Genomic DNA, 129,537 nt, shown 5'->3' with positions numbered 1-129,537 from the left:
GTAGAGGAACATGGATATTTGTGTTGAGCAAATGAATTAATATTTTATGGAGTTTCTAGATTATATAGATTGTGATATTGGAATTGATATTCAGTAAAAAGAGCCAACTCTCCGGATCTCCGGGACCAAGGCGTTACAATAAGTATTAGAGCCACGTTTGAGATTCTGTATACTTTATGAATTGAGGTTTTGGGACTTTAAGGTTGTAGATTCGATTGGCTTTTTCTGTAGGCTGTTGAACATGAATTGGAGGTGTAGACTTTGGAAGTGAACATAAGTATGATTGAAAGCTAGATTTGAGGTTCAACGGACTATAACATATGAGGTGTTGGATATCAGGAGGTTGAGGAGGTGACTTTTGATTTGAGGTTTAGAAATTTGAGGACTAAGAAATGATTATGTGAAAATTTAAGGTTTAGATTTCATGTTGACTTTGTGGAACGAGTTTTGGTTAGGAACTGTTGGTTTAGACTTGTGACATTAATGTTTTAGAGGAATTATTAGGCTTGTAAAATCCAATATGGTGATTAATTCCTTTTCAAATGTACTTGATTAAGATACAATGCATTTGGGACTACAAGTTGTTTGAGTGTGCAGTGGAAGCATGGTTTTGGTGATATGGTTGTTTGAGATTTTATTTCGCTATTTGTATTAGGTTCATGGATTATGTGGAGAGTTCAGAATTGTTATTAGGTTTTTAATTGTATTGTCGAGGTTTATACTTTAGACGTGATTTGGATTTTTTCGAAGGGTGATGAATATGTGCAAATATGTATGAAGGTTTAAGTATTCGAGTCTTGATTTTTCGTGCAACAAATTTCGAGGACGAATTCTTTTTAAGGGGGAGAGAATGTAACACGTGGGTCTAGGACCAAGCTGTTTTCAAAATTTAATTTCAATTGTAACACGCAAGTCCCGAATGTCCGGAGAGTTAACTCTTATTACTAAATATCAACTCCAATATCACAAATTATATAATCCAGAAAACTCCATAGATATTAATTCATTTGCTTAAGTCAAATATCTATGTTCCTCCATAGAAATATTAACCAAAATCCTCAATAAAATAGAATGACAACCCCACAAAGACTCGAATTTCTCATAACTCGACGTACCAAAATAACCTTCAAAGGTAAACAAACTTACAAAATATGATCCTCTAAAAATACTTGTACCCTTAGCCTTATTCATATATGATCATCGAACTTTTTCAAATAGTGTGCAAATATGAGCATTTACAAAGTACAATATGTAGAACAAAATATTTTTCCATGTTATCATGCAGAACAAAACATATTTTCAAACGTAATAGAGCGATGGTTTTAAGACTCATAAAAACCAGAGTAGTTTGGCATAACATAACCTAAGCACCATCATCATATCAAAACAGAGCATCTCACAAAACAGAGACCATATTTAATCCCTGTGGTAGGGTTATGCTATTATCGGTGATCAAACCGGGTAAAGATAGAGATGAATCTTTCCCTTATTATTCTAGGAGCCCCAAGTGTGTACATAGAAAAGACAACAAATAAACCACCTTGCTTCCAAAGTGAGTGCACTCAGAGATAGATAAGTTGGTAACAACCCAAACAGAGCAGAGCAAAACAGAGCCAAATAAAAAATCAGTATACCATGCCAAAGGTTTTTCAAATGCCATATAAAAATAAAACAGAGTACCAAAACATATTTAGATCATTCTCACATTCTGAAAACAAAATTTGAAGCATCTTTCTAAATAAATTCACAAATTTTTAGATTTTTTATATCGCTCTTTTTCACATTTCAGATTTAGCATGACAAAAATATAGCTCATGTTTACATAATGCATGTCAGAAAATATTTTCTCTTTTTTTATACCGATTTCATGAGTAATGCAAAAAAAAGACTGAGGTTATTTTTTCCAAGTTCTAATTTCACAACAAAATATGCAAAATTTTTAGAAAGTCAACCTTAATCTCAATAATTTCGTGTAAAACCTAACATAGGAACCCTGCTTACCTGAATTTCTTGACTTTTTCATAAAATTTCTTCAATATGCCGAATGAAAGCTATTTGCCACCTATAAAAATAATCACGTAATTCTTGTAAATTTCTAGTCCAATATATATTTCGATATTTAAATCCAAAATACCAAATTAACTTGTTCTAAATCCTCAAAACCCAAAATTCTCATAATGCCTAAAATACCATCCTTTCCCGAAACTATCAATTATCCACTTAATTTTCACCTAACCTAATTCCTACTTATTTCACAAGTCTATTTAAAAGACAACAAAACCAACCCATTTAAAAAAAATAAAAAGTCACTGAAATAAAAATATTATCCGATCGAAAATAATTTAGAACTTGAACTCAACTTAAAAACATTTTACTTTGAATTAACTTAACACAACACACTACTGAAAAAATATATAAAAAGAAACCAAATAGAAACCAGTCCACTGAAATATATTCAATAATTTACTACAAAAGACTTAAAGGCTAGACATAAAAACTAATCCAATGAGTGACTGAAAAATAACCTTAAAAATCCTCATGCTTTGGTTTAAAAAAAAAAAAATCAAAGGCTATAAACGTAAAATCATTCCTCCTTAACCAGCTTTATGAGGGGCGTGATCACTTTCTAATTTCTTCAAAACTGAAAGAAGGCTTCTTGCTTGAAAAAGGGCTACACGTCAAAAACTTACAGAGAGAGAGGAAGACGAGGTGGATCAAGGTGGTGCGGCTGAGATGCCATCGAGCTGAGGGTTGAGCACAGAGAGAGAGAAAAAGCGAGTGATGAAAGAGAGGGAGACAGAGAGTGAGAAAGTGGGAGGAACTCGATGTGGGTTTACTGAATCAGCATGGGGTGACTAGAGGAGGCACAGACGACAATTGTTTAGGCTTTTTCTTTGTGTTTCATGTCTGTTCCGTCGTGGTTTTGGGGTTGAGCAACTGGGCAGCACCGAGCAGGTTGGTGAGGCTGAGATAGAGTGCAGCTAAGAAATTGGTAAATGGAGGTTGCTCTGTTTTGGTTTCCAAAAAAAAAAAAAACAGGGGCTAATTGGCAGTGAAGAGAGATCTGAGATGGTTGGGTGTAAACGGAGAGTGACAGAGTGAGAGGAACCAAGAGGAATTTATGGCATTGACGGGCAGAGATGCGATGGAATTGTTTGGCGTCTTTGGGTTTCACTAAGCCGAGACTGGAGGCAGCCATGAGGGTGGAAGCTAGGAGGAACTATGCTCTGTTGCGCCTCCAGCCTGTCCAAAAATCACACAAGATGATATTTAAGTGGTTCAGCAAATTGCCTACATCCACTGGAGCCTCTTTTACTGAATTTGTACGAGATTTACAAAAAATTTTACAAATTCTCTTTTTCTCTCTCACGTACCCTCTTTCTCTCTTCTTTTCTTCTCCCCCCACCGTACTTCTACACAGTTAAGCTCTCCTATTTATAGGAGAATAGAGCTCTACGGTGCAGCAATCTGCTGCATGATGTTTGGGGAGGTGCCTAATAAAACAAAAGCACCAAACAGTGCCTAATAAACCAAAGCACCAAATGGTGCATGTGCAGCAGGCCACTTGGGTGGCTTTCAACAATCACCCCCTCCACCCAAGTGTGTCATACCATGCTGCTTGTAAACTGATTTATTCTTCAAATGAATGCACCTCTTTCTTTGACATGAGAGACTTCTGCTATCAAATGCATCTACAGGTACGTCTTCAAATGGATGTCCAAATGCCTCTCCAAATGCATCTTCAAATGCATTAGTATCGTATACATCCACGAAGCTTGCAAGGAATTTTCTTCAGAGGAGATTTACAAGTGCTTTACTGCACAATCTCAACTCTCTAGGATTCTTCTTTCGCTCGAGTCCATGAGTCCGCACTCGTGTGCATCTTAAGCAAACTAAGCTTCGCTTGAGCCACAACCAAGCGAACAACCCCCTGGTGCCTTTACAGCTTTCAAACCAGGCTCCATAATCCTACAATCACACCAATCTCCAACTTGGAGACTGGTTCTCAACATGCTAGCCTCTATCTCCAGCATGATCCCTTATACAATTTCACAGCTCATGTCTTCAAGTTAGAAGACTAACTAAAGTGATGTATAACTTTAGTTCATCACGTATGGTATGAAGAAAAATCTTGCAAGAATGGATATTATGCAAGTCAAAGTTAGCAGAGACTACACACAAGATGGGCACATCGGCTGAAGACAGGATATAGTTTAAGGTAGTAACCACCATGGAGGTCTGATCGTCTTGATAGTTATGTGATCATCAACTTTAGGTGTAGATATCCCTGGAACATCTAACATTTTGTTCCCATCTCTCACACCTTTACTTCATGTCATGGTCTAGGGAGATTTCTTCAAGCTTAGATGAGCAAAAGTAAAACTGAATTCCTTTAACTTCCACATCTAATTCACACGACCATTACCATGAGCCAAGACCAATGAATCATTCGTGACCTTCCATGTCTTTCTGAGAAAAACACTACTGAATGGCTGCTGTCTTTAAGCTGTCTTTAACAACATTGTGCACTATAAGAAATGCAAAGCTATGTATTTCTTCAGTCACTATATTCACAGCATCATTCTCAATTTTCTCCTGATTTTAGCAGTTTCTTGTGGCCTGTCTTGCCATAATTTTTAGCGAATCATCTGTTGTCCAGATCTTGACTTGCCTCTGCCCTTACTATCAACATTCAGGACCAACAACTCTAGATCTTGCCAGAATCTCTTCTGCGCACCTCTTCATCTAGGATAAGATCTCTTATATTAAGAAACTTCAACTTCGTCTTTTTTACAGAATTACTCATAGCCATTCTCATGACTTCCTAACTTTTTTTTACCACAACGCCAAATACTATTGGGCAACAATAGTACCTTCTGCCTTTTCTGAAATTGAGCTGTTTCTTCATCTGCACTTTGTTATTTGCAACTGGCTTTTCAAAGAAAGCCACAATGAGATCCGTTGCGATTCTCCTCTCAATAACATTATGTTCCATGAGTTGTATGACTGCCAAAACCTGCTGATATAATAAGTTAATCAGAATCATCTAATGATCTGAAGTTTGCTCCTCAAACCTCACGATTCCAATTGGCTTAAATCAAGCCCAAACGAACTGAGTCCAACAACATTGAACTCCAACTGGCTGACATCAAGCCCCAAAACCAATGGGTCTGGCATGACTCCAACTGGTTGAGATCAAGCCCAAAGTAAATGAGTCTGGCACAACTCCAACTGGCTGCGATCAAGCCCAAAACAAATGAGTCTGTCATGACTCCGACTAGCTACGATCAAGCCCACACTGATATGCAACTATGGACGGTTCAGATCGAATGTACCGATGGCGAACCTCAACATTCCCACCATACAGATGAGTCAGGAATGATCCAAATAATTTGTCAACACTATTTGATCATCGCAATTGAACTCCAATTGGTGTAGATCTAGCTCAAAATGATCTGCAATAAGTGGACGGTTCAAATCGAATGTACCGATGGTGAATATCAACATTCCCACCTTACGGATGAGTCCTGAATGATCCAAATAATTTGTCAACACTATTTGATCATCGTAATTGAACTCCAACTAGCGTAGATCTATCCCAAAATGATCTGTAACACGTGGACGGTTCAGATTATCTGGCGCGTGAGACGCACGCACGGCACAGTGCGAGTGGGCGCATGTGGTACACGTGCCGATTTCTCCTGGCGCGCGTGAAGGCGCGTGGGCTCGTGTCTGCCAAGTGTCTTCCTCCTCTGGCATGCATGGGGGGTGTGGGCACATGTGGCTCAGTCATCTTCAACCTCCGATGCACGTGGGGGCGCGTGAGTTGCAGCAGATGCACGCGCCAATCTTCTCAGGGCGCGTGTGGGCTCTTCCGACCTCTGTTTTCGATTCTGTTTGCAGCAACGGATTTGTCTCGACGCGAGGAACACCCTAGAGTTGTCAAAAATGGATTTTAACCAACTTGAATTTTTGGACAGCTCGAACCAGAGCTCTAATACTAATTGTTGCGCCTCCGGCCTGTCCAAAAATCACACAAGACGATATTTAAGTCGTTCAGCAAATTGCCTACATCCACTAGAGCCTCTTTTACTAAATTTGTATAAGATTTACAAAAAAATTTACAAATTCTCTTTTTCTCTCTCACGTACCCTCTTTCTCTCTTCTTTTCTTCTCCCCTCACCGCACTTCTGCACAGTTAAGCTCTCCTATTTATAGGAGAGTAGATCTCTACGGTGCAGCAATCTGCTGCATGATGTTTGGGGAGGTGCCTAATAAAACAAAAGCACCAAACGGTGCCTAATAAACCAAAGCACCAAACGGTGCATGTGCAGCAGGCCACTTGGGTGGCTTTCAATAATCACCCCCTCCACCCAAGTGTGCCATGCCAGGTTGCTTATAAACTGATTTATTCTTCACATGAATGCACCTCTTTCTTTGACATGAGAGACTTCTGCTATCAAATGCATCTGCAGGTTCGTCTTCAAATGGATGTCCAAATGCCTCTTCAAATGCATCTTCAAATGCATTAGCATCGTATACATCCACGAAACTTGCAAGAGATTTTCTTCAGAGGAGATTTATAAGTGTTTTACTGCACAATCTCAACTCTCTAGGATTCTTCTTTCGCTCGAGTCCATGAGTCTGCACTCGTGTGCATCTTAAGCAAACTGAGCTTCGCTCGAGCCACAACCAAGCGAACAACCCCCTGGTGCCTTTATAGCTTTCAAACCAGGCTCCATAATCCTACAATCACACCGTGCTCTATTTTGGTGAGAGGAAACAGGGGCCAGTTTTAGGTTGTTCACGCTGGAAAATAATGGCTCGGGTTGGACAAAGGATGGCTAAAACAGAGGCTCAGGGTGGTTGGCTTTTATGAAGGAGCAAAGTAGCTCACGTCGAGATAGTGGTGGTTAAGCCTGGGCAGTTGCTATCACACGATAGTGATTCGAGGGAGGAGCCACAACATAGATGACCTGACTTCGGTTTCGCATGGCTGGTCAAAGGCTGCCTCAAGGTGGTGGGTTTGCAGTGCTTACGTAGGGGAGAATGAGGGGGTGGGTGTTCTCTAAGTGGAGGGAGGTTGTGGCTTGATGTTTCTTCATGCAGTAAACACTACCCGTTGTATAAATAGGAAACCAAAAAATAAATAAATAAATAAACCCTAAGGAAAGAGACATGTATGAAGAGAAAAATGGACGTGATCGAAGCGTGCATGAAGTGGAGTCTAAGGGCTGTGCGTGATCCTGAACAATACAAGAAAATAAAGTCATAAAAATAAATAAATAAACAAATAAATAAATCGGCTCTTTCTTGAATTTTAGACCTTGACTCAAACTTAAAAAGAAAATTTAACTGGTTCAAAAAAAATATCTCGATCCATAAAAATATTTTTAACCTAAATATCAAATTCAAAGAAAATCCTAATTCATCAAAAGAGATGTTTTAGGCCCGTAGTCTACTAAAAAACTAAATAAACTTGAAAACTCAAATAAACTTTTCGTACATATAAAAAAAAGTATATACATTGAAAACAGATTGACTTGGACCCGGGTGTTACAATTATGGTATTTTGCCCTTATAGGAGGTAAACAAAAGCTGGGGTGTTTCATGAGTTATTGGGGTTGCTATAAGAAAAGTTGTTTTATCTTCTATATATAAAAAGTGGCTATGTAACAGATTTTTATTGTTTTAACAGAAATTTATTGTTTTACTGTTAATTTGACTGCTTCCGTTAAAAGTTAACTCCGTTTATTGAATTCATTTATTATGTTATTATTAGCAACATGTCCATCGGTTGGTCGAAGAGCGAAAAAGGAGGATGTGTTTATAAGCTTTTCAACGGTTTCGTCTCTCGCACTGCCTGTAAGACACTCTTCAATACCTGTGTGGATGGATGGCTTGGATGCAATATTTCAATACTTTTTCAGCAGAGTAATGATGCACGTGTATATTTTTAAGCAATATTTTTATATTGAAGATATTTTTGTAAAATGATATTAATTTTATAAATTATTTTATAAAAATAATATTTAAAGCAAGTTAAATTGTATACTATTATCCCATTTAGCTGGTATAAGTTGATCAAATGTTTTTCATTAATTATCAGATTATTTTTTCTTGTTTAAAACAATAAATTTATGAATAAAAAGTAGAATATAAAGAAACAAGTACCTTATGTTTCTTTATATTAAATGAATACTTGTTTAAAAAAATAAAAATAAAAAGAATACAAAGTGAGCCATGTGGGCTAACGTCGTTGTACAAGAAAAAGAACCTATAAATATCCTTAAGCATCTTTAGGTTATAGTAAAAATATTTTATCTCATAATTACAACTTTATCAAATTTTTACATAAAATATAATAAATAATTTAATTTTTTCAAATTCTAAAATAATAATAATATTAAAAAAATAATATTTTAACAATATTTTATTTAACTTTCAATTTTTATTTCAACTCATTTAATCTTAACTCACTATTCAAATAGCACCTAAAGGATGTTTGGAAACATATCTTATCTAATCTCATCTCATCTCATTTTCTTTCCAGACATCATTCAAACACATATGTTTTCAAACAAATCATTAAAAATTTGGAAATGAATTTAGACAGATTTAGTAAACGGAGTTAACTTTAACGGGAATACTGAAACTAACGGTAAAACAACAAACTTCTGTTAAAACAACAAAAATATGTTTCATAGCCACTTTTTATATATAAACATTAGGGAAACAATTTGTTCTCATATGAGATAGATTCATTCTGTTTACAAATTACTTAGTTTATCTTGGATTACTATTTCAGAGGAAAATGTTTTCATTCAACGAAGAGTTTAGAATTGATTTCATAAACATTGGTTGGTTTCGTTGATGTATTATTATAGCTATGACAGAAAGAAAATCATAATGTTGCGTTTGGTTCTCTAGAAGCTAAACTTAAAAAATTTGAAATTCTCAGGTTTATGATTTGTTGGATTTTTCTTTTAATCAATAGTTATATTATAGTTTATTCATATTTTGTTATCTTCTTACTTTATACGTTGAATATATGAAATATTAATCTGCTATTCAATATTTATTTGTAGGAATATTGACTATATGTTAAAAGCGTTGCGGTAAAATTATAAAAAAAAAAAATTGGAAGATTCAAGTTTATGTAGATCTAGAGAAACTGAAAGAGAAAAAATATAGGCATTTTAATGTCCTCTCTATTGAAGCAGTGCAAGATGAGAAAAATGTTGGATTGTCATCATAGAATTAAAATTATCTCAAACAACTTTCATAAAACTATGGGCAATGTTTATTTATAGGACCATACTATAGATTCTATTAATGTTTTTCTTTTATAATATATCACAACGTGTAATTATTTATTAATTATATAAACATTATATCGTTAGTTATTTAATTAACTAAAAATATTACATTTTTATTAATAAAAAATTAATTTTTAACAAAAAAAATTAAATATAAATTAAGCAAACGTGCATTGTACGTTACTTTTACCTAGTATTGTTAAAAAGAGCTAACCATTCACCCAAAACATTTTAAAATTATTGGATATTAATTTAGTTAGTTCAACCCTTGATCTTTAAGATTATAATATTCTACCACACTTATATAAATCCGACATCCACAATGGTCACTCTATCGACACTAACCCGATGGATACTAAGAGTATCTCAGCTCTCTTCAACACTTCTCACTACTATTTATTATTCTATTATTACTTTTATCTATTTTTATTACTATTTATTACTTTTTACCTACTTTTTATTACTATTTATTACTTTATTATTACTTTTCACCTACTTTTTATTACTATTCATAAATTTCCTCAACACTTCTCAACACCCAAATCTAATCAATTTGTTGTATTTAATGACTTAACATCAAGACTAACAATAACCTCCATTTAGAGGCCACAAGCATTTTAATCGACTGTAACTTGTCCCCTCCATGACTCATACTCGTGAGATGATCTCTACCATGATACTTATTATTAAAAACTCAAACATTGATCTAATTACAACCTTGGCACTATTGGACATTAATTTTATTTGTTAAGATTTTAACCCTTAGGCTCTCACAAGATGGAAAATGGATTTTTTTTTGTTGAAAAAACTGAAAATTTCTCTTCAGTAGTCTCTTTATTGTCGGACTCATTTTCTGAGTTGTGGCAAAGGAGGACCTCACAGCACTTTGTTGCCAAAACTTTACTACAAATAAAATATAAAATTATTAATTTTTTTTTTTAAACACAACAGAAAATTAAACAAAAACACAAAAAATGCAAAGATGGTAATGACATAATCGATGACGTAAAGAGAGGCTGAAAAGTGCTAAAGCCGTTCTCGCTGGCCTGAAATCAGCCACAATTTCAAAGTTATAGCCACTTATGTGATCACAAGGGATCGGGTTCCCCTCTACTAATCACCTGCTAGCATAAGCAATGATCTCAGAGAAAAAGAAGAAAGAAACAAAGACACATAAGCAATGACGAAAGGGAATCTGGATAACAGGATAAGAAAAAATAATTGATTCGTTCATATATAGAAATATTAGCTTTTTTATATTATTTTTATAATTGAAGTGATTTCACAATAAATTATATATTTTATGCACTCATCTTATAGTTAAATTTTTAAATTTACGTATTCCTTTAAAAAATAATGAAATTTATTATTAAAAATCAGTTTTTTATATAGATCTACATTTTTTTAATTAAAAAATATGTAAAATCTTCAAAATTTAAATATTATTTCTCTCTTAAAAAAGGGTACGAGGAGAAGGAATCGAGTTTCAGATATGAATACTCCTACAGTCACAAATGGTAGTTAATAAGCTATTTTTATTTTTTTCTTTTTTTTTTATACCTTTTTTTATATTTTTTAATATATTTTTTTAAATTTATAATATTATTTAAAAACATTTTCTTAAGCAATATCCTTCTGATATATACTGACAGTCAAACACTTCATGACCTAAGCAATGACGAAAAGCAGGTTGGATAAGGATATTTCGAGTAGCCATTATAATGTTATAAATTTATAACCAAAACAGCAAAAACATCCGAGCTCCTACTGTTAGTAAGAAAGGACAGTAGTGGCTTCTCTCTCACTGTTGTTGCATCTCCTGCCCTCTATATATATACACGCGTCTGAGACGCATTGAAACATCGAATCTTGAGGACAGAAACACTAGTGTTAAAAAGATGGCACAAGGAAATGAAGTCCAAATTCCAAGGGTTAAACTGGGCAATCTAGGCCTTGAGGTAACTCCCCACTTTCATTCCTTGCATACCCGTTTCAATTTTATTTTTCAAGAATGTTCCACTTGCATCTGCTCAAGTCGCATTTCTTTGAATACCAATCTGCATAGTTTGAGATTCTAAAGTCCCAAGAATTTTTTAGAACTTTGTAGACTAATGATGACAGTTTTGCTATCAGATTGTGATTAGATTGTTGGAATTCCTGATTTGTTGGAACTGGCAGTATTGAATAGTTTTTAGACGATTTTTATTTGGTTGAGATGATCTTTGATGGACAAACTTCTCGAGTTTTTATTTGGTTGAGGGGGTCTGTGATTGTGAAAATGCTAATGCATGCTTGTAGACACAGACCTATGAATGGTTTCAAATGAAAAACTATGTGAATCCTTCTTTTGCATTTTATGTATTGTTTCGTTTCATTTTGTTTTTCTATTGCAAATTGATCGATTGTAATGGTGGCATATTATCCCATACGGTGAGATAATGACATTATGACACAAGAAATGATGAGACTGGTCGGGAAACATGTATTTCTTTCTGGTCCCAAAATCAAACGTGTGCTGCAAAATTTACTTTTCCAAATATTAAAGAAAAAAAGAAAAAAAGAGAAAAAAAAAGGTAGCCGAAGAAGTGAATTCGAGACCAAGCCATCATGTATTTGACATAAAAAATGTCAAATGGATGCCATTCACTGATTTCTGAAAGCTGACATTGTACCATCAGCACTAAAATTCATTTTCTTAACAGATTAGTCTGAATGATGAAACAAATATGGAATGTATAATACATTGACTTTAAATTTCCATGGGATTTACAAATGTGTATGTCCATTGAATGGCTTAGTTCTGATGATAGTTTTATGTTTTATATCCCTAGCCATTATATTTTGGAAGACATGAATTTACTCATTAACCATGAGTTTGTGAAATCTCTTATCTTTGAATAAAGGAAAGGATAAAAGAAAATTAAAACTGATTTTGGGAGTTTCCAAGTTACTTTTCAGTGATCAGGATTTTCATTTGTTATTTTTATGAAATTAAAGCTCTTGTAGATGGTGTAGAGTGTGTACAAGTTAACTATTATGAGAATATCTATTTGGAGACAGGAGAGTGCACCATAAATTAGGAGCAATTTTCATCCGAAGCTATTTAGTTACAGGGAGATTGAGATTAAGTTTGTAGAGAAGTTTTAAAATAAACCGGTCTTGGGCTGTTGCTGCAATAATGATGTCTTCTAAACTTTTGTAAACAGCTCAAGAAGAACTTCCTACTGCTTGCTGCAGCAAGAGTTGCATCATCTCTAAGAATGTTTCCTATGGTCAAATCATGAGCCTGCAATGGCCGAGCTTCTATAGGTGTTTTTAATTGTATCAACCTCAGGGAAGATATATGATTTAGTAGGAGGTAATCTATATAAGCTTTGGCATTGTGACAAACCACCATGACGTTTTAGTGGAATTAAAAAGCAGTAGTGTTGATGGAGTTTGTATAGATATAAATTTTGCTAAACGGATTGAGGTTGTCAAACTATTGAGGTAAAGTTTTGAGTCCTAATAGTCTCATTCTGCATTCTTGTGATCAAAGGAGATCATGTGGAGTTGCAGTCTTTAAAAGAGTACTTATTATTCTGTAATCAACGAACACCTCTTCCTTGACCAAGCCTCAATATAAGTTTGGAACTGCAGAAATAACTTCTAATCATGGAAGACTTTTAGTCGATTTAAGTGAAAATATATATCCTTGTGTCACTAACAAGTTCTGGAAATCATGATATTAGTCTTTCATAATGTTCAAGATGCAGAATAGGTTCTAAGTAATAGTTTTCTTTATTGGAATAATTTTTTGGTGCTGTTTATCACTCCAATTCATTAATTTTGACTAAATATTGTTCATTTCTTTGTAATTCTTATTTCTTTTGTTCTTTTATTCCCAGGTCTCAAAGTTGGGGTTTGGATGTATGGGCCTGACTGGAGCCTATAATTCTCCTCTCTCTGATGAGGATGGAATCTCAGTAATAAAGCATGCTTTCAGTAAGGGGATCACTTTCTTTGATACAGCCGACGTTTATGGGCCTCATACTAATGAAATTCTTCTTGGGAAGGTGTTTATTACCAAGTTCTACTTTTGCTTTCTCAAGAAGTTGGATTTTTTTAGTAGTAAATGGAGAATAAATTTGTGGTTTTTTATGTTGTTCTGTTGTCAGCAAATTGTTAACATTTGAGGAACGCAATACAACTTTGTGACATTAACTGAAAAACATTATATATCCTCCAGGCCTTGAAGCAATTGCCAAGAGAGAAAATTCAAATAGCCACCAAATTTGGCATCCAAAGACCGTCCTTTTCTGGTATAGTTGTGAATGGTAGTCCAGAATATGTTCGCTCATGCTGTGAGGCGAGCTTGAAGCGCCTTGATGTGGAATATATTGATCTGTATTATCAGCACCGCATAGACACAAAAGTACCTATAGAAGAAACCGTAAGTGAATTTTTCTCTGTTTCAGCTAGATGTCTGTAATGGGTGGTTTTGCTTCTTAGTTTTGGTATTTGCGGTTTGAAACCGTCAAGTATATTGGTCTATCTGAAGCCATTAGGCGGCAAAACTCATTAGGTGCGTCTTATTGGTTTGTAGGTTGGTGAACTTAAGAAACTGGTAGAAGAGGGAAAAGTCAAGTATATTGGTCTATCTGAAGCCAGCCCAGACACAATAAGGAGGGCACATGCCATCCATCCAATCACAGCTGTACAAATGGAGTGGTCTCTCTGGACTCGTGATCTCGAGGAAGAGATAATTCCACTTTGCAGGTTTGATCAATTTATAGCCCACGTATTTACAAAAGTTTGTCTTATGTGTGCTTTCACTTGAAAGAAACCTTCGAGGAATTCCTTACTGACATGTTTCTCCATGCTTGATATCAGAAATCCCATCTAGCTCTGCTTACTTGTTCAGTAGCTATTGTCTGTTAAAGTTCTGATTTGGACATTAGATTGTTTGTATTTCAAATGTGTTCTGTATGCTTTGGTTTCTGTTGGGGTGTGTGTGTGTGTGTGTAGATAAGATTATTGCTTGTATTGAAGGTGTGTTTGTGTAGATTTTGCATTTCAATATATTATAATCATCTTATCCAGAATTATGACAATAATCCCTAAATGCTTTTGTGCATGCAGGGAACTTGGAATTGGAATAGTTCCATACAGTCCTCTTGGTCGCGGTTTTTTTGCTGGCAAGGGAGTTGTTGAAACTGTGGCCACAAATAGCAACTTGGTATCGATTTCCCCTCCATTTTTTAATTTTCAATGTATAATAATTGCCAGCATAATTCTTCTCGCAAGTATGATGTTCTTCTTTCAGCAGTGCTGTACTCTTAAAAGTTGATTTGAATACACAATTTATGCATATAAAAATGTCCATTCAGTTGCCTTTAGAAGCACATCATTCTATCTGGTATTATGTATTTTTCTTAAGTTACATTTCTTTCTTAAGAGAATTTTTTCCTCAAACTACTTTTCATGTAAATGCATTGTTTTTTTCTTTTCTTATCTTCAAGTTGTCATGATTCATTTAGCAATATTCTGTACTTTATTTGAAGCACCCTCTTACTTGAGGATTTCAGGACTTTTGCCTTTGGGCAAAAATATTACCATCAGTAATAAAAATTCTTAACTAAATCTAGTTCTTTTTGCTTTAAGGCCAATCATCCTCGGTTCCAAGGTGAGAATTTGGATAAGAACAAGACCATTTATACTCGAATAGAAAGCCTGGCTAGAAAGCATGAATGCACTCCTGCCCAGCTAGCACTAGCATGGGTTCTTGAACAAGGGGATGATGTTGTACCCATACCTGGTAAGTGACTTTCACCTTTTAGCCCTAATTAGTTAAAGTGATCTAAAATTCGCTTGGTTTGATGTTTTGCTTAGAAACTTGGTGGGAGAAAGAGACACAGAAAAACAAATGCCTGAATTTCTGTCCAATGCTATTAATACTGTTTCCTTTCCTATTTATCAAAATACTGTTTCCTTTCCTAGTGTATTTTTCCTTTTCCTTTCTCAGCCGCTCAAATCCAAGTAGAGGAATACCCCTCATAGTTCCTCTCCTCTCTACCTGTTATATGTTCAAATGATATTAGATTTCGTTTTCGTCGAGTGTATTGGAAAATGTTACAAGAATGAATAGCATGAAAGAGAGTAAAAGTTTATGACAAAGCCATGCATTGATGAATTCCATAGTTAGGATGAAGAATTCCTTTATCTCGCAGGTGAAATTAAATTTGCTTTTGACAACTTCTGCTTTTATGCAGTATCTTCTTCTCTTTCCTCAAATAGATTACAATACTAATCTATAAGTTTCCAATCATATTCAGTTAGTACACACACACAGTAGCTTCAGATTCCAGAACCCTGTTAATCCGTTTTGCTGGATGAATTATCCAACGTGCCAAATCTCCTCATGGTCCAAGGAGTTTTGATGCAATTTCTGCAGGAATTGTAATTATAATGCATATGTCACCTTTTAAAAGATCAAAGCAAGTTGAGACAATATTACCTGCATTTTTCTCACTATTCATTGGCCTTGAACTTTTATAGGGACAACCAAGATCAAGAACCTGGATGACAATATTGGCTCTTTGAAGGTGAAACTTACAGGAGAAACTCTAAAAGAGATATCTAATGCTGTGCCTATCGAAGAGGTAGCTGGTAGTAGAAGCTTTATAAACACGGATCATTTACAATGGAAGTTTGCCAACACTCCACCAAAGAGTTAATACTCTTCTACTCTCTAATCTCTACTTACACTTCAATGTATCATCACTTGGATAATGTCTTGTATGTTAATAACTAATTGTGCCCTTCAGGATGCACAATTATCAACATGATTATGTGAACTGTTTGAGAGTGATATTATTTATGCTTGCTTTATATCACACGTTATTAGATGTTTCAAAAGTTTGTTAGGCCTTATTTGTTTTCGCAAATGAGATGAGTTGAGATAAAAGTTGGAAGTTGAATAAAATATTATTAGAATATATTTTTTAATATTATTTTTGTTTTGGGATTTGAAAAAGTTGAATTGTTTATTTTATTTTGTGTGAAAATTTAAGAAAGTTGTAATGATTGGATGAGATTAGATGAGAATAGTTGTGAAAACAAACGAGACCTTAATAATCTTCACTATGTTTTTTTAACTTTTAGTTTAGGCCAAATAAAAACTGCCAAAACTAAAACTCACTTTCTTTTCCCACATGGTAGCATTATTGGTTCCAGAATCCAGACACAGGATAGGTCGGTACTCACATAGCTCAGCCAATTCCTTCTCAGCAAAGTCACCACAATCAACCCTTCTTCAGTTGAAGGCATTACTACAATCAACCCTTCTTCCTCCACATTTTCCACATGATATGAGACATGAACCGGCTTTTCCTCCTTGTCAAACATTGCTTATATCGTCGATGACCGAGTAGGGCTTCTGGCCACCGTGCTATGGTGCTAGGGACCATCATGTTTTCCAAGTTAATACAGATCAATTCATGGGCAAACATCCTAAAGGATAGTGCTAACTTTCTTTTCTCTATCTTTCAGACCATTAAGCTGTCAATCTACCTAAAATCAATTGGTATTGAGAAAGAAACACTCAACATTTTTATGACATTCAACATCCAATAATGCTATTTTAAGAGCAGTCGTAAGGAGTTTAGCTTGCAATATATTTACATACACATTAAATAACATAACTCTTAAAAGATAAAAGAACGCTTGAGAAGAAGGGGTAATTTGAATTTGGAATGCGCTGCCTTGTCGTACTTGGACCTCTGTAGAAAGATCCACCAAGAACCAAGTGTAACAAATAATAACCTAAGCAATGACGAAGAGGAGATTGGATAAGTATATTTTGGGCGTGGCGAGCTCTCATTCTTTGACTGTTACCCAACAAAAAAATTTTGAAAAGGTAATTTTTAGATGTATAAAGAGATTATATAAAAAAAATTTATAAATTAATATGATTCAATGTCGAATGTCAGATTTAGTTTAAAATAAAAAAATTAACGTATCATATCAGTTTCTATAGTTATTCTTGTCTTATATTTTATAATCCCAACATTTTTATTTTTGAAATTTTTTTTTACAAAAAATAGAAAGTCCCCTCTTTAATCAAGCATAAGCTGTTATACCTATGCAATATATAAGGAGATTTCCAGTCATGAGTAGTTCAAAAAATCTCCACTATGTCAATGAGTACTTCAACCTCTATTTTAATTTTCTATCCTTATAAAAACACAATCTTTTAATTTTTATTTTTAAAAAAAATTATCTTTATTGCAACTTAAAGACTTACATCATCTCACTGATTACATTGGACTGAATACAACATCTCACAATCTTGTATTAAGATAGAAAATGAGCAAAATTATTATTCATTTTAAATTTTATCATAATCAATTACAAAAGTGTTCGTCTTGAATTTCACTGTCTTAATCATATAAGTTAACAAGGTACCATTAATGTGGCCTCATTAATTAATAATATAAATAAAAGACAGTTAAAAAGTGTACTATACATAAGCCATTATTAACACTTTCTGAAAAAAGAAAATATATTTGTAATTATAAATTGTGCAACCGCCTCATAATCGTTTTAGAAAAAGTGAATAAAACATAAGATCCACATGAAAAAAATTAATTTTTTAATAATAGACTCTACTTTTTTTTAAATTACGTGACGTTTACGCACTTTACAATTATATGTAGAGTTCCTCCATTGCATGCTTTCTCAAGACCTATATTAAAATAAATAAATAAATATAGTTCCGTTTGGATATATAGTAAAAATGTTTTTTCTTATCATTATAATTTTTTTAAATTTTCACACAAAATATAACAAGCAATTCAACTTTTTCACATTTCAAAATAATAATAATATTAAAAAATAATATTCTAACAATATTTATTTAACTTTTAATTTTAATCTCAACTCATCTTATCATAACTCACTATCTAAATGAACTCATAATTTAATACTCATTAACTTGACAAGACTCAACACGACGCCGAAACAGAAATTCATGTGAAATTGATGGTTTGTTTAATATATCTCAATAATCAAACATGTAAATAAACTTATTTCTTGAACTACTGTAAAGATTAGCCAAATAAATGTTTCAATATTTTGGCAGGCTAATGACATGCGCAATGATGTAACACTTGGAAAAAATTGTCACCTCCTCAATGGTCAAAAGTCTTATTTGGAACAGGTATACAACTGTTTTTGAAATGGACCATACAACCAACATGGTCTGTCTTTGGGTGAGGTCATTTTAGAACAGTTGAATACTGCTATTTAGTTGTGAAAAGGACCAATTAATATAATAAATACGGGTCATAAATGGACTGCGTGATCAATGGAGACAATGTTGATGAGCACTTGGGAGTTGGAGTAAGATGGTTCCCAACGCATCTCTCACCATCCTCTTTAAAATTTTCAATGTATTCCTGATTATGCACGCTAATTCTTGAACAAAAACTATTAGCTCGGGATTATAAATAATAAAAGCATTAACACAATAATTTGTTTACGAAGGAAACTCTTTGAAAAACTCTTCAAAGGTAAAATTCTACTGGACAACCAAACTCGGGAAATCCAATATTATTAATTGAGAGGATTACAAGTAAAACGTTTACAAAACCTTTGTAACTAAACATGTTTACCCAAGACATGCGACCCACTTGTCTTCTACTGTAGTAGGTAATCAGAACCTCTAATACTCTCCAATCTTTGTCTTTCCAACTAGAACCTCTAGTGGTTAAACTCGAATGCTGCAACTCCCCCTCGGAGTATGCTTTCACTCAATCTCACAGATTGAGCTTTTTGAAAAATCCTTCTATCAAGAATTTTCTCTTACACGATCTTTTGAAGTTCTACCAAGATCCTCAAGATCTCAATGCTTGTGAATATGTGCTCTTCAAGTGTTCAACTCAAACCCTCAATTGACTCCTCTACAAATAGACAATGTTGTGATTAATTTGGAAAAGGACTCTGCTGACATGTTTATATAGAATCTTAGTCAGATACGTTGCTAATGATTTGCGAACATCTCGGACTGGATCACTTCTTCTGGATTGCATCGAATTCAAATCAGCTTCAGTTTTTTCAATTAAGCTTGCGTTTTTATCTCTTCAACTGACTCTTAGACTCGAACCAACATATGACTCTTGTAAACTCTTATCTTATAATTTAAACAAGATTTGACAAGAGTTACACACCGAACACTTATCCTTATTGAATTATAACTTCTTATTTAAAACTCATCCTTATCAGATGCAATCCTGAAGTCCTATTAAAATTACACTTATCCATAATTCAAATTTAAATACCGACTAATCTAATTTTGGTCAAACATAAATAACATTTACACTCTTCATTGTGCTCTTAATTTCGGCCAAATTAATGGGTCAATCGGAAACAATATATTAGGGGTGTCAAATCGTGTTAACGGGTCGTGTTCGTGTCGTGTCAAATCGTGTTAACGGGTCATATAGGTCAACCCTAACCCGACCCGTTACGCTTATCGTGTCAAAATCTCAAACTCTAACACGACCCATTAACATAACAGGTCGTGTCGTGTCAACCCGTTTTGACTCATTAATAAATATTACGAAATATGTTTTTTTTTATAAGTAAACAAATAAATTAAGAAAATATTACGAAATAGGTTAATACGACACAATACAACTCATTTTAAACTATTTATGTAAATGAGTTGAATAGGCCCGAAATTAACTTTTTTAACCTGATTAAATTTAGCATAATTTTATATAAATGTTAAAATTACAATATCTATAAAAATTATAAAACTAATTATAAGTCCAAAACTACAATCCAAATAATAAAAATATCGAAATTGAAATTCTAACAATTTTATTTTTAGATATAAGGGTATAATTGTAATTTTAACTTTCTTAACGTGTCATAACGGGTCAAAATGGGTTAACCCGTTATCAACCCGTTAAGCAATCGTGTCTTAATGGGTCAACCCGTTTTGACCCGAACCCATTAAGGCTAAACCCTAACCCACTATTATCGTGTCGTGTTCGTGTTGGGTTAACGGGTCGTGTGACATATTGCCACCCCTACAATATATATAAATAAACATGCTAACCAGTTAGTGTCGTTATTTTGTAGTTACCATTTAAGTTTTATGAGTTGTTATTAATTAATTAGGGGAGGACGCTCATGTCACAACTCGTGTCATGGGCACCGTGGGCTATGCGCGCAGCTCCTGAATACATTATGAGGTAATACAGTTGTTTATGGAAGCTCATATTATAGTTATTACGTCAACTAATGCGTCAGTTTTTTTTTTTTTTTTTCTCAGAACTAATGCGTTAGTTAATAACTAATTAACCATGAATATGGTTATTCTCAGGTCATTCGACGAGTCGTTGACTATGAGCTATGAAGTGGTTCTTTTAGAGCTACTAATAGGTAGACGATTTGTGGACAAAAATCGACCGATTAGAGAGTAGAATTTGGTAGAATGGGAAGGCCTGTTTTGAAGGACCCCCATAAACTAGAAAGATTAATGGATCCCAAGCTTGAAGGGCAGTACTCGACAAAAGGGGCTAGGAAGTTAGTGTTATTGGCTTACCAATGCCTGAGCCTGGCTTACCAATAGCGGAGCCTGCACCCCAAATCAAGACCCACAATGACCAATGTGGTCAAGACATTAGAGCCTCTCTTGGACTTGAATGGTAACCCGTAACCCGATTGCACCCTTTGTGTACATTGTGCCAAGTGCAAAAGAAAAAGAAAGTGGTGCACTGAAAAATGGACGAGAAGGTGAAACTGAATGTGAGATGACAAAAGAGAAGCACCATCAGCAGTGCCGAAAAGGTCATAGGCATAGACATCGGATCAACAATTGCTTACCATAGACCACATAATATATAAGCTCAGGCACGAGAAGTTAAGGGCCATTTACATAACAAATTTGTGGATGGGAGGGCAATCACAAAACAGTCACCCAACCAACCTCCCTTGTGTCACCCTTTTTTTCTTTTTTTTTCTTTTTCTTTTTTTTTTTTTCTCCAGAGTTAAACGTCCACTCACCTCTATGGACAGGGAATAGATTGGTGACCCACGCACAATGTGATAGGGTGATGGCTGAGAAGACAAGAGAGGAAACCTGCCACTCAATGTTCCATACACCTATCCACAATCTACCAGCAGTGGGTAGGGACCACCACTACCGTGTATATAAACACTTCTTGGGCTCAAGTAGAGCTCTTTGAACATTTTCTTCTTACATTTCCATACAAACAGATAATTTTGACTTAGGCATCGGAGGTGTCCCTCACACCTTGAGCCCTCATCTCATTGGGTCTTGCAGGTACTACAGAGGAATCGTTGAGTTGCTCAGGCTACGAAGTACAACATCAATAGATGCAATGCTAGATGAGTTAAAAGTCTATGAAAAACAATGATGGTTGAGACCTTGTCGAATCGTCTAATGGTATTAAACCAATTGGTTGTAAATAGGTCTTCAAAACCCAGCAAAACTCTAAAGGCAATGTCGAGATGTATAAAGCACGCTTGGTTGCAAAAGGCTTTACTCAAAAGGAAAACATTAACTATGAAGAAACTTTCTCTCCAGTTTTACCGAAAGACTCTTTTAGGATCATTATGGCACTTGTAACTCATTATGATTTAGAGTTTCATCAGATGGATGTAAAGACTACTTTTCTTAATGATGACATTGAGGAAACAATATATATGATGCAACCAGAGGGCTTCGATTAATTTGGTTTGAAAATTAAAGAAATCCATCTATGGTTTAAAGCAGGCATCTTGCCAATGTTATAAGTTTGATCAAGTAGTTTCCTCTTTTGGTTTTAATAAAAAATGTTGTGGATCAATGTATTTATTATAAAATCAATGAGAGCAAATTTATAATTTCGGTGCTATATGTCGATGACATTCTAATGGCAAGTAGTGACATAGGCATGTTACATGAAACCAATAAATTTCTTTTGAAACACCTTGAAATGAAAGATCTTGGTAAGGCATCTTTTATGATAGGTGTGCAAATTCATCATGATAGATCACGTGGTATAGTTGTCTTATCATAAAGGGCATGAGAAAATACTCAATAGGTTTGGCATACAAAATTGGGCCTTTTGGGATGCGCCCTTTGCAAAAGGTGATAGATTAAGTTTGCTCCATTGCCAAAAGAATAATATTGAGAATGAACAAATGGAGGACATTCGTTATGCATTGGTTGTAGGGAGTCTCATGTATGCTTAGATTTGCACAAGCCCAAATATTGCATATTCAGTTGGAATGCTTGGCAGATATTTGAATAATCCATGCATGGATCATTGGAAGGCTACTAAAAGGGTAATGTGGTACTTGCAAAGAACAAAAAAGTATATGCTCACATATTGGAGGTCAAAACATTTGGAGATCATTGGGTTCCCAGACTCTGATTTATTTGGTTGCCTCTATTGTAGGAGATCCACTTCAAGTTATGTTTTTATGTTGGCTGGTGAAGCTATATCGTGGAAAAGTGTCAAACAGACGCTTACAATTTCATCTAACACAGAAGCAAAGTTTATTGCTTACTATAAGGCAACCAATCAAGGAATATCGTTGCAGAATTTTATCATCGGTCTTTAAGTCGTGGATAGTATTGAGAATCCACTAAAAGTTTATTGTGATAATAAGGCCGCTAAGTTATATTCTAAGAACGACAGGAGTTCGCCAAAGTCTAAACATATTGACATAAAGTTTCTTGTTGTTAAATAAAAAGTTCAAAATCAACATGTGTCAATTGAGTACATTTGTACAAATCTCATGGTTGTGGATCCACGCACTCGGGCTTATCACCTAAAGTGTTTAAGGAGCATGTTGTATGTGAGTTATAACGTCTCGGTCCCAGAGGTCCGGAGAGTTAACTCCTATCACTTAATATCATCTCCAATAACACACAATAATAAAATCCAGAAACTCCATAAAACATCAAACTTATTTGGTCAACACAAATATCCATGTTCCCCCACAAGAAATACTAAACAAAAACCTCAATAAAATAACATCTCCACAAAGACTCGAATTATCCATAACTATACATAGCAAAACAACCGAAATTAATAAATTTACTAAGACACCCAGATAAAAACTTGTACCCTTGGGCACTTATTCCTCTACGATCATCAAACCTCACTAACATTACCTACTCTTGCTCGCCAGCTGAACCATCATAATTATTTGAAAAATGTTATGAGATAAGGGGTGAGTTATCAATAACTCAGTAAGCAGAAAACATATACTAGTATGCAAGCATGAGCATTTATAGAGTTTAGAATGCAGAGTCAGAACGTGTTATCAAAAATATCATAGCGAAAGTTCAAAAATATTCTTATTCAAAATTCCTTTGGCATAGCATGACTACAAATCCTCATCTTATTGTATCATATCATAATAGAGACCATATTTAACCATCGTGGTAGGGTTGTAGAAACCCTGGTGGCCAACCAAGTAGAAATAGAATGTGAATCTTCCTCTTATTATTCTCAGATCCCCAAGTGTACACACAGGAAAGACCACGTAAAAAACAACTTTACTTCCAAAGTGGGTGCATTGGAAATAGAAAAGTTAGTACCAATCCAAATAGAGCCCACATTTTTACACCCATGGTAAGATTAGCAAAGAACAAAAACAGCAACAGAATGTCATGCCAGAGGTTTTCAGAAATCACATCATATCATATCAGAATACAGAATATCTTCAGAACATAACAAAAACAGATCACAAAAATATAATTTATGCACAACATTTCATATTCGCTCTCTTTTGCACAGTTAAGAAAAAATGCCAAAATAGCTCATGTCTGCACCAGTCATGCTAGAAAATACTTTATTCTTATACAAAGTTTCATGAGTGATGCAGAACAAATAAATGAGGTTGTTTCAATTTTCTTTTCATAACAAAACATGCATATTTTTCAAAATTGACTCCAGTCCATTTTATTTTTATGCAAAGTTTAGTATAGGAACCCCACTTACCTGGACTTCTTAACTTTTTTGAGTTTCTCCACAATAGTGCCGAATGAAGTTCAATCATCACCTATAAGATTGTCACGTAATTTCTATAAATTTTCAATCAAACACATATTTCAATACTTAAACTTGAAGTACTAAGATAACCTATTTTCTTAAAATTCTAAAATTCTCATAACACTAAAATATTGTCACTTTCCAAATTCATTGGTATCCACTTAATATTCACTTAACCTAATTCCAAAAACAACAAGCCCAATATGTAAACAAAGCCCATGTGGTCCAAAGTAAGCCCAACAAAGATGAACAAGGCCCAACTTAAAATTACCAAGAACCGGAAAGCCCACTAATACTAGAAACTTAAACCAACTAAACATTAATGGCATTATTGGGACGTACTAAAACTGAAACTTGTTTTTAAGCTTGAAAAATGAGGTAGAAACAAGGCTCATCGAGGAAGAAGGCTGCAACAGAGACTCGGCTGGAGCTAGGGGGCTGCAGTGGATGCCTCGGTGAGCCAGGCATGGTGAGAGAGAGAGAGAGAAAGAGAGAGAGAGAGAGAGAGCGAAGTGATGAGAGAGAGTGAGATGAGAGAGGCAAAGAAGCCGTGTGAGATACTCACTAAGAGGCTGCAAGAGGCGATGTCAAGGTGGTTGGTGCAATGGAAGGCCACAGAGTGGCACGTGGGTGAAGGAAAGGTGGCTAGTCACAGCACTGGGCTCATTGTGCCCTAGCTGGTGGCACCTAACATAATAGGCTTGCTCTGTTTCAAGCTGCAAGAAAAACAAGGGTGCATCAGTGATGTCAAGGGGGGTGTTTTCTGACGTGGTTAGTTCACGGCTGGCTATGTTGGTGAGGTCTGGGTAGGCCTTCCTATGGGGATGATGGCCGTGAGAGGAGGGACAATGGTGCAGCACTATGACTATCATGGCTTTGTGCAAATCACTGGTTGGTTACTAGGTGTTTTTTTGAATTTCTTGGTTAAAGGTGGGATGAAACTAGTAGGGTGTTGTGTATATGTGGATGAAGGGGGTTGAAAGACTCTCATGCTACTCCACATCCACTGGAATAGAAGATGAGTCACCACCAATCCCTTGGGTTGTATCGATATTACAACTCACAGAATTTTCTTCCATCTGTTAAATTTACAACAAAATCAAAGAAAAGCATAAAACAAAAATTCAAGCATGACAAATTGACCACCATCATATATTATGGCAAATAATAATTACAAAAAAAAAATAATAATAAGAAACTCATTTCTCTTTGCTAACAAACATCATCAATTCAAGCGCGCAAGGTCATCATGTCTAGTCGTGCAATCTGAATATATAATAAGCATACTTCAACATTGTAATGATCAATACTTGGAGAGAATAGAATGTAGTTTATGGTCTCAAAAGTGGCCTCACACACACACACACGCATGCAACGTTATTCACTCCAATTTATATTTGGCTAAATTATTACTAAAAAAGATCAATATAATGGCGAATATGGGATAATATTAAACGCTATAAGTCTAACATAATACAGAAACTCTTTTCTTAATTTTTTCTTAAAAATGATGTTAAATTTTTCCTTAAAGTTGCTAGGACTAAAGATCTCTATTTGTTTTGTTATCATCTGATTTGTATTTTAACATGTCTTGCTTTGCCTTTCAGGTCTAATTTTTTACCATTCATTTGATAACCAAAAGAATGTTTAAATTTCTCTGCAATTACATAAAGTAGTAGTTATAATGTTTAAATTGCTTGGTTATTTGGAAGAAATATATATATATATATATATATATATATATGTATGTATGTATGTATATAAGCACTGTGAGGCGAACCAGATTGCTTTTTTTTTTTTTTTCTTTTTTTTTAAATCGAGGCAAACTAGATTGTTGATTCTCTTGCTAATTATTTTTTTTTATATAAGTATTCTCTTACTAATTATTGGAATGTTTGAAATTATTGCATATAATATACCCAAAAACATAAGTCAATGAACCAAAATGCCATGGGCCTTGACTATGTGATCTTTAATGTAATTACATTGTTTGTCTTCTTTGTTTGCCATATTTAGTGGATCAAATTGTAATTTCCTTGTTTGCCTTAGGTCAACTCATAGCCAGTTACAACTACTCACTCTGCACAGCACACTGTTTTGAATTCAAGTTCCCATAAAATATTGATCACATTTGTACATATCCAAATACCATTTTAAACCCAATAGAACCAACATCTTCAAATCAGTTATTCCTATGTTGATTTCATCTAAGGCTTCGTCTTATATTATGCATATTTTGAGAAAACATAGCAGCAAGAATAGGGGAGTGAAAGCTCAAAACCCAATTTATAACATTGAAATTTTTTTCCTCTCTATTACAAGGTCCTTATGCTTGTGCTTTGTAATACAAAAACTTATCAAATTTTTTTTTTAAATGAAAAAAATTAAAGGTATTATGCCCCCAAAATAAAATATAAAAAATTTTCAAATTTTAATGGCCCTAAAATATAAGTGTCATGTGCAACATGTCATTCTCAACATGCTATATCATGGGCAATTTCAGTGCATGTGTGATTTTATCTGGGTAGTTGAGAATTTGATCTAAGATCAAGAGGAGGTGATTTTTGTAGGAGGTGAAGTTGGCATAACATAAATCCAAAATATATGTAGTTACTATTTATGTAAGGAGGAATTTAATGATAATATTTCATCTACTAGCAGGTACAAAAGAATTGTAACGCCTCTTTGCATTGATGCAAAAGAGAGACATAATTTTGGAACCTGAAGTTTGGACTAGAGTCATGTACGTTGGGATGGGCATGCTTGTGTGCAGAGACACTTCTATGACTCTCTTTGCAGCTGTAGTACCAAAAGATTTTGGTCTATAGTTTTGTTTTATTTTTTTAGCATAAGGTTGGTGTTGTCATTGTAAGGACAAACTTTTTTACAAATTCTTTAGCATCTCTGAGTGTATTGGACCAGTGGTATCATGCCCTTACCACTTTTTTGGCCAATATCTTTCCCCCGGAGTGGTTTCTGTGTATCCCTTCATGTACTTCATCTAAAACATACTGTGCTTCTTGCGGTGAGATGCATCGTAGTAGAGGGCGGTGAAACCCCTCTTATAGAGGATCCCATCAACCCTTATGAATCTCGCTGCCCTTCTTCTTATCTTTATTGCCTCCAGGTACTTGATAATCTCACCAGCCTACTAGGGTTTGTTGCCGCCTACCACTTAGACTTCTGGTCCTATCGCTGGGACTTCTATTACTCTCCTCTCAACTTCCCAGGGGAGGGGGGAGTCCTCCATCCCCGAGGCTGTTTACTCTAGCTTGTCCACCACTGCATTATTTTCTCTAGGCACTTATGCTATGCTAAAATAGGAAAATCGGTCGCACGCCTCCAAGACTCGAGTTAGGTATTTCTTCAATTTTTCTCTCTTGGTGGCGTATGTTCCCAACACTTGGTTGACTATTACCTGTGAGTCTGACTTCACCTCTACCTTGGTCGCCCCCAATGATTCGGCCACTAAGAGCCCTACTACAAGTGCCTCGTCTTCTGCTTCATTGTTGGTGGTTTTGAACATGAGCCTCGCCATGTAGCAATGCCCATGCCCTTTTTCGCTAATTATGTGGATTCCTACCCCTCCGCTAGCATCAGAAGAGGAGCCATCTACAAAAGGGATCCACAGTTTTCTCGCGGGGCAACAACTACTTCTGGTGGGAAACCTAAAAACTCGGCAACAAAATCCACCAACGCTTGCCCTTTCATGGCCTTTCTTGGCAAGTACTCAATGTTGAGCTCGTTGAGCTCAATTGACCACCCAACTAATTGAGTGGGCCTGGAAGTATGGGCGCAACCTCCTGGATGCTATCACCAAGGCAAACACCAACATCTCTACTCATGGATATCTGATTTTTGGTCCCCTTAAGGCACATTATGTAATATACAAGCAATTGTGCCACCCTTTCTTCCTTGAAAAGGATGGCTGAAATGTTGTGGTGGATATTGGTAGATACATATAGAGTACGTCTACTTCTATAGGTTGCCTCAAAGTGGCGGATTGGTCAAATGCTACTTCAGCTTTTGGAAAGCTTCATCACACTCCTCATTCTAGGGGTGTCCTTCTGTAACACCCTAAAGAATGGGAGACATTTGTTTGTGGATCTAGATATGAATCTATTCAAGTCTGCTACTCTTCTAGCCAGCCATTGCGTGTCGTGTAGGTTCTTTGGCAGCTTCATGTTCAAGATTGCTTTAGTTTTTTCTGGGGAGGCTTCAATTCCTCTTTTTGAGATGATGAACCCTAGGAATTTACTTGACATTTCGATAGGTTCAGCTTCATCTTGTACTGCCATAATACTATGAACACTTCTCTTAGGTCGGCCAGATGTTGGACAAGCTCTTTGCTTTTAACCAATAGGTCATCCACATAAACTTCCATAGTCCGTCTACATTGGGTGATTACATTTTTGTAACTCAGCATCATGCAAACAATGTGTCAAGTGAGGTCATGTCGTGTCACCCTCGTTAGAACTTTAAATTCTAACCTGTTTAATTAAATGGGCCATGTTTGGATTGACCCATATATAGCTCCATTTGGATAATGAAAGTGTTTTATTTTATCATTACAACTTTTTTAAATTTTCACAAAAAATGTAATAAACAATTCAAATTTTAACTTTAATCTCAACTCACTATCCAAACGGAACCTAATCTAATACTCATGATTTGACACAACCTAGAAACATAAATTCACGTGAAATTGGTGGTTTGTTTACTATATCTCAAGAATCAAACATGTAAATAAATTACTTGGACTACTCTAATAATTAGCCAAATAAACGTTTCAATATTTTGGTAGGTTAATGTCATGCACAGTGATGTAACACATGAAAAAAATCTCCTCAATCTTGACCTAAAAGTCTTATCCAGAAAAGTGGTATACATCTATTTCCGAAATGGACCATACAACAAACATGGTCTGTCTTTGGGTGAAGGTCATTTCAGAACAGTTGAATCGCGAAAAGGACCAATTCATATGACAAATACGGATCTTAAATGGACTACATGATCAATGGAGACAATATTGATAAGGACTTGGGAGTTGGAGCAAGATGGTTCCCAAGGCATCTCTCACCATTCTCTTCATTGTGTTCTTAATTGGACTATGTAATACTGTGAATGCTTCTCTTAGGTCAGCCATGTTTTGGGTGGGCTCTTTGCTTTTGATCAGTAGGTCATCCATGTAAACTTCCATAGTCCGTCCTATTTGGTTTTTAAACATCCAGTTGACCAGCCTCTGGTAGGTTGCCCCTGCGTTCTTCCAGCCAAATGGCATGACTTGGTAGCAATACAATCCATGGTTTGTGACAAATGAGGGTTTCTCTTCATATGCTGGGTGCATTCAGATTTGGTTAGAGCCTGAATAGGTATCTATAAAGCTCAACATCTTGTGCCCCGCAATGGCATCTACAATGACATCGATTCATGGTAGGGGAAGCTATCTTTTTGATAGACTTTGTTTAGTTTAGTGAAGTCCGGCCACATACATTTATCACTTTCCATTTGCTTTTTTGACCAGGACCACGTTGGATAGCCATCCAGGTTAATGGACTTCCCTAATGAACCCTATTGCAAGCAGGTGTTCTACTTCCTCGATGATGGCTATATATTTCTCCATGATGAGCAATCTTCTCTTTCAACAAACCTTCTTGTGCATGGGATCCACGCCTAGTTGGTGTTCGATAATTTTGTATTCAATCCCGACATATCTTCGTGACTCCAGGCGAATACATCCCAGTGCTCTACTAATAGTTGCTTTAGGGTCTCTCGATCTATTGGGGGAATTTGAGTCCCAATCCACATTGTTGCATTGGGGCGATATGGTATAATGTTACGATCTCCAAGGGCTTATTTGCCTCTGCTTGCTGTAAGTTTTGCTCATCCTTCACCTCCACGCCCCTGTCCAAAAGGACTGTGGGGATAAGGGAAATGTACCCTGGTTGATAGTCGTCGCATGTGATAGTGCATACTTCAGTTCCAGCACATAACATTCTTGTGCTAGGGCTTGTTCACCTCTTGCTTCTCCCACTCCACCTTCAGTTGGGAACTTCATCTTGAGGTGGTATGTGGAAGTAATTGCCCTCAGATTGTTCAGTGTTGGTCGCCCTAGTATAGCATTATACGAGTTAGGCACCTTCAATACCAAAAAATTGGTCATGGTGGTCACAGTATGCATCCCTCTTCCCATTTTGACTGGGAGGGTAATGGCGCCCACAGGTTAGATCAAATCTTTGGAGAAGCCCTTCAGTGGTGTCGGAGAGGGTCTCAGCTTAGTGGCTTCTATGCCCATCTTTATGGAAGCCTCCCAAAATAATATGTCTACCAAGCTCCCATTTTCAATAAGGATGCACCTGGTAGTGTAATTGGCGACCAAGAGGGTTACTATTAACGCTTTATCATGAGGTTACAATGCTCATTCAAAATCTTCTTCCCCGAAAGAGATAGCTACTAAGGCCTCAAGTTTTTGGTACTTGGGTGACCTATCTACTACATAAATCTCTTCCTATCTCACCCTTCGGGTGTGCACCCTCTTGCTAGACGAGGATGTGCCGCCCTCGGTGAATCTACCTCTTTTGTCCTGATTTTGACAAGGGGTGCCCTGTTCCTATCGTTATTATGAGGTGCTCTATCCTTATCATTATTACAGGCATCTTCCCTAAATGGGCGCCACTTATTCGAGCTACTACTTCTACATGGGTTGTGTCCTCTCTCAAATCGTTGTTTGGGCTTTGCTTGCTCCGTGACAATTCACTTAAGCTCTTTAGTGCCCGCCAGTTTGGTTACCCTTTTCTTCATGGTCGTGCAATCCTTTGTCCAGTGTGAGTCGTTTAATGATATTTGTTGTAGCGCCGATCGATTCTGGGCTGGTGGTATTCTCTTTCTAATTCTTCCTTTTTTGGCACATTCAAATTATTGTGGATGAGTTGGCTGTTATGTTCTTGTCGCCTTTCATGCCTCTTATCTTGCTGGTGGTTCGATGTAGCTTTCTTGTCCTTCGAACTATTTTTGCATTCCACGTTCAAGTCCCCTTTTCTTGGTTCTACAAGAGCTTGTAATGTTGACAAAGTTATCCACCCTATCCTTAAACTCTCTCAGGGTAGAGGGGATCTTTCTGGCCAACCTAGGCATGAACTCTCTCTGGGTTGGCAGTATTCTCTTTCTATTCTTCCTTGTTTTTCACATTCAAATTATTATGGATGTGTCGGGTGTTATGCTCTTATCACCTTTCGCGCCTCTTATCTTGGTTGTTTGGTGCAGCTTTCTTGTCCCCTAAACTGTTTTTGTGTTCCACCTTCAACTTCTCTTTCCTTGGTTCTACAAGAGCCTATAATGATGATGAAGTTATACGCCCTATCCCTAAACTCTCTTAGGGTAGAGGGGGTCTTTCTAGCCAACTCAACCATGAAAGGGCCGCATGGCTAGATCCTGCCTAACAGGGCAGCTAGAGTAATCTTCTCATCTTGGTCATCTATTGTCAACCTTTCTTCATTAAAGCAGGTGAGGTATGTCTTTAAGCTCTCCTCTTCCCTTTGTTTAACAGTCAGGCTACGCCTACGCCTCTTGCTGAGCCTAAATTGTGTTAAGAATTGTCTGACTAACTCTTCAAAGCTATTGATCGATCCTAGTCGGAGCATTCCAAACTATCCTCTCGCCACTCCCCTCAGAGTTAGGGGAAAAGATCAATAGGCGATTTCTCCTGGGAAACTGTGGAGTGTGATATGCTCATTGGAGTTCTCCAAGTGATCTACTAGGACCCATCATACATCTCTATCTATGGCACTTTAAACTTTGGTGGGAGCAGCATGACCATTACTTTTGTGCTATAAGGAAAAACCGTGCGGCTCAACAGTTGTTCCACCGAGGAAGATCCTCCCATCTTCTTCTTCATCTCCTCATACTTGCTAGCGAGAATACGTAGCTCATCATGCAGCTTTTTCTTTTCCACATCCTCCGCATTCACTCCCGCATTGTTATGTGCTTCTCCTTCTCCCTGTTCGCTATGGTTGGGCATCGTAGCATCATTGAGCTTGATGTTTAAGTGCTTTAATTCCTCATTCTCTTTCTTTAGGTTTTCCATGGCTTCTAACACCATCTTCAGCTTTTCTTTCATCATTGCTAATCGTGTTTCCATGTCTGCAGGCATTGCTTTCAGTTCATGAGTTGCTTGAGAACGTGTAGTGGTCGTCATAAGGGAACCACGTTGAAGTCCAATAAAAATTTGAAATCAAATATTACAAAATCCTACTGACGACACCACTGTAAAGGACGTGTCCTACCACCAGTCGTGATCATTAACCTACAAATTGTTACATAGGCGGCACATTGTGCCTATGACACCTCTAATGCTTAAGTATGCAAAAAGTGAGGGATAATAATTCAAGAATGCTTAATCAGATAATTCGAGAGTTACCTGTTGCCCTTATGTATAGGTGTGGAGAACATTGGATGAGTACCATAAACTAATTAACTTTGCACAATGCTTAGCCATTTGAAGGCTTATCCTTGATGTATCAGAATTATCTAATCACCACGTTATCCATATTCATAATGTGAGGGTTTATCCACCTAATAATCAGGGCAGTTGGGGCCTACGTTTGACCACACAACTCCTTTGAATAATTATCCTTTATGGATGATGGGCCTTGGGCTCCTAGTTTAGGCCAGACCAATATTAACTCCTCCAGGTTCAATGAGTTAAATGAAAAGATTGATAGCCAAACATGTCATATGGACATCCAATTCCGGTTACGGGTTCCGGCCTAGATCAAGGCCGATACCTGTATCTTTAAATCTAGGCCCATTCAGACCGGATGCGATTTTATAACATTCGGGTACTGGTTGGGTTTAATAAAAACCTTCCTAAACACACTGTTGCCCTAGCCGCCTCACCCCCCCCCCCCCCCGAATTCAGTCTCATCTTCTTCTCTCTTTGCTCTGCAGTCCCATTTTCTTATCTGCTCTCTCTCTTTACTCTGCGATGCCCTACCTGCTCCTCCCCTCGATTCACTTTTCTGATATGCTCTCTCTCACTGCTATCTGCTCTTTCTTTGTCTCTCATATGCTCTATCTGCTCTATCTCTTTCTATCCCCTCGATGCCCTAGTCCCCCACCCCAAAAATCACTTTCTCTTATCTGCTCTATCTCTCTCTCTCTGCTATCTGCTCTTTCTTTGTCTCTCTGGAGTGCGCGCGCTAACGGTGAAGCCCTAAGTTTTTGCGGCCATCTCTCTCAATGCTCTCACCATTGGCATTTTGTTAAGCCTCTCTCTCTCTCTCTCTCTCTCTCTCTCTCTCTCTCTCTCTCTCTCTCTCTCTCTCTCTCTCTCTCTCTCTCTCTCTCTCTCAATGTCGATTTGGGTATTAGAATATATCTTATATTGAGTTTGAGTATATCTTATATTCGTGTATACTTTTTTTTGTTTCTAGATCTGTAAGAGGGTCTCAAAAAAGTTCCTGTATATTTTTTCCTAGTTCTAGATTTGGGTAAAAGTTCATGTTAATTTGTTGTTCTTCTCTCTGTTTGTTTTGTTCTCTCTTTGTTGATTTTGAGTTTGTTTTGATGAGAATGTTTGAATGTTTGAGGAGTATTTTTATGGGTTAGATCCTCGTGCCGTTGTCTTCATCCGTGGTTATGTTTTATTCTCTCTTTTTTTTGTTCTCTCTTTGGTGATTTTGAGTTTGTTTTGAAGAGAATATTTGAATGTTTGAGGAGTATTTGGTTGTGATGGGTTTTAGAGTTTGGGTGGAAGTTGAATCTTCAAATTAATTTTGGATTCGGTGGGTTAGGTTTGAAGAGGGAGTGAAACTGTGAAAGTGATGGGTTTTGGTGGGAGAGGTTTGAATGACCAAATACTTACTCCTCTTTTCTTCAAATAGTCCTGTTTTCTTCAAACAGATAATTGTTGTATTCTGGTTGTTAAATAAAGGTCTAATATTAGGACACTGAGTTGGAGATTTTTTACAATCAACAACTATAATGTGGACAAGAAGGCCACACTACATATTAATATTACTGTAATGTGAAGATTATTTGAAAAACCCTTGTAATGTCTTTTTCATATTAATATTAATGAATAATTTAGTTCTTATAGACAAGAGCAGTAGCATCAGTATTTTGTAGGACTTGGATGACATGAACAATGAAAAAATGAGGAACACTCTTTACAAGGCATACCTAGAGGATTTTTACAGGTTTTGTCGGGTGAGTGTTGATTCCTAACTAAGATGTCCCTTCTCTTTATTGTTGAAGAACTTGTTTAAACTTCTTTTGGGTTTTTATGGTTTCTTATGGTTGATCATTCCAATCTTAAAATTACGTGTTATTCTTTTTTCCTTGACCTCATTATCTTTTTGAAACATTGGAATTGAGCTCACCCGAGATGATTGCAAAACATTTTACTCTAACTTTGGTTTACTGTAAGTTTTTTGCTCGAACTTGATAGGAATTTAACGTTGAATACGTTGTGTATATTAAAGATCAGTTAGTGTGATGTTTATTTCCTAGGAACTTTTCATGTTCCTATTTATGTTTTACTATATTAAGCTTTCCTATTATTAGTTTGAGTTGGAAGTTGTATTTCTGTTTTAAATGAATTTTGTGAGTCTCTATGTAAGCTTATAAAAGCATGATCAATGGAAGATGAATAGCAGAACAATAGAATCAATCCGTGATTAAGGGATTGAGGTTTCTCAACATTTCCTCTGTTTTTCCTCTACTTGCTTATTTGTTTAAAACTAACGATTGGCATCAGGGCTAACCAGGTTCATCTGGGGGTCGAATATGGCTACCTTTTGGAGCAACAACTTCAGTTCCTATCTTTAATGGCGAAAGCTATGATTATTGGAGCATCAAAATGAAGATTTTTTTCCTATCTCATGATCTATGGGATGTAGTGGAAAAGGGGTGACAATACCAGTACAAGGAGTCTCAGACTCAACTCAAAGAAGCAAGAAAGCACCAAGGATGCAAAAGCTTTGTTCATCCTACAACAGGTTGTGTCTGAATCAATCTTTCCAAGATTGATGAGGGCTGAAACTTCAAAGGCAGCATGGGAGATTCTGCAGACAGAGTTTCAAGGAAATACTAAGGTAAAACTTATCAAACTTCAAGACTTTAGAAGGGAGTTTGAAAACTTAAAAATGAAGGAATCTGAAGCAATAAAAGAATATGGTTCCAGATTAATTGAATTAATTAATCAGATGCATGCCCATGGTGAAGAGGTGACTGATCAAAGGATTCTTCAAAAGATTTTGATTAGTTTACCCGAAAAGTATGATCATGTAGTAGCAGCTATTGAAGAATCTAAAGACTTATAGACCCTATCAGTTACTAAGTTAATGGGTTCTCTTCAAGCCCATGGACAAATATTAAATAATGTGTTTTCTTGATATTAATAATTATTTCGTATTTAAATTACTCTCTAGCATGAATTGTTTTATTGTTGAGCTTTAACTATTTTATTTTATTAATATTGAGTTGTAGTGTTTTTATTTGGCTTTTATTTATTTTATTGTGTTCTTTATTTTAAATTAGTTTATTGTTGAATTTTATTATTTTATTTTACTAAGTCATTGCATTTAAATTATTTTATTTAAGTTTGTCGTTTTAAAATCTTTTTTTGGTGGATCGAGACCCGAATTGAAAAAAAGACTGGATCTCATTTTCTTTCCCTTCATTTTTCTTTTCCTCTTTTTCCTTTTTCTTTTTTTCTTTCTTTTTTTTTTTCTTTTTCTTCTTTTCTTTCCTCTTCTTCCTCCCTTGCCTTCCAGCCGCACGACCCCTCCCCTATTTTCTCTTCATGCGTCTCTCCTCCCAACCTGCCGTCATCCGCCGCAGTCTGGCTTCACCACCCACCTTGCCAGCTTCCCCTCACGCCGGCGACTACTTCCCTATAATCCTAACTCCTGCCTCGCCGCCACCTACCCCCACAGTGGCGGCCTCCTATTACTCCAACGCCACTGTCTGCAGTTTTCAAGCCACCGCACCACTGCCAATCACCTCCCCCCTCACCGGCAACCTCCCCATGCCACCCCAAAGCCCTTACCCACCATACCTCCTTCCTCTCTCTCTCTCTCTCAGTTTTCCTTTCTCTCGCGTGGCTAAGATCCATTGGTAGGCCACCGTGGGCTGTCGTCTCAAGCCGCCACTGAGCTCCACCAACCCCCAACCACGGAACCAACCCTTCATGGTAGCCCCTATTCCCCCGCGCGAGCCCAATCCAAAATGGGTTTCCCTTTCTCTCACGGCCAGATCCACCATTGCGCTGCCACCCACGGCTCCAAACCACCACCACCTGCCTCCCAGCACCTCCTTTAGCTCCTCTATGACCCTCCATAGCCAACCAAGCTTCCCCTTCGAAATTTCCTATTTTGGACCCACGACCATTGCTTGGAAAAGAACTGTCCGTCACTGCTCCGCCTCTTTCGGCACCTTGTGCGCCTTTGATCTTTTAGATTTATTGCCTCTAAAGTGATGTAAGTATTTTCCGAGCAACTCTTGTGATTTAAATATATTTATGCTTTAACAAATAATCTGTGATTGGTTTGTTGTGCCGGACTGAGTCTGAGGAGTTTGAGGGTCAGTTGGAATGGAGGACAAAATTGTTTGTTTGTTTGGTTGATGGGGTTTTGCTGGATATTTTTGTGATTTGTCGCATGCATTGCATGGTGCATGCATGATCATATTTGTAAAATGAAAATTTGATTTTTCGCATAGCGCATGCATATTCATGGAAATGGTTGAAAAAACTGGGTTTTCGTGTAAGAGTGGATTTTTGGATGCGTGTGTATCACGATCCCCAGCTGAGATGGGGAATTATCTCGGTAGAGCTCATCTGGTCACTCAAGAGCGAAAAATACTGAGTGACATCCCCTCAATCAAGCTAGGACGATACGGTAACGCTATCGTACCGACTCTGTAGCCCCTCGGCTAGCAAGGGCTAGAGGATGCCTGGTTATGGTACGCGCTGGGCACGGAGCTGGGTATTGCTCGTTATGAAGTCACATTCATGGCTGTTACCTGCAGTGTGGCTTTGAGAACCAAGGTGTGCGGATGATCCCTAGGGGAGATCATGGTGCATATAGATAAAATTGGATTTTGGTCTTGCTAAATTGGATGATAGGTCATTTTCTGGAAAAATGATAGGTTTTGATAGGTTGGATTTACGTGGACCATTTTCTGAGAAAATGGTGGATTTTGTGTTGGGTCATTTTCCCAGGAAAATTACGATTGTTTTAATGGACTGGATTTTTGGCGTGCGTTGGAAAAATACATATTTTTGGGAAAGATGTGGATTTTCGGATCTCATGCACATGACATCATATTCATGCATTTTGTTTGGCATAAATATATTTTTATCTCATGGTTTTGTTTGGATTATTACTTACCTGCAGTACTGTTTTTTGGTATCGTAGATTTTGATACAGATGATAAGGAGGTTGAGCCTGAGAAGGCGACTCCGCTAGAGGATTGATTTGGTGCTCTTGCTTATTTATTGGAAATTATTTCCTTGTCTTTAAATTATGTATTTTGGTTTTATGGTGTTACTGGAAACTTGTAAAATTTTGATACGCTTGTGTTTAAGCGAAATTGTATTTAAACAAATTCTAGTACTTGGTTGACTGACTTTATTTATCCGTTGCGTCGTTTTTGTTATACATTTATTGCATGTACACACACTTGGCACTTAGCAATGGGATGTATGACCCGTTTTGTCATCATCTTGACGTCTCGACTTCCACGTGTCCGTATGTGGAAGTTGGGGACGTCACACTCATGTATCAGTCATTGTTATGGCTAGTCTTAATATTTCCAAATTGAAGTCTTTATTGTAATATCTTGGTCATATGATCTATAGTTATAGAAAATGTATTTGGAAGTACAATGACACTACAAAAAAAGGCTAAATTGGCGGTGTTTATAAGCACGGCGTTTGTTTATGCGCCAGTAGATATATAAATTTTCCGGCGAATAATTTTTCCGCCAGTAAATTATTGAACTTCCTGGCGTTTAAATTTTTACGTCGGTAATAATTTATGGCGTTGGCGGCGTATATAACAACGCCGCCAATATAGTAATGATGCGCCGGGACATTAATGGCGTTGGCGGCGTTTATATTGTTACGCTGGAAATAATATTTTTTTTTGTTGGCGTTTAAACAAATGCCAATAATTTATTAATTATACGCCGTTATATTAACCGTGTTTGTCGGCGTTTCTAATATACCGGCGGTAATAACATATAACATCAGCGGCGTTTCACAAAATGCCGACAATTGATAGAGTTTACGCCGACAAAGTATTGAGTTTTTCAACGTTTATATCGTTTAAATAAATGCTGGCCATTGGTTAATTTTACGCCGGCGTTTATATTGTTACGCCGGAAATAATTATATACATTGGCGGCGCTTATAAAATGTCAAAATTTGATCAATGAAACGCCGGTAAAACTATTATAGATTTATTGGTAATAAAATAAATAAAATAAAATAAAATAACTTATTTAAATGATACGAAAATACACCCAAAAATTGTGCAAGTCTCGTACAATATTTCTTTTGAAAACAATAGAGTCTATTATTTAAAATTTAATCTTTTAATATGGATCTTATATTTATTCTTTTTTTAAAAAAACTGTGTGTTGCTTGCAAACTTTATGACAAGATATGTTAAACATCATACTAAGATTCACAACTTCCAACAAGAGTAGTAAAAATAATGCATAATCCAACACTTCTCCTTTAATTTCATAATTCATCCTAATTCCAACTTAACAAAACATAGCAAACGTCGATATATGGCATAACCATAAATATAGTCTCAATTAAGGAAAGTTGTGAATACCACCAAAACAAAGCAAATGTCGATATATTGCAAATACCATAAATATAGTCTCAATTATAGTCTCACTTATAATCCCGACCCTCAATCATCGTCCTCTTCATTCTCTTCCTCTTCTTCATCTTCCTCTTGATCTTCTTCCTCTTCAGAATTTTCCTCTTCTTCATCTTTCTCTTCCTCTTCATTCTCTTTTCGATTTTGTCCTGAAGCCTGAATATAAATTCAAATGAGGGTCCAAAAATTTCAATAGAAGGTTGATTTATATCGACTAAACATATGTGGGGTGCTCACCTGTGCATGCACGAATGTGTTTACTAAGTTCCGTAATTCAGCTAATTCGTTACGCATTTTCTCAAACTCTTCCTTTGATACACCATCTTCTTGATTTGAAGTCGGTAGTGAATGTTGACAAGTTTGCTTTGTAGGGGTTGGCCCAAAACCCAAACCACGCACACATCCAGGCCGTTCTGGTCCCATGACTTTTGAATAAACATCATCTGATGCCCAAGTCATGGTTCCTCCAGACCCCATGTCTATAGAATTCGTGTCCTGTGTTAAAAGTTCCTCCATCTCAACCTGTAATAGATAATAAAAAATACACATTATTCTTCATTTATAAATCCTTTAAAATTAAAAAAGTTATAAATTTGAAAATAAACATACCACTTTCTTCCTCGTGTCATCATTGTAGTGTGTGCCATCCTTTTTCTTATGGGTCTTGACAAACAACTGGGCTCGACTTGGCATTGCCCCAGTTGATTTTTTCTACGTCCAATATTTTAGATTAAACACATATATCGAAAACAAAGAACTAACAAATATTCAACAATAAATAAATATTAAATAAATAAATACCATATCATGGGCATATCTTGCTAAACTTTTTGATCCTCCACTATGAACAACCACCTGCTTCTTACGACACTCCTTGTTTTTATTACATTTGGACTGCAACATGTAAAATATTATGAGAATTATAATTAAAATAACTAGTTGGTTGACTTTATAAATCTATAATAGAAATACACGCATTGTTACCATATATTCTGGATCAAACCAGAGATTGGCCAACTCTACTAGTTGCTCTAAGTCCACCATATCGGGACTTGCCCTTGCCACAACTTGTGCTGCAGAGGTGTCTTTTTCATTAAGTAGCTTTTTCTTCAATTCATGCTTATAGTCTTTCCATTTCTTTCCCAAGTCCTTTAGTATCCATTTTTTGAATACATCCAATTTGTCATCAGGAACTTTAAACTTGCCCTACAGTCAAAATAAATTTACACGAGTAACTAGCTTTCTAACAAAATTTTCAAAATATACCTATTTAAATAATAATAATATTTAAATATGAAAAATCATATATACCTTTATAAGACCCCACGCTTCCTCCTTTATGGTTTTAGGTACTGACCTCCAATCTTTGTAAATTATCGGAACCAACTTATTACTTCTCGCTATCAGACCACCAAACCTTACCACCTTTGAGTCTTGCTTTTTGATGGGCTGACCAAGATTGTTGAGCTCCATTTCAATTCTCTCCCCTTCTGGAAGATGCCAAATGTCATGAATAGAGTGCAATAATCTCTTTACTCGATCCCCATTACTATCTGCAAAAATAGATTTAGTTACAGTGTTAGTATTTCGTAAATCTGCAGTCATTGTGAAATAAATAATAAGTAAGAAAAACAAAAACATACCGACGATGATGAGAAAGCGATCTCCATTGTCAGAACACATATCGACATTTTCTGCTTCCGAACTAGGTGCTATTGGTACAGATGTGCATGGCTCAGTCTCTCTGCTCATCTCCATGTGTGTGGATAGTTGGCCTCCCATTTGGCTCGATGTGGAAGGTTGGGTCCCTTGCTGGTAAGATGGTAATGGTTGGGAAGGACAATCTATAGAAGGTTGGGTCCCTTGCTGTGAAGATAATGATGGTTCTATAGGAGATTGGGTCCCTTGCTGTGAAGATAATGATGGTTGGGAAGGACAATCTATAGAAGGTGGTGACTCCACCATCCTATCAACGGAAAGGGGTGGCCCATCGACAGAGGGTAATGAATGGGCTGCCCTATCAGATTGTGGCTCACTATGGACAGCTTGTAGTCTTGTAGATTGTCTTCGTAACTGTGGTATGGACATCTTTGCCTTCTTTTTTGGACCCATTGTACCTATACAAAAACAAATTTACATATATGCAAATCAAACGAAATAATAATATTTAGAGCATGATAATAACATAATAATATATTTCTTACTCAACACTATTGGGGAGTTTCGATCGTCATTCCATCTATATCATTTCGTGTCCACACAACATCGTCAATACCGGGTTCAATAGCTTCATGGTTGGAAGTGTTAATACAATATTCGTTGACTAAATATTCATCCTCATCATCGTCAGTCACTTCCTCTTCACCAGTGTCATACACGTCTCTTGGTTTTGTCTTAACAACCACAACCCAATTTGGGCATCTTTCATCTGCCACATAAAATACTTGAGATACTTGGGAAGATAAAACAAACGGATCATCAGTTATCCGACTACCAGTGTGTACTAAATGAGAAAAATTTACAAGAGTAAAGCCAAACTCGTCCACCTTCAAACCTCTACCCCGAGCAACGTCTGCCCAATCACATTTGAATAACACATATCGGGACCCATCATAATACATAACCTCAATTATGCGTGTTAATTGGCCATACCAAGCAGGGCCATCTTGATCAGTACATACACTAACACCACAATTCTGAGTTTTCTTCCCATTTTCATAATTCCTAGTGCGAAATTTTGTGCCATTAATGACAAATCGCTTAAATTCTTTGGCAACTTGCATGGGACCTTTAGAATGCATTACGACTTTATGGCCCAATTCACTTCTTCCATTGTCATCCATTTTCATTACCTGAAAGGTTGGATTATTAGCATTGATTAAAATGACGAAAAAAAGCTACAAAGGCATAATAAAATTGGTCTTAGGTGTAATCCTTACATAGTCTTGGAACCAATTACAAAATTGGTCTTCGTGCCTCTTCTGTAATTCATCATTCGATAAATGATTCCCATCAACTGTATTCCGTATTATTTCCAAGTGCATCCTATATATGTTCACGACATCACAAATGTATGTTATAATTACACAATATGAATGAAACATAATTTGATTCGTACGTATTAAGCATTGCAACTCACATGCGGAATGGAGTGAAATCGTCAGAGTTGAAGAGAATATAGCGATGTGCTTGGGTCCACGATGTAAAATCGAGTCGGACGTCAATTACTTTCCCTTTAGAATCATCCAAGTTTCTAGACGGTCTATTGAAAACCGTTTGAGCGGATTCTAAATAACGAGAACAAAACGTCAATAATTCCTCCAACAAATACCCTTCAGCAATGGAACCTTCTGGTGCAGCTTTGTTACGCACATGAAACTTAAGTCGGTGTAGGTACCTACCACATAAATCATTAGATGACTTTTACTATTTTTTTTTAAAAAAACAAATCTCATTCAACTGATATTTATGTGTTTTTAATTCAATAACTATAGCATACCTTTCAACGGGATACATCCATCGATAATGAACAGGTCCTCCAAGCTTACATTCTGCAACTAAATGTATAGTTAAGTGCACCATAACCGTGAAAAATGATGGCGGAAATATCATTTCTAATTGGCACAATATGTAAGGTATTCTAGATTCCAATCGGTCCAAATCTTCAAGCCGCAATGTTTTGGAACAAATTCCCCTGAAGAATCCAGATAGCTCGATTAATGGTTCTATTACCTTCTTAGATAATGACCCACGTAATGCAATTGGCAGGAGTTGTTGCATCAGTATGTGGCAATCATGACTCTTCATGCCCACTATAGTACGGTGTTGAAGCTTGACACAACGTGAAACATTTGAAGAATAACCGTCTGGTACTTTTACATTTTGTATAACCTTCAACAAGTCTTCTTTCTCTTTGTTACTCATTGTGAAAATAGCTGGAGGCAAATATGTCTTCTCTGCAGCTGTTATAACCGGATGAAGTTGTGGTCTCAAACCCATCTCTTGTAAGTCAAGGCGTGCCTTTATGCCATCCTTTGATTTTGTATCAATATTCAACAGTGTGCCGACAATGTTATCCACCACATTTTTTTCTATGTGCATCACATCAAGATTATGACGCAATAAATTATCTTTCCAGTAAGGCAAACTAAAGAAAATACTACGTTTCTTCCATGAGTGTTCCTTAACATTAGTCGACCCCACAACTCTTTTTCTTTTACGATCTGTTCTATCATTGCAATTTAAATCATCTAACTGTTCCAAAATTTCATCAGGTGTTAGCATAGTAGGTGAAGGATCAATTTCTCGTGTCCCATCAAATGTTTTTGCCATCATTCTCCACCTATGATCACTTGGCAAGAATCGTCTATGCCCCATATAGGAAAACTTTTTTCCATGTTTCAGCCATCTAGATCGTGTGTTACCCATACAACAAGGACATGCTAAACGACCTTTCGTACTCCACCCAGACAAATCACCATACGCAGGGAAATCATTTATCGTCCACATTAAAACTGCCCGCATTGTGAAGATCTCTTTGGAGCAAACATCATAGGTTGGTGCTCCAACCTCCCATAATTCCTTTAATTCTGATATTAGAGGCTCTAAGTATACATCTATATTCATTGAAGGTGATGATGGTCCCGGTATAATCAACGATAGCATGAAACTTGATCGTTTCATGCACATCCAAGGAGGTAAATTGTAAGGTACCAACATAACCGGCCAAGTACTATAGGAAATGCTCATGTTTCCAAAAGGATTAAAGCCATCTGCAGATAAACCAAGCCTAACATTGCGGGGGTCAGACGCAAAATCATCATGTTGTGAATCAAACGTCTTCCAAGCCATGCCATCTGCTGGATGCCTTAGTACCCCATCATTACTGCGGCCTATAGCATGCCATTTCATTTGTGAAGAAGTCTTCGATGACATAAAAAGCCTTTGCAACCTTGTCTTTAACGGAAACCACCGTAATATTTTAGCTGGACTTCTTTTACCTTTTCTAGACCTATCATCCATAGACTCTTTTTGCTTCCATTTTGACGCTCCGCATACCACGCATGTTTCCAGATTCTCATTGTCCTTCCAAAATAACATACAACCATTGGGACATACTAAGATCTTCTCGTATCCAAGACCTAACTCATTCATGTACTTCTTCGCCTCGTACGTATTTTTAGGAAATGATGCTCCTGGTGGGAGCAACTCATTCACAAATTCAAGTAGTTCTGTGAATATGCTATTACTCAATCCACCCAAACACTTCATATTCCAGAGACGTACAATAGCACTAAACTTAGTATGTTTTGTGCACCCTTCATATAATGGTTCATCAGCATCTTTCAACATATTGTAAAATTTATTAACTCTTTCGCTAGAACCTTGTCGATTTTCATTTTGCACTCCAGCCTCTCCAGCATCCACACCTATTTCAGGCCCACCCTCCACTATTTCAGGATCAAACATGGGGAAAACATCATGTAACATGGTTGTCATCCCACCAGAGCCTTCATTTATTTGCTCATTATTATTTTGGGCATCAGTAGCATGGTAAGATGCCTCCCCTATTCTCACCCCTTGAGCATGCCAAATGGTGTAACCTTGAGAAATTCCATAGCTAATCAAATGATCATATACCATGTGGGGCATGAACATCTTACGTAATCCACATTTTCTACATGGGCAACAAATCGGCGAATCTGTATCACAATGCTCGCATGCAAACTTCAAAAAGTCATTGACACCATCGACATACTCTTGTGTATGTCGAGGTTTTTTCATCCAACTTCTATCCATAGCTTAACTATATAATAAATATGAAAACAAAATAGAATCAAAATGCAAGATCATCAATAATTTTAAACTTCTATTATAAATAGAATAAATTATAATACATGTTGAGATACGGATTGGGAGATGGTTTAATTAAACGATGGTGATGGTTTAAAGGCCTATAATAATTTCCTTCTAGAAGTAAGGTGTACTACATGGAGCCGACAACAAACAAATTAACAAGCACCAAAAGTTAACAATTTGAGAGACAAAGATTTCTCCCTCAACATGTATTAATGTTCTACTGTATTAAGACAAGAATATTATAAACATAATTTCTTTGGATTTTTCAATTGCTTTCTTTGGATTTGGAGTCTCTAATTAATCAAGGCATGGTGGGCTTATCACATAAGCAGAAATTAGTAGAGGAAGCTCTTATTCACTCATATGAAATTGCACTTGGTGGTGGGCGTTTTATATCTATGGTATTGCAAATGATGTTAAATCTATAAATCTCATTAAAGTGACAAACTTTCATCTTTACAATTCCAACATGAGCAAATGTTATTCATGTTGAAATTCGAAGTAAGATGCTTTCTCTCCTCTGCTCCCCAAACCCTCACATAAATAACCTTATAAGATGGTTAATCTTATGGTTGGCACTGGAGCAGTGTCTGTATACCAAACTCTGTTATTACCATTAGCAATGAAATAAGTCCCATTTTAAAAAGTGCCTTGTGGAACCCCCCATCTCCATAAATCAGACATTTTTTACAACTACACAACAAAGACAACAACTCATGTCCGAAAGAAAGCAGATTCATGAAACAAATACAAAAATCTAAAACTTAGAATATAGACATTATTGCTTTGTGCCCAATTGTGCTACGTCCTTGATCTAATCGCTAAAGCTAAAAAAAAGCCATTAAAGATTAAACCATTAGAATTAACACAAGAAGACAGGCCGCCCCGACAACCATTTGCTCTTACTCGTTCTATTCCTCTGTTTTCATGGAAACCAAACAAAAGAAAATCTACCAATCATACTTAAATAACTATATCAGTGATAATAGTTTGTAGCTAGGGAACTTGTAAATAAAATGGGAAACCATCAACTGTGTCGAGAAACCATCAACTTCTAAATAAAAACGCAATAAATTTGGTACTGACCTGTACGTATATGGCGCCCTCTACTACAGCCTCTGTATTACCGTGTACCGTGGCTTTCGATATGCACAATATGGAGTGCTCTGTTTTGAACCTACAAAACAGAGCCGGTCTTCTATCAATCGATGGACACTGTGACAGAGAAATTGCACTTGGTTTGAGCGGGTTTCCGTGTGGGGACGTTGTTCTGTGGAGGATAAGATGTGATCAGGCCGGGCGATGTGAAGGGACGCTCTGTTGAGCCGTTGCTCTGTCGGAACGTAATGCACAAGAGAAGTGTACGTGTGGCGGCAACCCTAGCCATGTTAATTATGGGGAAGATCAAACGGCAAGATATTCCAGCGCTGGTGGTGGAAAAAAATAATAATCAACATGCAATAAATTAAATACCCGACATGGCTATAAATAATTATTGAGAAAATACTTTGATCATTGGAATGTGACGTTTATGGGTGCAGATCCTTGAAGATTTAAGTATGCGTGAGATAATTAACTATGGAATGTTAAATCTATTTAAGAATCTCTTTATTTTCTATAAGTAGAGCTTAGTTGACTTTATTATAAGGATTTATTTCCTGTCATTAGTTATTGGCTTAATTTAGTTTTAGACAAATAAATGGTTCTAGTAAATTTGAGTGAATTATATTTCATATATTAAGGTTTAGTGGTCAAGTTGTTTCAAGAAAGATTTCAATCGAACTACATTTTATTATTTAAAACTAGGAGTTAAGAGTTTCTTTAAGGTCTAGTGATCAAGTTCTATATATTTGTTGTCGAAGATCTTAAGCAATTTCTTAATCATTTGATTTTCAAGCATTAGCCTTGTACAAGCATTTTCATAAGTGATATAGTATTAGTATAGTGATTTATATAATAATTTATATATAGACTTAAATTATATTACTAATAGAATTAGAGTACATATTAGTATAAGACCATAAAGTATAAATTGTAATTAATATACATTATATACTAATGTATATTAGTATTACTAATGTACTAATATAGTCATTAAAATGAATATATTGAGAATTTATTAATTAAGCGATAAAATGTTATTAATATATATATTATATTTGCTGTCGAAGATCTTAAGAAATTTCTTGATCATTCGATCTACAAGCGTTAGCCTTGTACTCTGGCTAGGCTGCCACAATTTGATTGGCATTATAGTATCGTGTTGAAAAGTTTGTGTTGGTAGTATGTTTATATCATTAATAGTTTAGTATTACTATATCACTATAATTAATAGTATCATAGTGATATAGTATTAGCACTACAAAGAATATGGCTTTTTGCATCAATTTTTTATATGTGGCAAAGAATTGGATGCAAATGTGTAGTAATTGCTTCGAGTTCCGGATGGATGCACATTAACAGCATGAGTTTTATAAAACCATGTGAGATGTTTTCGCTCGACCCTCGCTCAATAGGGCGCTCGAGCGAACTCAGACAGAGTTGAACGCTCGACCCTCGCTCGACATGGCGCTCGAGCGAACTCAGACAGAGTTGAACGCTCGACACTCGCTCGACACTGCGCTCGAGCGAAATCAGACAGAGTTGAACGCTCGACACTCGCTCGACACTGCGCTCGAGCTAACTTAGGCAAATTGGAATGCTCGACTTTCGCTCGACACTGAGCTCGAGCGAACTCAAGCAGAATGTCTAATATAAGCATAAAGTATATTACTTATAATGGTATTAGATTGTTAGTATAAGGCCATAAAGTATAAATTGTAATTAATATACATTATATACTAATTAATATACATTAGTAACTAATATAATTATCAAGAAGAATATATTGAAAATTTATTAAACGATAAAATGTTATTAATATATATGTTATATTTAAAGCATATGATTAAATAAATATTCATGTTTAAGATTATAATAAATTAATAATTGTCTTATATATATTTTTTATATTAACATAAAATTATAATAACATTATCTTTTATATAACATAATTATATATATTATATAATATAATTTATAAAAAATATTATATTAACATCTCAATTATACATAAGATTGGAATATTTAGATCAAAGAGTAATAAGCAAGCATAATATTATAAGTTGGCGCCTTCAGCCCACCTCAAATATTCGTACATACCCACACATATAATTTCCCTCAAAATATGGTCAAAACAAAAACTAAGTTGGCGCCCTAAACGTTCCTCAAATTTTCATAAAATTTAAATTTCCCTCCCACGGCTTACACACTGCAGACGTTCCGCTTTCCAGCTTATAAGTACATCTTATTCCTTCTTTTTGCTTCTAGGGCTTCAGAGTATCAACCAACAATTTTACCATCACCACACACACGCCGTCAACCAAGGAGATGCAGCCCAATGTAGCCGAGTCCTCTCCTGCACAACGGAAGTCCCTCCAACCAACGCCACCACCTTCCGCACTTGGAAATATGCATCGGAAGCCACAGAGATGCCAATTCAAGAACCAGCAACCACCTGCATATAAGTACCGAACCAGCCTCTGTTTTAAGCAAGAAGAACAGAGCATTATTCTCCAAACCGAGGGCCATGTCTTGCTGTAGTTGGGCCATGTGTTTCTGCATATAAGCATAAAAAATCTTCTTTGTTATTCTCATGGCATTGCTTCTGTGTATGCATTCTCTATTTCAAAAGCTATGGAACATTTTAAAAAATTTAACCGTTTTAACTTACAGAGAGCAATGAGTATTACTCCATCCATGGCACATCAAGTGATACAGGTACCAGGTTGCCATATTTCTATTAGTCTATGCATCTTGATCTAGTTCTAGATAGCGAGTTCATTTCCATCAACACTTTTTTTTTTTTTAAAGATTTTTTTTTTTTTTTTTTTCCGTTTGGACCTAGATTCACTGCTAACAAATGTCTCCGTAGTGACTTTTCAGGTTCTTAGATCTGGGATATATTACGAATATGTGGTGGCTCCATATAAGGCTGGTGCACGGTTGGCATATCTGTGCAGACTTGAAGCTGAAAAGGGTGGTATCATTTCTGTGATTACCAAATATAGTGATCTAATAGCATATGGTTTCCAAGCTGTAAGAACTACCCATAAATTTTTTGACATTATGCAGATGGAGGTCTACTGCGCGCTTCCTGAAAACATTAGTGAATATGGTGTTTTAAGCAATGTGCACAGATTGGTAAGGGTTTGAAGAAGTAGTTTACACAGAAGCCAAGATGTAGAACGAAGAGGGGCTTATTACCGAGCTTTACATTCCTAGGAAATGCATATTTACAAACAGGTTGATTACTTCAAAGGACCATGCTTCCGTTCAGATCAACGTCGGGCATTTGGATGAGAATGGCGTGTACAACGGCCATTTCTCCACCTTTGTTCTCTGTGGATTTGTTCGAGCTCAGGGAGATGTTGACAGTGGGCTTGATCGCCTTTGGCAGAAAAAGAAAGTTGAAGTTCGTCAACAGTAGAGTAATGGAGAGAGAATCTAGTTCATTATCGTGTTTGAAATACTGTTCTTAGGTCGATGCAATGTGGTCTAAGGATTTTGACTCCTTTCATTAGTTTTATGAATATTGAAATTACTTTATGATCTTTCACGTGTGGCTGTTTGAATTGTGGATATGGCATAAAATCTAATATACCTTTTACAAAAAAAAAAAAAAGCAATGTGCACATTGTACTAATTTTTAAATACTGTTAATTAATGCAATGCGGCTGTAACGTATTCGTAATGGCGTTTATATTGATGTCGTTAATTTAAAAAATATGTCGGCAATGAATTAGTGGCAGCGTTTAAAAACTTCATGGTGGCGTTTAGATAAACGCCGTTAATAAATTCAATATGCTGTCAATGTACTATTAGTAACATTTAAATAAATGTCACTAATTTATATGATGCGTTGGCAACGTAATGGGGCGGCGTTTAAATAAATGCCATTAATAAATTCGCCAAATTACTAGTAGCGGCATTTATCGTAACGCTGCTATTTTAAAAAAGTGGTGGCGATCATATAAACGCCGTTAACAAATTTAATGTGCCACTGCCAATGTACTATTAGTGGCATTTAAATAAATGCCAATAATTTATATGACGCATTGGCAACGTAATGGGGCGGCGTTTAAATAAATGCCGTTAATAAATTCGCCAAATTACTAGTAGCGGCATTTATCGTAACGCTACTATTTTAAAAAGTGGTGGCGGTCATATAAACGCCGTTAACAAATTCAATGTGCCGCCGCTAATGTACTATTAGTGGCATTTAAATAAATGCCGCCAAAGTTGCATGCTGCGTCGGTAATGTAGTAGCAGCAGCGTTTAAGGTAACGCCGCTAGTATATGCTAGGGATGGCAACGATAAATTGGCAGCGTTTCCAGAAACGCTGTTAATGTGGGTATTGTGGTGGCGTTTCAAAAAATGACGCTAAATTGATACAAACGCCACTAATGGGATTTACAAATACTGGCGTTTGCGCAAACGCCGGAACAATGAAAATAGCGACCCTCCAGTACCGGCGGACGGTTATGCCGTTAGAAAAACGCCGCGAATTAAGTAGCGGCGTTTTTTGGGATAGTTGCCGGCGTATAACCAACGCCGCCAATTTAGCCTTTTTTTGTAGTGTGAATTAATGGTTTATATAAACTCTCTGGATTCTTTTATTCTTTGGAAATCCCTTATTTGGAATGTATGCATGGAGAATTTGGTGTTCTTCCTGGGGTTTGTGTTTTTATCTGTTGAAATATATTCTTACTCTTCAGTTTGGGTGGCTGCAAAGAATATACTAGAAATTCAATGTGACGATTGTCTTCTGTTTGGGTGGCTACAACGAATAGACTTGAAATTTTATTTGGTGTAATTAAATGGCATGGAAGACTATGTTATTGATATGTAACTCGTATCTTGTAATTTTATATTTTTTAATGTAATGTAATATGTAGTAGAATGCATGCATTTTAGTTTTTGCATTTTAGTGATATGTTTTTTGCATTACTTTTGCCAAAATGCCGGTTGGGGTTGTGATAATTGTCTAAAATCTCATTTATATCATTTCATATTGGGCATTATTGCATCACTTTTAAATGTAAATTCACTTATATGCAGAATTGTATATCACTCTCTTCACCGCTGCATAGTATACAAGTTTTAGTAATAAAGTAATGCAAAATATTTTCAGAGACATTGACGCAGTCATTTTCTTTTGCAGAAATTCAATGAAAAATACAATTAATAAATCCCAATCAATTAAAGATATTCAAAGGCCAAGATGAAAGGAAAAAGCTGACCTGGAGGTCCAAATTTCGGGTGAATAGGCTAGACTAAATCTTCAATTGAAACAGATTTTGGAAATACCGTTAGTCCTAAGGAAATTGATAGCAGATCGGTATTTCGGTCATAACTTTCACATATGATCTCTGATTGATACGATTTTTGGTGCGTTAGCAACCTCACGTCAAGATTGACAAATGCACGTCTAAGGGAACTTTCCAAATTGGGAATTTTAGGGGGTCAAACGGAGGCTTGAAGTTAGGGCAACAAAGAGGACCTAGGAGGCTACACGACCCAGTTCGGCTGTGTCTTCTCTCCACCTTTGCTCTCTTGTGAATGCTGTTTTCTAGTGTTGGGTTTTGTGCTTTATTTTAGTTTTCTTATGAAGAATGTTTTTTTGAATCCCATGGCTCTTGGGATAAACTTGGTTGCCTAAATTTTTGTACTAAAGTTAGAGGTAAAGTCTAATGATTAATTTAGATATTGTTTCGGATCAACAACAAAATTTATATTGTGAGTTTGATCAATTGAATAATTTTATTATTGGATACTTTGGTTATCTATATATTTATCTAAATTCATTATGATTTTCGAATACATTGGATGCTTGAAAAATTCCTATGATCAATATTCAATTGGGTTTGTGAATGTTTTAACTATCAATTGTTCATGCTTAATCTTTAGTGACTAGTTTTCTTGGCATTAACTGCTAAATCTTCCAATTAGACAGAATCATTGTTCCAGTTTAATTTAATTAAATTGATCGGAGACAATACTCTAAATTATCAGATGGATCCTTGAAATCTTAATCGTTCTCTATATTGATTTATTTTATTATTTTAGTTGTATTCTTTTACTTTAAAAATATTCATCTTAGTAATTTTCTCCTTTATTTGATTGCATTTAATTAATAATTTGTTTTCACTGTTTAAGTTTATTTTTTTTATCATATAAATCAATCTCTGTGGATTCGACCATGTTAGCTAGGTACAAAAACACTTATACTTGCATGTAAAATTGTTCTAAATTTTTGGTTCACTACTATATTATTGGTCCTCGGATTAATCTGAGTCTTGATTATGGCTACTCATCAATATTCCATACATCAACTAGTATTCCAAATAGAAAATCTGGATTCAAAACACCCCACCCCCTTGTATAAAAAAAGAAACGAAACACATTATTTGTTTTTGAAAAATAACACTCAATAGGGACAAAAACAACTTCGAATAAAAATTAAGGGTTGTGGGAAAACATGATCAATTAAAACAATTGAGAGTTACAGAGTTTCACTGGAATAATAGAGTACCATAAACAACACCAACATATAGGACAATCAAAACTAGGGTAATGACAGCGAACACTAGCGAGGATATACCTCAGTAATTGAAGCATCATTTACTAAGGCTTGGACATTGTTGTTTCTAGATTGATATGACCCTCGGGACAACATGTCTGGTCCAGTGCTACTCATGTACATAAGAAATGGAGGTCTCTTGGGTACTGCTAGAGTAATGGATTCGCTACCAAGCATGAGAACGACTGAAGCAGTTGTCGGTCTATCATTTACGTTTTCTTGAACACATAATAGTCCAATGTGGATGCATCTCAGTATTTGAATTGTTGAATTTACCATCAATGTGGGATCTACAATATTTAAAGGTGTTCCCTGCCTCCAGTTTTCCCAAGCCTACAAATTGAAATAATTTGAGGTTTCGTTTGAATATTAGTGAGATGAGATGAGATAATTTTAAATGAAATTTGAAAATTGAATAAAATATTATTATAATATTATATATGCATGGATAATTAATACTTACATAGCTTAGAAGGCCTTCAGGAAAAGAATTGTTTTTACGCCCACTCGCTATCTCCAAAATTAGCACGCCAAAACTGAAGACATCTGACTTCATTGAAAAGGCTCCACATTGAGCATACTCTGGAGGCATATATCCACTGCAAGTCATGGACATCAATATATAGTATTAGTTTCATTAGAAAAATAACAGTTGAGCTCATACTTTTATGGTAGATTTCATTGGATTTCATCATATGAATTTATTAGAGGTCATGTTTAAAAATGATTTCGAGTACTACTTCCATTTTGTTTCTAAGAGATAAAAGTAGTAACTATTTGTTTACTTGTTTCTAAGAGGTTATGGTTATTATTTCTAGCTTACATCTATATATATACTTACTAAGTCCCAATAATTCTGACTGTATTGCCTTCAGTTCGATCTAACAACCTTGCAGTGCCAAAATCTGAAATTTTAGGATTCATATATGCATCTAACAAGATGTTGCTAGCTTTGAGATCGCGATGAATAATACGGAGTCGGGAATCTTCATGAAGATAAAGAAGCCCTCGAGCAATACCCTCTATAACCTGGTGCCGTTTTTCCCAATTCAGTTGTACTTGTCTGATTGGGTCTTCATGTTCATGCAACCATAAAATAGAGTCCTCATTTGAAATCAAACTATCATGAATAGAATCTAAAATTTAAGCAAAAGTGTACGTAACCATACCGAATAAGAAGTGATCGAGGCTTGCATTAGGCACAAACTCATAGATAAGAAGCCTTTCATTTCCTTCCAAACAAAATCCTTTGATTCTCACCAGATTTCGATGTTGAAGCCTTGCTAGCAATAGAACCTCATTCTCAAACTCTATATTTCCTTGTCTAGAACCCATAGATAGCCTTTTCACAGCTATTTCTAGTCCATTTTGAAGCTTACCCTGACATGGAAATACGTCATAACATGATCATGAAATATTACAAAATCCTCAAGGATTCATAACGTACTTTGGAATCTTGGATTTAACCAGCTTTAATGACAAACATGATATGCTTAATTTTCAACTAATTGATGATCATATCACTCACCTTGTAAACAGCACCGAATCCACCTTCTCCAAGCTTATTTACCTCGGAAAAGTTCTCTGTAGCAACTCTGATTGTGCCAAAGTCATATCTAATAAATGATTCAACACTACTAATTTCATGCTTGGCTTCAGTACCTAATAATTAGCGACACGTCAGTAACTTCAAATCTTATATATGTTCAATGCCCAAAACAGACTAGCTATTGCAATTGTTATCATATATGTGTGTGTGTGTGTGTGTATTGCATTAATTAAGGCATACCATTGTATAAAATTTTTTATATAATATTTGTGTATAGATCTAACACTTCTCAGAACAAAAATTCAAAACGTACTTTTCACTTTCTGCCCTGACTTCCTTGGTCGAAAATAGAAAACGAAGATGCAAACGATTTGCAAAGCAAAACCAATAGTCGATACAACTATGATTATCGTAGTTCGAGATGGTTTACTTTCCTTTCCTGCAAACACCAAAACATGAGTTGGATATTGAAATCTATTAAGATAATCCAAAATCATGATGCGGTGCATGTAAAAGAGAATTTAATTACATCGTCCAACTACAAGCTGCTGATACTTCTACTTTTCATTGTAATTAAAATACCCACCTCGTTGTGGTTTAATTAACACCACATCTTGATCAAAGATGCACCAATTTATAATTTTAACAATGATAATATTGAGAAGTTGTCATAATGAAAACTTTTGGAATCTTACGTTTGTGCACATAAAATAAAAGGAAAAAGAAGAAGAAGAAGAAGATGCCGTACGTATCTGTCAGGCATGCACGTAGTATTAGTACCATACCTTCCGTTGGAGGGGATGACGGCGGCAGTAGCGACGGCGGCGGTGCCTCAGCTTTTGGGTCATAGAAAGTGTAAGACTCATACCTTAACTCACAGCTGGGTGACATATATCTCCCTCCCTGCTTTTCATAACAGCATGGTTCAAATACCTTTGACTTAGTCTGCTCCAGGCAGCTCTTGCACTGGACTTCATCCAAATCAGGGGTGCACATAAGAAGTGCATATATTCTTTGGAAATCTTGGGCAGCCTCGCTTCCCACAGCAAATTTTCGAGTAGAATTTCCTGCTGCGGCGAGGTTTGTTAGCCTCTGTAACAAAGGCCCTAGAACCCGTTTGTAAGCATCTACATCTGAGGCGTTTCGGTAGTTCTCGAAGGTATATAGAGCGCGGACTTTCAAAACACCAAATATAGAATTGTTTGAGTATCGCACCATACATTTCGGGTCCCATATGATCGCCTCCTTCTGGTTGGGACAATACTGCAACAAATCCTGACTCGACGCATTTACACAACTACGGCATTCGTCTGTCCCAATGTCTCCTCTACAAAGTGCAATCGCGTTTACTTTGTCGGAACTTTCTCCGACGGAAAAATTATAAAACCCGTAGCTGATTTTGGTATCGGATGACATAGACGCCAGGATGGTGTGGAGATTTGCTCTGTATGTACTGTTACTGGTGTAGTTACCCTCATCGGAGCACTCGTGGATATCTTGCGCTAACGTTTGCGCTAACGTGGGAGCAAACAGATGCAAGATCAGAATTAGGCAGGTGAAGAAAAGTGGTCTTGAACAGCACATCTTCGTCGTTTCTCTCTGTAGTCTTTTAAGTTGAAATATATGCGCAATCGTGGTTAAAGTTCCCGAACCAGAAACTTGGGCTGCTTCTGCGTTCGTTCAATATTCATATATATATAGCGCCCAAAACTCACGTTGTTGAATATGAAGTGAAGACTTTTGAATATGAAGTGAAGACTGAAGATTGGAAACATCATCTAAGTTAGTCTTGAAGATTGGAAATATTCATCGGAGCACTCGTAGATATCTTGCGCTAGCCGGGGGTCTTGAACAGCACATATTCGTCGTTTCTCTCTTTAGTCTTTTAAGTTGAAATATATGCGCAATCGTGGTTAAAGTTCCCGAACCAGAAACTTGGGCTGCTTCTGCGTTCGTTCAATATTCATATATATATAGCGCCCAAAACTCACGTTGTTGAATATGAAGTGAAGACTGAAGATTGGAAACATCATCTAACTAATTCAAGGCAAAGAGAAGTAGAGGTTTCTTTATATTCATTGTGTTCTTAAGAATATGATTATTAGTATTGAGTTCATTCAACATTCCAAGTGCCCAAAACTCACGTTGTTGAATGTTGAATGTTGAATGTTAAAAACAAGAACCGAAGACTGAAGATTGAAAAGATCATCTAACTAATTCAAGACAAGGAAAAGAACATGTTTCTTTATATTCATCGTGTTCTTAGGATTATGATTATTAATATTCATTGTGTTTTGATGACTTGACCTGTAACGCCCCGTACACGAGAGGGTAGGAGAATTACTACCTGCCACTTATAATTGGATCTTCGAATACAATTAAAATCTTCAAAGTTTTCAAAACAATTATACATTCATCTTTATCAACTTCATATCAAAAAGACATCAAAGCATAAGAAACAATTAACATAAATCCTTGTCTCCACAATCTTCCAATAACCTTAACATAATAAACTAATAATTTAATAAGTCTCAAATATCCAAATAACAATAAAGACTCCAAATACTCATTTCAAACCCTTCTAATGACATTGGTAATCAAAAGTACTTGACCACCTATTCCATAACTAGCAAAGCTCTAAATTCTATTCCTGACCCCCAACTTAGTCATCAATATTATCTGAAATTTTTTTTTGATAAGTAAACGATAGTATTAAAAATCAATATCATCTGAAATTAGGAGATAAGGGATGAGTTATCAACAATTCAGTAAGCAGGAAATATATACTAGCGTGCAAAACATGTGCATTTACAGAGTACCACATGCAGTGATAAATATTTTTCAGAGTTATTAATCAAAATAAAAGATGTTTTCAAACGTAACAGAGCGATAGTTTTAAGACATAAAACTTGATGTACTTTGGCATAACATAATATGAGCATCATCATCACATCAAAATAGAGCATCTCACAAAGAAGAGACCATGTTTAACCCCCATGGTAGAGTTATACTAAACCCCAGCAGCCAAACCGGGCAAAGACAGAGGTGAAATGTTTCCCTTATTATTCTGGGAGCCCCGAGTGTGCACACAGGAAAGACCACATAAAACCACTTTGTTTCCAAAATGGGTGCACTCCAGAGACAAAGAAGTTGGTACTAACCCAAACAGAGCAGAGCAGAGCAGAGACAGATCCAGATACAAAATCAGTACACCATGCCAAAGGTTTTTTTTTTTTTTTTTTTTTTTCATATGCCATATCAAAAGAAAACAAAGTACCAAAGCATATTCAGATCATTCTCACATTCTGAAAACAAAAGTCGAAGCATCTTTCTAAATCAATGCACAGTTTTCCAGATTTCCAATATCGCTCTTTTTCACATTTTAGAGACAGCATGACAAAATATAGCTCATGTCCACACAATGCATGTCATAAAAACATTTTTCCTTTTTCATACAAATTTCATGAGTAATGCAAATAAACGACCAATGTTGTTTTTTCCAAGTTTTCAATTTATAACAAAGCATGCAAAATTTTTAGAAAAGTCAACCTCAGTCTCAATAATTTGTGTAAAACCTAGTATAGGAACCCTGCTTACATGACTTTTGCAGCGTATTATCTATGCCTTGAATTCGACGACTTATAGACTCGTCACCTATTCATAATTAAATAAAAGAAAATACACTAAGTGTTAATGACCAGCAACACAACTTCGATCTAAATAACTAAAACCCATAATTCCAAACCAAATTTCATCACATTAACGCAACTCAAGCAACCATATACAAAACCTGGACAGCCCACACTTCACATATTCCAATTTCAATACTGACCTATACACTCACCAACCAACGTCAAACTCAATTAATCTAAATATCAACACCAACACAGCAGCCCGCGACTCATAACAACCACCAGCTCAACCAAATAAGCAATACATATCATACTTTCCTCTATTCCTAACTCCACAAAGTCCAGGTTCCTGATATATGAAACCAACACCCAACCTGATACGATACTAATTATTTCCCAAACAAAAATCCAGCAAATACAACGAACACAAGAAACTAAGTGACTAGGCAAACTATCAAGAAAATTTATACCAAGTGACGCTAGGAAATGCGAAGGGAAAGTAGGCAAGGCATTGCAAGAGAAATAGACCGACCCACAAGGCTCTGAGAATGGAAAACGCACTGCTCAAATCACATTAACGGTGGAACCTAGAGTAGTTTCAAACCAAGCCAAACAAGAACACAAATGTAAGATTAACACTTAAAGAATAAAAGAGAGTGCGAGAGAGAGAAGAGATCTAGAGGGGTTACCGGCTTGTGGAGAGGGAGACAAAACCCAACCTGAAAACTTCAAAAAAAATTTGTAGCAAAACACAAAGGGCACAACGAAATGCGCAAGAGAGGAAGAGAGTCTGAAAAGAGTGGAAAATATTCTGAGATCGAAAGAAAAAGCAGTTGAGAAGAATGAGGAGAAAAGAGAGTGAAGTGCGGAAACCAAAAGCTGAAAAGCAGAGAGGAAAATGAAAATGGAAGAAATAAATGATGCTTACGTTGTATGAATCAACAACTCGCACCAGAAATCTACAAGAATTTCCGCATCAATTCCACTAGAAAAATCAGAGAGCCCGAGAGAGGAAGCGAGAGAGTAGATGAGAGGGAAAGTCTTCCGAGAGAAACTGAAATCCAGATGTGAGATAAGGGGTAATGGGTTTCCGGAGAAAGTTTACGGAAAGAAAGGGAAAAAAAAAATCCTGAATGGAGAGAGAGGGCTTAATCGTCGCGTGGAGAAAAAAAAATGAAGAGAAAATAAGCTTACCCACAAACAACACCGTGTGATGGGCTTGAGCCCAAATGCTACATGACCAGATCGATCGAGCATCTTAGTATGAAATACTACTATACATGTGGACATGCTAAACAGGAAATCAAATTGAGAAAAGATATTTAAAATCGTAAATTGTGTGAAAAAAATAAATAAAATATAAAATTCATGTACGTGAAAAAAATTAATTTTTTAATAATAAATCTCATTTTTTTTTAAAGTGATTCTTTTCTTAATGTCAAATCCAAGCATTTTCATATTTATATTATTCCCAATTATGTGCATGGTTCTAAGTTCTTTGTAGATTGTGTGTATAATTTCTTCCAAAACAATGATACCTACACAACACATTTTATAATATATTTTATAATACATGTAAAATAAAAATATTTTTATAAAATAATGTTAGTTTTATAAGATATTTTATAAAAATACTCTTTACTTTTAAAATATTATTATGTAAAATATTTTAAAAAGTAACGTATGTTTGTCATTTTTCTTGGGGAATAACGGTATTTAGATGGTTCGGTCAACGTCTAACCAGTTGACTTGACTTGAGCCACGTGAGTTTGAGCTCCCAACTTGGCTTCGGTTAATTTTATTGGCATGGGGTAATTGGTTTCGGCCCAACGCCAATCTACATAGTTTGAGATTCTAAGATCCCAATAATCGAGAAATTTGTAGACTGAGGACAATTCTGCTTTCAGATTGTAATTAGCTTCTTCGAATTCTAATTTTTTATTTTTTATTTTATATATTTCTAGGTCTCAAAGTTGGGATATGGACGTATGGGCCTGACTGGAGCCTACAATTCTCCTCTCTCTGATGAGAATGGAATCTCAATAATAAAGTAAGCTTTCAGTAAGGAAATCACTTTCTTTGATACAGATAACGCTTATGGGCCTCTTACTAATGAGATTCTGCTTAGGAAGGTGTGATTGTTACTATTGTTAGCAAACTGATTAACATTTGAGGAACACATTAAACTTCATGACATTAACTGATCAAAGAACTTTATATCCTTTGGGCCTTGAAACAACTTCCAAGAGAATCCAAATAGCCACCAAATTTGGCATCGAAAAAGCAGTCATTTCTGATATGATTGTGAATGGAAGTCCAGAATATGTTCGCTCATGCTGTGAAGCGAGCTTGAATTGAAGCGCCTTGTGTTAAGAGTTTCATAAACTAGAAATGAAAATATTAAAAACAGAGAAGATGATGAATGTAAACTGTCTGAAAGGAATTGTATTGCATGAATTAAGTAATCTGATCATTGTATTGACATTTATTTATACTGAAAATCAAGATAACAAAAAATAACTAACTAATGTATATTGTCTAATTTAGCCTTGGCCTTTTCTTCTTTAGACTTTAACTCCATGTTTTCTATATGCGATGCTATACTCCCACACCCTCCCGCCTTCAAGATGAACATGAATATTGAGAATATTCATCTTACGGAGAGTGTGATGAAAAGGCAATGAATTACCCAGTGGCTTGGTGAGTATATCTGCCAACTGTAGCCGAGAGGGAATGTAAAACAGTTTGATAAGCTTCTCTTGCAATTTCTCTCGAACCAAGTGACAGTCAATTTATATATGCTTAGTTCTTTCATGCTGAACCAGGTTGGTGGCAATAGACATTGCTGATTTGCTATCTGTGTATAGAGATGTGAGCTGTTTATGATCAATCTATAGGTCCTGCAATGCATAGACTAGGCATTGCACCTCACATGTCGTAGCTGCAAGAGCTCGATACTCTGCTTTAGTAGAGGATCGACTAATTGTGGCTTGCTTTTTGTACTTCCACGAAATTAGAGAATTGCCCAAAAATATTGCAAATACTGTTATGCTTCTCCTGGTGTCGATGCAGTCTACCCAGTCACTTTCTGAGAATGCTTTGAGTTGAAGTTCTGATGATGATGATAAAAACAAACCCTGCCCTAGTGTAGCTTTATTGACTTAACACTTGGACAGAATAAGTAAGATCTAGTCTGGTAATTGTCAAGTATAACAATCTACCAACCAGTCTCCTATACTCTAATAGATCTTCATAAAGCTCTAGATCATCAGCAGTTAGTTTGAGATTTGATTCCATTGGGAATGCAGCAGGTTTTGAGCCAAGGTTACCAGTGTCTTATAATATATCCAAGGCATATTTTCGTTGACGAAGTGAAATGCTAGTTTTAGATCTTGATATTTCTAGACCAAGAAAATATTTCAATGGTCTCAAGTCTTTAATTGTGAACAGATCATGTAAGAACTTCTTCAAGAACTGAATTTGTTCCAAATCATCACTTGCTAGCAACACATCATCAACATAAACAAGCCGTACCATAAAAGAGGTTGTTGACCTTTTGATAAACAATGAGCAATCAAATTTCCCTTGAGTGAAACCATAGGTGATGAGAGAGTTAGACAATTTTTCAAACCACTGTCTAGATGCCTTTTTAAGGCCATAGAGACTTTTTAAAAGTCTACAAACTTGGTTGTTCTGATTAGGCAGTCCAGGAGGCAAGTCCATGTATACCTAAAAAAATATTATTTACATCTAGTTGGTAAATGTGCCAATTTTTAATTGCAACAATAGCAAGTAAAAGCTGAATAGAAGTAATCTTGGCAATTGGTGAGAAGGTATCAAAAAATTCTAACCCTTCTTGTTGAGTGTAACATTTTGCCACTAGTCTTGCTTTATGTCTTTCTATGGTTCCATCAGATTTATATTTGATTCTGAATAACCATTTACAACCAATTGTCTATTTATTTTTAGGTAAAGTGACAAGCTCCCATGTTTGATTTAACTCTAAAGCATGTAATTCATTTTTCATAGCTTGTTGCCATCTTGGAAATTGTACAGCTTGTCAATATGTTTTGGGTTCAGATGAAGTTGTTATTGAGGCAAGAAAAGCTTTATGAGAAGATGATAATCTGTTGGTAGAAAGAAAAGGAGAAATGGGATTGATAATACCTTTAGTAGAACCATCATTAGAAGAAGTTGAATGGGTTGCATTTGAGGTAACTTGACTGGAACAGTAATCCTACAGAAGAATAGGTGGTTTTCTAATTCTAGTTGATTTTTTGAGTTGTAGTAGATCATTAGAAATACTATTATTTTGAGATATAGACACATCTTGGTTAGTGTTTGAAGGAAGGTTATCATCATGAGAAGTTGATGATATAGATTGATTAGGAAGAACACTAGAATTGGTGGGAAAATAATAGTTATTTTCTGATGGTGGGAATAGAAATGTATAACTTTTTGGATTAGGAGGTGTATTTGTAAAAGGAAGAATATTTTCATGGAATGTGACATTTCTAGAAATGAACACTTTATTAGTGTTGAGATCCATGACTTTGTAACCCTTTACATTAGAGGGGTACCTGAGGAATATACATTTGACAACTCTAGGATTAAATTTATGTTTGTGATTTTGAAGTGTAGAAGCAAAGCAAAGACAACCAAATACCTTAAATGAGATGGTTTTGGTATTTTATTGAAAAGCATTTCATAAGGGGTTTTATTATTAAGAAGAGGGTTAGGTATTCTGTTGATGATATGTGCTGCTATGAGAACACAATCAATCTAAAAAGATAATAGAATATTTGATTGAAACATTAGTGCTCTAGCTATACTAAGTAAATGTTGATGCTTTCTTTCAATTGTTCCATTTTGTTATGGGGTTTCTACGCAGCTTTTTTGATGTAAGATTCCATTTTCACTATAAAAATCTGTGAGAAAAAATTCAAGTCCATTATCTAACCATATTGTTTTGACAACAACATTAAATTGAGTTTTTATCATTATACAAAAATGTTTTGAGCAGAAACGGAACTTCAGATTTAGCTTTAAGCATGTAAACCCAAGTACAACGTGTGAAATCATCAATAATTGTCAAGAAATATCTATAACCTCAATAAGAAATAGTAGCAAATAAACCCCATATGTCACAATGAATCAAATCAAAATATTTATTAGATTTTGTATGTGATAGAGGGAAAGGTAATCTTCTTTGCTTTGCCAAAGGACATATATCACATATATTTTGACAATCCATAGAGATAGAAGAATCTAATTATTTGAAATAAGAAAGTCTAGAGAAAGATACATGGCCTAATCTGTAATGTCATAGATCTAAGGATTTTTTAGAAGCAGTATAAAAATGAACTGAATTAGATTTAGAGGTTGTACAGGAAGGTACAAAATGATATAGCCCTTGTTTGTCAAATGCAATCCCAATCATCCTCCTCTTTGATTGATACTACAAAAGACAATGAGTTCCAAAGAAAGACAAAGAAAGATTAGATTGTTGGGTTAGCTTAGAGACAGATAAAAGATTAAAGGAAAATGAGGGTATACACAAGACATTTTGCAAGAAAAGATTATTGGAAATGCAAATTGTACCAACATGTGTGGCTGGTATAATCTGTCCATTGGGTAGATTTATAAATGTGTTTATTGGTTTAGGAGGAAAACAATAGAAATGTGGTGAACAAATCATGTGATCTGTTGCACTAGTGTCTAATATCTAAGAATGATTTGGTATTAGAAACAAAATTGCAAAAGAAATTACCAAAGAACTGGGCAGAAGTAACAAGGTTACAAGCACAGGTATTCTGGATATTTGAAGAAGGCTGAGAAGATTGTGAGAAATTAGCAAGAGCTAAAAGTTTATTAAATTCTTCAAAGGTTAAAGAAACCATGTGAGACTCGTCCTTACTTTGATCACAGACTTCATTGGTTGAAATGGCAGCATGAGCAGCAGAACAGTTTCTCTTTCCTTTTGGTCCAGTCCAGTCCAGCCAGGAGGATACCCATGAAGTTGGAAGCACTTATCAATAGTGTGTCCATTATACCCACAATATGTACAATGGAGTGAAGACTTCTAGGCCAATTCTTTTGAGAACTTGTATTGGTTTGCTGCTGGAGTAGTGAACTATTTTACCATCAATGCATGAGTTTCATTTGAAATTGAGTTGGTCAGTTGCCTTTGGCTCTCTTCTTGAAGTAGTAAAGAAAAAACCTTTGCCATGGAAAGAAGTAATTAACTTCTGATGGATGCATATAACTCGTTTAAACCAACAAGAAATTTTAGAACATAATCTGATTGCTGCCTATGTAACAAAAAAGTGAAGAGATCACATGTGCAACTTGACATTTTTCCACAAGTGCAAGTTGGGAAAGGACGAAAACTAACATATTCATCCCATAATGTTTTGAAGGCATTGAAATACTCAGTAATAGATAAAAAGCTCTAGTTTATACAACTCAAAGATTTCTCAAGATGGAAAACTCTTGGTCCATCACTTCTTGAGTATCGTATTTTCAATTCATTCCAAAGATCAAGAGCTGAATTAACATACAACAAGCTATTTCAAATATCTTTGGAAATTGAATTTATCAACCAAGAAAGTACCAAATTATTAGCCCTCATCCATGTTGTGTGAAGAACTAACTCAGAAAGGTTTGGAGGTCGAATTGAGCCATCAATGAATGTCACTTTATTCTTGACAGATAAAGCAATGATGATCGAGCGGCTCCAAGCAATATAGTTATCACCACTGAAAATCTCTGAGACAAGAAGAGCACCAGGGTTATCACTTGAATGCAGATAATATGGCCTTAATGAATTATCTAATGGATTTGCATTGATAAAGTCGGTAGAGCTGATAGAAGCCATTTCAAGAAAATAAAGAATGACAGAGAGTCGAAAGAACTTGATAAACTAGGCATAAAAATCACTACAAAATCAATATAGTGCAAAGAAACTTGAAGAAAGAACAAGAAAGAATCAATTTCCAGAAGGGAAAATTAGTTTGCAGAATTTACTAATTTGATACCATGTCAAGAGTTTCATAAACTGGAAATGAAAATATGAAAAATAGAGAAGATGATGAACATAAACTATCTAAAAGGAATTGAATTGCATGAATCAAGTAATCTGATCATTGTATTTACATCTATTTATACTGAAAATCAAGATAACAGAAAATAACTAACTAATGTATATTGTCTACTTTAGCCTTGGCCTTTTCCTCTTTGGATTTTAACTCCATGTTTTCTATATGCAATGCTATACACCAACACTTTGATGTGGACTATATTGATCTGTATTATCAGCATCGAGTAGACATAAATGTACCTATTGAAGAAACTGTAAGTGATTCACTTTTCTATTTCAGCTGGATGCAAGCTTGCCAATAATGGGTGGCTTTGCAAATTATTTTTTGTTTTGCAATCTAAAATGGTTGATTAGATGGCTTGTAGGTTGGTGAACTTAAGAAACTAGTAGAAGAGGGAAAAGTCAAGTATATTGGTCTATTTGAAGCTAGCCCTGACACAATAAGGAGGGCACATGCTATACATCCAATCACAACTCTACAAATGGAGTGGTCTCTTTGGACACGTGATATTGAGGAAGAGATCATTCCACTTTGCAGGTTTGTTCAATTTATAGCTCAAGTATTTACTAATTATGTTATCTAGAATTATGACTTGATGGTTTTGTGCATGTAGGGAGCTTGGAATTGGAATAGTTCCATACAGTCCCCTCGGCCGTGACTTTTTTGCTGGCTTGAGTTGTGGAAAGTTTGGCCACAGATAGCATCTTGGTATAAATTTCACCACATCCATTTATTAGTTTTTAACAATGTCTATTCAGTTGCCTTTAGAAGGACTTTATTCCACTTGGTATTCATTCTATTTTCCTAAAGAATCTCTTCCTTATAGAACTTTTCATGTAAATGCATCAGTAGCTCTTTTTCCTTGAAGGCCTATCATCCTTGGTTCCAATGAGAGAATTTGCACAAGTTTTAATAATTATATGAGATGAGATTAGATCAAATAATTTGGTTTTGTGTAAACCAAATTATTTTCCCACATGGTAGCATTGTTGGTTCCAGATCCAGGATAGGTTGGTCCTCACATAGCTCAGCCAATTCCTTTTCAAGCAAAGTCATTGTTAAGAAATAAATCTTACATTGCCTGTGGACAAGGTCTTAGGTATGTTTATAAATAATAAGCAATTCTTTTTTGTTAAATTGATTTTATAAGAGTTAGGCCCATAAATTTTTTCATGGTATCATAGCCTACCACAAGACCGAATGGGGGCTCACACTACTTATCCAGTAACAAAAACCAACAAAAATACTAAACTGCACGTGAAGAGGGGTGTTAAGGAATAAATCTCATATTACCTGTGGACAAAGTCTTTGGCATATTTATAAGCAATGAGCAACCCTCTCTTGTTGAACTGGTTTTATGATAATAGCTAGGCTCATGAATTTCTTCAGTCATCACAATCAACCCCTTCTTCCTCCACGTTTCCTATAATCAACCCTTCTTCCTCCACATTTCCCACATGATATGAGATATGAACTGGCTTTTCATTGTTGTCAAACATTTCTTAGATTGATGATGACCTAGTAGGGCTTCCGGCCACTGTGCTAAGGACAATCTTGTTTTCCAAGTTAATATAGATCAATTCAAGGCCAAAAATCCTAAAGAGTTGTGCTAACTTTACTTTCTCTATTTGTTAGACCATTAAGCTGTCAATCTACCTAAAATCAATTGGTATTAAGAAAGAAACACTCAAGTTTTTTATATCAATTCGAGGCCAAACATCCTAAAGGGTAGTGCTAACTTTCTTTTCTCTATCTATCAGATCATTAAGCTATCAATCTACCTAAAATCAATTGGTATTAAGAAAGAAACACTCAAGCTTTTTATGACATTCAACATCCAATGCTATTTTAAGAGCAGTCGTAAGGAGTTTAGCTTGCAATATATTTACATACACATTCAATAACATGACTCTTAAAAGATAAAAGAACGCTTGAGAAGAAGGGGTTTGAACTTGGAATGCGCTGCCTAGTCATTCTTGGGCCTCTGTAGAAAGAATCCACCAAGAACCAAAAGTAACAAATAATAACCTAAGCATTGAAGAAGAGGAGGTTGGATAAGTATATTTTAGGCGTGGCGAGCTTGAGTTCTTTGACTGTTACCCAAAAAAAAAAAAAAAAATAGAAAATGTAATTTTTAGACGTATAAAGAGATTATATATAAATATATATATATAGATATAAATTAATATGATTCATTTTTAAATATCAGATCTAATTTAAAATAAAAAATTAACATATCATATCAAATTATATCAGTTTTTTAACTTATTTTTGTCCTATATTTTATAACCCTAACATTTTTATTTTTGGAAAGTTTTACCAAGGAAAAAAAAAGGTCCACTCTTTAATCAAGTATAAGGTATTATACCTATGCAATATACAAGGAGATTTCCCGTCATGAATAGTTCAAAAAATCTCCATTATGAGTACTTCAACCTCTATTTAATTTTCTATCCTTAAAAAAGCACAATCTTATATTAAGATAAAAAAAAAATGAGCAAAGTTATTATTCATCTTAAATTTTATCCATATTGAGACAAAGACCAAATCATCCTCATATGTAACAAGCTCAAATTCAAAACCAAATAAAGATTCCAAAAATAACTCCAACAACACAAGTTTATCTCTTTCATCTTCTTTATAAATAGATAATGATATATATATTTATTTTTTTAATTTGATTATTATAACAAATCACATGTATATTCATCTATAAATAATACACCACCGCTCCCAAAATAATTATGGAAAGCACACTCCAAAATCTTTTCAAAATCAATTACAAAAGGGTACCTCTCGCGACTTTAAACATCTTAATCATATAAGTGTTAGCATGGTACTATTAAATTGGCCTCATTAGTTAATAATATAAATAAAATACAGTTAAAAAGTGATACATAAGTCATTGTAACACGTTATAAAAATATCTTTTTAAAATACTAGAAAGTGTATGTACACACTTGCTAATGGTGAGAGATGGTGGGAAAATTAATATTGTTTTATATTTGGGTTTAAAATATTCATAACTAACACGTTCTATTTGTTTATTATAATTACTCATCAATAAGGTCCATTTAATATATATTATGAAGCTGAAAGCTAAGAATTAAAGGCTATAAATCGATTGGTCAATGAGAGTCATTGGCGGCTTTTCTCTGTTTGTGTCTTGTCGTTACTTCCCACCCTCTCTCTATATAAGTACAAGACACCTTGAGACATCGAAAATCTTGAGGAGAGAAACACGAGTACTACAAAGATGGCAGAAGAAAACGTGATCCAAATTCCAAGCGTGTAACTCTCTATTTATAAGCAGATTTTTTCTTTTCTTTTTTTTAATAATGCTATATACAATAATAAATATATAAATATTATATAGTCATTTTAAAAAAAAGTAAAATTTATTATTAAAAATTTATTTTTTTATATGAATTTTATATTTATTCATTATGATTATACGGCACTTGTACACACACGACTATAAATATTATTATTCTATTTTTTTTAAAGCCAAATCTGAGCATTTATTTTAATCAAGTAAGTTTGCCCGGCCTCGAAGATGAGCACTTTGATAATTAAATTAGTTATTAAAATGTTTCAAAGAGTTATGATATTGCTTATCTTAAGCTTTAATACTCTAAGACACGCACAATTATGTCTTATGTTTCAAGTGATTTTTTCTATCAAATATTTAAATGATAATCATTTAAAACATGTCATATCTAGTGATATATGACTTATAATGAAAAGAATTAATTAGCTTGAAAAATATATTTACTCATTTTAGAAAAGGGTCGCCCTTTTTTAATTTCAGTTTGAGTAAAAAAAAAAAAAAAATCATATTTTGAATAGCATTTTCATATTTATACTGTCCGCCAATCATGTGTATGGTTCTCAGTTCTTTGTAGATGGTGTGTATCATTTTTTCTAGAGTAATGATATTCACACAACACATTTTATAATATATTTTATAATACATGTTGTAAAATAAGGGTATTTTTATAAAATAATGTTAGTTTTTTAAGATATTTTACAAAAATATCCCTACTTTTAAAATATTATTTTATAAAATATTATAAGAAATAACGTGTTTTTATCATTTTTCTTTGAGAGTAACGATATTTAGATGGTTCGGTCCATGTCGAACCAATTAACTAGACTTGAGCCACGTTGTGAGTTTGAGCTTCCCGTTGAGTGACTTTGAACTGGGCTTTAGTTAATTTTATTGGACGGGGTAATTGGTTTCGGCCCAACGCCAATCTACATAGCTTGAGATTCTAAGATCCCAATAATCGAGAAATTTGTAGATTGAGGACAATTCTGCTTTCAGATTGTAATTAGTTTCTTCAAATTCTAATTTTTTATATTTTATTTTTTATATTCCCAGGTCTCAAAGTTGGGATTTGGATGTATGGGCCTGATTGGAGCCTACAATTCTCTCTCTCTCTGATGAGGATGGAATCTCAATAATAAAGTATGCTAGTAAGGGAATCACTTTCTTTGATACAGCTGATGCTTATGGGCCCCATACTAATGAAATTCTGCTTGGGAAGGTGTGATTGTTACTGTTGTTAGCAAACTAATTAACATTTGAGCAACACATTAAAACTTAGTGACATCAACTTATCAAAGAATTTTATATCCATCCTTCAGGCCTTGAAAACTGCCAAGAGAGAAAATCCAAATAGCCAACAAATTTGGCATTGAAAAAGCAGTCATTTCTGATATGATTGTGAATGGAAGTCCAGAATATGTTCGCTCATGTTGTGAGGCGAGCTTGAAGCACCTTGATGTGGACTGTATTGATCTGTATTATCAGCATCGAGTAGACATAAATGTACCTATTGAAGAAACTGTATGTGATTCACCTTTCTGTTTCAATTGGATGCAGGCCTGCCTGTAATGGGTGGCTTTGTAAATTATTTTTTGTTTTGCAATCTGAAACGGTTGATTAGATGGTTTGTAGGTTGGTGAACTTAAGAAACTGGTAGAAGAGGGAAAAGTCAAGTATATTGATCTATCTGAAGCCAGCCCTGACACAATAAGGAGGACACATGCTATACAACCAATCACAGCTCTACAAATGGAGTGGTCTCTAATTTGGACACGTGATATTGAGGAAGAGCTGAATTAGCCTCCCTACGCACATGATGAATAGACCAAGATGAGAAGTTCAATAGTTTAGACTTGACATCACCAATCACCATCCCATAGCTAGACTAGTTACCCTTCTCCTTTGATATGTCATTGATCACCTGTAGAGAATCACCTTCCAGAATAATAGTCTACAGACCTACCTCCAAGCTGAACAGAGTTGCATGTAAGGCCCCAGTAGCTTCTGCTAATAGAGGATCAAACACTGATAGTCGATTAAATCTCAAACAACTTAAAACTAAACCTTCACAGTCTTTAATTACTGCTCCAATCCTAATGATGACTTTAAGCTTGTTTGTAGCAATATCCCAATTGAATTTGTTACAACTCAAAGGGAGAGGTTGCCACACTGGATCCAGAGTGGTAGGCACTCCAGAAATGATAACCATCTTTGAGAGATCAACCTGCAATTCCTTTAAAAGCTCTTTAGATTGTTGTACTACCACATTTGGATGCTTAACCTCACTTTGAAAAATAAAATGGTTCCTTCTTTGCCATACTCTCCTTGATACCACATCAACCTGTTCCACCACCACTAACTCAAAGTTTAAACAAAAGTCCTCAACCAATTCAAAAAATGTTCTTCTTCTTGCAAACCTTCTTTTGAATCTGTTCGGAGCATTGGCTCCATACATCCAGTGCTGCTGGACAAGACCATAGAGCATGAAAAACATATTCTTCTTCAAAACAAATAGGGCATTTTGGACTGTCTACCACCTTTTTTTTTTTTGGTAAAAATTCAAATTAGTAGGAAGACCATCTAAGCAAGCTCTCCATAGAAAGATCTTATCAACTGGAGGGATATTCAGCTTCCATAAAACTAACCACACTCCACTTCCATTATTAGAGCAAAAATGTTGACCTTTTTTTTATTTTTTATGTTAGATGTATGAGGCAACAAGCAAGAATGATGATTTGATTGACTTGAATTTGTTGGAAGATGTCTCAATAAATGTTCAAAATGAGGAAGGGAAAGTGAAACGAAGGAAACAATCAAATGTGAGGAGGCTTTTTTTTTTTTTTTTTTTTTTTTCTTTCTTTCTTTTTAAAGATGGTTCCTGATTCTAACAAAGGTGATGGTAACATCGTTAAGCCACATGCCAAGTTCAAGATGTGTGGAGCTACATATTTGGCAATGAGCAGATATGGAACTGAAAAATTTGAAGCATCACATGGACTCATGCACTAGAAGAAGTTCACGAAATATTGGTCAGTTGATGATAGAACAAAATAGTGGATTCGTGTTGTGAAGCATGAATTGCCATTTCGATGTTTTGAATATTCTGGCATAAGATTTTTATTAAAATCTTTGAGTCCAAATGTTCCATTCATATCTAGAAATTTCGCCAATGTTGATTTGGTTAAAATGTATAATCGGGAAAAAAAAAGTTTAAATCTTCATTGCTTGATGCTCTTGGTAGAATTAGTTTGACCTTTGACTTGTGGACTTCTATAACTACTGATGGTTATATGTGCATTACGACACATTTTCTTGATAAGATTTGGGTTTTGCAAAAAAATGTGTTGAACTTTTCTTTTATGACACCGCTACATAATTGCATATTGTTGTCTGAAAAAATTTATAATTTTCTATGTGACTGAGGAATTGAAAACAAGGTTTTTACTTAATTTTAGACAATGCTTCTTCAAATAATGTTTCAATGGAGATGTTAAGAACTCTATTGAACATTAAGAAAAACTTTCTTCGTGATTGTGAGTTCTGCCATCTTTGTTGTTGTGTTCACATCCTCAATTTGGTAATACAAGATGGGTTAAAAGAGATTGATTGTGTTATCTAAAAGGTTCATGAAAGTATCAAATATGTCAAAGGATCACAAATAAGAAACTAGAAATTTTTAGAATCAACCAATCAACTGTTTTTCAATAGTAAGAGAGGGATGAGACACGATGCCCCTACTAAATGTAATTCTACTTTTCTTATACTTGATAGTGCTCTTTTCTATCGTTGTGTTTTTGGTCATTTGGAGTTGATTGATTCTAATTTTAAGCATTGTCTATCCAAGATTGAGTGGGATAAAGTGGAGAAAATAAACACTTTCTTGATTGTCTTTTATAATGTCACTTGTGAATTTTCTGGAACCAAATACCCTTAAGCCAATTTTTACTTTCTAATGTCATTTGTGTTTTATAATGTCACTTGTGTTGTTGTGGGAGAGCCCCCTTGGCCAATAAATAGGCCAAACCTCCACACCTCAAAACCCATCCCAAGCCATCCCCTTCTTCTTAACCTCGGCCTTTTGCCTCTCTAGATCTCATTCTCTCCCTCAAACTCCCCCCCCCCCCCCCCCCCCCCCGTTCACGCATCTTAGAAAATTCTCACCCAGGGTTCTGTCACCACCGTCATGGTCAGCCATCCTCGAGTGCTCACTGAAGGTCATCCGACCAACCTCCCACCCCCTCCATTTCCACTTGGCCTCTCGCCTCTCAAATCTCCCCCATTACCGAAATTGGATCTCCCACTCTCTCTATTAGGGTTCTACACCGCCGCCAACCACTACCAGCCACTATAAGTCCCTCTTTCCCAATCCCATGTGTTTGTCAGATCCTGCCTCCTTCTAGCTTCCCCATCTTAGTGTCACTCAATTTCTACCTAGATTCACCACTATCAACAATGCTTGCCCCTGCCTCCGTAGTGCTCCTCTCCTCCAGACACCAACACAGTAAGCTCCTCTGCCTCTCAGGTTACTTTTTGTATTTTGTACCTCTGTTCATGCTATATTTCTCTAACCATGTCCCTTTGGGTAGCAACACAAACACTGTTTTCCTCTCAATCTAAGAGGAACATCCGCTATCGATGCAATTTGATCATCCATAATTTCCCTTCCCTCATTGTGAGTAATCATTGGACTAACCTTTAAAATATTGTCTTCGGAGATTTGTGAAATTATGATGTGCAATCTAGTTGTGAATTTGTAAGTGGTCAAGGCCATTCTGCAATCTCTTTAGCATCAGGCTCATTACTCCCAGCCACATGTTGGCTCTTACCACACTCAGATGGCTTGGGATTATGAATCTAATCCGAGGGGGGTAAATCACTAGGAACATAGACCACCCCCTCACTAGCCATAAACACTGAATCAATTCTCTGGCCCATAGAACTGAGATGCTTTGCACCAGCCTTAGACATTTCACCAACCACAAATTCTATAGCAGGTAATTCCATAGCAGGTACAGGATTGCTTGGTTTCGTAGTAGGTTCCGTAGCAGCTCCTTTCTTTGAAATTAACTGAGTATTACCAGCAGTATTGGGTTGCACCACGTCCACAGCCTCTTCGACATTTAGGTTCTACCCTTTCTTCCACACCCATGATTTACCAACCTTACCAGTTTTGCCAGCTTTACATGTCTGAGAGTTATGTCCTTGCATCATACACATGCAACAATAGGCAGGGAGAGTTTCGTATACAACCTCTTGCTTCCTACTAGTAGTAATCTCGGTGCCCCAATCCAGAAGTGAGTCAACGGTTCCTTGGCAGCATCGACTTCCTCACACAGTCTTACACCATCTGTTCTTGTTTGCATACAAGTCAGATTGTCTTGATGGATGAACGTACCAATAAGAGCCATAAGAATATTAAAAAAAGCTTCATGATAATAATTGGAAGGAAGACCCGGGAGAGAAATCCAAACCGGTACCCAAAAAGGGTTCTTCATCATCAATGAATTCTGGTGTCCAGTGAAAAGCACGATAAAAAATCCCATTAATCTTACAAAAATCCCTCGACAATGCTTTTGTGAAAATTGCTTCATTAGCCATACGTACAAAGATGTTATGAGGCCGCCGCATTGAAGAAACAACTGGTGTGGTTGAGAAACCCTAGCGGCTATAGATGAAGGCTCGAACAACATCCAGTGAAGGGTGCTGCTTCAAGAACTTGAGGACAACTGAATACCAAAATGGTTTTGCAGACCTAGCAATTTCTTCCTTGGAAAACTGAAAACAAACTTTTCCCTCAACAACTTTTGGAGCACGAGACGCTAGCACCATCTCGGGGATGGGCTACGGGACAGCAGCGACAAGGTCGGCAAAGGACTGCAGACTTGTGCTACCATCAACTGCTGCCATGTAGCCTAACGTGAAAACCCTAATGCAAATGGCAAGGAGAAACCCTAGCAGAGCAAACCCTATAAGCGTAGTTCCAATTCTCAACCTCTTAAATTACTTAAAGTTCATCGATTATTCTTCTGGCTGTTGACTATGTGTCTAAGTGGATTGAAGTTGTATCATGCAGGAGCAATGATCATGCTACTATAGTGAAATTTTTGAAAGAAAATATTTTATCTCGGTTTGGTACAGCATGGGTGATCATTAGTGATCAAGGCACCCACTTTTGAGGCTTTGATGCATAGGTACAATGTGGTACACAAGGTTTCTACAGCATACCACCCGTAGACCAATGGACAAGCAGAGCTTGAAAACAGGGAAATCAAGTAGATTTTGGAGAAAACAGTTAATCCAAATTGCAAGGATTGGTCCTACGTCTACCCAAAACCCTACAGCTTTTAAATCTCCCATTAGAATGTTCCCTTATCGACTTTTTTTTCAAAACCCTTGTCATTTACCTTTAGAAATAGAACAAAAAGCTTACTGGGCTATCAAGGCCCTTAACTTTGATTTAAATGCTATAGGTAAGGAAAGAAAACTTCAATTGATAGAGTTGAAGGAGTTAAGGAATGATGCCTATGACAACTCTAGAATCTATAAGGAGAAGATGAAATCTTTTCATCATAGAAGTATTGTGAGAAAATAGTTTTAGCCTCACCAATAGGTCAACTTATATGATTCTAGGCTACATCTCCATCAGGTAAGCTACGGTCTAGGTGGACTGGTCACTTTATCATGAAGCATGTTTTTGAGAATGAAATTCTAAAGGTTGAAGATCCAAAAGATGGACATGTATTTAAGGGCAATGGATAGCATTTGAAGCCACTTGTAGATCGTTCGAATCCTGCAGAGGAGAACAATCTTCTTGTAGACCCAATTTATGAGAGTTAGTACCATTGCATGCACCTTTGTAATTAGTTAGCTTCTCTATTTGTCTTTATTTTTATTTTTGTTATATTTTTTTCTTTCTTTCTTTGTTCTAGTTTTGCTTTTGTTTTCGTAGCAATGAACTCCTTCAGTTGTTTCAAAACTGCCCTTCACTTCCCATGTGATACCTTTCTTACTTCATCTCTATGCCCTTGTGTTTCTTGTTTTTGCCATTGAGGACAATGTCAGCTTTTGGTTGGGGGGTGGAACATACCCAAGTGCATAATTTTTGCATGACTAAAGATTTGACATTTGGACTAGATTTCAATGTATGTCATTTGAGTCTATTCTTCTACCTTAGTTCTCTATTGAGATACTCTCATAATTCTCTTTGAGCACAAACTAAGCCTTTGTGGTAAGATGGATGTTAAACACGTACAATTAGCGAACACCCTTGAACATTAGTTGCAACTTCCATATGAGTGACTATGAGGGATATTCCTTGAGTTAAGTTCATTGAGTTATAGCATGTTCTCCCTTTTGACTTGTTTAATTATTGAGAATGTCATTACATGGTTTGTAGCATGTTGATTGATTATACTTAGGAGAGGATGAAGGTCAATTTAGGATGAACGTTTGAGCCTTTCAAGCTATCCGATGTTTTATCCATTAGAAACCATTTTGAGCCCAAGTAAATAGGAAAAATTAGCCTTTCTTTTGTAAACTCATGTTTCTCTCATCCACTCCACATTGGAGTTGAGCCTAAATTATTATCTCTTTCATACCTTTCACCTTTAAAGTATGTGCCAGGGATGTTAAATGTTGATCTAAAAAACAAAAGGAAGCCAAGGAAAGGGATGTATTGTGGTGGTTTCTTATTGGTACTAGCAAGTTCGTTAAAATGGATTCCATGATTGAAAAAAAAAAAAAAAAAGAGAGAGAGATTCTCTAGAGAGAGAGAGAGATTCTTAAAAAAAGAAAAAAAAAAGAGAGTGATTCTCTAAAAAAAATACAATAGGTTGATGGAGTTGTGCTCTAATGTATTATTGGGTGAAGACCGCTAACATGTATTTATAAGCTCTTGTAAATTCTTTTATCTTCCCTTGTTTTCTTTAACCTGATCTTAGCCTCATACAACCTTTGATTATTGAATTTTTTATCCTAAGTGGATTTGTGGTAAGAGTTGTTGAATTCTCAATAATTAACATTTCAGTTATGGAGATCTATGGTTCTTTGTTGTTTTGCCTATATACACTTATACCTCCTATACACTTGAGTGAGTAGCCTTATTATGTTGGCGAATATGATAGAGGTGGAGTTAATGCTTTTGTTGAGGGTGTACTTGAAGTTATATGTGCTTGGGTTGTTGGTAAGATGGCTATCGCTTAGCGAGCACACATAAATTTTGAGAGTTGTTTTGATAGACAAACTTTGGTAGCATTACAGATCTCTTATGAATATATTGCTTGATATGTCTTAGATATTACTGCATTGTTTATGTGGAAGTTTTCATTTCGGGTTGGGGATATTTTTCTTTCCGCTACCTTGATGCTTGAATTGCTAAAGACTAGCAATAGGCTAGTTAGGGGGTGTGATGAGTGCACGAAAATGTACTCTGAACATTACTTTTACGAGTTTAATTACTAAATTATATGTGTTATTTAGGCATTTTGATTATATTTTTCTAATTTAAACTTTAATTTCATAATGCCCAAGTTTTTATTCAGTGTCTAATGATTTTATTGCAGGAATGAATTTAAAATTATTAAGCAGAAGTTTGGCTAATAAGAAAGAAAAGAACAATCAATGGAGAATTTTATACATCCAAAGTCAAAGAAATTCAAGTCATAAACAATGAAGGAAAGAGCAATTAATGAAAAATATTTGGAATCTGCAGCCTCTCTGAGCATCTGTTAGTATTATGGTCATGTCTTCCTCTACTGATATTTGATTGAGGTGATTCAAGATGCATTGGAAAACTAACTCAAGGGGCTACATTTGTTCCAAAATAGCCATTTTCTAATGGATAACTGGTCTAGCTATGGGATGGTGATTAGTGACATCAAGTCTAAACTATTGAACTTCTCATCCTAGTCTATTCATCATGTGCGCAGGAGGCTAATATCGTAGCTCATACCTTAGCAAAATCTACATTATTTGATTTTGATGTAACAATAAATATGGAGGAAAGTCCTTTATGTATTGTTTCTTTGCTCTGAGAGCATTGATGAATAAAACTCTTCCTTTAAAAAAAACATGTAATACTTTCGTATTATAATATGTAATTAGACATTAAAAATAATATGTAATACTGTAGTATGATATTAGTATAAAGATAAGTTAGATATTAGTATAGAAGTAAATTAGTAGTGAATTATTTAGTTTTAGCTTTTAATTTTTGGAACAGTTTGAAATTTGATAGTCCACAAAAAATTCTTTTTTAAAATTGGCTAAATATGAAGCTAAAAAAAACTCAAAACTGAAAGCCCAAAACTTGCTCTGCTTCGATAAATTGGAATCGAAGTTAGCTTGGAGCCTACACAAGTCGGAATCTAAATCGGAGTTTGAATTTGAACTCCGACTAAGTTGGTGCTCACCCCTAGTATCACACATGTGAAGGGCCCCAAAAATTGCTATGCACACTCGCTATCAATCTATATGGACTTTAGGATGCTATTGTAAGCATCATTCCCATTTGGTTATTTTGGCAATGCATTGCACTTCTCAATATTTTCATTGGAGGGAGGAGAGATGGGCCAAGGCAAGTTGGGACATGTTGTGCAGTCAGTGCAATCATATGTTGAGCATAGAGGAGGAAGATCAAAGGTTTGGTCAGTAAAAGCACTGGCATGCTTAGCCAAATGCCAATGCATCTTCAAAATTTGAAAGAATATAAATAAAATGAGCTTTATTGGAATAATCAAATAGTGGGAACTTCAAATATGAGTTACAATATTTTCAAAACTTTCTTCATATTTAGATATGCATTATTCATCTTTAAAAATAATATTTTATTCTAAAATATCATACCCAACTACTCCATAACATTTCCCACATTTTCCATCTTCAAAAGTGATATATTCAAAAGTGATATTTATTCTAAAATATCATACCCACGTTTTCCACAATAATTTAAGAAAAAATTAAATTATTAATTAACATATAATTAGTGTAGTTGCAAAATATAAAAATAAAATAAAATATTATTATTAAAAAAATAATATTATAGTATTATTTTGAGTAATCTAATATAAGGCTATGGCTTCAATGGTTTTGGATTTCTAGAAAATATGTACTTTTAGCTAAATTTTGAAAATGACTTTAAAGAAACCAATGACAATGCTTTTTTGAAGCACAAATGGCAGAAGGAGGGATATTTGCACCACCCTTTAGAATGTTTGGCCTAGTGTTGATGTGTATGAGCTTTGAACACAAGATAGTCCCCAGCACAGTGGTAGAAAGCTCTACTAGGTCGTCATCGATACACTCGAAGTTCAACAATGATAGATAGCCAGTTCAAATCTCATATCATGTCGGAAATGTGGAGGGAGAAGGGTGAAATTCCCAATGTACCCCTGTAAAACCACGAAATTGTCTACCAATTTCCTTGAACAAATTAGTTAGATCTCAATTATAAAGATTATGAAATGAATCAAATACTTTAAAATAAATAATCAAACTTGCAAGACACAACGATTGGTTACGAAGGGAAACCCTTTAAAGAACTCTTTAAAGGTAAAACCCTACGGGGCAGCCAAACCCAGGAAAGTCAATCTCATTATTTGAAGAACAATTACAAGTAATAATCAATTACAAAACCTTTGCAATTCGACTCTCTTACTTGCCTAGACAAACGACCTGTTTGTCTTCTACCACAGTAGCAGCCAGAACCTCTGGCGATCTTCAAATGTTGACCTCCCTTCTGGAACTCCAAAGGCTGACACTCAATCGATGTTACTTCCCACTCAAAGCACGATCACACTCAAGAAGATATGAAAAATCCCATGAAAATTCTCAAGTGAATTTTCTCTCATAAACACATAGAATATCCTCTGTAAAATTCGTGGCTTGAAGTCCTTAAAGAGATACAAAACCGAGTCCCCTTTAAATAGAAGATCTGAAAAGAATTCTAGTTGCAGTAGGACTCTGCTGACGGTTAGCAACAGACGCGAAAACGCGTCCCGACGGACTGCTAACACTTCGGGATAACTTCTTCTGATATAGACTGAATTCTGTTCTGATTTCTTCTAGATAAGTGTACTGCTAACAGAACTCGATTTTGACTTCAGGAACTTATCTAAACAACTCCTAATATTTCTAGATAGACTCAACATTGTTTAGACATAAATTAATAATTATTTTTACATTCATCCAACAATAATAAATAATATGATAAGATAAGCCTTATCATTTACTCATCTAATCCTAGCCAACTTTTTGCCTTTACAATCTCCCCCTTTGGCGGATTGATGACGAAACCAGTTTGATGAATGTAGATTTCCTGAAAATATGTCAACTATCAAATCACAAAAAAGTATAGAATATTATAAAGAGTTGTGATTTAATAAAACCAGAATGGTCAGTTAGCTTAATCAAAATACATGCCCAATTGTATCTGCATTACAGTCCCAAAAAAATAACATGATAAGTTTTTCAAATGTACTCCCCCTTAGATGCTGCTGCTCCCCAAATGTACTCCCCCTCAAACTTTTTAATGTACTCCCCCTCAAACTTTTTCTCCCCCTTTTTGTCAACAATCAGCCATGAAGATCTATACTTCCTCGTCAGAATCTGCTACGCTGGCCATAATTTGTTGGACATCCAAGGACAGTTGAACTAGTCGATCGTTTGCTTGTACACAATCAGAGCGTACTGCAGCCAATTGTTGCTCCAACTTGGACTGACTGGCCTCCCACTTGGCTGTGAAGCTATCCATCTTCTGAGATATCAAGGTGAGTTGCTCAAGTAGTTGTGAGGTGGGGATGGATGGTTCAGGTGGAGAGGATGCTGACTCAGTAGTAAGGGGGCGCTTCTTGGTGATGACAGCTGCTGATTTAACCACGGTTAAGGCAGAAATAGGCCCTGGCAGCTTCATGGTGGGTTCATTGGCTCGAAGGGGCACTTTTGCAATCATGGCCAATTTTGTAATTAGACTTCCAAAGGGGAGATTTAACTCTTTTTCCACATGTGAGCGATGAATAATATCAATGACATGTCGTGGAAAATCAATAGACACACCAGTAGCAAGAGCATACATAAAATAAGCTCTTTCTAGAGAAATTTCAGTGTGACGACTAATGGGCCAGAAATTGGTCAAGACAATTTTGGCCAGAAGCCGATACTGAGGAAGCATATTGTGAAGGGGCAGTCGGTGTGTCTTGGCAGTCCATTTGGGGCCAGTGACACCAACAAATAGATTGCGCATTGCAGTCTTGGTTGGGGCTCCCATGCCCTTATATGGATATAGAGGGGATTCAACCTCAAGAAGAGTAAATAGATTGCGGAGAATAGCAGGAGATACCTCAATCTGAATCCCACGAATAGTAGAGATGATGCTATGATCATCTAAATTGAAGTGGGCTATATTTGAATAAAATTCCCGGACCACCTCAACATAAGGTGTAGGAAGGGCATGAGTGAGCTTCTCCCAACCTCTTTCAATGAATATTTGGCGGATAATTTGGAAGTCATCCGAAGGAAAGTCATGGATGCTTACCTCCCGCTCACCCAAGACGGGTCTCTTGGAAAAGGTATTTCTATAGGCATTTTCGGCTTCAATGGAGGTGAAGCGATCAGTAGGTGCTTCTGTGGGCACAGGCACCGATGGTGATGGAGATGGAGGAGGGGCAGAAGTGTCGCCTAATTGCATGGGTTCAAGTGATGGGACATCCTCACTTGAAGAGTGCTCGGATGGCACCGGAGTAGTGAACTTTTTGCGTTTTGCCCTTTCTTTGAATCTCATCTGAAATAGTACAAGAATCAAGTTTAGAAAGATAATTCTCAAACCTTATAGAGGATAAGAATAGATAAAACAAAAATGTGATATTAAAAGGTGGGTTGGTGTTTTTTTTTTATAAGCTTGAACGTTGAGAACAACCCAAACACAATATGTGCAGAAAACCTTACTATGTATAGATAAGAAAGAGCCATCCTAACAAGTGACCAAAACAAAAGAGAGGTGAGTTAGGAAAAAACACAAACACTTGGTGTGCACCCTTGGGAAAAAAAACAGAGAATCCGTGTGTAATAGAGATTTTTCCTCAATACATGCATAGAATGAGAAGAATCAATACACACAACCTAATTCCGAGTAGTGTAGCTCAATCCAACAACCAAGATAAAAAAAAATAAAACCCTTCACAGAAATTGTAGATATCAACAAAAACCGAAACTTGAGAGAAGAAAAGAATAGAAAAAAAAACAGAGGATCCGAAAATACTTACCTTGAAGATGGAAGGATGGAGAAATGTGAGTGGAAAGAGCACCGTGTATGGAGGATTAGGGGGAAGGAAGCGAGCTGCCGTGAAAATGGGTAAGGGGAGGCTGATGAGAATCGGGCTGAGTGTAGGAAACAAAGGCCAAGAGGTATGCTTAAGTGTTTTAAAAGAAGACCCTCCCCGTGCACGTGCTGGACCAAAGAGTCCTATTAGGACTTCTACACTTAGGCATAAAAGACCCGATACATGTATGCAACACACTGGGAACCCCCTTTTTTTTTCTTTTTTTTTTTTTTCTTTTTTTTTTCTTTTTTTTTTAAAAAAAAAAACAGAACAAAGCAATGAAAAAACAAACTATAAATTTTTTTTTTTTTTGTAGAAAAGATTTGGTTTTTTTTGTTGTTTTGGTTTTAAAAGGAACATGCCTAAAATCATCTTAGTTTGATCAAGTCAGAATATACCAAAAAAAATCCAATAATCCTTAGCCCACTCATGTTTGTAACAGTCTCTTTGTGGATGTTCACTCCTCATAGAATCAGTAATGCCAAAGTTCAGGTGAGTGTGTGAGTGAGTATACTTATATCATAGCATGTTATGAGCTTTCCCCTTTTTTTTTTGTTTATTGCTCTCTTTTGTGTTATATTTTTGATACCTTTGTTCAAAGAAAGGTAATATATTTTTTTTATAAAGATGCTCACTAGAGTTTGTTTCTTGACCTTAAAAGTCAAACTTTATGCTAGGGCCTAGATACATATGCATCTCCTCCAAACACTAGTTTGTACACCACCTTTGTTCATGTTGGTTGCTCATCTTTTTCCACAATGATTGGAGCAACGATTTTTTCTGTAAGAACTCAAGGTGATAGATCCGTGTAGGGTGTTTGTCTTTTTCCGCAATGAATAAACACCGACTTTTTCTATATGGATCACTCTTTGTGTTTGGCAAGAAGAGAGCTCTTTAAAGAAGTACTAGGTTCAACTAGTATTAGTCAATTCAAGGCATGAACTCTCTCTTGATGAGCATCTTTTTTTTTTAAAAAAAAGAATACTTACATATAGGTTCCTCACAGTGCATAAAGATGAACTTTGCCAAAAAGACCTATAGGGTTAGTACACTTAAAGAGAGCTGCACAAAGAGGAGTAACACATAAGATCAGAAAATTTTTGAAAGCAATTCCATACATGCTCAACCTGTGATGTAATAAACATATACCTTAAAGAAAATACATAACCCAGTTTTTTTTTTTTTTTTAATAAAAACAAAAAAAAACTGAAACATTTATGCTTTTAAAGAAAGGAAAAAAAAAAAAAAAACTGGAAGAAAAGATCCTAAACTAGTAGGATAGAAAATCCTCACTTGGGATCACATATGCCAATGGCTTTTCGTAAAAACTCAAATCTAAGTCCATCCAAAGGTTTAGTAAACAAGTCAGCCAGTTGATGTTCAGTAGGCACATGTTCCATGGATATAATTTTAGACTCAACCAAGTCTCTTATAAAATGATGTCGAATATCAATGTGCTTGGTCCGAGAATGCTGGACAAGATTTTTGGAAATACTTATAGCACTAGAATTATCACAATATATTGTCATAGTGTCTTGAGAAAAACCATAATCATCAAGCATTTTTTTCATCCATAATAGCTGAGTACAACAACTCCCTGCAGCTATGTATTCAGCTTCAGCAGTGGATAAAGAGATAGAATTTTGCTTCTTACTCATCCAAGCTACAAGATTTCCACCTATATAAAAACATCCACCCGTAGTACTCTTCCTATCATCAGCATTCCCAGCCCAATCAGCATCCGAATAGCCAACAAGTGTAAGATTAGTGTCTTTTGAGTACCATATCCCATAATCAACAGTGGCATTAAGATATTTTATGATTCTTTTTACTGCAGTAAGATGGGATTCTTTAGGATTAGCTTGAAATCTAGCACATACACCAACACTGAAAGCTATATCAGGTCTACTTGCTGTAATATATAAAAGACTTCCTATCATGCTTCTATAGAGAGTGGGATCAATATTTTTACCTGTGGAGTCATTGCTGATTTTCACTGAAGTGCTCATGGGAGTCCGAGCATTGCTTTTTCCTTCCATTCCAAACTTTTTTACAAGATCTCTTGCATATTTAGATTGTGAAATAAATATTCCTTCTTTACATTGTTTTACTTGAATACCCAAGAAGAAATTTAACTCACCAATCATACTCATCTCAAATTCAGATTTCATTTCATTTGCAAAGTTATAAGCAAGAGATTCAAGTGTTGCTCCAAAAACAATATCATCAACATATATTTGAGCAATTAAGAGTTGTTTACCTGATCTTCTTATGAATAAGGTCCTATCAGCTTGTCCTCTAACAAAATCATGATCAAGTAAGTAGGCAGTTAATCTTTCATACCAAGCTCGAGGTGCTTGTTTCAGTCCATACAGCGCCTTCTTCAACCTGTAGACATATTCAGGGTAGAGATGGTTAACAAATCCTTTTGGTTGGTTGACATATACCTCTTCTTGTAACACTCCATTTAGGAAGGCACTCTTGACATCCATTTGATATAATTTGAAGTCTAGATGACAGGCAAGTGCTAGAAGAATGCGAACAGATTCTAACCGGGCCACAGGAGCAAATGTTTCATCAAAATCAATCCCTTCTACTTGTGTGTAACCTTGTGCAACCAGCCTTGCTTTATTTCTCACAATAGTACCATGCTCATCGGATTTGTTCTTAAAGATCCACTTAGTCCCAATTATGTTAGAATTTTCTGGTTTAGGAACTAACTCCCATACATCATTTCTAGTAAATTGATGGAGTTCTTCATGCATGGCGTTGACCCAACTTTCATCATTTAGTGCTTCTTCGACTTTCTTGGGTTCAACCTGTGACAAATAACACACAAAAGAAACCTGATTTAGTACTCTTCTTCTAAGTCTCATACCTTCTTCTAGCTCACCGAGAATGTTTTCTTTAGGATGATTTTGAGTTATTCTTGAAGAAGGTTCTTTGATTTGTGGATTTTGTGGTGTTTCCTTTATATTATCTTCCTCATTTTGCACTTGTAAGTCTTCTCCACTGGTCTGCCCTAGTTCCTTCATATTCTCAAGCTCCTTCATGGTAGTTTCAGCTGAAATGTCATCCACAACTACGTTAATTGATTCCATAACAGTTTGTGTACGTAAGTTGTAAACTCTATAAGCCTTACTATTTGAGGAATAGCCAAGAAACAATCCCTCATCACTTTTGCTTTCAAATTTATGATTGTTTTCTCTGTCTTTTAGAATATAACACTTGCTACCAAAAATTCTGAAATACTTTACCGTAGGCCTTTTATTTTTCCACAAACCGTAAGGTGTTTGATTGGTGCCGGGTCTTAGAACCACTCGATTCAAGATATGATTTGCTGTATTCACAGCTTCTCCCCAAAAATATAAAGCCATCTTCTTGTTGCTTAACATTGTTCGTGCCATTTCTTGGATTGCTCTATTTTTCCTTTCCACCACTCCATTTTGTTGTGGAGTGATAGGTGCAGAAAATTCTTAGTGTATTCCCTGTTCATCACAAAAAGAAGTAAAATTAGTATTCTCAAATTCTCGACCATGATCACTGCGTATTCTAGAGATAGAAACTTCCTTCTCTATTTGTAGTTTCTTGAACAGCTTTTTGGCAAGATCAAAAGCTTCAGATTTTTCTCTTAAGAGCATTATCCATGTGAACCTTGAAAAATCATCTACAATCACCATGATATACTTCTTTCCTCCAAGACTCTCAGTTTGTGTGGGACCCATCAAATCCATATACAATAGCTCAAGAGGCCGAGAGGTAAGAATATAAGAAATCTTCTTGTGTTGGGCTCTAGTTTGCTTTCCTTCTTGGCATGCTCCACATACTATTTTCTTCACTTTTATTACCTTGGGCAGTCCATCAATAATTTTTCTTTTTGAGATTTTTGACAAATTTTTAAAATTGATATGCCCAAGGCGTTGATGCCATAATTCAGCTTCATCAAGTGTGACTCTATGACATTTCTCCAATGGTTTTGGAGAAATTCCATAACAATTGTCTGTAGTTCTAGTACCTTTTAAAACCCATTCTCCACCTTTATCATATAGGTTGCACGCATCCTTTGAAAACTGCACAGAAAAATCATTGTCACAAAACTGACTAATGCTAAGTAAATTAGCTTTCAAACCATTAACAAATAAAACATCATGCAACACAGGTAGTCCTGGTATTTCAATACTCCCTTTCCCTTCTATGACAGCCTTGCTCCCATCTCCAAAAGTCACGGTGCCTCCATGAGATGCTTCAATTTTTTTAAATAAGTTTTTGTCTCCAGACATGTGCCTAGAACAGCCGCTGTCCAGGTACCACAGACAATCTTCCTTTGATTTCAGTGCTGTGTGAGCAACAAGACATACTGCATCTTTCTTTCTCACCCATTTTGTCTTGAGTATTGACTTGTGTTTTTCTTTGTTTTGAAAGCAAATATCTGCTAGTTCCCCAAGCTTAAGATTTATGAGACTGATTTGTTGACTTATGTCATCAACTTGAGTTTGTAGGCTCTTCTCTTTTCTTTTTCCTTCAAATTTCTGCACTTGATTCAAGTTAAAACAATGTGGTCTTATATGACCTATTATTCCACACTTATGACATGTAGGGACAAATTTATCATGCAGATTTTTTGAATAAACTGGCTTAAGTTCAGCATGATTTTGAAAACTCTTACCTTGACTTCCTTTAACAAAAACAATACCTTTGGAGGTTGTAGCAGTGAATGATGAGGCAGATTTTTCTTTTCCTTTAGAAGTCGTGTATCCTAGACCAGTTCTGTCACTATTCATTTTTTGAAGACTCAACATTTCTTCTAATTTTTGTGTTGCTGTTTTTTCTTCAACCTTTTTCAATTCCTTTTCTAGTGCAGTATTTTGATTTTCTAACCTGGCTATTTCATTCTCAGAGACTTTTAAAGCTTCAGACAGGTTGTTTTTCTCACTTTCCATATCAGTGAACTTTTTATACAACTTCTTGTTGAGTTTCTTTAATTTAATCACTTCTTCACACACATCATTGTAAGCCTCCTGTAAACTTAGTTCTTGATCAGCCTCAACAACTGATACATTTGAATCACTGTATTCACAACTACTTTCAGATTTTGTCAGTGTAATATCAGGAAAATCATTCACAATAGTAGAGAAAGCCATAAAAGATTTTTCATCATCAGAGGATGAATTTTCAGAATCTGAACTATCACTAAGTGTGACATTCAATGCTTTCCCTTTGTTTTTCTTGAAGTTTGGACATTCAACTCTTATATGACCATACCCAGAACATTCATGACACTGAACTTTATCTTTTTTCTCAGTTTTTTCTTTTTTCCAATTTTCAGTTTCATTTTTCTTAGCAAAAACATTTTTTCTTTGTTTTTGTTTACCACTTTCTTTATTAAACATGAACTTTCTGAATTTTCTAGCAAGTAAAGCAATCTCTTCATCATTCAGACTTTCTTCATCAGAAATATTTTTATAGTTTTCTTCTATAGTCTTTAAAGCAATGGACTTACCTTTTCTTGTTTGAGGAAGTGAAGATTCATATGTTTGCAAAGAACCCACCAGTTCTTCTACCTTTATTGCATCCAGATCTTTACTTTCTTCAATTGCAGTAACTTTGGGTCGAAATCTTTCAGGTAAAGACCTTAGAATCTTTCTTACAACTCTTGAATCTTCCACCTTTTCTCCAAGATTGAACCTGGAATTCACAATATCATTTAGTTTAGAATAAAAATCATCAAAACTTTCCTCTTCCAGCATTTTAATCTCCTCAAATTTGGAAGTTAGCATTTGTAATTTTGAGTTCTTCACAATTTTTGTTCCTTCATGTGTAACCTCCAGGATATCCCATGTCTCTTTAGCAATCTCACACATGGAGATTCTCTTAAATTCTTCTGGAGATACAGCCATGAATATAGCATTCAGCCCCTTGCTATTCCAATTACAGTTGGTGATTTCTTCTTTCGTCCAATCATCAATATTTGTTTCTGGTCTGGTCCAACCTCGTACAACCGCGTTCCACACTTGCTCATCTAATGATTTGAGAAAGGCTCGCATGCGTACTTTCCAATATGCATAATTTTCACCATTGAAGTGCGGTGGGGCAGTCAATGATGACATATTGCAGGGGCACGGATCACACTCGAAAGAGTGAACCACGCTCTGATGCCAATTGAAATTCCCAATGTACCCCTGTAAAACCACGAAATTGTCTACCAATTTCCTTGAACAAATTAGTTAGATCTCAATTATAAAGATTATGAAATGAATCAAATACTTTAAAATAAATAATCAAACTTGCAAGACACAACGATTGGTTACGAAGGGAAACCCTTTAAAGAACTCTTTAAAGGTAAAACCCTACGGGGCAGCCAAACTCAGGAAAGTCAATCTCATTATTTGAAGAACAATTACAAGTAATAATCAATTACAAAACCTTTGCAATTCGACTCTCTTACTTGCCTAGACAAACGACCCGTTTGTCTTCTACCACAGTAGCAGCCAGAACCTCTGGCGATCTTCAAATGTTGACCTCCCTTCTGGAACTCCAAAGGCTGACACTCAATCGATGTTGCTTCCCACTCAAAGCACGATCACACTCAAGAAGATATGAAAAATCCCATGAAAATTCTCAAGTGAATTTTCTCTCATAAACACACAGAATATCCTCTGTAAAATTCGTGGCTTGAAGTCCTTAAAGAGATACAAAACCGAGTCCCCTTTAAATAGAAGATCTGAAAAGAATTCTAGTTGCAGTAGGACTCTGCTGACGGTTAGCAACAGACGCGAAAACGCGTCCCGACGGACTGCTAACACTTCGGGATAACTTCTTCTGATATAGACTGAATTCTGTTCTGATTTCTTCTAGATAAGTGTACTGCTAACAGAACTCGATTTTGACTTCAGGAACTTATCTAAACAACTCCTAATATTTCTAGATAGACTCAACATTGTTTAGACATAAATTAATAATTATTTTTACATTCATCCAACAATAATAAATAATATGATAAGATAAGCCTTATCATTTACTCATCTAATCCTAGCCAACTTTTTGCCTTTACAAAGGGTAATGCCTTTAACTGAAGAAGGGTTTACTAGGGGTGAAAACCAACCCCTTTCAGCACTGCTTTTGGGCAAAACCGATGCCGATCGACAAGAGAAAAAACGGTGGAGAAACTGACCATAACCGATCGATGGGGAAGAGAAAAACCGGCCGTATTAACTCTGGCGGTTCATGGTCGGTGCTCGATTCACCCTAATGGCGTTGGTCATCTGAGAGAGTAGAGAGAGAGAGAGTTGTAGAGGAGAGAGAGGATGCGAGAAATAGAAAACGCATCAAGGAAGAAGAAGGTGGAAGAAGACGATACAAATTGAAAATGACACCGTTTGGTTTTAAATCCAACGGCATCATTTCACTTATTTTTTTTCATTACGCAATTAAGAAAATGATGCCGTTTGGTTTAAGTTGTGTTTAATAATAAACGGTGTTGTTTCAATTGTATTTAAAATACGACAAAAGGCATAAAACGACGCCGTTCCACTTAAATTTAAGTGGTGGAACGCCATCGTTTCAATCAGGTATAATTTTCAAAACATAATATTAAAAGTAATCAGCCGATTCAGCGGTTTAAGCCAACCTTAAACCACGACCGAACCGGCAATAATCAATTTTCATAAAATGTTGACGCCCGCCGACCGATTTTCTGCCAGTTTTAGGACTGTAAAGGTGACTTTGCCTGAGCAGGACTTGGCTGAGCTATGTGGGGACCAATCTATCCTACGACTAGAACCAACAATTCTACAATGGAGTTCTAAGGATGTGTTGATTTGCAAATGGTTTCCCCGATAATAACATTGAAAAATAGTGAGAACAAATGTCTGAAACATCAAATAACATGTAATATAAGGCAAACAATGCTAAAATCATTCTCAAAACGTTTACTTAAGCATGCTGCTAATTGTGTAGAATGGATTACACAATTAGTCATTAACATAAATCTAGTACTTCAATTCACTAGAAAGACATTATCCAAGCAAACATACATTAAGTGTAAGTAAAGAGGATCATTTCTTTGGGGGAGTGTTGGCAAACTTCCATTGTAAATGATCCGCGTTTGTATAGCTTCTGCTACCGGCTACCTCTTCAATGGGTACAACATTAGATATCCCTTTGCGAGCTTCTCCTGTAAGTTTCACCTTCAAAGAGCCAATATTGTTATCCAAGTTCTTGATCTTGGTTGTCCCTGAAAAATTTCCAGGCCAATTAATATTGAGGAAATGTAGGTGAATGTCCCAACTAGATTTATTTTTTAAAAGGAGATATAAGCAATCATGCATTTGTACCACAATTCGCAGAAATCGCAGTGTAAATTGAGCTCTAGATTCTAGATGTAGGGTTTGTTTGGAAATAGATCTCATACCAAAATTCTGATTTTATCTCATCTCATCTATTTCACAAACATAATCCAAATACAAAATTTTCAAAATAATCATTACAACTTTTTCAAACTAATCATTATAACTTTCCCAAACTTTTAAAGAAAAAATAAAAAATAATTCAATGTTTTCGACTCCCCAAACAAAAATAATATTATAAAATTATATTACAACAATATTTTAATTTTATAATATTTTTTATTCAATTTTTTCTTTTTCCCTTCCCAAAACCCAAAAAATGCTCAACTCAAACTTCACAAAATTCTCATCTCATAAACGAGCCCTTAAAAATTCCAGGGACTGTGAAGAGATCTGGCACATTGAATAATACATCCCGCACAACAGTTATTTTCGAAGGGTTCTTAAATCTGAAGCTACTGTATGCGTACTAAATGAATATGATTGGAAACTTGCAAATTAGTATTCTAACGTACTTAATGAAAGAGAAGAAGATATTGCATAAAACCAGAAGTTGTAAATACAAATGAATGGACCTAGCATTCTTCATCCTAACCATGTAATTCAAAGTTTCCTGTCAGTGGAAGAGAGTAACTATGAGGGTATAACTGAGACAAATATTCTGTTAACAAAATTATAAGAAGGGTAATGGAGGACATGGACTTTGCAGCTTTTCCAACATTACAGCATTGGATAGAACTTCAGCTACTTATTTTTCACTGTCACTCTGTTTTCACCACAATTTTAAAGGGAAAAACATCAGACAAAGCAAACTTTAGACCAATTTAAACTAGTCAGGGCTAAAATGTGAAATTAACTCACCAGGTATAGGTACAACATCAACCCCTTGTTGGAGAACCCATGCAATTGCTAGCTGGGCAGGATTGCATTCATGCATTCTAGCAAGGCTTTCTATCTGACTATAAATGGTCTTGTTCTTGTCCAAATTCTTTCCTTGGAACCGAGGATGATTGGCCTTCAAGAAAAAAGAGCTGGATTCAGTTAAGTGTGGTAATGTTTTTTAACAAAGGAAAAAGTGTTGAAATCCTCAACTACTCTATAGTATAGTATGGTTCTTAAAATAAAGCACAAAGCATTGCTAAAAGACATATAACAACTTACAAAAACAGAGAAAACTGATGCATTTACACGATATGTTCTTCAAGGAAGAGATTCTTTAAGAAAAAGAATTAATACCAAGTGGAATCAAGTACTTATAATGGCAACTGAATACACATCTTTAAAAGCTAATAAATGGATGTGGTGAAATTTATACCAAGCTGCTATCTGTGGCCAAACTTTCCACAACTCCTTTGCCAGCAAAAAAGCCACGACCAAGAGGACTGTATGGAACTATTCCAATTCCAAGTTCCCTGCATGCACAAAACCATCAAGTCATAATTCTGGATAACATAATTAGTAAATACTTGAGCTAGAAATTGAACAAACCTGCAAAGTGGAATGATCTCTTCCTCAATATCACGTGTCCAGAGAGACCACTCCATTTGTAGAGCTGTGATTGGATGTATAGCATGTGCCCTCCTTATTGTGTCAGGGCTGGCTTCAGATAGACCAATATACTTGACTTTTCCCTCTTCAACTAGTTTCTTAAGTTCACCAATCTACAAACCAATAAGATGCACCTAATGAGTTTTGCCACCTAATAGCTTCAGATAGACCAATATACTTGTGACCGTTTCAAACTGCAAAACAAAAAATATGAAGCAAAACCACCCATTACAGGAATCTAACTGGAACAGAGAAAAAACTCACTTACAGTTTCTTCTATAGGTACTTTTGTGTCTACCCTGTGTTGATAATACAGATCAATATATTCCACATCAAGGCGCTTCAAGCTAGCCTCACAGCATGAGCGAACATATTCGGGACTACCATTCACGACCATATCAGTAAATACCAGTCTTTCGATGCCAAATTTTGTGGCTATTTGAATTTTCTCTCTTGGCAATTGTTTCAAGGCCTGGACGATATATAATTTTTTCAGTTAATGTCACAAAGTTTTATTGTATTCCTCAAATGTTAACAAGTTGCTAACAACAGAACAACATAAAAAACCACAAATTTATTTTCTATTTACTACTAAAAAATCCAACTTCTTGAAAAGTTAAAAGTAAAAATTGGTAATAAACACCTTCCCAAGCAGAATTTCATTAGTATGAGGCCCGTAAATGTCGGCTGTATCAAAGAAAGTGATTCCCTTACTGAAAGCATACTTTATTACTGAGATTCCATCCTCATCAGAGAGAGGAGAATTGTAAGCTCCACTCAGTCCCATACATCCAAACCCCAACTTTGAGACCTGGGAATAAAAGAACAAAAGAAACAAGAATTACAAAGAAATGGACAACATTTAGTCAAAATTAATGAATTGGAGTTACAAAACAGCACCAAAAAGTTATTCCAATAAAGAAAACTATTCCTTAGAAACTATTCTGCATCTTGAACACCATGCAACTCTAGCTGCAGCCAGCAGTAGCAAGTTCTTCTTGAGGGGCGAATGAGTTTAGAAGAAATCATTATTGCAGCAACATCCCAAGCCCGGTTTATTTTAATACTTCTCTACAAACTTAATCACAATCTCCCCTGTAACTAAATAGCTTCGGATGAAATTGGTTCCTAATTTATGGTGCACTCTTCTATGTCTCCAAATAGATATTCTCATAATAGTTAACTTGTACACACGCTGCACTGTCTACAAGAGAATTAATTTCATAATAGCAGTACAAAATCCCGATCACTGAAAGGTAACTTGGCAACTCCCAAAATCAAATTTAATTTTCTTTCATCCTTTCCTTCATTCAAGGATCCGAGATTTCACATTCAAACTCATGGTTAATGAGTAAACTCACGTCTTCCAAAAGATAATGGCTAGGGATATCAAACTATCATCAGAACTCAGCCATTCAATGGACATGCACATTTGTACATCCCATGGAAATTGAAATTCTTTCTTGTATTATACATTGCATTTTGTTTCATCCTTCAGACTAATTCTGTTTAAGAAAATGAATGTTATTGTTGATAATACAGGATCAGCTTTCAGGTATCAGTGAATGGCATCCATTTTACATTTTTTATGTCAAATACATGATAGATTGGTCTCAAATTCACTTCCTTGGCTACCATTGTTTTTTAGAAAAGTAAATTTTGCAGCACATGTTTATGCTGATTTTGAGACCAGAAAGAAATACATGTTTCCCAACAAGTCCCATCATTTCTTGTGTCACAATGTCATTATCTCTCTGTATGGGACGATACGCCACTAGTACAATAGAAGACTTTACAATAGAAAAGTAAAACAAAACGAGACAAGACATTATACAAAATGCAGAAACAAGGATTCACATAGTTGTTCACCATATGAAACCGTTTAAATGTATGTCTACACGCATGCATATATCATTTTCACAATCACAGACCAACTCAAACAAATAAAAACTTGGAAAGTGTCCAAAAACTGTTCAATACTGCCAGTTCCAATAAATCAAAAAATCCAAGAAGCTAATCACAATCTGATCAATAGTAGAATTGTCAGCATTAGTCTAAAAAGTTTTCAAAAATCCTTGGGACTTTAGAGTCTCAAACTATGCAGATTGGTATTCCAAGAAGAGATATATTTTAACCACAAAGATCCTAATAAAATAAATCTATAAATCAACACGATTTTATATAATACTTTTAGATTGTATAGGTATTTTTATTTTTATTTTATTGTAAGTAAATCTACATTATCAATAAGATGACTTTTAACACTTCTCAAATGCAACTTGAACCGATGCAAGTGAAAAATAAAATTGAAAAGGGTATGCAAGGACTGAAATGTTACCTCAAGGCCTTGATTGCCCAGTTTCACCCTTGGAATTTGGACTTCATTTGCTTGTGCCATCTTTCCAAAACTTGTGTTTCTCTCTTCAAGATTTGTGTCTCAACATGTCTCAAACGTCTATATATAATAGAGAGAGAGAGAGAGACAGAGCAGAAGTGAGAGATCACAGAAACCGCTGACTATTAGTAGGATGCTTTTCTCCGTTTCGTTATAAAATTATAATGCTATACTAGCTATGTAATATAAGGAAATTGATTTTTAAAAGTAATATTTTTATAATATTTTATATAATTATGTTTTAAATAAAGAATATTTTTATAAAAATCTCTTATAAAAAATAACATCATCTGTTAAAAATATTCATTCCTACAACATTATTATAAAATATATAATGAAAATATGTTGTGTATATAATAACTTTGAAACAGAATTCACGAATCTTTTTTCCTCGTACAGTACTTAATTAAATAATGAGTGTATAAAACATATAATTTATTGTGAAATCACTTCAATTGTTTTTCCTTATCCAGATTCCCTTTCGTCATTGCTTATGTGTCTTGGCTCTCTGGGATCATTGCTTATGCCCGCAGGTGATTAGCTCGTAGGGAACCGATACCTTGTGATGACGTAAGTGGCTACGTTTCTACCTTGAAATTGTGGCTGATTTCAGTAAAGCGAGAAGGGCTGCCACTTTTCAGCCTCAGCCTCTCTTTTCGTCATCGATGATGTCATTACCAAATTTTCAATTTTTGAAAATAAAATGAGATGAATAGGGTTAAATATATGTTATACGAACTATTAACCTAATACGAACACGATATAATAATAATAAATTAGAGTTTAATTTTAATGAGTTTGGATTTAAACAGGTTGACCCTTTATAACATGTTATGATATGTTAAGAAAGTTAAAGTTATAATTATACTCTTATACCTAAAAGTAAAATTATTAGAATTTTAATTTTGATATTTTTATTATTTGAATTGTAATTTTAAACTTGTAGTTCGTTTTATTTTTTTATAAATATTGTGATTTTAACATTTATATAAAATTCTACTAAATTTAATCAAGTCAAATGAGTTGATTTCAGGTCTGTTCAACTCATTTATATAAAAAGTTTGAAATTAGTCGTATTGTGTTGTGTTAATATATTTCATAATATTTATTAATAGGTCAAAACGGGTTGACACTACACGATCTATTATATTAATGGGTTGTATTAGGATTTGAAATTTTGACACAATAAACTTAACTAGTTGAGTTAGAGTTGACCTATATAGTATAATATATATGTTTTAACACAATACAAATATAACATGTTAACTTGATTTGACACCCCTAGCAATGAAGTCCTTCTTTGTCCAAACTCAGAAAATGAGTCTGACGATAAAGAAAATACTGAAGAGAAATTTTCAGATTTTTCAAGAAAAATAATTTCTAGAAATTTCCAGCTGTTTCAAGAAAAATTAAAAAAAATTAAAAGATATTTTGATCACAAAAAAATTATATAGTAAATTACAAATTAAAATAACTTGATGTGATATGTCAAATTATAATATTATTTTTATTATAAAATACAACTAACAATCTCACGAAGTCATATTAATTTATGTACATAACAATTCTAAAAAATATTCCACTTTCCATCTTTGAGAGGAAGTTTCATTTTCCAAAATTTCTTTCATCTCTTGGTTATCTTTTATTTCTATGACAAAATATAAACATACACTAAAATTATTTATATATATATATAAATAATTAAATTTCACAATTTTGTTTTTCCGTATATTCCAGTGCACTCTATTGTACTTTTAAAAGTGTCAAAAAACCAAAACTCTCATTCTAAATAAAATATTTTCTCAATATTAGAAATCCAAGCCTGATTTTTAACATTACGGTATTATCTTAGATTCTTAGCACTAGACCATGATGCTTTGGCAGTCGAATAAAGGAAAGAAATAATTATCTTTTAATTACGCTACACTTACAAAAGCCATCAAATTTTGAAATACAAGAGGTGGGGGATGGAACCCTGACTGGCACATTGAGAAACCTTAATTCCCACTTGATTAATTCACTAAAAGTTTGTTAAGGTAAACATAAAAAATACACAGAAATATTTTATACCTTTCTTTGTACAAATTTAATTGGCAATATAGTATAAATGAGTAATATTATATACAATTTTGAAGTATACAGTCCCTGTAAAAGAAGTCGGGTCACTATTAAAAAATAACTTTTTTATGTTAGTCCTAAATTTACCCCTTTTTTTAATACACGTTCCCCTTGCCCTATTCATCATGCATCACAAAAGAAAGAAAATCTGAATCCATATCAACAAGTTCTTTGTAGAAAGACTTAAGACATGCTTGGATACTAGAATATATTAGAATATCTATAAATAATAGTGAAATAGTTTTTGAATAGTAATGAAATACTTTAAGTTAAAATGTTTTATTGGATTTTGCAAAACGAGATATAAAATATTGAATAAAAATATTGTAAATTTAAAAGGTTGTTTGAATATAATATTTTAATATTATTTTTATTTTTGAAAAAGTTATATTATTTTTTGTGTTTTATTTAAAAGTTTGAAAAAATTGTAATGATTAGATAATAATTAGATAAAAAAAGTTTAGATATGAAATTGAAAAGTGTTTTAAATTTGAGTGATATTTGGAAATGAAATATTTTAAAATATCTGAGAATAATTAAGAATAATTATATTTCCAAACGGGCACTTAGGCTTTATACTCTGACTTACATCTTTAATGATTTGATCCTCAAAGAAAACATTTCTGTTGTGTTTTCTTAACTGGATCCCACAATGTGTAACCAAATTCTTCAATCATCATGCATCACAAAAGAAGGAAAAATCAATTCATATCAACAAGTTCTTCATTGAAAGACTCAGGCATTTTAATCTAACTCACATCTTCAATGGTTTAATCTTTAAAGAAAACAATATTTCTGTTTCTTTGAATTTTTCTTCTTAACTAGATTCCACAATGTGTAATTAAATTCTTCAAGTTCATAACTCAAGAAATGCACTGCTTGGATTTGCTATCAAGTTTGGACCCTCTCATATTAATTAGGAATATGAACAAAAGCCCTATAGCCAAACACCCTCAAATGCTCGAGAAATATCTTTCCCTATCCAAACTGGCAAACCCTTTTAGGAATGCTACTATTCAAAGGAACTAAAAGGGAAAATTTGACCAAGTCAATTGTTATCCACATAACTCATCCCAAAAGGAATTAAGCAATTTTGCATGAGAAAGTATACATCTGATTCTTTCACAAATTGTTCTCTTAATTTTCTTTATTACACCATTCTACTATGTTGTCTAGGGAACTATTTTCTCCAGTTATATGCCATGACTTCTGCAGACTCTTTAAATAGTCCTCTGTACTCACTATTATTATATGCCCGAGCACATTTTAATTGTCTTCTGATTTCCTTTTCAACTTTCACATGTAAGACCTTGAACACATCTAGCACCTAGTCTTTAGTTTTAAGTGGAAAAGTCAATACTTTCCTTGAGTCATTATCAATAAAAGTAACATAATAAAGTTCACCACCAATACATTTGGCATTCATACTGTAAACATCAGTGTAAAATAAGTCAAGAATATCAAAATTTCTAGTTTGAGAAAATAAATTTTTCGTTGCTTTCCCACAAGACATTAGTTGTGTAACTTTTATATTGGGTAGGATTTGTTTCTTTGCAAGAATCTAAAGTCCCTTTTCACTAACTTCTCATTAATGTAACCAATCCTTTTGTGCCATAGCTAATTGGAGATTTAATTCTTAGTAGCAAAAACGTCCTCATTAGTCAACCTTGCATCTTTCTTGTAAATAGTGTTGGTTTTTCTTCCCCTGGCTAGAATATGAGAAACCTTGCTAAGTTTCTACTATCCACCCCCAAGGTGATTATGATAGCCTTCATCATCCAATTTTTTAGTTGAAGTAAATAGTGTTGATTTTTCTTCCCCTAGCTAGAATATGAGAAACTGTGCTTGTCATCTTTGAGAATTAATTTGCACCCAATGTTGGTTTCCAATTGCATGCCTATAATTTCACACTTTTGCTTCATTTTCCATCCTAGTCTAACCAAAATCACTACTAGTATAGGAAGAGAAGAAATCTTTACATGGGATAACAAAAAAGAAAAAAAAAGTATTGGATCAATTACCTAAGTAAAATTCTGACAAGCGACATTAGCATAAACATCATTGCAAAGAATGAATGCATACCATCAGATGCAACCCCTACGTACCATCATTTCTGTTCTTCACCTTTTTTCTTTCACCAATTCATTTTTTTTACTTTTTGCACTATTTCTTCATATGTCCAAGCATACCATAGTAAAAGCATTTTATCCCTTTTTCTTGAAGTGGACTTTCCTTGACTTGTCAATGTTGTAACTAGTGCTTTTATCCATAAGTTTTTCTGCTTTTACTTTTTAAAAAAGGAACAGGTGAAAGAAAAATGTGAAGAACAGAAAGAAGAAAAAGAAACTGTAGGGGTTGCATCTGATGGTATGCATTCATTCATTGCAATGATGCTCATGCTAATGTTGCTTGTCAAAATTTTACTTAGGTAATTGATACAATATCTTTTTCTTTTTTCTTTTTCTTTTTTTGTGTTATCGCACACAAAGATTTCTTCACTTACTATACTACTAGTATTTTGGTTAGGCTAGGATGGGAAATGAAGCAAAAGTGTGAAATTATAGGCATGCAATTGGAAACTAGCATTGGGTGCAAATTGATTCTCAAATATGACAAGCACGTTCGATCCTAATATACATTTTAATTTGACTTCAACTAAAAAATTGGATGATGAAGGCTATCATAATCACATTGGAGGTGGAAAGTAGAAAATTAGCAAGGTTTCTTATAGTCTAGCAACGTGAAGAAAACCAACACTTTTTACAAAAAAGATGCATGGTTGATCAATGGGGACGTTATTGTTGCTAAGAATGAAATCTTGACTTAGCTATAGCATAAAAGGCTTGGTCACATTAGTGAGAAGGGACTTTAGATTTTTGCAAAGAAACAAATCCTATCCAATATAATAGTTACACAACTAATGTCTTGTAGGAAAACAACGAAAAATTTCTTTTCATAAATTTTCTCCAACTAGAAATTGTGATATTCTTAACTTATTTCACACTTAATGTTTACACTATGAATGCCAAAAGTCTTGGTGGTGAGCTTCATTATGAATGCCAAACTTAGCAAGGTTTCATTTTCAAATATTACTCAAACTTAAAACACTTTTCAATTTCACATCTAAACTTTTTCATCTAGCTAATTATTATTTAATCATTACAACTTTTTTAAACTTTCCAACAAAACACAAAAAACACTATAACTTTTTCAAATTTCAAAATAAAAATAATAATAAAAGATTATATTCCAACAACCTTTTAATTTTATAATATTTTTATTCAACATTTTCTCTCTAATTTTTCAAAATCTAATAAAATATCTTAACTCAAACTATTTCACTACTATTCACAAACTATTTTACTATTATTTATAGATATTCTGAGATATTCTTGTATCCAAGCGAGTCTTAAGTCTTTCAATGAAGAACTTTATTGATATGGATTTAGATTTCTTTCTCTTGTGATGGATGATGAACATAGGGGAGATGTATTAGGAGAACAAGTTGATATTGTTGAAAGTGGTGTACCTGAATTAATGATATGAGATTAGAACAAGAAGCAAAACAATCTCTTTTGGAACCACCTCTAGAATATTAGTTAAGAAGATCTAGAGACTAGGTCCTATGGTTTATCCTTTGCATTCGAGGGTTTCTCATGTAAAAATCTTGGATCTTGCTTGTATGTTGCTTAGTTTTCTTTATTCTATTTGTAGGTTTATTTTTATTGAAAAATAATATTTACAGTACTAGAATATGTAATTCCTGCATATTTCATTTGAAAAATAGTACCAAAAATCTATTACCAACACGAAAAAATTATTTTTTTCATGTCGACCCCTCATTTTTTAGAAGGAGTACACAGAGACTGCATATTTTAGAACTATATATAACATTATGCATTTATACTATATTGCCAATTAAATTTGTACAAAGAAAGGTAGAAAATAGTTCTATGTATTTTTTATGTTTACCTTAACAAACTTTTAGTGAATTAATCAAGTGGAAATTAGGGTTTCTCAGTGTGACAGCCAGGGATCGATCCCCCACTTGTATAAAAGAAAATATTTCAATTATTTTTATATATTTAAATAATTTTAGTGTATGTTTATTTTTTGTCGTGAAAATAAATGCTAACCAAGAGATGAAAGAAATTTGGAAGATGAAACTTCCTCTCAAAGATGGAATGTGGAATGCTTTTTAGAATTGTGACATGTACAAATAAATTATATAAAAGTAAACTTATAAAATATAATTTTATAAGATTGTTAGATTTATTTTATAATAAAAATAATATTATAATTTAATATATCATATCAAGTCACGTTAATTTATAATTTATTTTTATATAATTTTTGTTTAGTTAAAATATTTTTTATTTTTATTTTTTGCTTAAAACAGCTTAAAATTTCTTGGAATTCTTTTCTCTTGAAAAATCTGAAAATTTCTCTTAAGTATTATCGTCGGACTCATTTTCTAAGTTTTGGCGAGGAGGACTTCGCTCTTTATGCCTAAAACTTTGCTACAAACGAAACACCAAGTTGCTAAATTTTTTAAGCAAAACAGAAAATTAAACACAAAACAAAAATTGAAAAGATGGTAATGACATAGTCGATGACGAAAGAGAGGCTGAAAAGTGGCAGCCCTTGCTGGCATAAAATCAGCCACAATTTCAAGGTAGAAACGTGATCACAAGGTAATTCCCGACGTGCTAATCACGTGCTGGCACAATCAACGAGCCCAGTAAAAGCCAAGACACATAAACAACGACGAAAGGGAATCTGGATAAGAAAAAACAATTGGAGTGATTTCACTCCTGCTCTCTCTCGCTCTCTCTCTCTCCCTCTCTCTATATATACACAGACGTTTGAGACACAAATCTTGAGGAGAGAAACACAAGTTCTGAAAACATGGCACAAGGAAATGAAGTACAAATTCCAAGGGTGAAACTGGGCAATCAAGGTCTTGAGGTAACTCCCGATTTCAGTCCTTGCATACTCTTTCCGATTTTATTGTTCAATAATGTTCCACTTGTATCTTGCATTTGAGAATTGTTAAAGCCATCTAATAATTTTTATAAAAGTAGATTTATAAATTTATGTAGCTTTTTAGAGCATTAGCATTTTTTTAAAAAAAAAAAAAATAGATTTCAATTTTTTTATGAAGAAAGTTACAGCTTATTAATAAATACAAGAAGAAAATTTTGATTACAAGCTAAACTACTCATCTATTAAAAATTTCTCTACACAAATTTTTTTATGATATATGTTGTCATAATTTCTAATAAACTTTTCAATGACAAAATCTTCTGAAATGTAAGATTTTATAAATAACAAAAATATTCATCTCAACTGGTATGATAAACACATCCAACCCCCCACCTCCTTTGGAGAATGGGAAAATAACCTCCTTATCCAACCCCCACCTCTTTTGGAGAATGGGAAAATAACCTGAGAAAACCCCCCTTTTTTAATGGAGGAGAGTGAAAAGCTTATTATGGACGAAGTCCAATAACTTATTTTTATTTATTTTTACTAAGTAAAACGTACAAAAACAAATATTATAATAAGACGATAAAACATTCAAACATTCAAAAAACACTATGGCTTCCAACAGGCTATCAATATGGACAAACTTTGCCCATCATTTCCGCTGTCATCTAGCCCACGCCGTCTGCCCACTGTCAGGTTGTCATCTAGCCCACATCGCCTGCCCACTATCTTTTTGTCTGTGAGTGCCCGACAAACACCCATGTTCTCCTACAGCAAGCAACCGTGGGACTCAACGTTCGTATGCTCCCTCTCCGTTCAGCGCCCTGCCTCCCAAGGCCCAAAGCTCAGCCGTTGCAAAACTCAGGCGCAGTTCTCCCCCATATCTCACGGCTTGATTCCAAGCACGGCAATAAACCATGGGTCACCACCACCTTCTGCTCTGTGAGCTCCAAGCCCGTAAGTAGCAAAACGGACTGCACCAGTGAGCTCCTTTTTGCCGAACGCAGAGTTGCAAAAGACTGAAACTCACGGACTGCACCATTTGAGTTCCAAGTTTTGAAGTTTGATTCCAAGCTCACGGGTTGCACTAGTGAGCTCCTCTGTCAACGCAAGCACAGATCGCATTTGATTCCAAACGGACTACACCTCATACTTCTTCAAGCTTATTGAACCTGTGAAATCGCTGAGGGCTAGCGACGGATCGTGATGCATGCACGACGGCTCAAGGCAAACATCCTCTTCTTTCCATCTCCATGCACGTCTCCAGTGTTTCTCCATGTTGCAACGCAACATTTCGCACGCCGTGGTCCACACCCAGAGAGGTTGGATACTCTGTTCTCTGGTTTCTGAAACAGAGGAGATTGGTTCCTTACCCTCAACCCTGGCACTATAGCCTTAGAGACAAGCACCTTGCCATTAAGCCACATAAGCTCAACCCCCAGATGCCTTATTTACTAACACCGAAACATAACAAACGAAATATGAAAGCTAGAAACAGTAAACAAGACTAGAAAGGAAATAAACTTGGAGGGAGGGAGGGAGAATCCAAGGCTCCCCCCTCCTGCTTGGGGATTTGTTGTTTAGATCTTTAGAGAGAAGTGAGAGTTTCTCTTTCTAAAAATGACTTTTTTTTTTTTCTTTTTTTTTTTATAGAAAAATGTTTTATTGCATTTATTCGGTAAACGAAGTTACAAATGTGACTTATAAGTCAGGAGAATCAGACTATAAAATCAATTAACGCAACTGCTCAGGAGCTTTTCCGTACATAAAGTGACGGACATTGCCTTAAACTTCTAAGACTTTAAAAAAAAAAAGTAAACGCTCTGTATAATCAGAAACTAGATAGCTCCTCTAACCTCCAGGGAGGCAGAATGCAGAGACAAGCACCACGAACAAATAGTTCAATAGGATAGACCCATACTAAAACTAAAAACAACAAAAAACCCACAAAACAAGAAACCAACAAAAACATAAAAACATAAATAAAACACAACCACGAGCACGGTAGGGCTCCGGCAGCACACCCTCCACAGGCAATCGGCATAACGAGCCCAACGACACGAGCACCCATCTTGCGTACGGACCACAGAAACCTCCCAATGAAGGCCGATCGTACGACCACCGGTCGTAGCATCGACCGCCACTCTAAGCACTTTGCCTCAGATTGAGGCCGCCCAACAGCACCTCACCTCACCGTGAACTCCACCTGAAAAGGGTAGAACAAAGAAACATCAAAAACACAGCAGCAGAGCCGTGCAACAACACCAACAACTGCTACACAAAACCAAGCACAACCACTGGCGATGCAGGGCACAAAAACCAGACACCGAAAGCGAACAACAAAGGGAAACCGGATGCCGATAAAAGAAAAACCGAAAAACAAATCTACTGGCAAAACAGCGGCCGTGCCGGGCTCAAAAAGAAACCTGGGAGGAAAACCGCCACCCGGAAGCTGACAACCGAAACCTGAGGATCCAAAAAAAAGATCGAGATAATCCTCTGAAGGTAGCCCGTGGTGGCGCGTGAGGTCCACTCGCCGTAGGGAGCCCAAGCTTCGTCCCGCGCGTGCGAGCTACGCCCCACTCTGCCTGGCACCACGATCCAGTGGGTTTGTAGATCGGCATCTAAGCAGCATCCTGTAGGGGCGTGTGTTGACGTTTGGCAGCTGGACGGCCCGGGGCGGTAATCCTCCCTTATTGGCCTAAAAAAACCTAATCCTCTCTAAAAATGACTTTAACCGCTCCATCGGGCTGCTGGGCACGTATAACCCTTGTCTAGAGCAGTAGCATCGGTTCCTCTTCATGCAAATGCAAAATCATATATTTTGAAAATTGCCTTTGCCATTAAAAAAAAAAATATCCCACATTAGATTATACATTTTTTAATCAAAATAATAAGAAAATATTTTTTTATTATATTATTTTTTTATATATATATTTTAAAATTAGCATCTACTACATGCATTTGACATTAATAATACAAATATAATAATAAAAAATTATAAATTTTGTATATTATATTAAAAATATAATAAAATGATAAAAAAAATATAATATAGTATAATAATGAAACAAATATGAAGGTTCTGTAATGTTGTTGAGGGATGGAGAAGAGAAAATGTTTGTGAGAGAGAGATTGGGAGGAAAGAGAAAAAATTAGTAACATGGTATTTGAGGAGTGAATAGTGCATCTTCAAAGTTGTTGAAATACTGTTCATAACGATGTAAAATTTTAGATATGCATAATCCAATTCAGTCAAATTAAGAGTCTAATTGTATAAATATGTGTTTGCATTTGCATATGGAGATACCAAAGCCAATGCTCTTATCATACGTTAGATTTACTTACCATAAAAGTATCTATACAATCTAACGTACCATTTAATGTCAATTTATGGATTTATTTTTATAGGATCTCTTTATAGTTAAAACATATCTCTTCTTTGAATACCAATCTGCATAGTTAGAGACTCTAAAGTCCCAAGAATTTTTGAAAGCTTTTTAGACTAATGATGACAATTCTGCTATCGATCATATTGTGATTAGCTTCTTGGAATTTTTGATTTATTGGACCTGGCAGTATTGAATAGTTTTTTGACACTTTTTATCTGGTTGAGATGGTCTTTGATGGACAAACTTTCCAAGTTTTTATTTGGTTGAGGTGGTCTGTGATTGTGAAAATGATATATTAATGCGTGTAGACACATACATATAAATGGTTTCAAATGGTGAAAAACTATGTGAATCCTTCTTTCTGCATTTTGTATAATATTTTGTTCCATTTTGTTTTACTTTTCTATTGTAAATTCTTCTATTGTAATAGTGGTGTGTCCCATACGGTGAGATAATGACATTGTGACACAAGAATTGATGGGACTGGTTGGTAAACATGTATTTCTTTCTGGTCCAAAATCAGCATGAACATGTGCTGCAAAATTTACCTTTCTTAAAACAATGGTAGCCAAGTGAATTTGAGACCAATCTATCATGCATTTGACATAAAAAATGTCAAATGGATGCCATTCACTGATATCTGAAAGCTGATCCTGTACCATCAACAATAACATTCATTTTCTTAAACAGAATTAGTCTGAATGATGAAACAAAATGGAATGTATAATACAAGAAAGAATTTCAATTTCCATGGGATGTACAAATGTGCATGTCCATTGAATGGCTGAGTTCTGATGATAGTTTGATATCCCTAGCCATTGGCTTTTGGAAGACATGAGTTTACTCATTAACCATGAGTTTGAATGTGAAATCTCAGATCTTTGAATGAAGGAAAGGGTGGAAAGAAAATTAAAACTGATTTTGGGAGTTGCCAAGTTACCTTTCAGTGATCAGGATTTTGTATTGTTATTTTTATGAAATTAAGTCTCTTGTAGACAGTGCAGCGTGTGTACAAGTCAACTATTATGAGAATATCCATTTGGAGACATAGAAGAGTGCACTATAAATTAGGAACCAATTTCATCCGAAGTTATTTAGTTACAGAGGAGATTGTGTTTAAGTTTGTAGAGAAGTGTTAAAATAAACCAGTCTTGGCTAAACTCATTCGCCCCTCAAGAAGAACTTCCTACTGCTGGCTGCAGCAAGAGTTGCATAATCTTTAAGAATGTTTCCTATGGTCAAATCACGAGCCTGCAATGGCCGAGATAGGTGCTTTAATTATATCTACCTCAGGGAAGAGATATGAAAAAGCAGTAGTGTTGATGGATTTATATAGATATAAATTTTGCTAAACGGACTGAGATTGTCAAACTATTGAATGTTTTAAGTCCTAATAGTCTCGTTTTACATTCTTGTGATCAAAGGAGATCATGTGGAGTTGCTGTCCTTAATAGGGTACTTATTATTCTGTATCCAATAGTACCAAGAAATTTGGATGTATTTGATGGGCATACACTAAGTTCTTTTTTTTTTTTTTTTGAAATTCTGTAATCAACGAACAGCTCCTCCTTCACCAAGAGCCTCAATATATGTTTGGACCACCAGAAATAAATTCTAATCATGGAAGACTATTAGTAGATTTATGTGAAAATATATATCCTGGTGTCACTAGCAAGTTTTGGAAATCATGATATTAGTCTTTCATAATGTTCAAGATGCAGAATAGGTTCTAAGTAATAGTTTTCTTTATTGGAATAACTTTTTGGTGCTGTTTTGTCACTCCAGTTCATTAATTTTGACTAAATGTTGTCCATTTCTTTGGAATTCTTATTTCTTTTGTTCTTTTATTCCCAGGTCTCAAAGTTGGGGTTTGGATGTATGGGACTGAGTGGAGCCTACAATTCTCCTCTCTCTGATGAGGATGGAATCTCAGTAATAAAGTATGCTTTCAGTAAGGGAATCACTTTCTTTGATACAGCCGACGTTTACGGGCCTCATACTAATGAAATTCTGCTTGGGAAGGTGTTTATTACCAATTTTTACTTTTAACTTCTCAAGAAGTAGGATTTTTAGTAGTAAATAAAAAATAAATTTGTGGGTTTTTATGTTGTTCTGTTGTTAGCAAATTGTTAACATTTGAGGAATACAATAAAACTTTGTGACATTAACTGAAAAAATTATATATCCTCCAGGCCTTGAAACAATTGCCAAGAGAGAAAATTCAAATAGCCACCAAATTTGGCATCGAAAGACTGGTATTTTCTGATATGGTTGTGAATGGTAGTCCCGAATATGTTCGCTCATGCTGTGAGGCTAGCTTGAAGCGCCTTGATGTGGAATATATTGATCTGTATTATCAGCACAGGGTAGACACAAAAGTACCTATAGAAGAAACTGTAAGTGAGTTTTTTCTCTGTTCCAGTTAGATTCCTGTAATGGGTGGTTTTGCTTCTTATTTTTTGTTTTGCAGTTTGAAACCGTCAAGTATGTTGGTCTATCTGAAGCCATTAGGTGGCAAAACTCATTAGGTGGATCTTATTGGTTTGTAGATTGGTGAACTTAAGAAACTGGTAGAAGAGGGAAAAGTCAAGTATATTGGTCTATCTGAAGCCAGCCCTGACACAATAAGGAGGGCACATGCTATCCACCCAATCACAGCTGTACAAATGGAGTGGTCACTCTGGGCTCGTGATATCGAGGAAGAGATAATTCCACTTTGCAGGCAAGGTTTTGTTCAATCTATAGCTCAAGTATTTATGAAAATTGTCTCGTGTGCTTTCACTTGAAACACATGTTTATCCATGCTTGATATGAGAAATCCCATCTAGCGCTGCTTACTTGTTCAGTATCTGTTGATTGTGAAAGTTATAGATAAGATTATTGCTAGTGTTGATGGTGTGTTTGTGTGGATTTTGTATTTCAATATATTATAATCATCTTATCTAGAATTATGACAATACTGCCTTAATGCTTTTGTGCATGCAGGGAACTTGGAATTGGAATAGTTCCATACAGTCCTCTTGGTCGTGGCTTTTTGGCTGGCAAAGGAGTTGTGGAAAGTTTGCCCACAAATAGCAGCTTGGTATAAAATTTCACCAATATTTTTCCATCCATTTATTAGCTTTTAAAAATGTCTATTCAGTTGCCTTTAGAAGCACTTGATTCCACATGGTATGAATTCTTTTTCTTAAAGAATCTCTTCCTTAAAGAACTTTTCGTGTAAATGCTTTTTGCTATATTTTAAGAACCATGGTATAGAATAGTAGAGCATTTCAACACTTCTGCCTTTGAGCAAAAATATTACCACACTTAACTGAATCCAGCTCTTTTTTCTTTAAGGCCAACCATCATCCTCGGTACCAAGGAGAGAATTTGGACAAGAACAAGATCATTTATACTCGGATAGAAAGCCTTGCTAGAAAGCATGAATCCAATCCTGCCCAGCTAGCAATAGCATGGGTTCTCGAACAAGGGGATGATGTTGTACCTATACCTGGTGAGTGAATTTCACATTTTAGCCCTGATTAGTTTAAATTGGTCTAAAGTTCGCTTGTATGACGGTTATTCCTTAAAGATGTGGTTGAAGCAGTGACTGAAAAAGAAGTAGTTTAAGAACAAGATCATTTGTAGCTATTTTTTGCTCAAACCCAACTACTCCATTACCCTTCTCATCAATTTTGTAAACAGAAATATTTGTCTCTCAGTTATACCCTCCTAGTTTCTCTCCCCCACTGCCAAAAAACTTTTGGATTACATGGTTGGGATGAAGAATGCTAGAGCCTAGGTCCATTCATTTGTATTTATAACTTCTGCTTTACGGCAATATCTTCTTCTCTCTTTCGTCAAGTACGTTAGAATACTAATTTGAAAGTTTCCAATCATATTCATTTAGTACAAATACAGTAGCTTTAGATTTCAGATCCCTTTGCATCTGTTGTGCAGGATGTATTATCCTATGTGCCAGATCCCTTCATGGTCCCTTGCAATTTTAACTTTACAATCCAGAGCTCAATTTACACTGCAATTTCTGCAGGAATTGTGATACTAATGCATGATTGCTTATATCTCCTTTTAAAAAATAAAGCTACTTGAGACATTGACTTTTAGTTCCTCACTATTCACATTGGCCTTGAACATTTTTAGGGACAACCAAGATGAAGAACCTGGATAACAATATTGGCTCTTTTAAGGTCAAACTTACAGGAGAAGCTCTAAAAGAGATATCTAATGTTGTACCCATCGAAGAGGTAGCCGGTGGTAGAAGCTATACAAACACAGATCATTTAGAATGGAAGTTTGCCAACACTCCACCAAAGAAATGATCCTCATTACTTACACTTCAGTTAGCAGCATGCTTATGTGAACATTTTGAGAATGATATTAGTATCGTTTATCTTATATCAAAAGTTATTATTAGATATTTCAAACGTTTGTTCTTCACTATTTTTAAGGATCTTGCAGAACTTTGTGTGTATTGATGACGACCTAGTAGAGCTTTCTACCATTGTGCTAGGGACGATCTTGTGTTCGAAGCTAATACACGTTACCTCTGGGCCAAACATTCTACAGGGTGGTGCAAATTTCCCTCCCTCCACCATTTTGTGCTAGAGGTGTATAGGAACTAAGGAAACCGGCCATGAACGATGCGAACTGGACGCTGGAGTACAAAACCGGCTGAAACCGGCAGAGAATCAGTCAGTCAATGGTAGGAATATGTGAAAACTGACATCGACCGATTTGGTCCAGGTTCGAATCATTGAACCAGGTGATTATATATATATATATATATATATATTATACGTAGAGAAAATGGCATTGTTTTGGTTCTAACGGTTATAAAAAAATATATATATGAAATGGCGCCGTTTGTCGTGTTGACCTAGGGTTTTAATAGACCCCCTCGCTTCCCCTCACTCTTCTTCTTCTTCTCGATTAATCTTCTAGTTCCTGAAAGTTGAAACCTTCGAACCCCACTCCCACCCAGTAGCCCCCCGCACTACTGCACGTCTCTAGGGTATTATCAATTCCCCCTCCCTCCCTTCGTCATTTCAAGGCCCTCTCTATCTCTCGACAAAGACACTATGAAATTGTGAGTGTCTCATTGTGGCCTCACAACAGATCGAAAACTGGCCAAAACCTATCCCACAGGTTTTCTCCCCTTTTATCAGCCAGTTATAAGCAGATAAATGAAGTGTCAGTTCGGTGTTGATTTTGTATCAAAACCGAACTAAGTAAGTCAATTTTTTACCCCTAATTTGTGCTTCAAACCAATCTATTACTAACCAAACCTCTCTTCGTCCTCTATGCCCAACATATGACTGCACAACATGTCCCAACTCGCCTTGGCCCATCTCTCCTCTTGCCAATGAAAATATTGAGAAGTGCAATGCATTGCCAAAATAACCAAATGGGAATGAAGCTTGTGATAACCTCCTAAATTCCATATAGATTGAAAGCAAGTGTGCAAAATCATTTTTTGTGCCTTTCACACATGCGATACTAGAGGTGAGCATCGACTTAGTTGGAGTTCAAATCCAAACTTCGACTTCTTCTGTAGACTCCAATTCGACTTCGACTCTGACTTGTCGAAGGGAGTCAATTTTGGGCTTTCAACTTTGAGTTTTTTCTAACTTCATATTTAGCCAATTTTAAAAAAGAATTTTTTGTGGACTTTCAAATTTCAAATTTTTTAAAAAATTAAAAATTAAAACTAAATAATTCAACTTAATTTACTTATATACTAATATATATCTAACTTTGTTTTTTATACTAGACTTATACTAAAGTATCTAATTACATGTTATCATACTATAGTATTACATATTATTTTTAGTGTTTAATTACATGCTATAATACTATAGTATTTCATATTATTATATTATATTAGTTTTAACTAATTTATATTTTATTTTTACAGTAGACTTATTTTTAGTATCTAATTACATGTTATTATACTTTACATGTTATTTTTATTGATAATCACTCAAGAAAAGTTTTCTACTGAAAACTAAAGACCAAGTGCTAGATGTGTTTAAGATCTTATATGTGACAGTTTAAGGGGAAACCAGAAGACAATTAAAATGTGTTCGGGCATATAATAATGGTGAGTATATAGGACCATTTGAAGAGTGTACAAAAGTCATGTCATATGACTTTGAGAAAATAGTTTCCTCGACACCATAGTAGAATGTTATAGCAAAGAGAATGAATAGAACAATTTGTGAAAGAATCAGATATATGCTCTCTCATGCAAAATTACCTAATTCCTTTTGGGATGAGTTAATGTGGATGGCAATTGACTTGGTAAATTTTTTTGTTTCAATTCCTTTGGATACTAGCATTCCTGAAAGGGTTTGGACATGGAAAGATAGTTCTCGAGCATTTGAGAGTGTTTGTCTATAGGGCTTTTGTTCATATTCCTAAATATGAGAGGGTCCAAATTTGATATCAAATGCAAGCAGTGCATTTTCTTGAGTTATGCACTTGAAGAACTTAATTACACATTATGGAATCTAGTTAAGAAGAAAAATTCAGAGAAACAGAAATATTGTTTTCTTTAAAGATCAAACCATTGAAGATGTGAATTTAGAGTAAAAGGCTTGAGTCTTCTAATGAAGAACTTGTTAATATGAATTGATTTTTCCTTCTTATGTGATGCATGATGATTGAAGAATTTGGTTACACATTGTATGACCTAGTTAAGAAGAAAACACGAAGAAGCAAATATGTTTTCTTTGAAGATCAAACCATTAAAGATGTAAGTCATAGTTAAAAGCCTAAAAGCTCGTTTGGGAATACAGTGCATTTTCATATTATAACTTTTTTTAAGTTCCAAACAAAATAAAAAAATAATATTATTTTTTTAAATTTTAAAAGAAAAATAATATGAAAAAATTATATTCAAATAATTTTTTAATTTTATAATATTTAAATATATTAAAAAATATGAAAAATAAAAATAAAAATAAAATAAAAAGACAGATTTGTACTTTGTTGACTGCGTCAAAGCTGGGTGGTAGCACCCCCCAAATGATTTATCTTTTTCGCATTCAGCCAAATCCAAAACAAAAGTACCTTACATGAGAAACAGCTTTATTAATATACTGGAAACGTAACAAAGTGACAAGATTACCTTTTAGCCTTTTTCGGTCGTGAAAATAGACCATGCAACAACAACAACTCTGCCGAAGGGTTATTTTGTTAAAAATCAATAATGGAAATATCTGCTTCGTTTGTTTCTTTGGTTAATTGGTATGACTTAGGCTAGGTTTAGACAGTGAGATGAGATAAAATTATTTTAGATAAAACTTGAAAGTTAAATAAAATATTATTTTTTTAATATCATTATTATTTTAAAATTTAAAAAAATTGAATTATTTAATATACAAAAAATCTATTCATTATTTTTTTTTATCATCATTCTTTTATCATCTTATGATGTGACATTATAAATAAAATATAATAAAAAATCGATAATTATCTAATATCATATCATGAAATGATAATATGATAATGAGAATTAGGATGATGAGTAGCATTACTCTTTATTATATTTTATGTGTGAATTCGAAAAAATTGTAATAATAAAATGAAATGAGTTTACATGAGTTTAAACCATTTTTGTATCCAAACCATTTCTAGAATGAGATGACTTTAAAAGCACAAGTTGATATTGTTGAAAGTGATGTAGCTGAATTGATAATATGAGATTAGAACAAGAAGCAAAACAAATTCTTTTGGAATCATTTACAGAAAATTAGTTAAGAAGATCTACTAAATACTAGGTCCCATGGTTTTTTCCTTCACATTTGAGGGTTTTTATGTAAAAATCTTGGTGTCTTACTTGTATGTTACTTAGTTTTCATTTTTTCATTTGTAGGTTTATTTTTATTGAAAAATGATATTTGCAGTACTAGAGTAAGGAATTCTCGCGTACTTTATTTTAAAAAATGGCACCGTAAATCTAGTATCAACATGAAAAAATTATTTTTTTAATAATGATTTCACATTTTTTAGAGGGAGTACATAAGGACTGTATATTTCAGGATTATAATAGCATTATGCAATTATACTATATTGCTAATTAAATTTGTACAAAGAAATGTAGAAAATATTTCTTTGCATTTTTTATGTTTACCTTAACAAATTTTTAGTGAATTTATCAGGTGGGAATTAGGGTTTCTCAGTGTGACAGTCAGGGTTCGATCGCCCACCTCTTGCATAAAAGAAACTATTTCAAAATTTGATGGCTTGTGCATTGCATTGTAAGTGTAGCGTAATTAAAAGATAATTATTTATTTCTTTTATTCAACTCCCAAACCATCAAGGTCTAGTTCTAAGAATCTAAGATAATACAGTCATGTTAAAAATCGGGGTTCGATTTCTAATTTTAAGAAAATATTTTTTTTAGAATGAGAGTTTTGATTTTTTAACACTTTTTAAAATTACAGTAGAGTGTACTGGAATATATGAAAATAAAATTTTGTGAAATTTAATTATTTATATATATATATATAAATAATTTAAGTATATATTTATTTTTTGTCACGAAAATAAATACTAATCAAGAGATGAAAGAAATTTTAGAAGGTGAAACGTTCTCTCAAAAATGGAAAGCGGAATGTATTTTAGAATTATTACTGATATAAATAAATTATATAAAAATAAATTTATAAATTAATATTATTTTATAAAATTATTAAATTTATTTTATAATAAAAATAATAATATTATTTAATATATTATATCAAGTCATAGTTTATAATTTTTTTCCGTCAAAATAGTTTTTATTTTTTCTCTTTTGAACAGCCGAAAATTTCTTAGAATTTTTTTTTTTTCTTGAAAAAAATCTGAAAATTTATCTTCAGTACTCATTTTCTGAGTTTTGGGCAAAGGAGGACTTCAACGAAAAGAGAGGCTGAAAAGTGGCAGCCCTTCTTGCTGGCCTGAAATCAGCCACATTTCCAAGGTAGAAACGGGATCACAAGGTAATTCCCGACGTGCTAATCACGTGCTGGCACAATCAATGAGCCCAGAAAAAGACAAGACGCATAAGCGAATTGCAATGACGAAAGGGAATCTGGATAAGAAAAAACAATTGATTGGTTTAGATATGTTCTATACACTCGTTATATAATTAAATTATATTGTACGAGGAAAAGGATTCTGGTTGGAGATGTACCGACAAGATATTTTGAGGTTTCGTGAATTCTGTTTCAAAGTTATTATATACCCAACATATTTTCATAATATATTTTATAATAATGTTGTAAGAATGAATATTTTTAAAAAATAATGTTATTTTTATAAGATACGAGTCTATAATTCGTGTAATGTGCGGACATTTATTTATGCTGAATTTTATAATTAAATAATTCAAAATTATTAATAAAATGTATATCAATATATATAAAAGAGTTTATTTTATTAATAAATATTTTATGGTCAATTAAAATGTATACAATACTTTACTTATAAATATTTTACATATATTAAATATTTTATGTAACCTTGAAAAATAATTAAATAAAACGGAAAGTACTTGGAAAGTACAGTTATAAATATAAGACAGTACCAATTTATTGCAAATATTGTTCAGTATATGCCAACAAATATAATTACTTGATAAAATGTTAAACTATCCTGGAAGATTATTAGCTTTAATTACTTGATAAAATGTGAAACAATAAACTGCATGTGGTTGCAGTAAGGGCTAACATTTTCCAATTTAATATTGGAACATGATCTGATATACATCAGTTTGGTACTTGGAGACAGAGTTCGGGATAGTTGGCAAAATCTTCAGATGTGTACCTAGAAAACTAACATAAGCGCACAGGAAAGCATGAAATACAGTGAAAAATAGCATTCTCACTATGAGGAGTCTTTTTCTCCTTCTAAATAGTATACTTGGGTGGCACCTTTTGTGAGAAAAACCATGAGATGGGCTATGATCTAAAAATAGAAATCTATCATTGAAATATATAAAGAAGTTAACACCAAGCATAATTCCTAATAAATGACTAAATTAACACCTATGTTAGCTAATCTAGATCAATATAACCATGATACAGCCGCATTATGGCTAACACTCACGATGAGGAAATCACATCTATGAAGTAAGGGATGAGGAAAATGCAGAGAAAAATATAAAACAAAAAATTATTATTATTTATCTATCTTTTTGCAAAACAGATGGATGATTAATGAGTTTAACCTCAAGGCTTTGTCTTGGAAACATGTATGACATTCTATTTAAAAGAGTCCAATCAACAGTACCAATCAATTTATAGAGAAACTTTTTCATAACCAATCTTCCAGGTGGATCTAAGTAAAAACACCAATGACTTCTGTTTCAGGCTAGTGAGACCATGTATCAAATTTCAGGCCACATGTTTTCAGATTTCTCCAAATTTTCTTCCACTTTGTGTTATGCTCATATGTTGCTTTATAACAAATTATTTTTCAGTTTTCCCAATCTATGGACACAAATATTTTTATCTGATCAGGTTGCAAGTGTTCTTAACATATTGGACAATGAATTGGTTCGGAATGTTGGAGTTTACATTGTAAGGTTGGTCTCTATCATCCAGAGAGTTAAAGGCCACTATGTGTGTTGAATAGGATATATGGTGACTTTAAGTAATATAAGAGATCCCTAAAATAACACACTACCCAAACCTACCCACAAACAAATATTGTATAACACAGAGATCAAAACCAACAACAAAAATTACTTATAATATTTATATGAATATGAAAGGAACTGCTAAAACAATGAGGAAAAAATAACACTTTAAAAACCCACCCCCATATTAACGGATGAATCAACATATAATTAACAATAAAAACCCCCAAACCAACATTTTGAGATATTCGTACAAAACTATGAATAATAACAACCAAGAGATATCTAAGTTGGCATATTTTCCACCATTAACTTTCCATAGTTCCTCTATCCATGGTACAACCAATAAATTCATTATACGGAGCTAGTTTTAAGATCCATAAAGCAACTTTTACAAGTAATATGGGTGTAAATCAGGCATGGAGGGCCCATTTGGTGTTTAAGCCTAATATAAAAAGTTCTCTGTCAACCGGCCTAAACTGAAGAGCTCAAGCCCAATAGGGATCTACACGCTACACGCAGCCTTACTTGAGAAGGAACGAATTTCATGCATGTACGTGATTGTTTCAATTACTTAGGGATGATCTACGTTGATAAACACTGCACAAGATAGACATCACGTGAAGGTAATCTCATATAGTGCTAATGTAATCCAACAGGAAACCTCTATATATACCAGGTAACCCTAAAGACGATTTATCTTTGAATTCTAAATTATTTGTGTGATACACTTTACTAACTTAAGCATCGGAATATACTCAGGCGTATCAGGCTAGAGTCTCTTTACATTGTGTAGGTGAACATTTGCATTTGTGGTGGTGGGACACATCCAAAACAGTGGTGCCGTCTGTGGGATCTAAATCTGGTTTCTCATTACAAACCAACGTGTTTCTCACATGCCGACTGTAACCCATTCCTTAGCAAACTAAGAGGTGGATACATTGCCAACAGCCATAGAAGCATGACTAGCAGCAACTGAAGAAAAACTAAAGAAGGCATTAAAGGCCATGGAAATCCTGAAGAAAGAAAATGACAACTTGCGGTGAAAGAATGTTGAATCTAACGACACCACCATACTCGGTCACAGTGGTGCTATACCCGGTCACGGTGAGCAAAGTGAGGGGGAGGTGCATTGCAATGTAGAGTCAAGCCTAGGAAGGATGGAGAAGAAAAAGATGCATGACGAATTGAAAGAATTGGCGAGAAAGTATGAGGAAATGGTAGGGAGGATGGGGGGATCTTCCTAGGTGGAATGCTTGATAAACCAAACTGATCTACCATATAACGAATAGATTATGGCTATGCTGCTCCCGCCAAAGTTCAAGGTACCCCAAATAGACATGTATGATGGGTCCAAAGATCTAGTAGACAATCTGGAGAACTTCAATGCCCATATCACACTCCATGGTTTTCCAGGGGAGATTGCATGTATAGTTTTTTCTTTGACCCTAGGGGCAACAACAAGAGGGTGGTTTGGAACCCTCGTGCCAAGGTCAATAAACAGTTTTGAAGAGTTGGCTAAATAGTTCCTAACCCAGTTTATGCCCAGTAGGAGGGATTGGCACCCAGGCGCCTACCTGCTAACAATCAAACAAAAAGAAGATGAAAACTTGAAGACCTACCTTACCCACTTCAATAAAGATAGGTTAACAACAGACGACTAGGATGAAAAGATTAACCTTGCCGCCCTCCTGGGCAGAATATGGCCACGAAGTCCCTTTATGGCAGAGCTGGCCAGAAAGACTTCTTCCACCCTTAGGGAGTTCATAGATAGGGCAGATGATTTTGTTAACGTTGAAGATACACTACAGGCTTTGGTGGATCCTCGGAAGGAGGAAAACAAGGTGGAATGGAGGAGTGGGCAGGTTAATAGAAAAATTGGTGTGAATCGGCAAGAAAGAAGGAAAACAAGGCAGCCGGACCACAATTGCAGATTGATACATAGTAATTTGAGCGTATGGGAAGAAGAGAATGAGAGAAAGGAACGACATCAACTTAAGACATACAGTCACTACTACAAGTACCACCAGATAGGATCACACTGGACTGAGGATTGCATGACCATGAAGAAGAGAGTAACCAAACTAGCAGGAATAGGAGAACGAATGGTTGTAGAACTCTCAAAACCCAAAAGGCACCAGGAATTCAGGTGTGGTACCTAGAGGAGTAGTATCCCTAAGCAACGACGTCAACACCAAGCTGATGGTCCCTAAAACGATAGGGACAAGGCCCTCCCAAAAGTCGATAGGAACAGGGTGCCCATAGGAGAAATTCGGACAATAGCAGGGGGCTTTGCTGGAGGGGGTGTGTCCACATCTAACTGGAAGGCGTATGCACGAAGAGCAAGATATGAAGAGGTATATGTGACAGATAGAGCCCCTTAGCACCAAAAGCTTAGTAACCAGACAACAATATCTGTTGGGGAGGGGGATCGGGAAGGAGTGCTGTATCCGCAAGATGATGCTTTGGTAGTCTAGGTAACTATACGACTAGGTGGGTACTAATCGACAACGGAAGCTTTACAAATATACTATTCTGGGAAGCGTTCACCAAAATGGGTATCAATGCCAATAAACTAAGGCACTACCCAACGCCACTAAAGGGTTTCTCTGGAGATACAATACAGCCCTTTGGGGCTATAACCCTCACAGTAATCGTTGGAACTGGAACGTAGACGACCACCACCATGATCGACTTCTTGGTGGTGAAAGTGCCATCTTCCTACAATACTACATTGAGAAGACCAATATTCAACCATCTCAAGGCGGTGACGTCCACATACTACCTCAAGATGAAGTTCTCGACTGATAGCGGGGTGGGGGAGTCATGAGGTTAACAAGCTCTAGTACAAGAATGTTATGTACATGAATTAAGAAATGGCGAGGCGAAGTTTGTGTCGTAGCAAAATAAAACAAGGCGCTGGAACCACCCCTTCCACCACCTTTGGCGGTGACTTTAAAAAAGGGTTTAGAAGTCATGGACGAGCAGAGTCAACAACATGTCGAAGCCAACAAACCACTGGAACTAGTGATGTTATATTCAGATTGCCCCAGAACTACCACACGTATTGGGACCCAAGTCCCACCAGAGGACAGAGAAGCCCTGAAGCAACTGTTAATAGAGCACATGGATGTGTTTGTGTGGAGTCAATAAGATATGACTGACATAGATAACAACATCATTGAATACCACTTGTGCGTGGATCCTGCTATTAAGACAGTATGCCAGAAAAGAAGGTCATTCAGTGTAGAGAAGTATGTTGCCATTAATGAAGAAGTAAAGAAGCTACTCGCTGCTGGGTTCATCAAGGAAACTCATTATCCGGAATGGTTATTCAACATTGTCTTAGTAAAAAAAGGCGAATGGAAAGTGGACTTCACCGACTTGAACAAAGCTTACCCAAAGGATAGTTTTCCTTTACCACGCATCGATGTTATCTTGGATGCAACGATAGGACACCGTATGCTGAGTTTCATGGACGCCTACTCAGGTTACAACCAGATACAAATGCACGTAGTACTGCAAAATGTGCTTTCGGGGTTGAGTCAGGAAAGTTCTTGGGATTTATCATATCTGAAAGAGGAATTGAGGCTTCTCCCAAGAAGATAGAGGCCATACTCAACATGAGGGCACCAAGAAATTTGAATGAAACTCAGGGGTTGGCTGGCAGGGTAGCCGCCTTGAGTAGATTCATAGCTAGGTTGACAGAGAAATGCCTCCTCTTTTTCTGAGTACTGCGCAAGATGCACCCCTGGAATGAAGAGTGTGATGAGGCCTTTGAAAAGTTGAAGTAACACCTGGCCAACCCGCCACTCCTAAAGCTAGGGGTGAAAACCGACCCATTCGGCACGGTTTTTGGGCAGAACCGCCGCCGACCGATGAGAGGGAAAACGGTGGACGGACCGACCGTAACCGGTCGACGGGGAGGAGAACAACCGGCCATATCGACTACGGCGGTTCTCTGGCGGTTTACGGTCGGTTCTCGGTTTCCCTCCAGCGGCATCGTTCGTCTGAGAGAGTAGAGAGAGAGAGAGAGCTGCAGAGGAGAGAGAGAGGGTTATAAACGCAGAAACGGAAAGGAGAAAGGAAGAAGACGATGGGTTATATCTAAACGGTGCCGTTTGGTTTAATACCAGACGGCGCCGTTCTAATTTTTTTTATTCACCTTATAGACAAAACGACGCCGTTTGGTTTAATAACAAACGGCGTCGTTTAATCTGTGTATAAAACACAGACCTAAAAGTAAAACGACGCCGTTCTACTTAAACTTAAGTGGAACGGCGTCGTTTTATATTGATAAAATTAAAAAAAAAAAAAGGAATATTACATCGGCCGGTTCAGCGGTTTGAGCCGGCCTCAAACCGCGACCGAACCGACGATAGGCGGTTTTGCTAAAACGCTGCCGACCGCCGACCGGTTCCTTGGCGGTTTCGGCCGGTTCCGGCCTCCGGCGGCCGGTCTGAGTCGGTCACGGCCGGTTTTCCGGTTTCTTGTACACCCCTACCTAAAGCAGCCAGAGAAAGGTGATGTACTTTGCGCATACCTAGTAGTTTCCCCATATGCGGTGTCTGCCGTCCTAGTAAAGGAGAAGAGGGCCGCCCAACATCATGTGTATTACATAAGTCGGGCTCTCAGAGGAGAAGAAGTGAGGTACTCTCAAGTTGAGAAGTTAGCCTTCATCTTGGTAACAGCAACCAGAAAACTCCGCCCATACTTTCAAACCCACATGATAAGGGTGCCTATGGAGAGGTCATTAGCAAAAACCCTAAGAAAACCTGACAGCTCAAGAAGGTTGGTAGGGTGGTCAATTGAACTAAATGAGTTCAATCTAGAATACATGCCAAGGAAGGCAGTAAAGGGACAAGCACTGGCAAATTTTGTGGCAGAGTTCTCAGGCTTTCCCCAAGAAGACACATTAGCTCTAACGGGAAAGCCATGGGTACTTTTCATAGATGGCTCATCCTATCGGGCGAGCGGGGGACTGGGAATGCATTTACTGAGCCCTGATGGTAAAGAGCGATACTACATGGCAACATTAACATTCAAGATAACAAAAAATGAAGCTGAATATGAAGCACTCGTGGTAGGGCTTTCCATAGTATCGCTCTTTACCATCAGACTCGTGATAGGGGCAACCGAGATAGAGGCAAAATCAGACTCGCAGGTAGTTGTAAATCAAGTGTGGGCCTATAAGCTACAAAGGGGGAGAAGTTGAAAAAATATTTAGCACGAGTCTAGGAGGCACACAACCTTTTCCCGTATTTCAATATAACTCGGATACCAAGGGCAAATAACAAAGCAATGAATACCAAGGGCATGAATGAAGGAGGCGCCTCTCTCATGGCAAGTTGAAAGGAGAATCATCGAAGTCCTGGCCATTGGGAGAGAAGCAGTCGTCCTGGGCTCCAATATCCTAGAATGGGCCAATGGTGTGGTTGAGTACCTAGATGAGGGAAAGTTACCAGAGAAAAAAGGAGGAGGCAATGAGGATATGGAGAAAGGCGGCAAGGTTTATGCTCATCAATGGAGTCCTTTATAAAAGGGGTTTTTCAACCCTGTTACAGTGATGTATTTCTCTACAAGAGGCACAGTATGTCTTAGTAGAAATACACGAAAGAATATGCAGGAACCATTCTGGTGGAAGGACCTTAGCTAGAAAAGCGGTAAGGGCAGGATACTACTGGCCCAACACATTAAGGGATATTCGAGAATTCACTAAGAGGTGTGTCAAGTGCCAGACGTATGCACTAGTACTGCACGTCCCTCCAGAGGAGTTAACATCTATGACAGCTCCGTGGCCTTTTGCCCAATAGGGGGTGGATCTGGTTGGACCTTTCCCACCAAGGAGAGGCGAAGTAAAGTTCATGATTGTTGTCGTAGATTACTTAACGAAGTGGGCAGAAGTAGAATCACTGGCAACCGTGACAAGCAAGACAGTGACAAGGTTTTTATGGAAAAACTTTATTTGCAGATTTGGAATCCCACAAAGCATAGTGACAGACAATGGACACCAGTTTCACTCTGACCATTACAGAGAATGGTGTGCAGAGTTGAAGATTAAGGTGAAGTACTCCTCATCGGGCCACCCGCAAGAAAACAGGCAAGCAGAAACAACGAACAAGGAATTACTCTCAATCCTAAAGAAGAGGGTCACGGAGAAAAAGGGAGAGTGAACGAACAAGCTGCCAGCGGTACTTTGGGCGTATAGAACATCGGTAAAGACTCAAACAGGGGAATCTCCATTCACATTAGCATATAGGTGTGAGGCGGTTCCCCCAGTTGAAGTAGGGCTCCCAAGTTACTGAACGAGCTATTTCTCGGCCATCCAAAATGATAAGAGGATGAGGAGTACCGTGATTTATTGGAGGAAGAAAGAGAAATAGTAGAAGCCAGAATGTTGCAAGAAAAAGCTAAAGCCAAGTAATACTTCAACAAAAGAGTAAAGCCGAGGACTTTTAAGGTAGGAGATCTGGTCTTGAAGAAGAGCAGGGTGACTACCCAAGATTAAGGAAAAATTGGTCCTCGGTGGGAAGGGCCTTACCTAGTAGTAGCAAACAACAGACCTAGGTGATATTGTTTGAAAGATAGCTAGGGCAAGGAATTGTCACACACGTGGAACGCAGAGCACTTAAGAAAATTTTCTTAGTAGCATTTATGGTGGTTTCATTTACATTATTTTGTTTCTTCCATATTCACCTTATTACATTTACATTCATGTTTGCGGGAACATTTGCATCCACTTGTCACTACTTAAATCCTGTCACGCTATTTTTCATTGGTTATTTCCGGGTAAAAATAAGCACATCCAAGGTAGTCCTTTGTACAAAACCTGGCAAGCACAGAATGTAAAAAGGGCGTAGAGGTCATGAGACCACGCCACCCCTAAAAACCTATGACAAGCCTCAGTAGCTTACGGTGCCATGAGAAGGAGTGTAGAGGTCATGAGACCACGCCACTCCCAAACACCTATTATAAGTCTTAGTAGCTTGCGGTGCCATGTAAAGGGGCGCGAAGGTCATTAGACCATGCCACCCCCAAACACCTATGACAAACTTTAGTAACTTGCGGTGTCATTTAAAGGGGCATGGAGGTCATTAGATCACATCATTCCCAACACTTATGACAAACCTTAGTATCTTGCAATGCCATGTAAAGGGGCGCGGAGGTCATCAGACCACACCACCCCCAAACACCTATGACAAGCTTTCATAGCTTGCGGTGCCATGTAAAGGGGTGCGGAGGTCATCAGACCACGCCACCCCTAAACACTTATGACAAGTTTTAGTAGCTTGTGGCTCCATGTAAAGGTGTACGGAGTTCATTAGACCACGCCACCCCTAAACACCTATGACAAGTTTTAGTAGTTTGCGGTGCCATGTAAAGGGGCACGAAGGTCATGAGACCACGTCACCCCCAAACACATATGACAAGCCTTAGTAGCTTGCGGTGCCATGTAAAGGGGAGTGGAGGTCATGAGACCACACTACCTCTAAATACCTATCACGAGCCTCAACAGCGTGTGGGACCGAAAGGCCAAAAGCAAGCAATCCAAACAAAATAGAAGGCCAAAAGCAAGCAATCCAAATAAAACAGAAGGCCAAGGGCCAAAGACGTGCAGCAGAAAAGTCAACAGATATTCATTATCTCACACTTTAGAGTAAACCAAAGTTTATTATTAACAAAAATGTTAGTATAAAAAGTACAAAAAGAAGGGACCAAGAAACAAAAAATACAAGAGTATTCAAGAAACAAAAAGAAGGGACCAAGAAGCTAGGAGGCGTCATTCCCAACATGCGGCAGTGGAGGTACGCCTATGAAACTGTCAGGCATCTCTTCCAGCCCAAAGGTGTCGACTCGGCGACAATTAGTTGCTTCAAGAAAGAATAAGCCCCAGTCTAGAGTCGCGAGGTCTGTAGCAAGGTTAGTCAAAAGGCAGGACCTGAACCTCAGGATGCCAGCACCATAGCCAAAAGCGAAGACACTATCCCTAGTAGTAGGGGCGAGGGCTAACTGGCCACGCAGGCAAGCAATCTCCGCCTGAGCAACAGTTAGCTCATTCCTCTTCTCGGTCAACTACTGATCCTTGGCAAGGAAAACCAAATTTGACTTCCTAAGCTCCTCTTTTGAGTTCTTGTGGCTGTCCTTATATTGTTGATGGCGTTCTTGGAGATCTGCCAAGGTACCCTACACCTCATAAAGGTCAAGGGCGATAAGGCGGGTCTTATCCACAGCGGCCGCCAACTCTTGTGTTAGCCCATGATTACGTTCCTGAGTCAATTCCTTGCTGGTCGAGTCTAACTCCCTGCTACTAGCGAGAAGCTTAGAATTAAGGAGGGCCAAGTTAGACTTGAAGCCTTTTGGGGCGTCAGAAAGATGGGACTTTGCAGAGTCCCTTTCTGACTGAAGAAAGCCTCAGGGTGAAGTCATCCCTGATCTTCGCCTCTTGGGCACGGCGCGCAGCATCACGAAGTTCAAAGACTTCACTTTCGAGAATCTCCAGATGGCCATGCAAGGAGTGGGAGTAGCCCTCCCACTGTTCTAGCAATGTCTCCAACTCCTTCTTCTTCTCCACCAAGATTTTCGGCTTCATCCTGTCCACTCGCCACTTCTCAAAGGCAAGCTTGGCAATGTAGCACAGCCTTTTCCGCTCTCTGACCTCCTTCTCTAGACAGGCCTGATCTGCCATAATCCACGCTGCCAGGTCATTAATACCCTACCAAAAAAAGAAAAAGGAATCAATTAAGAAACTACATGAGAGCATATTAAGAAGGAAAGTAAGTCGCATGATGATGATACCTTAGAAAGCTAGTCCTTTAGATGGTTAGCCATCTAGGCGATGGCTTCAGCTTGGATGTTGGAAGAAGAGGAGGCACCGCCACTAGCCTCTCCACCAAAGATCTCCTCGGGGCTAAGAACAACCCTTGGCAAAGAAACCATGTCGAGCCTTGGTGTCGAATCTACCACTCCTTCTAGGGGACCTCCAAGGCTTGTGGATGGAAGGGAAGTCCTGGTGTAGGCCAAGTCAGCCTCAATTAGCCAGGCGTCTTCTCCCAACGAATCTCCCAAGCCCTCAAGAAGGAGGGATTCAGTGTCCCCACCAAAGGATGGAGTGAAGAAAGGAGGAAGGGAGAGGCACTCGCCACTGCCATTCAAAGAAGGGGTATTGCCCCCAGAGACAGTGATCGACGGGGTCTCTGAGAGGGGCTAGCTAGCCCCCACCTTATCACAGACTTCCTCGTGGCTAGGGGACATGCCCTCAACAGCGCCCCTAGGTCTTCTGTGCGGGTGGAAGCTCTGTCTGCCCCATCAGCAAGAAGAACACTTGTTGTCTCTTTACGTACATCCCCAGTCGAGGAAGGAACGGGACCTTCCGCCATAGGTGGATGAACTATAATAACCCACTCATTTTTTCTTCTATGATTATGAGTTTCATTTTACGTGCTGAGCCTCGATGGCGTGTTTTAAAAGATACAAAGCAGATTTTAAAGCAAGTTCAATATTTTAAAACTTACGAATATTTTAAATATTCTGAAAATATTTATATGTGATATTTCTAATATTATTGGACTAAGCTTTTTTTAAATAACACAATTATAATATTTTGATGAGCTCCAAAAATATTATAATTGTGAAAAATTATTTAATTTAAAATATTTTAGTCATTTAAAAATATTATGAGATTTAAATTTATGTTGAAAACTCTAAATTAATTTAAATGGTATTATTCTCTTTAAACAACTAACGAGACTTCATATTTTAATTAATGATGAAGGAATATTATTTTATAAACTTTAATTTATAAAATAATATTCTATCTTAATTCATCTTAGTATTTAATTTAAATAAAATACTTATGCATTTTCAAATCAGTATTTAAACTCACTGTTAGACCGTTTTGTAGGTCCCCAAACGAAGGGCCTGGATTAAATACCCAAGCCCCTCTCTTTTTCCCCCACTTTTCTCTTTTCTCTCTCTCCCTCTCTTCTCCACCATGCTCCTCATCTCCTCCATTTGGCGCCACCACACATTGCCTAGCCTCGCCTCCACCATTGACAACTCCCCCTCTCACCGGCAAGTCCATCCCTACCGGTGGTGAGTCCCACTGGCAACCCACTCTCTCTCCTCTCCCCTCCAACCGAATGGGTATGAAAACCCATTTCTTCCTTCTAGTGCTACCGTGCACAGCCAAAGTGGCCATCGAGCTCCTTAACCGGCACCCCCACCTCATGGACTTCATTTCCATCGTCTTCCCTTCCTCTACCTCTCTCTCTCTCTTCGTTGCACCACTACATACACGCATGCACGAATTCTCCACCATGCACCACCGTACATGGCAACCCACACCACCTCACCACCACTACCATGATCCTCAGCCCAACCGAAGTCCCTATCTCCCTCACTCTCCCCCACTCTCTCATGCACGGGTTGCATCGCCCATGGACAGATTTGCCACCGTGGGCCATATTCTGGCCACCACCTTGCCACCACAACTTCACCACACCTCCCTCAAGCTCCTCCATGCCTGGCCATAACTTCCAGCCCCTCCCTTGACTCACACGCACCCTCACTCTCTCTCGGGTGCACTGTTCACGGCAAGATGCAGTCGTGCTCCGCCCCTCACCACCATTCCAAGACCACCTTGAGCCTTTCTAAGACCACGCCTAGCTATCCCCAAGCTCAAACCGCCACTTTACATGGTGGACATCCACTGTACGTGGCTAACGACCACCGTACAACTCCTCCAACGTCTTTGACCGTGACGGGTAACGAGCAATGCACGGGTTATCCCGTTGATGGTATAACCCTCTATCTCTCATTATTTATGATTAATAGTAGTCGATAGGTTGTGGACTGTGCTGTTAGTATTGTAGAGTTCGCTGCATAGTTGTGAAGTGAAGTGTGGCTATGTAATGAAGTGTTGGGGATAACTGTGTAGTATTGTGGACTGTGCTGTGGAATATGGGTGTAAAGCATGGGCCGTAGTTATAATGCAGTGTTGTTTTGTAAAAGGAGTACACGTTGACTGTACTCCATGTGATGGAGTGGTGCACCATATGGCGTATATACCGTAGTTGTGGTGTGCGTAGTGTGAAGGGAGTACACATGGCGTGTGCTCCATGTTGTGTAGCAACACACCGTGCGGTGTGCGTCGTGGTAATACATGATGTAGCGAAGAGAGTACACATGGTGCATACTCCATGTTGTACGATGATGCACCATGTGACATGGGTCGTAGTGATGTGTGGCATAGTGTGAGTGGAAGAGAGTTCATGTAAAGTGTACTCTATGCAGTGTCGTGATACACTGAATGGCGTGTCACGAAGGTTTGTGTAGCATCGGGAACTGCGTAACAGTTTTTCGAATTAGCTGTGACGTGACCTGTAGTCTGAGGTGATGGGTGTCACATTGTGGTTGACTTATGGCTGAGAGTATATGTGAAGTGGTGGAAAAGTGTAAGAGTAGTGCAGCAGAAGCATGACGAGTATCATGACGTAACTCGGGATTAGTCTCGAGCTACGTGACGTGACAGAGGTACATTTGTGGATGTAGTCCTATTTTGTTAAGTGTCAGGATGAACTTGTATAGGGTCGAGAAGTAGGAAGAGTCTTACCGATTGGGTTTGAGCAAGTTGATATCGGAGTATGGTGCTTGTCCATATAAGCAAGCTACCAATGGACTGTGTGTTAGTCTTAAGTAATAAAGGGATAAGGTACATATGCCTCTAGCGAGGCACGTGTGCCAGACAGGTTTAGCATATGTAATGGGTAATCTGTCATAAGCATGGTTACACGGTGTTTTAGCCCTAGAGTTGGCTTTAAGCCATGTGGCGTGTATAGATGGGCATGAAGGTAGTGATGGGTATATCGTCTAAGGTTGGAACATGTGACTTTGTCGGTCGGAATCATGTGTCGGATTGTAGTAATAGGAGGATAAGATGAATGTGTTAGTGTCTTAACTCTAAGGTGAATCACGGAGATCCACTTTAAGGAATAAGACTCCGAAGGTTTTAGCATAGTAAATGCTACGTAAAATCCCAAGGATGGACGAAAAGTGTTCCGAGTGAAGCATAGCTCTATTTCTAGTATAGTTGCTTATGCATTAAATAGAGAATGACGTGAGATTATGTGTATGCATGTAGATTGCCATATGACATGGAATGAGTATGGCATGAAGTCCAAGTAAATATTGCGTTCATACTCTTTTAGAGTTTTCTAAAAGATAAGAAAATGAAAATGAAATGTTTTTATTCACGATGCTTTATGAACTGACACGCTTTACGAAAAAATATTAAGTATAAGTTTTCAAGTATATGTATGTAACGACCCCTCCTTGGCAATCCATTTTTACGCACCCAAAGTATGTAAGTGTATGCATGTAGATGGATGCTATACGTGGTAAATATTGTATGTATTTTCACGAAATGAAATGTGAGGTCTCGGCCCTGCACTTTAAACGATGCAAAGAAAGTGTTTTAAAATGAATGTCCCTATGAAAGACGATACTTTAAAGGATGCACGGACTTATTTTTTAAATGATGTCATGAAAGATGATGTTTAACCCCATGCTTTTTAAATGACTTTTATGAATGAATTGAAAGAAAGGAAAGAATCAACTGTACAAGACTGAAATGACTAAAATGAATGAAAGGACAGAACTGAAAGAAAGGACTGAATGTTTAATGTATGAAAATATGTAACGGCCATATGAATGAACGGATAAAGGTACCGAAGGACTAGACTAGGTAGATTGCAATGCCGGGTAAGTAGTATTGGTAGTGCACCTATTGCTGCACCCTAACAGAATGGATTTCTAACCTGTGGCTATGGGCAGAATCAAATCCAAAAGACTGCTAATCCCAGCACACAGGGCGTAACAGTGTGCAATGGCCAATGAAAGCGATAAGAAAGAATGTATGTATGTAAGAAAAGATGTATGCATAAACAGACTCTTTAAGAAATGAAGGCAACGAGGCGTGAGAAACTATTTTACGAAAGAAAACCCTTTTCAAAGAAAAAACCCCACCTCACAACGTTTTAAAATGAATTGAATATCTATGTATGATATGTATGGAGTGATGAATGCATGACTGAAAACCTATGTTAGTATATTTTAACTGTATGAAGTAATGTTTATAAGTCATCGACTCATTTTAGCTTTATGTGTACCCTCCCAGGGACAAGATGAGCATGATGAGTCAGGACAGACACAGCCTAATGGGAAGAGCACGAAAGCCTAGTCATGTCATTTTGTATGAGAGACTTTAATTATAAAATTTAATATTTTCCGCTGTAACCTTTTAAATTAAGAAACAAGTTTTATTTATAAACATGAAGTCTTTTGTATCATGGCACGAAAGGAAAAGAAATTTCAAAATGAACCGTAATTCTCGTCTATTTTCTTAAAATCATTTTCTAAAGGACCCACCACAAGGACGGGCGTTACATGAACCCCTTCGCCTATGATAGGGTCCAAGTTGAGGGCGGCCGCAACTTCAGTGTTCAGCTCACCCTTCCCCACCAAATCTTCAAAAATAGGAAATTCAACTATAGGGTTGGACGCGAGTGTGCACGCCTGCTGGGGGGCTTAAGCTGGAAGGTGGCAGCTAGATCTAAGAGGGCCAAGCTAGCCAAACCCTCAGCATCCCCTAGGCCAGGAGAATGCAGCAGCACAAGGGAACTGCTAGGCATAGGGAGAGCAGCAGTGACTAGCGGGGTAGGCGTTTGGACATGGTCACCCTCCGAGGGCGCCAGAGTTTTATTTTGTTTTGGCACAAGAGGAGAGGCATCCTCAGAGCGAGCCCTTTTCCTCTTCCTTTTCTCTTTTTATTTTCTTTCTCCTTCATCTCTTTCTTCTCTTCCCTTTCTTTCTTGCTCCTTTTCTCCTTTTTCTCTTCACCTTCTTTCTTGTCAAACTGCCTCTTCTTCTCCTTCTTCTCTTGCATGGCTTGACCATCCTTCTTATCTTTCTCTGAGGACTTCTCTAATGTAGAAGGAGGAATTGTAGCCAAAATAAAGAACGAACTCCCCTAAACATGGGAGCAATTGGGGGACATCAAGAATCGATTGATGTGGGCGGGCGTCAGCAGGAAATTGGTCCAAAGATAGTCAGGGTAAGCCTCAGCCCAGGAATGAACAGTTTCAATTCGGGCCAGCTCCTGAATTGACAAATATTCCATGGTCACCCACAAACTCTTATTGTTAAGAAGGGCGGCCCAGGTTGCCCTAACTGGAAAATCTCTTAAAGGGGCGGGAAACTCGCAGCCTTGGCCAGTGATAAAGAAAAACCTGCTCGTCCAATTTTTGGCATTAGAGTGCCGAGTTTCAAATCGAGCCAAAATCTGCCCTTTATCTTTCTTGCGAAAGCTTGCAACATTGCCCTTC

At 36.1% G+C, this 129,537-nt stretch overlaps 6 protein-coding genes and 3 pseudogenes across 13 annotated transcripts in view; 6 read left to right on the top strand and 3 right to left on the bottom strand.

Moving 5' to 3' along the window:
• The first annotated feature begins 11,073 nt into the window (after positions 1–11,073).
• On the top strand, positions 11,074–16,195 carry LOC122315969 (probable aldo-keto reductase 1). The gene is made up of 7 exons (XM_043132352.1): positions 11,074–11,278; positions 13,208–13,375; positions 13,549–13,752; positions 13,906–14,078; positions 14,442–14,538; positions 14,964–15,117; positions 15,858–16,195. Exons 1-7 carry the CDS (start codon positions 11,219–11,221, stop codon positions 16,034–16,036), a joined length of 1,035 nt encoding a protein of 344 aa, XP_042988286.1. The 5' UTR covers positions 11,074–11,218; the 3' UTR covers positions 16,037–16,195.
• Positions 16,196–49,414: 33,219 nt separating this feature from the next.
• On the top strand, positions 49,415–49,787 carry LOC122315970 (annotated as a pseudogene).
• A 2,903-nt stretch (positions 49,788–52,690) lies between these two features.
• LOC122315968 (putative receptor-like protein kinase At4g00960) lies at positions 52,691–59,156 on the bottom strand. Of its 6 annotated transcripts, none has more exons than XM_043132346.1 (8): positions 57,476–59,156; positions 55,152–56,840; positions 54,680–54,805; positions 54,346–54,479; positions 53,987–54,197; positions 53,659–53,890; positions 53,281–53,416; positions 52,691–53,150 (listed from the first exon to the last, which is right to left on the bottom strand). In XM_043132346.1, exons 2-8 carry the CDS (start codon positions 55,948–55,950, stop codon positions 52,824–52,826), a joined length of 1,965 nt encoding a protein of 654 aa, XP_042988280.1. In that variant the 5' UTR covers positions 55,951–56,840; positions 57,476–59,156; the 3' UTR covers positions 52,691–52,823. The 6 variants fall into 6 exon arrangements, with proteins under 6 accessions (XP_042988280.1, XP_042988281.1, XP_042988284.1 ...); XM_043132347.1 differs by having other exon boundaries at positions 55,152–58,585; positions 58,688–59,156; XM_043132350.1 differs by having other exon boundaries at positions 55,152–57,045; positions 58,688–59,156.
• LOC122316162 lies at positions 58,903–65,812 on the top strand (annotated as a pseudogene).
• A 2,542-nt stretch (positions 65,813–68,354) lies between these two features.
• Positions 68,355–78,046, top strand: LOC122316161 (annotated as a pseudogene).
• Positions 78,047–80,013: 1,967 nt separating this feature from the next.
• On the bottom strand, positions 80,014–85,429 carry LOC122316160. Its single transcript, XM_043132698.1, has 3 exons — positions 83,801–85,429; positions 82,764–82,869; positions 80,014–81,204 (listed from the first exon to the last, which is right to left on the bottom strand). Exons 1-3 carry the CDS (start codon positions 85,147–85,149, stop codon positions 80,014–80,016), a joined length of 2,646 nt encoding a protein of 881 aa, XP_042988632.1. The 5' UTR covers positions 85,150–85,429.
• A 4,206-nt stretch (positions 85,430–89,635) lies between these two features.
• On the bottom strand, positions 89,636–94,167 carry LOC122315967 (probable aldo-keto reductase 1). 2 transcript variants are annotated; one of them, XM_043132344.1, is made up of 7 exons: positions 93,974–94,167; positions 92,279–92,446; positions 91,904–92,107; positions 91,576–91,748; positions 91,403–91,499; positions 90,949–91,102; positions 89,636–89,975 (listed from the first exon to the last, which is right to left on the bottom strand). In XM_043132344.1, the coding sequence occupies exons 1-7, from the start codon at positions 94,031–94,033 to the stop codon at positions 89,797–89,799; spliced, it is 1,035 nt and encodes a 344-aa protein (XP_042988278.1). In that variant the 5' UTR covers positions 94,034–94,167; the 3' UTR covers positions 89,636–89,796. The 2 variants fall into 2 exon arrangements, with proteins under 2 accessions (XP_042988278.1, XP_042988279.1); XM_043132345.1 differs by lacking the exon at positions 89,636–89,975 and adding an exon at positions 90,510–90,853.
• Positions 94,168–100,921: 6,754 nt separating this feature from the next.
• On the top strand, positions 100,922–109,003 carry LOC122315965 (probable aldo-keto reductase 1). 2 transcript variants are annotated; one of them, XM_043132343.1, is made up of 7 exons: positions 100,922–101,116; positions 106,384–106,551; positions 106,722–106,925; positions 107,079–107,251; positions 107,515–107,611; positions 107,869–108,025; positions 108,673–109,003. In XM_043132343.1, exons 1-7 carry the CDS (start codon positions 101,057–101,059, stop codon positions 108,849–108,851), a joined length of 1,038 nt encoding a protein of 345 aa, XP_042988277.1. In that variant the 5' UTR covers positions 100,922–101,056; the 3' UTR covers positions 108,852–109,003. The 2 variants fall into 2 exon arrangements, with proteins under 2 accessions (XP_042988277.1, XP_042988275.1); XM_043132341.1 differs by lacking the exon at positions 100,922–101,116 and adding an exon at positions 101,657–102,459.
• A 20,185-nt stretch (positions 109,004–129,188) lies between these two features.
• LOC122316159 (probable aldo-keto reductase 1) overlaps positions 129,189–129,537 on the top strand; it is a 2,708-nt gene continuing 2,359 nt past the window's right edge. Inside the window, exon 1 of the mRNA XM_043132696.1 lies at positions 129,189–129,266. Within this exon, the coding sequence (XP_042988630.1) occupies positions 129,189–129,266 (78 nt within the window). The remainder of the gene's footprint in view (positions 129,267–129,537) is intronic.

The sequence above is a fragment of the Carya illinoinensis genome, chromosome 7 (assembly GCF_018687715.1).
Source record: "Carya illinoinensis cultivar Pawnee chromosome 7, C.illinoinensisPawnee_v1, whole genome shotgun sequence".
NCBI lineage: Eukaryota > Viridiplantae > Streptophyta > Magnoliopsida > Fagales > Juglandaceae > Carya > Carya illinoinensis.
The sequence above is the reverse complement of the archived record's forward strand: the minus strand, read 5'-3'. Positions and strand labels throughout refer to the sequence as shown.

Bases quoted from the DNA above. Each gene is read 5' to 3' on its own strand.
- LOC122315969 (XM_043132352.1), top strand. From the start codon at position 11,219: ATGGCACAAGGAAATGAAGTCCAAATTCCAAGGGTTAAACTGGGCAAT. The intron at 11,279-13,207 runs GTAACTCCCCAC...TTTTATTCCCAG, and splicing joins TGGGCAATCTAGGCCTTGAG to GTCTCAAAGTTGGGGTTTGG. The intron at 14,539-14,963 runs GTATCGATTTCC...TTTTGCTTTAAG, and splicing joins TGGCCACAAATAGCAACTTG to GCCAATCATCCTCGGTTCCA.
- LOC122315968 (XM_043132346.1), bottom strand. From the start codon at position 55,950: ATGTGCTGTTCAAGACCACTTTTCTTCACCTGCCTAATTCTGATCTTG. The intron at 54,198-54,345 runs GTGAGTGATATG...TTTCCATGTCAG, and splicing joins GATTCGGTGCTGTTTACAAG to GGTAAGCTTCAAAATGGACT. The intron at 53,891-53,986 runs GTATGGTTACGT...ATGAACATGAAG, and splicing joins CCTCGATCACTTCTTATTCG to ACCCAATCAGACAAGTACAA.
- LOC122316160 (XM_043132698.1), bottom strand. From the start codon at position 85,149: ATGGCACGAACAATGTTAAGCAACAAGAAGATGGCTTTATATTTTTGG. The intron at 82,870-83,800 runs TCTTGTAAAAAA...ATTACATCACAG, and splicing joins CAATCTAAATATGCAAGAGA to GTTGAGCATGTATGGAATTG. The intron at 81,205-82,763 runs GTTCATCTTTAT...GTACTATTTCAG, and splicing joins CTATAGGTCTTTTTGGCAAA to ATGAGATTCAAAGAAAGGGC.
- LOC122315967 (XM_043132344.1), bottom strand. From the start codon at position 94,033: ATGGCACAAGCAAATGAAGTCCAAATTCCAAGGGTGAAACTGGGCAAT. The intron at 91,500-91,575 runs GTTTGTTCAATT...TTGTGCATGCAG, and splicing joins GAGATCATTCCACTTTGCAG to GGAACTTGGAATTGGAATAG. The intron at 91,103-91,402 runs GTATAAATTTCA...TTTTTCTTGAAG, and splicing joins TGGCCACAGATAGCAGCTTG to GCCAATCATCCTCGGTTCCA.
- LOC122315965 (XM_043132341.1), top strand. From the start codon at position 102,391: ATGCACGTCTCCAGTGTTTCTCCATGTTGCAACGCAACATTTCGCACG. The intron at 106,926-107,078 runs GTAAGTGAGTTT...ATTGGTTTGTAG, and splicing joins AAGTACCTATAGAAGAAACT to ATTGGTGAACTTAAGAAACT. The intron at 107,252-107,514 runs GCAAGGTTTTGT...TTGTGCATGCAG, and splicing joins GAGATAATTCCACTTTGCAG to GGAACTTGGAATTGGAATAG.